The 109,392-nt window shown below is 43.3% G+C and overlaps 3 protein-coding genes across 3 annotated transcripts; 1 reads left to right on the plus strand and 2 right to left on the minus strand.

Moving 5' to 3' along the window:
- Positions 1 to 29,578: 29,578 nt before the first annotated feature.
- sptbn5 (spectrin, beta, non-erythrocytic 5) lies at positions 29,579 to 101,966 on the minus strand (the record flags this gene model as incomplete). The annotated part of the gene is made up of 79 exons (XM_084044535.1): positions 29,579 to 30,403; positions 30,727 to 30,923; positions 31,610 to 31,723; positions 32,176 to 32,267; positions 32,848 to 32,931; positions 33,215 to 33,283; positions 33,600 to 34,631; positions 34,784 to 34,891; positions 35,305 to 35,481; positions 36,121 to 36,310; positions 36,766 to 36,983; positions 37,320 to 37,475; positions 38,231 to 38,410; positions 39,619 to 39,823; positions 40,401 to 40,597; positions 41,127 to 41,270; positions 41,459 to 41,527; positions 42,006 to 42,192; positions 42,699 to 42,787; positions 42,873 to 43,040; positions 43,312 to 43,452; positions 43,833 to 43,979; positions 44,097 to 44,187; positions 44,491 to 44,663; positions 44,766 to 44,843; positions 45,023 to 45,211; positions 46,471 to 46,633; positions 47,241 to 47,362; positions 47,450 to 47,563; positions 48,116 to 48,230; positions 48,442 to 48,563; positions 49,232 to 49,327; positions 49,542 to 49,733; positions 50,385 to 50,540; positions 51,263 to 51,451; positions 51,945 to 52,049; positions 52,698 to 52,847; positions 52,938 to 53,141; positions 56,335 to 56,514; positions 56,648 to 56,758; positions 57,292 to 57,406; positions 57,547 to 57,692; positions 58,028 to 58,160; positions 59,034 to 59,191; positions 59,470 to 59,586; positions 59,967 to 60,057; positions 60,396 to 60,505; positions 61,016 to 61,202; positions 69,308 to 69,444; positions 69,769 to 69,858; positions 70,512 to 70,676; positions 71,319 to 71,489; positions 71,645 to 71,744; positions 71,924 to 72,063; positions 72,522 to 72,768; positions 72,941 to 73,152; positions 73,544 to 73,619; positions 74,342 to 74,599; positions 75,144 to 75,274; positions 76,143 to 76,295; positions 77,185 to 77,406; positions 78,298 to 78,440; positions 79,093 to 79,258; positions 80,131 to 80,337; positions 81,014 to 81,217; positions 81,612 to 81,765; positions 81,975 to 82,063; positions 82,190 to 82,324; positions 86,886 to 87,024; positions 88,111 to 88,331; positions 89,476 to 89,609; positions 89,835 to 89,919; positions 90,085 to 90,192; positions 90,664 to 90,750; positions 93,060 to 93,288; positions 93,522 to 93,676; positions 94,017 to 94,133; positions 94,727 to 94,894; positions 101,853 to 101,966. 79 exons carry the CDS (start codon positions 101,964 to 101,966, stop codon positions 30,225 to 30,227), a joined length of 12,507 nt encoding a protein of 4,168 aa, XP_083900661.1. The 3' UTR covers positions 29,579 to 30,224.
- Positions 66,166 to 67,086, minus strand: LOC311036871 (putative endonuclease 4; the record flags this gene model as incomplete). Its single annotated transcript, XM_084045882.1, has 1 exon — positions 66,166 to 67,086. One exon carries the CDS (start codon positions 67,084 to 67,086, stop codon positions 66,166 to 66,168), a length of 921 nt encoding a protein of 306 aa, XP_083902008.1.
- On the plus strand, positions 68,040 to 68,717 carry LOC311036872 (UPF0598 protein C8orf82 homolog; the record flags this gene model as incomplete). The annotated part of the gene is made up of 1 exon (XM_084045883.1): positions 68,040 to 68,717. One exon carries the CDS (start codon positions 68,040 to 68,042, stop codon positions 68,715 to 68,717), a length of 678 nt encoding a protein of 225 aa, XP_083902009.1.
- Positions 101,967 to 109,392: the final 7,426 nt, after the last annotated feature.

Below are 109,392 nucleotides of genomic sequence, written 5' to 3' on the forward strand. Positions count from 1 at the left end.
TGTCAGTATCATGGTCTGTAGAATGTCAGTTTCATGGTCAGTATCATGGTCAGTATCATGGTCAGTTTAATGTCAGAATCATGGTCAGTATCATGGTCGGTATCATGGCCAGTATCATGGCCAGTATCATGGTTAATTATGGTCAGTATCATATCAATATCATGGTCAGTATCATGGTGACCATGAAACTGACCATGATACTGACCATGGTACTGACCATGATACAGACCATGATATGTGGTTGCAAAAAGGGATGCAGTGGACAATGCAGATGTGTTAAGGCAGCACTTCAGTGTACTGCCCTTTGCTACTGTGGTGGACTGTGCAACTAACATTGTGTAGATTATCTGGCTTTATTGAAAAGACCCCTTAACAGACGACGTCACACTGCTAAGAACCAGTATGTGCGGAACCAGTATGTGCGCAATGAAATCCATTCTATCAGGTCTCGCTAGGACGCAACTCACTAGCCAACAGACAAGAGGGGGTTGGGGTGTGCTGAAACCAGCGCACCCCAAAACAACAGGTTGAGAATTGATTGCGTGAAACATTCACCTGTGTCTCAATGTTGTTGGTAAACAAATAATTGGTCTATATGCCATTAGGCTATGACTCATGAGTACTCTGTCTTTGTTGTGTCTTATAGTCCATTTTAAATTATTATGCAATACTACTACTAATAAAAGAAACAGTGAAGTACTGCATTCTTGACTCTCACGTGTCAGTTTGAAAACATGTAGGCTACTGTACTACATCATTACATATTTTGATGGGTTTACAATTATTTCATTAACTGAATGACAGATATATGTAGTTAGGTAGTAGCATGTTGTAAATAGTACCACTGTATTCCTCATCCTTGAAAATGTAGGATTAGTCACCAGAATCAAGATCCTAGGTGGTCTAGCACCTGAGTTATTGGTAAAACTAGAAGCTGGCCCCCGCTACGCGGGGGCTCGCGTCAAGCCCGCGGCCACGCCCACGTAGCGCCCGCGGCCACTTGGCAGCTCATGTAAGTGGCGTAGCGTCCTGAGGGCCAGTGGGGCCGTGGCTCGGTCAGTGAAGACCCTGTAGTGCGGATGATATGTGGCATAGAGGGGCAGATTGTAAATCCCCAGAGGAAACATCTGTGGGCTACCATTGGTTCAGCGATGTGTGCGGTCGCCCTGCGGCCCCTCCTCCTCCACCAATGTGCAGTATTGAGAGCCCTGACGTCACAACAATTGGAGCGATGGGCACTGCACTCTGGTTGGTTAGGGTACACCTAGGGCCCAGGTAGAACCCAGTTAAAGCCTGCATGGGCAAACCCAGTTAGGACCCGCCTTGGTCCCACATAAACATGGCTAGTTGGGGCCCACCTAAGGGCCAGGTAGAAGCTACTTATAGCCTGCATGGGCATCGCAGTTGGGACTGAAGTGGATGCCGCTGACATTGCTGACATGGGGTCCATATGGTTTAGCCCACCTTGAAACCATATGGGAACTACGCTGGCATGCAGGCTGGAATGCAAACGCTGCATCATACCTGTAGTGTGTAGTTTGATGTTGTGTGTGTAGCAGATATACCTGCAGTGTGTAGATCAATGTCCATATGAAAGTCAATGCCCAGCAGTGTTTTTTGTTTCTCCAGCAGAGTTTCTAGTGTCTCTGTCTCTCTCTGGAAGAGGTTGCACATGAACTCTGCAGCCGCACTGAGACGCTCCAACACAAACACTCTGACATTAGGCTGCTTCACACAACAAACATCAGCACCACGCTGCTGTTTGTCCAAAAGACACAATATCTCCTCTCCCACCGACGTCATGTGTTCATTTATCGACAGCCGTACAGACTCCTTTTGACACATTTTACCTCGTTTATCCAGCTCTCACTGACTCTCCACATCGGGCTGTTATAGCGCCACCATGAGGCTGATTAGAGAAATCTCAAGTGGAATTTCTTCCTCGGCATAGTGGGAATGTGGGTGCAAATTTGCACGGAAAGTGCATGCTGTGTTCATAATGTGAGGCATTTTGGTCCAAACGGAGCAGTCCTGCAGACTTTGGAAGCCATTTTAGCCAATCAGGATGGAATATGAAAAATCTGAAAGGGTTTTTTTTTTAATGACTGTGGAGATACTGTGTACCGATTTGCGTGATGTTTGGGCAAAATATGTAGGAGTACTGTGAGAAAAGGTGTTTAGCAAAAAGCGGCCTCCTGGTGGCACTGTAACAGGGCCATGTGAAAGAAATAGGGCAGAGGTTCTGAATTTGCATCCAGGGAGTATGTGTGCACAGTTTCGCTGCGATCAAGTCAACGATGTGAGAGATTAGCTATCACAGACGGACGGACAGGTCTTGCGCCATGCCTTTCGGCCTGGCGGAGACAATAAAAAAACGAAAGTAAAGGAAATTACCATTTCTGCAACCAAAGTAGTCAACAAACTATACTATAAAAACATTGGCCACATTGTCAAATAATGTAAGAAAGAGGCAATCATGTAGAAAATAGCCGATCTACAAGCTTACAAAGCCTCTCAACGTGAGGCGTTTCGAGCTTGTAGATCTGCTATTTTCACAATATTTACTTGTGGAATGGAGTCAAACAAAATGGGGGGGTGGCCAGATCAATGACGTTTATTTGGGGGGGGGGGGGGGGGGGGGGCGGCCTGAAAGGGTTGATAAGCACTGCTCTAATTGGAGCGAAATTATCTGAAATTACTACATGACCATAATGCAGCCTAACATGCGTTGCACGGGGCGGTCCTGCCATTACGTTAGTTACTGTAGTTGCTGTGGAGCTACATAGTTCTCCAGAAGACACACACAAACATAGACCATCTGCAATGGACTAACTGAGCAGCAATATGGACATTCACCACACGAACGTGCATTGTTGACAAAGTGATTGCACAGCCGCTGCAGGCATGACAACCACGTTAGCGTTAGCTACATGCCACTATCACAGCTCCCTGTCCGTCGTTGCTGCGACTGAATGTGATGATGGCTACAGCAAGCTCTCTGCGATGCCATTGTCTGGAGACTGCTCCTGGCATGACACGACCAATGAGAGTGAGCGCTGTCGTTGTTGCTAAGATACGGTGGCGTCACTGCCCCATAGCTTGTAGATCTCTCACACATGATTGGCGTAGGCTGCGTTGCCAGGTCTGACTGTTTGTATAAGCGATTTTGGGCTTATTTGGGTGCACTTTTGGGCTCGTTTCCATAGACCACGGCAGCGCTTATTTCTTTCCCGTGACCGATGTGGCAAAAGAATGAGCAAAACGAACCATCCGGAAGTAAAGTGCGAGATGAAATATATAGCACTTTTTGATTATTAGAGAAGGAGACAGATGTGAAGGTGGAAAATGGAATGTAGGAGATTATATAGTTTTTCATGAGCAATTTTTGTAGCAAGTTGTGAGTGAATTGGGCCACTCCTGTGGGCGGGGGGCTGATTAGAACCATTGGGGTTTGGGAAGGAGACGCTCTCTGTTTGAGTGGAAAGATGACAGCAGGTGGCGGCCATTTTGGAAAATGGCTGCCATGGTTACCACAGGACAAATCTGCGATGGCCCTATAGCCAAAAATGTTCCTTATGGCATGCCCTAACGGTGTGCCAAATGTCATGCTTTTATCGTAAAGTGTACGATTTTTGCGCGAAACGGCTGGACTAATATTGTGTTGAGTTTATGGTGGACGGTTAGCTTGGTTTGTTATCGGTTCATGAAATAGAGATTGAAAAGTATTACAAAAAAATTACAAACATCACTGACTTGTTAATTAGGTGTGTAAGCCTATTAGTGATCTGTTTAATGTTTTGTTTCAAATACACTTTCTTTTCTCTTTTTATCCCACGATTTTTGTAACCCATTTTTTTCACCCAGTGCCAATTGACTAAGCTGTAATCCTGGGCACTACTCTCCCTCTGCCAGCCTGGGGGAGAGCCCCGAACTGAGCTCAATGAGCGTGTAGAACTGCTATTAAAAAAAATATATATGTATTGAATATGTATATTCTTTTAAAGCGAACATTTGTAACTCAAATCTTTGCTTCTAGGCGGGGGTCCCTGGAACAACATGGTAAAAAATATATATTCAACGATTTGCACATATTTTCACGACAAAAATAGCATATCTACAAGCGCATAGCCAGCCAAGGATATGAAGACTGACAGATGAATTCCCCCAATCACATGACACCCCTCTACTACTTGCCCCGCCCGTTCTCTGTCTCTGCCACATTCTCTGCTGTGAATCCCTATTCCCACAGAACCAACCTGGCAACCTGCACTGCAGGAGAGAACACTGAGAGTGACAGAGTCACAGAGCCCAAACAAATTAATACTAATCTAAATACATATGGAAGCCACACAAGACAGCACACACACCTTGCCCATCATCTCAGTCTTGCCAGAGGGCTAAGAGTTCCTTTTTGATAACATTGGTGAGTTGCTACAAACTTTTGTTAGCTACTTTAGCAGCTAAGCAGGTGTTTTGTAGTGATACAAGGACAGGACTATTGCTAAAAATGCATTGCTTGATTTGTTTGCCTCTTGTTCAGCATAAGGTGTATTGAAGGACTTTGAATGAAAGAAATGTATTTCTGCAACAAAGGAATGTGGTGCTATGGATAATAAGAACAAACTAAACCAGAGTTGAGTTTGCTACTCTTTCTGTAAAGTGTGTTGAAAATGAAAGGTTTGAATTGTACATTGCAAAGGAAGGTATTTGATATGACTGTATTTCATAAATTATGGTTAAAAAACACGTCATTATTTCATGTCATTATAAGCACTTGAAAAAGGTTAAAAACAGTGTTTCATGAGTTAAAAAAGAAAAAAGAAAAAAGACAAGTTCATTAGAATAAGTGATGATGTCGAAGTCATCTGCCTTAATTCATTGTAAAGTAATTACAGTAATGCTGACTGATTGTCAAAGCCATGTTAAAAAGCACTTTCAGTACAGTTTGAATGTTCTATTATTTACATTTGGAGCTTAAGTGAGCTAGTGTTATGATAGCCACCTGTTGTTCTTGCACAAAGTATGGGAAACTAACAGAGTATTTTATTTGTTTTTGTACTGTCTTGCCAGTTCTTACGTTGATCTTTGGATCGTAATCAATTCATGATCATCAGTTCAAGTCTTATATCATTCGTTGGGGACCGCTACACACAACTTGATGAAATTGTCTGAAAATTCCAATGCACTGCATGATTCTTTGATGCCTCTTATTCCACATGATGAACAAGAAAGGCAAAATGATTGGTTCTCAAAGGTCAATAAATATAAAGATGGATTCATTAAAGATGTTGATGCCTGGTTCTCAGGAGCCAGAGGACCCCCAAGCCAACCTCAGCTAGAGGCTCATGACAGGCCTACTGAAAGGCCCCAGCAGCAGAAGTAAAAGTAAAGCAAGTAAAAGTCTGGAATTCAAAATGTACTCGAGTTAAAAGTACAGAAGTATTGGCATCAAAATGTACTTAAAGTACCAAAAGTAAAAGTACTCATTTTGCAGAAATGTCCCATTTCAAGTTTTCAAAATGTATAAAAAATCTTTTGAAAATAGCAGATCTACAAGCTCACAATGTGTCGCATCGCGATGCATTATGAGCTTGTAGATCGGCTATAACTATTTTCAAAAGATTTGTATGCATTTGAAAACTTGAAAAGGGACATTCTGGATGAGTACTTTTACTTTTGGTACTTTACGTACATATACTTTGGTACTTTATGCCATTACTTTTTTACTTTTACTCAAGTAAATTTAGAATTCTGGTTTTACTTACGTATTTCTATATTGCAGTATTGATTGCTTTACTTAAGTAAAACATTTGAGTACTTTTTCCACTACTGGTCTATCAGGGGCGTCAATTGGGTATAGCAAGGTATGGCATTATTTTCAATCATACATGCAAGCATTAAAAGGATATGCTGCTTGCTATTTTCCAAATGGAATAGTTACAAGACATGTGCTTCATAAAATAAAATCATGAATGTGATCTATGTCTACAGCATTGATTATTATGTTATTAAATTACTGTAAAATAACTACAAATTCAAATTAGAACAAAATGATGGCTTTCACAAGGTATTATATTCTCCACAACACTTGTTCCCTCTATCTTGACAAATGGTATATTCCCCGGTTCAGTAGGTCAGCACAGGTGCAATGCATTATTGTTAAGATTTTTTTCTAGTCAGTGGCAGACAGTTGTACCACTGTTTGACTAATCATGCCTGTTTCATTAAGTTCATCTTAAGGTAAGACAGCACTTGTCTTTCTTATTTGTTTTGCTTTCTTGTTGTGTGTGTGTCTGTGTGCCATGTACATGCTCATTTTTAAGGCATTATAGGCTTAGGTTACTGCTGGCTTATTCTCTTGAAACTGTTCTGGTCTGTTCATGTGATACTGTTGTGTTTTGTTGTTGCATAGTAGGCTAATGAATAGATTCAGTCAAATCTTTGGAAAAATATATATATATATATATATATATATATATATATATACATACATACATATTTTGACATGGGAGTCCGTGGCCACACACATCATTTTGGGGTCTTTGACATGAAAAAGTTTGAAAACCACTGATATTATAGCAACAGAAGTTTTTTTCTTAGGATTTTTGTTAGGATTTAGAAGACATGTGTAGAATCCCCCAGAAGCAAAGATTTGAGTTAAAAATGTTTGCTTTAAAAATGTATATATTCAAAGATTTACACAAATCTTTCACGATTAAAAAAAAAATAGCAGATCTACACGCTCAGAGCACGGCACTCTGTGCCGCACTATGAGCTTGTAGATCTACGTATATTCTCATGCTGTAGAATATACGTTTGAATATTAATTGATGTATTTATGTTTGTAGTAGAGGGATGAGATGCTGCATTTGAAAAGGCTTATGTTGTCTCAAGCCATTTGTGCACATTGACATGTTACAATGTAGCCTTTGTTTGACATACTATTAACCTATGAGTGTTTGGTGGCCTTTGATATTAATGCTGTCACGTGAGCCTGCCATACATACCTTAGCTCAGGGCTGTCAAACTCGCGGCCCGCGGGCGTTTTGCGGCCCGTGGAAAGGTCCCTGGCGGCCCAGGAAATACTTTTAAAAATAGTAAATTGATACTACATCTAACGCAACTGGTTTCTGCCCACATCAAGTCACCATTTGACCAATGTGGCCCGGACCCCAAAATGAGTTCGACACCCCTGCCTTAGCTTTTGCTGAATTAACACCACTGGTCTATATCAAGGGTTCCCAAACTTTTAAGGCCGTAGCCCCCCAAAATAATCCTATTTGAACTGCGGACCTTCACCCTGACAAGCACTTGGAAATTTAGGAATTGTGGCATTAAGTTTATTTTGACTCGGTTCCACAGATAAATATTGTGAAAATAGACGATCTATGAGCTTGTAGATCAGCTATTTTCAACATTTTTGCCTTGCCAATGTTTGACAGTTTTTTTTTATTATAGTATAGTTGGTTACTTTTTACGCAATAATGGTCTTATTAGTTCATTTTTATTTCCCATTTTAGAGGTATTAAAAAGGTCTTAAAAGTCCTTAAATTGTAACTTTAGAAAATGTGCAGATACCCTGCATAGTACACTTATACTGTATGTTGGGTTGTTTACTGTTGAGTGAGAAAATAATGTTGCAACAATCGTCTGGAGGACCCCCAATTGGGGTTCCTCCCTGGGGGAGACTAGGGTTGGATCTGGAACCGGAGGAACCCGACCCAACATTGAGGAACCAGAGTCGGTTCATCACATTAGGGAGCGTTTCACACTATCAGAGCTGGTTTGTCTGTTATACAATTACAGTACGTAACCCAGAGAGTATGCAATACTGCATGTATGATTGCATGTTCTGCCCATCAGTCAATTGTAATCCCTTGGTGTGTTATTGGTCACCCCTACACTATTGCTGTGTAATGGTACAGCCCTTTATATTGTTGTAGTGTTTGGCACCCCCTAGTGTCCCTGTGTAATGGTACGGTCCATGACACAACTTCTAGACAGGAAGCAGGAAGGGAAACATGTTTTTTATCCACAAACATTGCTACAGAGAGTTAGATCCCAGTCTATTCAGCCAAAACCAAAGCATTTAAAACCCTGGCTGCCATTTCTGTTGTTGTGCCAGGCAAGCATTGTCTGTAAGTGTGACTCTATTGATTATTAACTCCTTAGACCTGTATTACTTAACTTTGTTGTGTGAAGGTGATTTGGGATGTCTTCTTATGCTTAGATTTACACAACCATGTGGGTTACATAAGTTGTTGTTTGTGTTATTTTTCTTTCGATAAGGATAATTCCTTTCAACAGGTCGTTCATGAAAGTCCTTGTGGTCTTGTTTCCAATGAGAACCTGTGAGCAATTAGGGGTTAAGAGTCTTGCTCAGGGACAAATTTCATTTCATCGACACATATGCTGGTTTGGCCTGGAATCGAACCTGGGGCAACCAGGGCCTCTGGCTCCCTAGGCGGGCTCACTAACCACTCAGCTATGGCCGCCCCTACGGCGGCCATAGCTACCTATGGCCGCCCTCGAGAGATTATTGTTTAATGGGATTTGGTACAGTGCCGTGCTGTCTAATTGTGGTTATGACGGATATGTTGTAACTAATCAACTGCACCACAAATGATCTGTGTTTATTAGTATGGACTATAGTAATCTTCCAACTTTATTCTTCTTCTTCTTTCTTTCTAGATAAACTGTATTTGCCGCGCTACTCCTCCCACAGTTTGTGCTTATTTAGTCTGCCGATCACATAATCACCTCTGTGTCCTGTACAGACCACCATCGGAGGCCGGTCTCTTGATGTGGGACCTGAGACGAGGGCGTGGCTGCACGTCATTGAGCTGGACGTCTAACGATGACACACGAAAGAAGAGGACACCTGAGTATCACTTCTGTTTGTAATCTATGTAATATCTGTTTGTTTATGTTTGTAATATATGTTTCATTTTGTTGATTTGCAGTGACCTTTGGAGTTACATCATGGCGAGGTAACTACACAATCCAAACCGCACACACACACAGGCACACCGGAAAAAGTGGAGTGGATTCCTGGAGCTATCCCCCCCCCCCCCCCCCTCCTCTCTCACACAAACACGGTATACCGCTGGTTGCCTCATTCATTCGTTCGCCACCACGGTAAAGGTCGGTGGGCATTTTTATTTTGTCTTTATTTCATTTTGGTTAACTAAGGTTTCAATACATTTGTGAATAACCTGTTTTGAAGGAACAGTGGGTTGTGAATAGTGACTCTCTGTGAACTGACACTAAACTGCGTGGTATTGGACAAACTGTGGACTGGATTGGGGATTATTTTACAATACAAAGTCAAACTGAGGTTTTTTGTGTCTGTGTATTTCATTCATTCTGTTGTTTATTGAGTTGAAGGTATTCTTTTGTGGGTAATCAATCCCTGGTTTCAGGTTTTAAGGTTCATTTGGTTCTACTAATTGTGCATTTAAATCCTGTGTAAGGTTGGCTTTTAAAAAAGTGTTTTTTTTGTCCAAACTGGACTAAATTCGTATTAGGCTTTGGCCTAACTGGCACCCCAAACAGTAAAATCAAAGCTAAACCGTTACATAAAAAGTGGCACCCCAGATGTTTAAAAGGACCTCAATCTCAAGCAAAAACAACTGAGTTCACAGGTGCAAAACCGGATCATTTTCAACAAACAAAGGAACAAACAAGCAAAACTGTGCAAACAAGCTCAGTGGGAATTAACTATTTTATTTATTCAAACGCAATCAAAAAGGGAACATTTGCCATTTCAAAATGGCAAAGTTTGATGGAAACTTGTGGGACTTTGATGAAATAGAAACTCAGCACCTGTGTTGGTGTCAAACCCACCACCCTCAAACAAATCATCACCAGCACCACCACCCTCAAACAATGTCAACTCAAGCTAACCAGCCTCAAATACATGAACCGGATGGAAATTCACCTGCAGTAAGTGAAATAAATCAGATCAATGAACCGGATGGAAATTCACCTGCAATAAGTGAAATAAATCAGATCAATGAACCGGATGGACATTCAACTGCAATGAGTGAGCATGAACTGGAAATTGAAACGCCATACTGAAGTTCTGAGGGTTGTAAATACTGCTCTGCCCCTATTGTACACAATTTGGAACACACTCAATCATCAGTAGCAACATGCTTGAAAAATCTGGAGACCATGAATACAGAAATATGAACAATATTAGCACTACTTCAGTGGCTGGAACTGCTGTTCAAACCACACTACAAACCAGTTCTCCTGTCATACCACCTACTGCACCATCTGGTAAGGCGCATCAACATCTGCAGTCCACGCTACGCACTGGTGGAGGTACACGTCGGGAGAACGTACAAGGTGACCTGCGAGGAGGATTTATGGGCAAATCTCCCATTAAACTCCAATTAACCACCTTTGTACAGCGTGAGGACACCTCAGATCTATTGCGTTATTTGGAAAAGTGCCGTGACTTTCTCGCCATGCAGCCCCTGTTGGATGAGGAACTCATTGTGACACTCAGGAATGTGTTGCATGGCACTGCCAGAAACTAGTGGGATGTAGTAGGCCAGGAGACCAACACCTGGGCGTGTTGGTCTCTGAGGACTATGAGGACGAATTGGCTGAGAGTTCGAACCCGAGTACAGGGTGAAGATGAAAGCCTTAGACATTTTAGACATTATATGTACAGGTCTCTGTGCCAACGTTGGCAGCCTCAGATCAGTGAGGAGGACGTCATTAAACTCATTTTAGAGAATGTGAATCCTAAACTCACAAGCCAGCTGCGAAGCAGTGGAGTGAACACGGTGGATTGCGTTGGTTCGACTTGGACAACAGCTGGCAAAAGACAGGGAAAATCAGCGTGTTTATGACCAGAGAGTACAGACAACAACACCAAAAACAAGACAGGATAATGCTGTAAAAGTCACAGTCACTGTGAATACAACCACTTCTTCCAAAGCTCCAGCACCGTTCTGTTGGCGTTGCAAGGGCGCACATGCTCCTGCTACACGTCCCCTTGCGGATGATGGAAAGAAAAGTAAGGGATATCAGTCTTTTTCAGGACAAGGTCCCCAGGCTGGTGCCAACACGGTAACATCTGTGCAATTATTTTCCCCAAAGCTTTCCGCATCTCACCCACTTAAACAAACCTCAAAGCAGCCATCACTCCAATTGATGGTGCCCGTAGCGATAGGACATTGGAAAGGGAGAGCGATTGTGGACACTGGCTCCTCCTTCACACTGCTGAATCGGGGCCTATGGACAGCATTGAAGGAAAGGGGAAACGGTGACATGACTCCTTGGACTAAGGGTCCCATATACTTGGCCGATGGAGAGCAGAAAACACCAGTGGGTCAGAGTGAAGTGAAGTACAACTTACATGGCAACTTACAATGGACTCAAGCCACTGCTGTAGGTGTTAGCTTTCGCTAGCAGAAGCCTAAACAAAGCGGAGAGAAATTACTCAACCACCGAACTGGAGTGCCTAGCTGTTGTGTGGTCCGGAAATAATAAAATCTTCCGACTTTATTATTATTATTTTTTTCTAGATAAACTTTATTTTTACGCGCTACTCCTCCCACAGTTTGGGCCTGACAGACTGCAGTATGCTTATGCAGACTGACGATCACATAATCATCTCTGTGTCCTGTACAGACCACTATCGGAGGCCGGTCTCTTTGATGTGGGACCTAAGACGAGGGCGTGGCTGCACGTCATTGAGCTGGACGACTGATGATGACACACGAAAGAAGGAAGACGCCTGAGTATCACTTCAGTTTATAATATATTGTAATATATGTATTATCTGTTTGTTTATGTTTTTAATATATGTTTCATTTTGTCTCTCTGTTGATTTTCAGTGACCTTTCGAGTTACATCATGGCAAGGTAACTACACAATCCAAACCCCTACCAAAGTGTGTATGTGTGCGCGATTTAATGTTGACTATAGTAGACTATAGATCTTCCGGCTTTCTTCTTCTTTCTTTCAAGATAAAGTTTATTTTGCCGCGCTACTACTCCCACAGTTTGGGCCTGACAGACTGCACAGTATGCTTATGCAGACTACCTATCACATAATCACCTCTGTGTCCTGTACAGACCACCATCGGAGGCCGGTCTCTTTGATGTGGGACCTGAGACGAGGGCGTGGCTGCACGTCATTGAGCTGGACATCTGATGATGACACATGAAAGAAGGAAGACTCCTGAGTATCACATCTGTTTTTAATATATTGTAATATATGTATTATATGTTTGTTTATGTTTTCAGACTATAGTAATCTTCCGACTTTCTTCTTCTTTCTTTCAAGATAAAGTTTATTTTGCTGCGCTACTACTCCTACAGTTTGGGCCTGACAGACTGCATAGTATGCTTATGCAGACTGCCTATCACATAATCACCTCTGTGTCCTGTACAGACCACCATCGGAGGCCGGTCTCTTTGATGTGGGACCTGAGACGAGGGAGTGGCTGCACGTCATTGAGCTGGACATCTGATGATGACACACGGAAGAAGGAAGATGCCTGAGTATCACTTCTGTTTTTAATATATTGTAATATATGTATTATCTGTTTGTTTATGTTTGTAATATGTTTCATTTTGTCTCGCTGTTGATTTGCAGTGACCTTCAGATTAATTAAACTGTGTGATGAAGCAAGGGAAAGTCATTCATCATTGGTGGTTTTGCCATTACCTGAGGCCATTTGCCATTTAATTGCGAGGCAAAATGCATGGTTTCAACCAAAAATGTATATTCTGGAAGGTTTTGTACAGGATGTACACCTGTGGCTATCAGAGGTGAAACAGCAAATGCATGTCATTGTTCAGAAGGAACTACCAATACATGTCACTGTTGAAAAGGAGACACAAACACCGGTCACTGCTGAAAGTGAAATGTTGAGTGCTGTACATTCTGATGACATTGGACCCCATGACAGTATATCAAATGTATCAAAATCCACACACAAATCCACTCCATCAAAATTATCTTCAACTTCATCTGCTCATCATAGCTCAGGCTGAAAAGGCTGCTCTCATGGAACAGGTGGCTGCCTTACACAAAAAATATGAAATTGAAGCATAACAGGAACAACTCAGAATGCAAAAGGAGCGACTGGAAATGAAGACTCAGCTGGCAGCAGCAAATGCAAAGGCCCATGTACTGGAAACCATGGGCCAAGGAACTCATCAAGAGTGTCAAGGTAGACAAACTCAAAGAACGGAGCTGCTGCTCCGAAGGAAACAACCCCATTCAACCCAAATGCAAATACATACCTACCTGATCAAACTCCACAAAAAGGAAACAATGGAAACCACAAAGCCTCCCTCCCAGCCACAGGTTGTGAGACCAAAACAACCACTTCATGAAAAATCTGCCAAAGCTCATTACATGACTCCTCTAATGCAATACTCTCTCCCCAGGCAAAATGTTCAAACCGGAAATATAATAAATCAAAATGTGCAAACTGAAAATGTACAGCTTCATGGGAAAAAGAATGTTCAAGGTCATGTCACTCACACTACACCCCCTGCAGGTGATATTTGTAATGTGCTACGAAGACAGAATGAAAAAACTGCTTTACTGGTTAAGCAAAATCTGTATTCCACTTTACCACCAAGAGACATTCCAGTTTATGATGGTGACCCATTGCAATATGAAATGTTTATCAGGGCATTTGAGAGAGGAGTGGAGAAAAAGACTGACGATTACAGTGACTGCTTACATTACTTACAATATACAAAAGGCCATCCATACAAGCTCGGATAAACCTGGAGGAACAAGGCATGCAAGCTACAGGAGAGGCATGGACATTGTGCTAAGCTTTCTGACCTTGTACAATTCATAGAGAGACAGGTAAAAATACTGTCTGACCCACTGTTTGGAAACATCCAAGATGCTAAGCAAACTACAACTTTCAAAACCTCAACCATCATCAAACCAAGAGACACAAGAGACATTCCAAGAAGCAGTTTTGCCACAACAGTAACACCCATAGAAACAGCAGTGCAGTCAAATGGAGTGGAAAGAAGTGTATTCATCAGCTATCATAATTATTGTCTTTTCTGCAATAAAAGTGGTCACACATTGGAGCGGTGTCCACAGATGAAAGAGAGAAGACACAGAGAGAAGATGGACTACTTAAAGGAAAAGGGAGTCTGTTTTGGCTGTTTGAAAAGAGGACACTTAAGCAGAGACTGCACAAGTCATTTAACCTGTGATACGTGTGAACAAAACCATCCTGATATACTCCACATTGAAGAAACAGAAAAGAAATCAATTGGAAACAATGCTGTCGTCTCACCTCACACATGTGGTCATATTGGGGCCGGTGATGAAACCTCCATCTTCTCCATAGTACCCGTTCAAGTGAAGAGCCACAGGGAGACAGTGTTGCAAACATATGCATTTTTGGACCATGGAAGCACATCCACATTCTGCACTGAAAACTTAATGAGAAGGCTAAACATTACCGGACAAAAAACAAATATTCTTCTCCGCACAATGAACCAAGTGAAGCCTGAGACTAGTCACCATATCTCAGGTTTGGAAATAGCCAAGTTGGACAAAAATTATTTCATACAACTCCCTAATGTGTTCACTCATAAAACCATGCCTGTCTCACAACACAATATTCCAAAAACAACAGGGCTTGTCACCATGGCCTTATTTGAAACACATCAAACTGCAAGAAATAGACTCTGGTGTTGACCTACTGATCGGCAGAAATGCTTCAAAGTTATTGGAACCTTTGAAGGTGGTTAACAGCCAGGCAGATGGACCATATGCTGTGAGGACCCTATTGGGGTGGGTCATCTATGGTCCCTTGATAGGAGACAACAATGTCAGGGATGAGACTGGCTGCACTGCTGCGACTGTCAATCATATCATATATCCAGAAAAACAATCAGGACTTCAGTGAGAGAACAAGCAAGGAAATGGAAGCCAAGTCAGGGTAGGATGAAAGATGGACTACTGCGTGAAACGGATCTGTTCCGCAAGGTGGCTTGCCTCCCACAAGAAACGTTGGTGGTTATGTCCTCATACCCTTTCGCCATGGTCTGGAACAGCAATATTAAAGGTTACATTTTGTTTTCTTTCAGCTAGTTCCCATCACGGCTGCACCTTCCTCGATCATCACCTGCTTGTCTCTCTCAGCACACCCTAAATTTGCTATTTGTCTTGCGTTTCAGCATCCTTCTCCCTCCGCCGCAGATAAACCATCTCTACCTCACCTCTCGCTTTATCCACCTCTCTTGCTTTATCGTCTAACCTTCTAACCTGGGCTTATACTCAAATGTAGTCATTTCTGTTCTCATCCCTCCATGTTGCTTCTAATGAGAATCGTAGCATTTTCAATCCGGCCGCCTCTAGTTCTTTGCCCTCTACTAACATGACCACTTGCCCGGTGATTTATTGACTATGGTTCACATAATTTATTTTCTGATATTGCACTAACATGTTTGTGGTGTCTTTTTCAGGTCATGTATGCCAGGGATGTGTGGTTGGAGGATGGAAAGGAGACAGAGGGTACAATTCCTAATAATTGGATCGACAGGGGTAAGGGAACCATTAGATGGCCAAATGCCAAACAAACACAACTTACAAGATGAGAAAGGACCCCCAGGAGGACTGGCTGACGTCCCAGTTAGTCAAGATAAAGATGACTTCAGGAAGGTTTTGTTTTTGGATCATTTACTCAATATTTCAAGTAGAAATAGTTGAATCAATGTTTACAGTTGAATTGTATAACTTCTAGTTAAAGCTTGTGAATGTGACAACTACAACCTGACCAGCCAAGCAGAGGAGGAAGAGGAGGATGTGGATGTGGTGATAAGAGGGAAGAGGAAACCTGTTAAAAGACAAGATGATGACTGATGTAGAGTTCATATGTTTCTCAAGTAACTTCTAAATATGAAATGTGTTAACAGAAACTGGGCCTCACATTGTAGACCATTCATGTTTTATTTGACGTTTTGGAGCATTATGGGTAACTTTCTTCTATAATCAATTTATAAGTCCAATGTCAAAAATGACAATCAAATGCTTTATTTAATAAGGCTGTCTATTTTAGATATGGATATGTTTATTTTTACTTTATATTGCAGCCGTATAGGTGCCCTCCTTTCCTATCGCACCAAGGAAGTTGCAGTCCAGCCAGGACAACAATGTGTTACTCAATGCTTGTTGAGTATTGATGTCAATTTATGAAATATGATAATGATGTATTGGGTACACACAACATGAAATCAGTTACAAGCTGATTGTTATGTTTCAGACTCTGAAAATCAAGCCCTGGATGGCCTGGTGGATGTCGTGGTGGAGCATGCTGAGGGGTCTTGGCACAGGGAAATGTCTACACACAGTGAGTATGAATCACATTTAAGCAGTCACCTTTTGTTTACAAATCAATATTTGGTATCTAAGAACATTCTTTGTCTTTTCCAGGCTCCCGACATGCAAGTGTAGCACCTCGGAGCAGAGAAATGTCCACACCCCGTGAGTATTCACTTTCTCCATTGCACCAACACATTTTAAGTACAGTCAGTACAAGGTGTTACATGTTGTGCATACTAAAGAAATCATTACCATACCTAAATCACAAGCAATGAGTAAGTAGTTACAGGCTCAATGTGTTGAACTATGTGTATCAGAGGAGATGTATGATTGTCAACATCTAAGACCAACCAGTAGGGGTAGTCTTTTTCAGTGTGACATGGTATTGTAGTAGTATTATGTCCAAGTAGTAAGTCTTTAGTGATGGCTCCAGCCATCAGGCACAGTGTGTCAGATACCGGCACAGCATCAGGTCCAGGACCAGCCACGACTCCAGGTACAGCAACAGCTCGGAGGCACTCTGTCAGGTCCAGACATGATGACAGGTCCCACCGCAGTGATGGGTCGAGGAACACGGTCAGGTCCAGACATGACAGATCCAGGGACACGGTCAGGCATGATGAGTTGTCCAAAGGCCCCAAGTAATCAAAACCTTTACAATTCAGCAAGTAGTATCGTGCACCCCTATTTCAATGAAGACCCCCAAAAAACTGGGGGACACTTAATTTGCAACCCTTCTCTCTTCTGCCCATTCTCTCCTTTCTTCCTTTACTGTTCTCTCTGTCTCCTCTCCTGTCTCATCGGGACACGCAAACTGCTCTTCAATTATATCAGTCTTTTGTATCATTGTAGGGTGGTGTCTATAACATTTCTCTGTGTTAATGTACACTTACTTATTTTTCAGTATACCAGAAGAAAGTCCTGACCATATCAATATGCATTAAAGAACCTGCCTCTTCAGCGGCCAGTCATGTTGAGAGAATGGAGGACTTCCAGAGAGAGGAGCAACTCCTCAGTGATGTCCAAGCTTTTAATACCCTGGTAGGCATTTCAAGAGTCTGGAAGTAATGAACAGCATAAGATGCACTCGCACACTTTTTACGTTCCTCTGGGATATGTCAGTGAAAGTTTTCATGGACTTATTCCAACAGGTGCTGCAACTTTCCCGTTATAGAGGGAAGGACGTTAAGGACTGTGTCCACAAAGTTCTTGACAGGTATGTTTCAACATACACTATGAATTAACCCCTGTGTGATGTTTGGGTGCGCTGTGGTTTTCAATGTGTGAACACTTATTTGGTTAATTCTTCTAGATGAGCGCCTGACTGCATGTTTCCATTAATTTGCCTTTTTTTTTTTAGCTTAACACCTGAATCATCTGTTATGTCATGTCAATGACATAATGGTTGAACATTAAGTGAAAATTAGTAGTATAAAGGGTTTATACCATGTTTTACAATAAATCCTAATCCTACTACATTATTAAATGTAATTTGTTTTTCTTAAGGCTCTTCAGTAACAGTCTGATGGCACAGTTGAACATGAAGGGGGAAAAAGAGAAGACTGCAACTTTCAGCGCAATACAAGGTAAGCCCATATTTCATGTTGACCAAGGACAAATCTAAATGTAATTGGGTAAAACATGTCCTTCCCTGTTGACATAAAAAAAATACAATGCCAACTGTCTACCGTTACCGTTGCTATCATAACATTTTAAATAACTGGTGGTTAGGTGTAGAAGGGAGATGGCTTTGTATTAAACTAGTTGTGGATGTACAAGCATTTTTTCATGTCAATATGGAGACTCACAATCAGTTTTATTGTCACTTCCACAATACACACTAGGCAAACAGGGGAGAAAAATACTATTCCCCACAACTAAAAAGAGGCAAACATTAAAAAGTAAAGAGCAGACAACATTGGTAAAAAGTGCTGATGCATTCAAAGTGCAATCCATCTTTTAAGATGTTGGTTTTGGGGGCAATATATGGCGAGCATGGGTTCAGGGTTCTGATGGTTTGGGGCAGCTGTTGGATGACCTGCTGGTGCTTCCCCCTGAGCTCTTGAACCTCCTACCAGATGGCAGGAGTTCAATCGAGCTGTGTATTATGTCAGATAGGGACTAGGACAGCATGTTGCCGTTGCACATTCTTTATTGTCTTTTTCTACTATGCAGATGCAGTCATGAAATTCGACCCAGAAGCCACAGAGGACCTCATAAGGCAGCATGCCGCAGACCACCTCAAGCATGCTCCAGCGAGAAGGGGAGGCGGAGGACACACAGCAGACACACACTCAGGACTGATTTAACTTGAACTTTCACTGTCCATTGTGGGGGATCTTAGTGTCACAGTATTGTACAGTATTGTGTAATTTGAACTTGTGTTCTGTTCAACGAAGTAGCTCTGGTTGGACCTTACCCTGGTAGCTCACTGGCTATTCAGTACAGCACTTGTTTAATATTTTTCAGTTGTTGTGGAACCGGCCCAAGCAAAAAGGGTGTCCCTGCAAAGTAGGCTGTGCTATTATGTTTTATTATTATTTTATTTTCATTCGACTAGTGACGTGGACTTGGACTTAGCCCCCCTCGGACATACCTGTGGACTACACCAGGTACAAATGACTTTTTTGTTGCTCTCCCTCATGGAGCTACTTGCGGATTATACCAGGGTCAGTCCACCTTAGGTGGACACACACTGACCTTTTGCACCTTAATCCCATGTATAACGCACTGACTTTTTTGTCTTTTTTTTTATTGTGCTCTTTTTCTCTAAGCACCTTAACGTCCATAAGTATATCATGCACAGTATACATACATTGCTGCTATGCTCAGGCACCTTAGTTTTTTATTATCTCAGGTACTTTGTAAATATGTAGATAACTTGTTTGGCCTTCTGTTGTTCTCTTGTTTGCTCTCCTTCCCACTTGCCCCCCACCCCTCTTCTTCTTCCCCCCCTCTTCTTTCTATGGAAATTAACGTTGCGCTGGGAACGATGTACAAAAACGAATTTCACCCACTTTTGTACCTTGTAAACCTGTGATGTGACAATAAACCTGATTCTGATTTTGACGTGTAAAAAAAAAAAAAAAGAGAAGTTAACTGCTCTGTTCTGGATCAAGCTTAATCAGCCCTAGTGACTGCTTTTTGTGTGTGTGTGTGTGTGTGTGTGTGTGTGTGTGTGTGTGTGTGTGTGTGTGTGTGTGTGTGTGTGTGTGTGTGTGTGTGTGTGTGTGTGTGTGTGTGTGTGTGTCCTTCTGTATGACCTTCTGTATTCAGTCTTGAGCTAGACTGCATGGAACAACATTGTGGGAGTTAAGTGGCTGTCCCGCTTCTGTTTTGTCGAAAATAATTCAAAGCTGGCTTGATCTGCTGTTTGTTTGAATACTTAATTAGTCAGAAAGGTAAACGTCATGAGGTACGTTAAGGCTAAAAGGATAACACAAGTCCTGGGGACTTGTTTCCATTGTGGTCCTATGAACTAGATTCCATTTCAGGGGGTCTAGTTCCAGTCCACAAATATTCCACAATCATATGGAATATTTGTGGAATACTGTAATTGTGGAACATTTGTTTGCACAGCTGTGTATTCACAAGAAGAATAATGTGGTCCTATGAACTAGATTCCATTTCAGGGGGTCTAGTTCCAGTCCACAAATATTCCACAATCATATGGAATATTTGTGGAATACTGTAATTGTGGAACATTTGTTTGCACAGCTGTGTATTCACAAGAAGAATAAAGAGATAATAAGGAAATAAGTGTATTGAATTGTGATTTGTTTGTAAACCTCTGTGTACTGTATTCCCAGTTTTCAGAAGGTGGCATAACCATTTGATCTTGTTCATTTTCCTGTAGCTTTGTTTGATTAGCTTAGCAGCATGTTAACTACTAACTATGTTAAAGCTACAGGAAAATGAACAGGAAATGGGGATTACAGTTATGCACCGAGCCTAGAAGAAGTGTATTGATTGATTGATTGATCGATCAGTTTATTGAATATTAAAATTCAAAAGGATAAAAAAACACAAGAAAGCCCGTAGGCTTGTTTCAATTGTGGTCCTTTGGGAAAGGGGACATAGGGAGCAACAATACAATACAATATAATAACATAAAAAACATAAAACAAGGCCAAATAAAACTTACAAATTCAAAAAGGACAAACAGAAGACTAAACATCAACTAAACACAAACTAAGATTGGGGTAAAGATGTCTATAATTAGTCTAAATTTTACGTAGAAAAGATGACCACATTTGGACTAGAATAAGCCCTTATGTAGAGGTTTGGACGTTCAGAAGACATCCGACAAAGACGCAATTAAAACTTTCATTCTGCACCCTTCAGGGACCAAAATGGGACGTTCAAAAATGACCTCATTGCACATTGGGAATAAAATAATATACTGTATATGTGAAAACATCTGTTCCATTCCTGTTGTTCCCTGAAGATGAAATGGTCGAGCTCGTTTGCCTGACCCCCAATTGTTATAATTGATCGTTCCTTCCGACCGACCGAGAGGCATACCGGACCGAGGTGGAAGGGCAACACTGCCCTCTAGTGGATACATCCAGTTTGTACATGCACATGCTAACCCAGAGTACAGAAGTCCTGACGTCACTCGTCCATCCCCTGGGTTGTAAAGTCATTTCCCTATGGAGAATAACATTGGGTCATCATAGAATCGTCTCATAAGAATTGTGGTCCAAAAATAAACAAACTGCCTCGGCGATATTGTCAGGGAGGAGCCTCGGCATTGTTTATGATAGTCAGTCACTCATATTTGAAAAAGTCCGTTTCTGGCAAATTTAACTAATTCGGCAGAAGTAACATTAGCCTTTTCTCACCGTCAGTTGATGCTTCATATCCATAAGAGTAAAACCGCCGGGGTCATTTGTTTATGTTTGGAACACAGTTCTTATTTGACGCGATATTAAAGACGTCTATGGGAATTCAGAACAGGGGGGAAAAGGTTTTAAAGGTTTACGGTTCTAGAGGTTTTACATCTTCTAAAGCTCTAAGGTATTCTCTAAAATTCAAATGGTAGCCGATATGTCCTAAGTAGGCCGAACGTTGTAGAGTTGGAACGGAGTTTGTAGCTAAAAGTATGAAGGACTAGTTAGGGGTCAAAAAACGGGCCGAATACGTAGTGACAATAACGTCAGTGTGCTCGCTAAGTATATACTGTTAGGCACATACGTGAAATGTGTCCTCTGCACTTTAACAACCAACAGCCTCAAATCACTGTAAGATTGCCACATTGTTGACCTGACCTGGAATCGTACCCAGGACATCCAGGACCTCTGGTTCACCAGGCAGGCCCACTAACCACTCAGCTATGGCACTCTGATTAACATCATGTCAGAAAATGAATGGAAACAAAAGTCTGACTATACTGAGTCAGAGTCAAGCTTTACAAAATGTAAGTTGTGTAAAAAAAAAAGTCTGACTATACTAAGTTGTTATTTGTTTGTTTAAGTCAGGCTATACTCTACTCAGAGTCATAAGTTTACAAAATGTACAGTGAACGTCTGTGCGGTTTGTCTTCATCACTGAAAATAACGTACATGTAAACAGATATAAAACTGCTGTCATGTGCAGTTGGGGTGAAGAAGCACAACCATTTCACTCCTAGTAGTACCTATTTGATTTGACATCCTGACTTGCTGCTGTGGCTGAGGCTTGAACCTGTTACCTGCGGCTCACTAGTCAGTGACTCTATCCATTCACCTACAGCTGTTTCCTTGTAATCTGTGGTTCTAAAACGTTTTGTTGTCAACCCCCCAAATTGACATGTATTTGGGCAGTGGACCCCAATGTGAAAAGATGTAGTGTCAGGGCCCCCCATGAAAAAGATTTATATTTATGCTGTAACACATTTTAAAGTTATTTGTCTTGTTTGTTGTTCAAGTCAAAGCACCAGGAAGGCTGTACTTGAGAGCCATCTGTTAGCTCAATGGGTTGAGACACAGTATTCATGATCCAGAGGCCATGAGTTCAAATCCCATTGATGTCTTTCCTATGAGTCTTTCCTTTGCAGACTGGCTTCCAGAAGATCAAGTGAAAACCATCAGGAAGGCTGTATTTGTCATCCAACTCTTAGCTCAATGGGTTGAGACGCAGTATACATGATCCAGAGGCCATGAGTTCAAATCCCACTGGTGTCTTTACTGTGATGCTTTCCTTTGCAGACTAACTTCTAGAAAAACAAGTTAAAAGCACCAGGAGACCTGTAACTTTCAGCCAACAGCATAGCTCAACTGGTAGAGCGTCTGTCCAATAACATGACTTGACTTCACTTGAGTGGGTTCGATTCCCACTCGAGTGAAGTTTCCCCGGTATCTTGGGCCAACGGATAAATTGACTGATATCCTTAGTGATGCTTCCCTTTGCAGACTAACTTCCAGAAAACAAGTTAAAAGCACCAAGAAACCTGTAACTCTCAGTCGACAGCATAGCTCAACTGGTAGAGCGTCTGTCCAATAACATGACACTTCACTTGAGTGGGTTCAATTCCCAGTCGAGTCAAGTGTCCCCGGTAACTTGGGGCAACGGATAAATTGACTGATATCCGTAGAATAACTTGTAGGAGTGTGCTGGTTCAAATCCAGTTCAACCCAGGACCGAGCGGTCCTGGGTTCGATTCCCACTAACGTCAAGTCCCCGGTAAATTGGGGCAGCGGATAAATTGACTGATATCCGTAGAATAACTTGTAGGAGTGTCCTGGTTCAAATCCAGTCACCACCTTAGTAACTGAGACCGAATCTGGCCAATTCGGTCTCAGTTACTGAGATAGATAGAGGGTGTGTAGAGTGGGCGGAGTAGAGTAGGGGTAGAGTAAAGAGGGAATGTAGTGGGAGGAGTAGGACTAGAGGGAGGATTAGGAGTAGGACTAGGGGGAGGAGTAGAACTAGGGGGAGGAGTAGGACTAGGAGTAGAACTAGAGTAGGGGGCCAGAGTAGGAGTAGAGGCCAGAGTAGGAGAAGGGGTAGGGCCCAGAGTAGGGGGAGGAGTAGGGCCAGAGTAGGAGAAGGGGGAGGGCCCAGAATAGGGGGAGGAGTAGGGCCCAGAATAGGGGGAGGAGTAGGAGTAGGGCCAGAGTAGGGGGAGGGCCCAGAATAGGGGGAGGGCCCAGAATAGGGGGAGGAGTAGGGCTCAGAATAGGGGTCGGGGGAGGAGTAGGGCCAGAGTAGGAGTAGGAGTAGGGGGAGGAGTAGGGGGAGGGCCCAGAATAGGGGGAGGAGTTGGGGGAGGGCCCAGAATAGGGGGAGGAGTAGGGCCAGAGTAGGAGAAGGGGGAGGGCCCAGAATAGGGGGAGGAGTAGGTGGGTAGAGTAGGGAGCCAGGAGAGGGATATGGTTTTGGTTTCTGTATGGAGGTGAAATTTTATTAGAGATTTGCAATATCGCGTGTGTGGAGATTTGCAATAAGAGGACAACTAGAGGGAAATAGGAATGTTGGCATACAGAAACCAAAACCATGGCCCTCTACTGTCCCCCCCCCCTACACTCCTCCGGCCTCTACTCCTACTCCGGGCCCTACTCATCCCCCTACTCCTGGCCTCTATTCCTACTCTGGCCCCTACTACTCCTCCTCCTACTCGGGCCCTACTCCTCCCCCTACTCCTCCCCCTTCTCCTACTCCTCCCCCTATTCTTGGCCCTCCCCCTTCTCCTACTCGGGCCCTACTCCTCCCCCTATTCTGGGCCCTCCCCCTACTCCTCCCCCTTCTCCTACTCTGGCCCTACTCCTCCCCCTACTCTGGGCCCTACTCCTCCCCCTATTCTGGGCCCTCCCCCTACTCCTCCCCCTACTCTGGCCCTACTCCTCCCCCTACTCCTCCCCCTACTCTGGGCCCTACTCCTCCCCCTATTCTGGGCCCTCCCCCTTCTCCTACTCGGGCCCTACTCCTCCCCCTATTCTGGGCCCTCCCCCTACTCCTCCCCCTTCTCCTACTCTGGCCCTACTCCTCCCCCTACTCTGGGCCCTACTCCTCCCCCTATTCTGGGCCCTCCCCCTTCTCCTACTCGGGCCCTACTCCTCCCCCTATTCTGGGCCCTCCCCCTACTCCTCCCCCTACTCTGGCCTCTACTCCTACTCTAGTTCTACTCCTAGTCCTACTCCTCCCCCTAGTTCTACTCCTCCCCCTAGTCCTACTCTTAATCCTCCCCCTAGTCCTACTCCTCCCACTACATTCCCTCTTTACTCTACCCCTACTCTACTCCGCCCACTCTACACACCCTCTATCTATCTCAGTAACTGAGACCGAATTGGCCAGATTCGGTCTCAGTTACTAAGGTGGTGACTGGATTTGAACCAGGACACTCCTACAAGTTATTCTACGGATATCAGTCAATTTATCCGCTGCCCCAATTTACCGGGGACTTGACGTTAGTGGGAATCGAACCCAGGACCGCTCGGTCCTGGGTTGAACTGGATTTGAACCAGCACACTCCTACAAGTTATTCTACGGATATCAGTCAATTTATCCGTTGCCCCAAGTTACCGGGGACACTTGACTCGACTGGGAATTGAACCCACTCAAGTGAAGTGTCATGTTATTGGACAGACGCTCTACCAGTTGAGCTATGCTGTCGACTGAGAGTTACAGGTTTCTTGGTGCTTTTAACTTGTTTTCTGGAAGTTAGTCTGCAAAGGGAAGCATCACTAAGGATATCAGTCAATTTATCCGTTGGCCCAAGATACCGGGGAAACTTCACTCGAGTGGGAATCGAACCCACTCAAGTGAAGTCAAGTCATGTTATTGGACAGACGCTCTACCAGTTGAGCTATGCTGTTGGCTGAGAGTTACAGGTCTCCTGGTGCTTTTAACTTGTTTTTCTAGAAGTTAGTCTGCAAAGGAAAGCATCACAGTAAAGACACCAGTGGGATTTGAACTCATGGCCTCTGGATCATGTATACTGCGTCTCAACCCATTGAGCTAAGAGTTGGATGACAAATACAGCCTTCCTGATGGTTTTCACTTGATCTTCTGGAAGCCAGTCTGCAAAGGAAAGACTCATAGGAAAGACATCAATGGGATTTGAACTCATGGCCTCTGGATCATGAATACTGTGTCTCAACCCATTGAGCTAACAGATGGCTCTCAAGTACAGCCTTCCTGGTGCTTTGACTTGAACAACAAACTGCTAGTCGACTCAGCGCCGTCCGAGTTATGTACCGATAAGGACAGAATAGTAAATATTTTTGGGGGGGACTGCGTTTTACCCCAATTTGTTTCACTCAGAAATATGAGTTAGAAGGGATTCACTGTTGCATGTTGTTAACTTAAATAGTAGGGGGTCTAACAGGGCTTGGTCCTCTGTAGAGTGTACCAAAGTGCCATGTGCATGTTAGGTTGTGCGCTATAGTACATATACCCGATAAGCTAGAAGAATACTCTAGAATTTAGTGGTAATGATATGATATCCTATGATGTATTATTAGAAAGTGCGCTGTGCCTCATTCTAAGGGCAAATACAACTAATATAATAATAATAATAATAATACATCTTTGTCCCAGTATTGTTAAAATTGCAACAGACCAAGAGATTAGACACAATATAAAATAAGAAACCATTTATAAGCCCATAAAAACACAATGCATAGTGGTCAGAAAACGTATGGTAAAATCCATTGTTCAAGGTATTCAGAATCACAAAATTGTTGCTGTTGCTGACAAAGCTTGTAAAGTGCATGAGCCAAATGGCTTTAATTAATGTGGTGGAATGACCCATCACGTTCATGTAATGCCAATGTACGAAGGTCAGTGTGCTTGGTTAGCTCTGTTGGAAGAGCTCTTGACTTCAGACCGCAAGGTCATGGGATTGAATCCCAGTACAAGAACCTTGGCATCTGAGTAATCTGGCTCCTACGGGTCTACTATAATTTTTCGCCTTTATCATAAAGGTTGCTGGACAATATATAGAGGATGAAATGCATAATTTATTAAATAAAGGTAATATCAAATACATTGTAGAAAATGAGAGACATGACGCTTTATTAGCAAGACAGTCTTTTATTATATCATTCCTCATTTTGCTGGTTTCCCCTGAAACCCCTTTACTGTTACAGAGTACAACTGCCTTAGAATCACTGCTGATGATGTGGCCATAGCTGAATTGTTAGAGAGCCTGCCTGTCAAGCCGTAAATCCTAGGTTCGATCCCAGGCCTCAGCAATGTGTCAAAGTGTCCTTGAACAAGACAGATAGTTCACCCAAAAAAAGACTTATTTTCTATCAATTACACACTCCATGAAGCCTTGAATTCATGGAGATTTTTTTGTTTTTGACACATTCCTGAGCACAGACTCAGACATATTGGTTGGATGCATGGCGCATATAATAGGCTATCGCATTGTAGATTAGTAGGCGATAATTCCAATATTCACTATACATTCCTCATGTTTAAACTGAATTATATATTTATGAACTTGCATATAAATTGTATATATTTTTGGACGACTTATACGTCGGCAATACTTTGCCACGCTTTCTCCCTGGATCCATTTATTGCGGCCATGTTTCCTTTCTTGCTTATTATACATTTTACTTCCTTGTATGATTCCGGGGAGACATCAAATTTCTTTTTTGGGTCTTGAGTCGAACCAATTACTCCCGCGGAGAAATTTGATGTCTCCATGGGAGTAATTGGTTCGACTCAAGACTCTTTTGGGTCTTGAGTCTTGGGACTCAAGACTCAAATCCTGGAAATCAAATCCTGGAAATGGCAAATCAGCATGTGTCTGTCTCCCTGGGGTCTAGTGCTGTAATAGGGATAGACTCCTGTGTTCTTGGCTGTTGCTGACAATAAGCCCACTTGTAAAGTGCATGAGCCAAATGGCTTTAATTAATTTGGTGGAATGACCCATCACGTTCATGTAATGTCAATGTACAAAGGTCAGTGTGCTTGGTTAGCTCTGTTGGAAGAGCTCTTGACTTTAGCCCACAAGGTCATGGGATCGAATCCCAGCACAGGATCTTTGGCATCTGAGCAATCTGGCTCCTACGGGTCTACTATCTTTTTTCGCCTTTATCATAAAGGTTGCTGGACAATATATAGAGGATGAGATGCATAATGTATCAAATAATATAAAGGTAATATCAAATACATTGTAAAAAATGAGAGACATGACACTTTATTCATGGGGTACCAGGAGTGCCAGGGGTGGGGGTCTGGGCCATCACCTGTACTCACCTGGCATAAAAGGGTCTCTGAGAGCAGCTTGAGCCATTCATATTACAACATGAAGAGACCACCGCTGAAGAATTGATTGATTGATTATACTTGCATATTGTTTTTATTAACTTTTTTCAGTTTTGTAGTCAGTGTAGTGTTGTTGCTAACTTTTTTCCCGGGGGGGCGAGGCTTAATCTCGCCTGCCCTAAATGTAATTCCTGGGAACGCCACTTTTCCATGAGCTGCTGCAGTGCTGCTGTTCAGCCACAGAGAAGAACGCCGCTCTGGTTTTGGGCTCCATGATTGGTCAAGTTCAAGGATTCTGCTATCGACTTTCATGGTCTTTTATAGGAATACGTGAAGCCTGGCTTTACCATCCTGGCCCGACACAGCCTGGCTTGACAAGGTCTAACTCGACAAAGTCGCTCCTTTTCAGCCTGGCTTGGCGTTCATGGAACGGAATAAACCACGCTGTACAGACCAGACTTTGTCAAACCTGGATATGACTTAAATCCAGGCTTATTTAATTCTCCTTTTGTGTAATAGGCCCCTGGTGGCGCAGGATTAAAGGAGAGGACTCTTAACCTGAAGGTTCAGGGTTTGAATTTGTGTCCCCGTAAGTCTTTACTTTTGGTCTTTTTAAGGCGAAGAGCACGAAGACAGCCCAATACCCTCTTTTAGCTCCGGTAGGAGAGAGAGGAGCATTGGAGGCAGCCCACCTCCCTCTTCACGCCCTCTTTTAGCTCTGGTAGGAGAGGGAGGAGCATGGAGGAAGCCCAATTCCAGGGGGAGGAGCTTAATAAATTGACATAGTCATGAATCCAACATATTAATAGAAAAGATGTGTAAACAAACAAACAAAAACATTATTTACACAACACTGATAGTGCTGCCAAGTATGACATTTATGAAAAAGTTTAATCTGCAACACAATTTTATACAATATGCAGAGCTGCTTCATCTCTATCTCAGGAAAGGGGTCCTTGGCCTGAAAAACATTGAAGACCCCTGAGCTATAGTATGTGATGTCGAACCACATATATTAGAGACATAGCCATAGCCTGCCCTACAGTAACACAAAGATGAGTATCCTCAGCTGAGTTGTGTGTTAGTTGAATGTTGTGTTGTATTGAATTGAATTTAGGTGTTGTGTTGTGTTGTGTTGTGTTGCGGTACAACTGCACCGCGTGCGGTGCGGTGCAGTTGTACGTTAGTTGTATGGTCTGGTGTTGAGTTGTGTGTTAGTTGTATGGTGTGATGTTGGGCACTAGTTGTATGTTCTGATGTTGAGTTGTGTTAGTTGTGTGTTGTTGTGTTGGGTTGTATTTTTCAGCTAAACATGAATTTACGCATGAGCAAACAATACATTTATTTTTATTCTATTCTAGAAATATGAAATGGAAATAACAACTTTTACAACTTTTACAACTTAGTTTATTGAATGTTTAGTGTGATTAATTCAAATATAAATAAATGTTCAAACTGCGTTTCATTTGAGAGAAGATTTGTGATAAAAAAAAAAAATCCTATTTCTTGAAATTGTTTCCCACAGAGCTGCGAGGCAATCTGTTTAATCAGGTCCACTGAAATCTGTATGAAAGTGACATTTTAAATCAGTGTTACATGCTCAATAAATGCCTTAAATGTATCCATGTCAACAAAAATAAGATCATGATATACCAGGATATCAGCTCATTATATTCCACCAAGAAGGAACACAACAAGCTATGGAGGTCTTCATTAAACATTACTATAATAATAAATACAGCTATTTCCATGTTTTCAAATTAAGGCACAACCTGAATCTCATTAGAAGCAGCATGAGGAGATTAGTGATTAGAAACATGATTCAATCAATTTGCTTTTCAACACATGACAACATGACGCAGATGGAGCCAAAGCCTCACAGCCAGAGCCCATGGCTATGTGTGGGTCCTTGCTATGGAAAAGTTTCGGAACCCCTGGTATAACCGATGACAATGTTGTTTTCAGATAACACTCGGTCAGCAGAATTGGCTGTAAGAGGGTTTATAATATTTGCGGATTTGTGTAATTATGTGAGGAATAAATGAACTGTTTTTCTTTATTCGTGTCCTTACAGACCCTAGCCCTGGGGACTCACAGTAGTGCTGTGATTATATGAAAAATAAATCTTTTTTTAATGAGCAAAATGCCCCCACGGATTAAAGGGGGGGAAAAAATCTCACGCCTGAATTTGTTTAGGCCAAGTCCCAACAATTTGTGAAATGCTGTGAAAGGCTTGTGCTCTTTTAGCACAATAAGTAAAATTATGTTTTGGTATTATCATTCTACACACATGTTCCTGCTGTTCTGCATACAGCCAACTAGTTGAAGAAATTGCAGATTGAGGCTTTAATCTTAGTTTTTATGAAATACACGAGACCATTGGGGGTTTATGGAAGATGGTTCTTCAGAACATGTTTGCTAGTCTGACCATTTCAAATACTCCATAATCTTAAAATGAAATATCTATTATTACTATTAGGGCTTGATTTTACCAGCCAAATGGTGCAGAGCAGCTGTGTTACAAGCCAAGAGAAAGACATGCTGGCCTCTCTGGGATTCAAAAGATCAGTCTGAGAACTTCAATTCATGTGCCCCTTTAAAGTAAATGGATCTTAGAGGGTACATCTACTACAAAATGGCTGCAGACAGGATTCACAGCATCGTCAAGGGAATTGAGCACTTTCGGGGCGTTACTTCTTAGAGGAGAATAACTTCCTTAAGACGTTCCTCTTGGACCTGTCCTTGGTGGTGAGGTCGTCGGCTCCATGGGGGGGCATGCCCGGTTGGGAGACATCATGGTCGGTGGGGGGAGGCGGGGGAGGTGTTTGAGGGTGCAGGCTCCGTGGAAGACTTCTAGACCCCTGGACCCCTTCAGCAATGGTCCAAAATGCACACAATTAATCAAGAAATCAGAATGATCCAACACTTGGGAATATTATTTATAGAAAATATATATCTACAAGCTCACAGCATGTCACTTTGTGTGCTGCGCTGCAAGCGTGTACATCTGCTATTTTTGAAACATTTTGAAAGTGTAAGTGAAAAAATGTATGAACACAAATCTTCTCTTCTGGGGGTCCCTGGCACCCAAACGTTTTCAGATGAGGGGTCTGCTTTAGAAGGGATTTGTAGAATCTGCCTCAGGTCTTAATGGGTTAAAGGTTTAAAACCGAGCAAGCCTCAGTGACTTACCTGTGTGCCTTGCCCCTTCTACCCCCTCAGGGTAGCGGTGGAGGTTGTAGTAGGTATGGGGGGGTTTGGGAGGCGGTTCTCTCTCTGTAGATGTCTGTCTCTGCTGTCCGTCAGCCCTGTCCAAAGGTTTGGTCAAAACAGGATCTTCCACCACCTCAGATAGCTTCTCGGAGCTCAGGTTGACTGATGACGCTCTACTAAAGAACAGAGATGACCAGCTGAAAGGGTTTCTACAGACAGACATGTTGTATAGGGTGGCTGTTGGGTGGAAACCTTGTATGTCCAAAACCGTTCCTGTTTTATAATCATTTTAATGATAATAAAATCGTGAGCCGTTGTGAGCTTGTAGATTTGCTATTTTCACTACTTTTGTGTGACACTCACGTATGATGAAGTAGTAGGGCATTCATTTGCGAAAAAAACATTAAAAGTTGAACTACGGGGAGATACAAGGATTCTGCCCGACAGTGACGAAATGTTTGATGGGCAGCCATCATGTTCACTGCAGTAATGCCTGATTTAAAATGTCATCCCGGAAAGAGGTTTTGACTTTTGCCTTCGGTACTGTATACTTGTATACGTACCAAAAAATATATAATCGTGAAATGTACAATATTGTAAAATTGTAAATTTCAGAAATGTATTAATTTTCCTAGATCATGTACCTGTACTGTTTCTTAACTTTTGTAGGTGAACAATTTTCTGTTTGTTGTATCTGTTGTACGTTGCTGTGTATGATGTGTATTTGGGAGTGACGGACCCCAGGAAGAATAGCCATGGTTAGGCAAGTGCTAAAGGGGATCCATAATAAAGTAAAAGTAAAGTAAAGGCCATGTGGAAAATAGTATAACAAAGTGTTGTGTGTCCTCATCAGTTCAGTTACCCAGAGTCGTCAGAGTCTGTACTGTTCTGGGAACAGCTCTGCAGCTCTCCAACCCAGCTCAGCTGTAGGTCTCTGTTGGGAGCGGCAAACAGGTACTGGCTTCCATCCTCCAGACTGAAGGTTGACAGGAGAATAGTAGATTCATAATCATATATCAGTAAAACATGTTTCTCCTTGTTGTCCTAAGCAGTGGTTCCCAAACATTTTAGCTCAAGACCCAAAGGAGAAATCAGACGCTTACCCGGGACCCAAGCTAGTGAAAATAGCAGATGTGAGCTTGTAGAGCTGCTATTTTCAATACTTCTCAAAAGTTGTTTTTTAAATGTATTTATGGAAATATAACTTTTATTTATTAAATACTTTTGAAAAATGTTGGAATTGTTTTTAATTGATGAAAAGTTGTGATTATTTTTGAATAAACTTTAATCTTTTGACATGTGTTTTTTAAATGTAGGAAACGAAAAGAGGGGGATATTTACTCGCGACGCATAAAAATTGTTCCATGAGTTGCGACCCAGTCATAGGTCCCAACCCATTGTTTGGAAAGAGCGGTCCTTAAGACTTACATCAGCTTGAATGTGTGGTCCTTCCTGCGGTAGTATGGGTTCTCCCTACACACTGCTCCCAGCATGCTGATTGGAGGCCATCTAGAGGTCTTCTGTGGTATTACATTTCAACACACATTTTCATTCATTCAAGAGAATCCATTAGAAAATGGACCATAAAACAACTAAATGCAAGTCACTTGCTGAAGTCTATTCCGGAAGTTTTTATGTATCAAATCCATAAAAAAAACAATGAAAAAGGGAAATATATTAGTATTTAAAGGTAGGGTAAGTGATATTCTTATGTTAAAATAAGTGTTAAATAGCTCTATAGCTATTCATCATAGCACTCATTGCTATAGATTGACAGGGGTCTCCTTGTCTCTGCAGCTCTTTGGTAAACAGAAAACTAATTTTCAGGTCAGGATACCAACTTTATCCAATCAGGATAGAGAACTCACACAGGATACAGGATAAACAAGTGAAATTGGAAGTGATGACACAAAGAAATAAGCAGACAAAATTAGAACGGTAAAAAAAATATGCAACCCACCTGAAAATGTATTTTCTGTTTATTAAAGAGCTGGAGAGATGTTACTGAACAAACACTCGCAGAATATAGTGCTTTAACAAAAACCTTTTGTATTCACCAAAAAATGTCACTTACCCTACCTTTAACTCACGTGTCCATACCTCTTTTGCAGCCTGTCTGTCTCTGTACAGACTGAGTGTCTCTCTCTCCAGAACCGTATAAACCGTCTCCCAGTGCTCCGCCCCCTGACAAAACACACTGATTACCTGAGGGCTTACATTGCTGAAAAATATCACAAAAGAATGAATAGCTCTATTTCCATATTGGGGTGGAATGCAATTCATTTGGTTTCCTTTAATTTCCCTCATAACGAATAATAATAATAATTCATGATATCGAGTGACAACTCAATATTATTGAGGGAGAACAAAGTATTGTGTTGAACTTGTCTCTCCATGATGTGATGTCTGTGTTATGTGTCAGCACTGTTTCTGTTGTTCAGACAGACAGGCAGGCAGGGTCTCTCACCTTGTTTCCTCCCTGTTTGAGTTTGATCTCCAACATCCCATCCATCCTGACTGCCAGGCCTGCCCTCTCCTACACACACACACGCACGCACGCACGCACGCACGCACACACACACACACACACACACACACACACACACACACACACACACACACACACACACACACACACACACACACACACACACACACACACACACACACACACACACACACACACACACACACACACACACACACACACACAGGCTTTTGCATTGGCCATTTTTCTTCACTCAGATGTTAAAATGACGACATATAACAAAAGCAAAAAGTTTACATATTTTGTTCTGATTAGACATCTCACCTCAGAATCATAAACAAAGACTACTGTATATGTTTCTTACATCAGAGAGACTGGTGGTGTCCTCTGGAATCTCCTCCAACTTCCTCTGAAGCCCTGGAGGGGGTGGGGAAGGCTCAGGGGACAGCTCCTCATCCAGCATTGTGATTGGTGGTGATGAAGAATCAGGAAGATCAGGCCCGTTCCTGATTGGTGGGTTGGTAAGACGTCCCCTCATTGGAGGTGTCGGTGATTCGGGGGGAGTTGAAAGGCTTTCTGTGATTGGTAGCGGTGGAGGCGCAGTGGGAGCGACAAGCTTTCTGATTGGTGGAGGTGAATCCGGGGAGCCATAGAGCTTCTCTGACTGGCTAAGTGGTTGAGAGGGGGCGGGATCTGAGGGAAGCGTCAACTTCTGATCTTTGAAGGAGACTTTGGGCTTCGGAGCAACTCGGGGTTTGGCTTTAGGGCTTACGTCTTCATCGGGAGAGGAAGAGGAGGGTACAGGAGAAGGTTTGGAGGAGTACGGGGAGGGTGGAGGGGAGGAGGTAGGTTTAGTAGTGAGGCGGGACGTTGAAGTGTGACTCCTCCAGACTGCCACATCAGGATCTTGTGACTCCTCCTCCCACCTCAGCCTCCTCTCTCTGACAGAGCCCACGTTAGCAGAGAGAGACGGGCTAGGAGGTGGACTAGGGGAGGTGACGAGATGGGTAGCAACTACCTGTCTCTCTGCTCTCCCGGGGGCCTGTCTTTCTCTCTCTCCCTTTACTTGTCTGTCTGTTCTGAGTGAGTCCACCTGTCTGTCTCCCCGTTTGTCTAGCTGTCTGTCTCCTTGGGCATTTATGTCCATCTGTCTGTCTGTTCTGGCCTGCTGTTCTACTTGTCTCTCTTTGGGTCTGTCTACCCATCTGTCTGCTCTAAGCTGTCTGTCTGTCCTGTCTGTCTGCCTGCCGCTGCTGACTCGCCGGACTATGGCGCTGGGGGAGGTGGAAGTGACACGGGAAGTCTTGGGGTCTGATGGCTTCCTCTTCAGGGAGGAGACACGGACCACCGCAGCTTCGCGCTCCTTGTTTCCACGGAGACCAAGTCTCTTTTCCCGCTGGGATAAAAACAGAATAACAAATAATATCAAAAACATTCATGCAAGGAACTTATTTGGTATCTGGTGAGAAACGGTTAACAACTGTCGAATGACTTCTGAAGTACACTACTGGACTGTGTTGTTTTACTTTTGTGGTGGAAGTATCCTACCTGTGTGATCTTCTGTTGTAATGCTGCAAAGCGGTCATTCTGGGCTTGGATCATAGCCTCTAGGTCCTCCTGCTTCTTCATCAACTCCATAACATCAGACACAGAATCCTGTAGAAACCGCAACAGAACAACATTAGAAGAGAATCCCAGTGAACCAATTTGACGTCAGCAGTTAAAGACCTGCCCCGTGTTGTTTTAGATCCAAGGACCCCAAAATCAATTATGTACTTAGCCGCATCTGAAAACCTTTTGTGCCAGGGACCCCCATACTAGTTCTGATCTGATGATACAAATAGCAGATCTACAAGCTCTCAATGCATCGCAATGCGATGGCTTGACAACCCCCAAAAATAATCATTTTTGAACTGGGGACGAGTTGAGGCATTACATTTTGTTTGACTCGGTTCCACAGATAAATATTGTGAAAATAGCCGAACTACAAGCTCACAACGCCTTGCACTGCGAGGCGTTGTGAACTTGTGAGCCTAGTCTTGTAGTCCTCTACAAGACTAGAGACCCACCCCATAGTCCTCAGCTTTCAGTGTGTTCTCATAGGAGCTGAGCCAGCGCTCTGCCTGCTCCAGCTCTCTCCTCAGCATCATGATCTCCATCTCCTCCTCATACACCACCCTGGTCTCCCCCCACACCTCCTCCACACGCTCCTGCAACTCCTCCAACTCACACACACGCTCCTCCACCTACAGCGGAAGAGAAGGAGGAAGAGGGAGAGAGGTCACAGTAAATTTCAACTGTAATTTACAAAATTGTGTCACTATATCAGTTTTCTAAATGTCCAGGTACTTATATTCTTTTAAATATTTGAAAAAATGTTTGGCAGGAATGTATATACCATGCATGTCAATGGCAGAACACTTTCTTTAGGTACCTGATAAACCAACTAGACAAAGTAGCATTAGTCTAGTTGAGAATTTAGAGTGCTGGTTCCAGAGTTCTGGTTGCGGTACACCTTTTAAAGGGGATATTTCACTTTCAAACATGTTTGGGGTAATCTTAACGTCGACTTAAACCCCCTCCCCCCCACAAATCTTAAAAAACACAGTTTCCTCATGCATTAGAAGGACAATATCAGTCACCAGAACCAAGGACGAGTGTTTTCAATGAATCTAACATGGTTAAATGGATTTTGAAGTTACAATGGGTTTGTAAAGGAAGGGGACTTGTCTGTTAAAATGAATATCAAATATCTAAATACTGAATCAAGCAACTTCAAAACTGTCTGGGGTGCTCACAAAAGGCAGAGTAGAATTAGAATGTCCCAAAACATGTTTGAAAGTGAAATATCCCTTTAAGTAGTGCATGTTTGTGAGACATCGCACCTCTTGGCTCATGAAGTTGCCCTCCAGCACCAGCCGACGCCCTTCATCTTTCACAGCCTGTGATTTGTGTAGCTGTCTCTCAATCTGCAGGTGGTACTCGTCGTGCTTTTTGATTAGCTGCTCCAGGTCTGTCCCCTCCCCTCCTAGCCCCTCCCCTCTCACCAGAGACAGCATCTCTCTCAGCCAGGACCTGAGACACAGAGACAACAGATGTCAGTCGATAGATGTCACCCAAGAGAGTGCAGAGTCGAGTTAAGTAGACCGAATGAGCGCTTCTCCAGAACCAGCCCGCTCTGAACTGGTACAGGTATTTCACAAACATAATATAATTAATCCATACATTCACATAAATCTGTGTGATAATAATATAATGTAATGTAATGTAATGTAATGTAATGTAATATAATAAAATCACACCCTGTGTGAAGGTAGCGGCGCCTTTGATACATTTTGTCATCGATATGTGTTTATAATGTGTTTATAGCCATGTGTCACGTGAAGCTTGACCAATCACTTTGTTGACGGGTCTGACCAATCAGAACGTTGACGGTGAACACGGACAAAGTCAGGTATAGAGCAGGATCCGCTCTATACCTAAAGGTATAGAGCGGCTAGCGCCGCTAAATATATGTAAAGAGAACCTACATGAGTTCAGTCCAGCGGGTCAAATATCTGTGTACAGCCTCAGCCTGGCCCAGTCTCTCCCGGCGCTGGGAAGCCTTGTCCTGGAGGTTTTCCCACAAAGCATCCACCTCCTCCAGCCTCCCAGTCACAGCAGCTCTGGCCTGGGGCTGCCGTCTGCCCAGTGCCCTGCCCTCCTCTCTGCTCCTGGACACCTCCTCTGACAGCACAGCAAGATCCCTCTGGACACACACACACACACACACACACACACACACACACACACACACACACACACACACACACACACACACACACACACACACACACACACACACACACACACACACACACACACACACACACACACACACACACACACACACACGTGTTTACCTTGTAAGTCTGGATTAAGAGCATCTTAAATGCCTAAATTGTAATTGTAGTTTGTTATATTCTATTTCCATAATTCCTTATAGGGCCTGGTTTAGTAGGCCTATATTATAGACCTAATAATCCAAGATCTTTCCTATTTCCATATGGCCCATAGAGGGCTACTTAACCTGGGTGTTTCCTACCTCCAGGGCTTCATGTTGTCTAAGCAGGGTCTGCACAGAGAGCAGATCATGGTCCAGGTCTTCAGAGTCCAGGCCAGCCTCCTTCTCAGTCATTCTGCTCTTCAGCTCATCCATGTCATGGTTGAACTGGTGAACCTCCCTGGCTGAGCTGAGGTTCTGACACGCAGGAAACATTTTATTTTAATTTGACATTTAACAGAACTGAATGATGATGAATGCATGGTTTATTTTGGGTCTTTGTTTAGAACAAACCAAAACACACTTGTGTGGATTTACAACAAGAAAATCATCATTATAAATGTACATATCCAACCAACTTTTTAAAGTTAAAGGGGCTACACCATGAATTTCATTTTTTTTTTAGGTTTTTAGTATTTTTTGGGCTCCCCAGTGTCTCTTGTACCCCAAAAAATATATTTTTTTAACATTCAGTCATTCATGGATTTCCTGAATGGGCGTGTCTGAACAGGCCATTTCAGAATGGCTGTGCAAGTGATGTCACTTGCACTGATTTTGCATTGACGATGGCCAGACAGAATTGCTCAGTAGCTCCCCCCTGCCCAATAGGACGTTTTGGTATTGCAGCTGAAAAAGCTTGGAATGACAGACAGTCAGATTGTGAGAAAAAATATCTGGATGTTTTTTAGGCTTACAACCTGTTTAAAACGTATTAGGGGGCAATATTTATATATAATATATTTTTTTTTAATTCATGGTGTAGCCCCTTTAAGCTTTTTTAAATCTCCCCTGAGATCTACACATTTCAACTCATAACTAAGGCTATTTTCCATAGTTTAACTCCCAGGCCAAAACTGAAACACATCTAGGTGTACAGTAGGTCTTGTGTAGTGTAATAGTGTACTGTATGTAGCTAGTTCATCTTATTGGGGGATTCACTGGGTTCTCCTAACCTGTTGTCGGCTCTTGATGGTCTGGTTTATCTCATCCCACAGTGAGCTGAGATCCAGCAGCTTCCTCTGGACCTCCGGTCTCTGCTGAACAGACCGTCCCATCTGCTGCGCTGACGCTAGGCGGCTCTGACCTAAACCACGCACCTCGCACACCACCACCTCCTGCTTCTTCTGAAGAACCTGGAGACAAAGGAATTACACTGCGTTAGCACTGTTAACGGTCCAGGACACGTCAGCGTGATGAAATCTTCTCGGAAAACTTGGTTGTTTCAGTAGCCGTTGTGGACACATGAAGGACAGTAAGAACTCACTTACACAGTATAAAAGTAATAAAATACATAATAGAAGAGAAAAGCAACAAATCTCAAACTTTCGATAATTGTTGAGTTCATACTGAAAATATACATCTATACAATTGGGGCGCTCGGGTGGCGCAGTGGTAAAGTCACTGCCCACCACCACGGAGGTTGTGGGTTAAAATCCACCGTGGTGCATCCGGCTTTTGTCGAGCGTCTACAGGAACACAATTGTCCCGTGTTCGGGGGAGGGTGATATCGTCATTGCACGTACTCCTACGGGCTGGGGCGGCACCTGTCAGTAGGGAGTGTTGGGCGGGAGGAGTAGGACGAAGGCTCTACATCATCCTGGTGGGGGCTCCTCACTGGCAGGTGAGTCAGTAGGATACGACAGCAGTGACAACACAGAAATGTGTGTGAGTTATTAATTGGCATAACGACTACATTGGGGAGAAAAAGGGGTAAAAAATGATTGGCTACTCTAAATTTAGAGAGAAAAAAAAAGAAGAAAAATATACATCTATTATGTGTCTATGTGAACTTGTTTTAAAGTCTTGTCTGTCCTTGTTAATATGTCAGTCTGTAATGCAGGATGTTCAAGTTCAAGTTTATAAACTTGGGCAATTAGGTGGTGCAGGGCTATAGTTCCCGCCTACCACTGCGGAGACTATAGAGGTTTGAATCCTGTGTTTGGCAGGAATATATATTCTGCATCTGTATTAAAATCCAATTCATGATATTTATAAACTCTGAAAGTCGTTACACACCAGGAACAATGCAAATAAACGATACGAAAATGTGATCATTTCACATCAAAGTTTTACTTTGGTATGCCTCTTTCATACAGGCTGATGATTTAATTTGTGCTGAAAAACCGACCTTTTTTAGAATAAAACGCTTAATCGTCTCGTTATAATCGCACTCTCTCATAACATAAACAGCAGTTTAAATTAATGTGAATTAAACACACTAAATAAACGCTCCCGGCGTGTACGGGTTTTAAGAATAAATCATAAATTATGACTGTTGGAGTGACATTACTGTACGTCATGTGACTAAAACATTGTGGTTCTCATCCCAGTTCTAGTTTACCTCCACATCCTCCAAATCCTGCCCATAATCCTCCGACTCTGCCAGGCTCTTCCTGGACGTCAGCCATGCTTGTAGTTCTTTAGCTTCTCTCTGGAAGGTGTATAGGCTGATCTGTTCCGCCAGGGCAGCGCGTCGAGAGGAAGACAGCTGCAGGAGAGTCTCATAGTGCTCCAGTACCTCAGGCAGAGACTGGCTCACCAGGTGGCTGAGAGACAGACAGGTAGGAAGACAGGAAAAGAAACAGAAATAGAGACTCTAGGATCAACTGACATCCACAGTTATGCTTCTCATTTGCTTCAATGAGTACAGGCATCACATTTCTGTGGAGGATTCTGGGAAGACAAGTGTAAAAAAAAAAAGGCACTGGTGTCCAAAGTAGAGCTCTTAAACTTCTGCACCTTTCAGATGTCTGGATCAAATGTTGACAAATGAAATAGCCGGCAAACAAATAACAATGAACTCCCCATTTTAAATGATTTGTCATGGACAGATTGAAATTGGGAGCTGCATGAATTTGATATTGGATCATTATTCATTTGTCATTTTTTCAATAGAATGGCTGGTTGTCTCAAGACACATTTCCAATGTTTTATGCTTAATAAAATATCTTGTGATCATCTGTATTTGTTATGTCTTCATTTTAAAAGCTGATGCACAGGCCTTAAATTAAAAGGCTTGTAATTTTTCATCAATTATGTTGTTGCGCTACCGAAATTCCTTGAGTAATTGTTTGTGTAGGCCTCTAAACATGTAATTCAAATAAGTAAATGCTAAGACTCTACCTGTTGGGGTGGTCTAGATGCTGTAGTTTGGCTCCGGTCTCCTGGAGTCTCTCCACCCTCTCTCTCTGGCTCTCCACCTCCACCTCCAGAGTGTCTAACCTCCTCAACAAGCCTTCTGTCGCCTCCTCACTACGCCCACAGTCCTTCGCCTCCACCGACACCCTCTGCTCCTCCAGCCACAACTCCAGCTCCGACACCTGGGTAGACAGACAGACAAGTTCAATGATTCGCCTATACAGAGAGAAAGGTTAACCGCTTCAATCCTAAACATTTTGTTGACTGGGATCCCCATGGGGTCTATACTTGGCCCCCTCCTTTTGTCCCCTCTATACCAAAACGTTTCACCAAAAATAGCCGTTATACAAGCTCAGAACACATTGCAATGCGACACCTTGTAAGATTGTAGATCTGCTATTTTGGCCGAATGCTCACCTATTATGACATGCCAAGAATAAGGGTGATAGGGTTCATGTCGTTAAGAGAGCTGGGTGTAGATAGTAAGTAAGTAGGTCATCAGTTGAGCAATGAGGGTGTTTACTCCCCTTACAAGGTAGATTTAGACAACACATCTGGGGAAAGACACAGGCTAGATACACACTCACACACACACACACACACACACACACACACACACACACACACACACACACACACACACACACACACACACACACACACACACACACACACACACACACACACACACACACACAGAGAGAGTGGTACCTCGGCTAGGAAGGTGTGTATATTGAGGGCCTCCAGTAGGAGTCTTCCTCTAGTCTCGGTTCCTCTCTTGAGCTCTTCATAAAGCTCTCTGAGCTCTGATAGGCTGTCACTAATCTCATGGGAAGCAAAGTGGCGGCCTCTCACCTGGGATTCAAACCACAGCACAAAAAAGAACGGATCACAGGGAAAGTCTCACATTAGATAGTGTACTATCTCTAGCAATTCATCACCCTGTCGCAATTCTAAACCTGGTTAGTGGTTAGTGTTATCCTATCAGCCAAAATATGACCATTCAAAATGGTTCTGTAAACATGAGAGAGCAGGTTCCCTACCAAGTTCTGTCCCGCCTCCTGGACTGTCTGGACCAATGGGGCATGGCTAGAGATCTCCTGCATTACAGCCTGAAAAACACAGAATGAAATTTGTATTATTTGATCTGCACTCATCTCTCTCTCCCCCTCCCCCTCCCTCTCTCTCTCTCTCCACACCAGTGGCCTCATGTGGCCCCCAGGGGCCACAGCCCACCTGGACAGCAGCTGCAGTGACAGTTACTTCAGGACCATGGACAGCAGCATCAATTACTTCAGAACCATGGACAGTAGCTACAGTTACTTCAGGACCATGGACAGCAGCATGAATTACTTCAGAACCATGGACAGTAGCTACAGTTACTTCAGGGTCATGGACAACAGCTGCAGTGACAGTTACTTTAGACCAAGACAAAAAAAAATTAACTGCAGTTAATTGAGAACACTGCTGCTCGAGTCCTTGCTAACACCAAGAAAGTGGATCATATCACTCCAGTTCTTAGATCTTACTTCACTTGCTGTCTACAATTATTTATTTATTTCTAAAATACTACTGTTGGTAAAACAATACCTGGTGTTTTTTGACCATCTGTTGAGTAGTGGTCAGACTGTTTCCCAGTTCTTTACTGGTGGTATTCTGCAGCCTGTCATTCATCCAGTTTAGCTCCTCCCCTAGGTCTCTGTAGAACTGGAACAGCAGCTGCCAGGCCTCCAGGGTTTCCCTGCGACTCTGCAGGGGCTCAGACAGACGATTGTACCTGGGGAAATAGTTATTGTATAATATTGTAGAGTTCCCTAGAAGGAAGTTCTCTTTTGGCTTTTTTAATCTTTACTAAAGACGATTTGATTGGGTAATCCCTGGCCCTTATTCTATTTTATAACTCTGTAATTCTGTTTTTAGCCCTATTCTTACTCCTGTTGTGTAATGGCTTATTTGTTTTTGCCTCTTTAATTCTTCTTGTTTTAAGTCTCTTTTTTTTTATTTTGTCTGTTTTTAAATCTGACCTTGAATAGGATTTTCGTTGACCTTTGGTTATGTGCTTTATAAATAAAATTTGAGTTGAGTTGATAGGTCAGCCGCAGATCTCATCATCATCTATCATCTTGGAGCTTGTTAAGGACAGACATGGGACTTAAATCCAGGCTGCCCAGAAATTCTAACGGTAATAATAATAAACCAATATAATAATTAAACCAAAAATAGAATTTCTAAAGAATTTGTCTGTAGTCTGTAGTCTGTAATATTGTTGTTGGTTTTGTTTACTTGCTGATGGTGTGCGTTACTCGTCTCTGGATCTCTTCAGCCAGGAAGTTTCCCTCAGACAGGAAGTTCTTAGAAGTCTCCATTAGACCCTAGGATGAAAACCATCGAAAACCAAATGAATATAATCACCTACCTACAGTAGCTGGAAGAATAGAAAACATTTTTGTGCTCTACCTGTATTCTGTCTCGGTGTCCATCAACTTCTTCCTCTAATCCCTGCAGAGCTTTCAGCAGCCGACTAACAGACGGTATGTCGCTTCCACAGTCTTCACTGGCCAGTTCCTTCTCCACAGACCCCACCCACTGTTCCATGTCATCCAGTGAACGCTGGAACTGCAGCCCCTGGAAAAAGAAATGGTCTGAAGAGTGATGACTGAATAACTTGGGTATTTCAGAGTTTATATCACAGAGACGGAGTAGAATCTAGGGGCAACTTCCATTGTAACGCAGCGCCATATTGGATGTATGTAATGAGTAATCATCCGGTCACATGTAATTAAAATGTTTTTTTTTTTTGTTAGAAACTTAAACAAAACCGTGCGTGCGTGCGTGCGTGCGTGTGTGCGTGCGTGCGCGTGTGTGTGTGTGTGTGTGTGCATGCGCGTTTGTGTACCTGATAGGCCTGCTGTAGTCGTGTTTTCTTGTCCTTACAATTGTTGAACAGTGTCTCCCAACAGTCGGTCAGCTCTCTCAGACTACACTTTACCTTCTCCTCAGCAGAAACATGACCGCCGGACAACAGCCCCTGTCCCTCCTACGTGACAGACAACATGCAACATGTATGTGTAATATGCAATACCAGCACGTACAATATGTAACACAATGTAATACCAACACGTACAATATGTAACACAATGTAATACCAGCACGTACAATATGTAACACAATGTAATACCAGCATGTACAATATGTAACACAATGTAATACCAGCATGTACAATATGTAACACAATGTAATACCAGCATGTACAATATGTAACACAATGTAATACCAGCATATAGAACACACAACTCAAGGTGTCTTGGCCAGTCCTTTGTGCCAGTAGCCATCAATCGCCACAAGCAACATTTGTTGTTCTGATTTGGATTATTGACTCCTGCTTTCATTTTACTGCTATACTTGTGAAGACCATACCTTAATCAGTGAGTCCACTCTGTCCTTGTTGGCCAGTATCTCTGTCTCAAAGCTCTGATGTTTCAGCAGTTTGGCCTGGAGGTTGGTCGGTTCTCTCCAGCTCTCATCCACGGCCACAGCGCTATGCTCCATCAACCACACACACACCTGCAGGAATCAGACAGGAAAGTTGAAGAGAAACTGTTCATAAGTTGTCATGCTGTCTAACTATCTTTCTAGCTATCAGTAGAACAGAACAGAGTACAGTAGAGCAGAGTAGAGTACCTCGTAGCTGCTTGACAGAAACCGTTGTAGCTGCAGAGCCTCGTCCAGAGCTCTCCGACGAGATTTACACTGCACCATTAGTCTGTCCCTCCTACACGCACACACACACAAAGGCACGTGCAAACACACACACACACACACACACACACACACACACACACACACACACACACACACAGTATGGCATTAGTTTAGAAACAGACTCAGAATCATTAGTTTTATTAGCCCAGTAAGGCTACAGTACATAGCATACAAGGAAGGTATGTCTGTCTGTCTGTCTGTCTGTCTGTCTGTCTGTAATTAGTTGCCAGGTTGTGTCTCTGTGTCAGTAACTAGTTGCGAGGTTGTGTCAGTGTGTCAGTAGCAGTCAAGTTGTGTTTGTGTGTGTCGCTACCTGGTACAGAGTGCACTGGTCTTGCTGGTGATGTTCTCTTTGTCGTAGTGCTTCTGTTGGACCATGTTCTGGGCCAGGACCTCCAGCTGGTCCAACTGCCGGATCTGGTTCTCCAGAAGCTCCTCGAACTGAACCTGCTGCCTCTGGAACTGCTCCACTTCAGATACAGAAGTCTGGAGAGGAGAGGAGAGGAGAGGACATGAAAGGAGAGGAGGTCAATAAAGTAGTGTGGATATGGAATACGAAGGTAGATGAGAGCAGTTGAAGCTTCTTACCCCCAGCTCCTGATTGGCCAGCAGGGCTTCTCTGTTAATGAACCAGCTCTCAATCTGCTCAACAGCACACAGGAATGACTATAGAGAAGAGAAGAGAAGAGAAGAGAAGAGAAGAGAAGAGAAGAGAAGAGAAGAGAAGAGAAGAGATATATGTTAATATTGCATACATGATACTAACTTCACGTACATGTTAACATATCACATAATGTACCAAGATATACTGTTCTATTGCAGAATTATAAGCCATTTGACCCAACCTGCAGGTCTCGTGCCTGCTCCAGAGTGGTCTTGCGTTTTGTCCAGGCTCGGGTCAGTCCAGTTCTGCCCTCGTCCAGTTGGGTTAGAGCCTTCTGGATGTCTGACTTAAAACTGTGACCCGAGCGAACCAGGGACTCCCCAAAGTCCCTCACGGAGTCCATACGTTCCCCCCGAGCATCTATCTCTGTCTGCACACCAAGACATACAAACACAGAAAATAATTCACATAAAAACTAGGGCTGGGACTCGATTAAAAAAAATAATCTAATTAATTAGAGGCTTTGTAATTAATTAATCTAAATTAATCGCATGTTTAATATATCAGGTCAATATTTGACCTGAGAAGCAATTTCTTTTCAGTTAAAACAGATTTTGGTATATGAGTGAATCAATGAGTGAATACATAAGTTTAAGTAACAAAAAATAGTTCTGCACACAACCGTGTTTTTATCCATGCTTCCATCAGAGAGTTTTTTAAAATCTAAATGTCCCATCCACGGGGCCAATCAAAGCAGTCTGATCAGCTTCTTGTCCCATTGCGTGCACAGGGGTGTGTTGGCTGTTGGTTGGTGCACTGGTATGATCGGTACACCCGAAACTCGTCCAGTAAGAAAGGTTCTGTGGTGCATAAACTAAGTGCGATTAAAATGCGATTAATTTTTTTAATCGCGTTAATTTTCTGTAATTAATTAATCTAAATTAATCAGTTAAAGTCCCAGCCCTAATAAAAACAAGTTTAAATGATAACCATTTACTAATAATCTCTCTATGTGAGTTTTTAAGGCACATCTGTAAATGTTGATAAAGCGTGGTGCTGTTTTAAACAGTTGTTTTGATCAGTGGGTGAAAGCGCGAACAGAGCCATGGATCGATGCTGAAAATGTAAAGGCTATACATATTAGGAATGACACCTTCACTAAGTTTAGGAAATCCAGAGACCAGCAGGTATTTAGTGATTTAAAAAAACTCAGAAACAAGGTTAGTAGTTTAATAAAGGTCAAAATATCATAAAATAAGTCTAATCTGCAAAAACTATGGAAATGTCTGAAACAGACAGGTTATAGAAAAACTGAACGATGAAAGCTGAACACAGAATCGCGAAACCTAAACCTACATATAGGAGACTCACATGATCATCTTAATGTAGCTAGTCCGACCATTTGTAAACACAAACGTATCAGTGTGCGAGAAAAATAGCATGTCTCGCGAAATGCAGGGCAAAAATAGTCAACTTAAGATACAGCTGTTTTCAGGAAAACGCTAAATGGAAGGGGGCGGAAATCTTCGGATGACGTGATCTCCGGATCCATGTGAGTAGAAGAAGAGAATGAAAATGGTCACTCGGGTGATAGAGAGCAAGAACACAAAAATAAAGCTCAAAAGGTTTGAACGTTATGAAAAGTTAAGGCGCACATGAGATTAGAGCTAATATATGTTTTGTTATTACCTTCCAGTCTTGGTGTTCCACTAGCAGTTTGTCAGCCTCAGTCCTTGACTTAGGAAGACCTTTCTCCTTCATCTCACGTCCCTGTTTCACACTCCACTCCAGGAGGAGGCGCTGGTTAGCTTTAAACAGCTGCAGCTGATGGGCTCCCTGTAGTCTCTCCTTCCTAAAAACAACATTTCCCATAAGCCCATCTAATGCTTTAAAAATTGACCGTAGAACGTGTAATATGGAATCAAACAATTAAAGAAAGCAACATGGATGTTTACAACTTTGCATAGTTGGCCTATAGCAAACACCCTCTGGTGAATAAATAGTGACAGAGTAAGATACATGTGAATTGTAATTATAAATTGTACATAGACAAATATCCTCACTATAATAGATTAGTTGCACACTTTCAACAGCTCAAATAAAACCCGAATGTACTATCTACTACTGCTATTATTACTAAGATTGCATCTACTGCCAGTACAAATGCTATCGCTACAACTATTACAACTACTACTTCAATCTCTATCATTACTACAGTTACAATTATCACTACTGGTTGGTTGTAACTGTAATTGTATTCTTGCTCTGTAAAGTACTTTGAGCTGCATTTCATGTCATGAAAGGTGCTATACAAATAAAGTGTATTATTATTATTATTACTGTGTTGTTACTACCACTGCTACTAATCTACCACTATTTTAGTTGCAACCAAAATCAATTATAGTACTGCTTCCACAAATAATTATAATCATCATCATCATCATTGTCTTGGCACAGACCTGAGTTTGACCTCCTGGTCCAGTGTCTTCAGTGCTGTTTTGACTTCTTTCTGTTTGTCTCTCAGTCTTGAAGACAGGACCGTCCCAGCCTTCAGTGTGTCACTGGCCTGTTGGTCCAGAACCTGTTCCATTCACAACATATCCTGGTCACAGGCAGTCTAACCTACATAGAGAGGGAGGTTTACAAATCGAGTGGAGCTCGGCCTCACCTTTGATCTTTGATGGATGACTCCGGCCTCTCTCTCTGTCTCCTCGTGTCGTCTGATCAGGTTCTCTACACTGTCCACGTCACAACCACAGTCCTCTACCTGACACAACAGGAGCTGGATAGGGAGAGAGAGGGGGACAGACAGAGAGAGAGAGAGAGAGAGAGAGAGAGAGAGAGAGAGAGAGAGAGAGAGAGAGAGAGAGAGAGAGAGAGAGAGAGAGAGATCATCAACACCAATTTTTCAGTGGTCAGAAAAATCCCCTCTGAAAAATTATCGATAGTGTAGTAGGAGAGACAGACAGTAGGAAAGCTGTGAAGGAAACAGAATAGGTGAGACAGACAGTAGGAAAGCTGAGAAGGGGACAATGTAGGAGAGACAGACAGTAGGAAAGCTGAGGGGAGGACAGTGTATTAGAGACAGGCAGTAGGAAAACTGAGGGGAAGACAATGTAGGAGAGACAGACAGTAGGAAAGTTGAGAAGGAGAAAGTTTAGGAGAGAGACAAAGTAGGAAATCTGAAAGGATGACAGTAAAGGAGAGAGAGACAGTAGGAAAACTGAGAGGGAGACAGCTAGTGTAGGAGAGACATAATAGGACAGCTGAGAGGGATATGGTATAGGAGCGAGAGATGGATAGACAGCTTAGAAATGACAGTTTCAGGGCAGACCTTCTCATTCGCTCTGTCTCTGACTTCTTCCAGGTCTCTGATCAGGGAGTGCACTTCCAGCGCCCCCTGCAGTTTCTTCTTATAACTGCTCAAATCTCCATGGAACTTACTCCACCTAGAGGAGGAGCACAAAATATTTGCTCAAAACTTTAAGATCATGTCTTTCTCTCTGTGTGTGTGTGTGTGTGTGTGTGTGTGTGTGTGTGTGTGTGTGTGTGTGTGTGTGTGTGTGTGTGTGTGTGTGTGTGTGTGTGTGTGTGTGTGTGTGTGTGTGTGTGTGTGTGTGTGTGTGTGTGTGTGTGTGTGTGTGTGTGTGTGTGTGTGACCTGTCATTAAGCTGTTGTCTTCTCTTTCGGACAGTGTTCAGTTCATTGGTGTTGTGTGTGTTCTCCAGTCTGCCGGCCAGTCTGTTGATGGCTGTGATGTGAGCATCATCCACTGTCACCTCCTATTATAATAATAATAATAATAATAATAAACTTTATTTATATATAATAGAGACATCATCATCATCATCATCACCATAGTGTTGTGGTTGTTTGTTTTTAGTGTTTGTCTTTTCTTTTCTTTTCTTTTTCTCTCGGTTTTGTCTTCATGCCAATTCCTTCATGTACTCTGTGTCACTGCTGCCCCCTGCTGGGTGGTCTTGAGGAAGGTGCAGACCACCGATTTGCAAACTTTGAGCCGGGGCCCACTGGTCGGCCGTGAAGATATTACAAGTGGGCCCCCAAATAATTGGCAAGACACTTGATAATTTAAAATTAATATAAAAAAAACATCATGGCTTGTTTTCTTTAAAACCTTGAACATTTTGTTTTCATTGTGATAATCAGGAACTTAAAGTATATTGATCCAACACAACATTGATTGGTTGATCATTAAAATAAACGCATGTGGCCAGATGGGTGGGCCGCAATTGAACAAATTTTCAAGTGAGCCCTGATCCAGAAAAGGATGAGAACCATTGGTGTAGACAACCACAAGTCTCTTCCAATACACACGGCAGTGAGGTGTTTCACAGGGAGGACATAACGCATGTGGAGGAACATACAGGCGCCTCAGCCAACCTGTATTCGTTAGTCGCGTGTTGTGTTGTGTTGTTGTTTCTGGTCTCACCCCTGATGCGGTTCCTCTGAACTCACTGAGTTTCTTCAACAGCTGGACTCCATGTTCATAATCAGTCCCCACATCTCCGACATTCACCATTACCTCCTGAAACACACACACACACACACACACACACACACACACACACACACACACACACACACACACACACACACACACACACACACACACACACACACACACACACACACACAACGCTTAAGTTGATGTCTGTCTGTCTGTCTGTCTGTCTGTCTGTCTGTCTGTCTGTCTGTCTGTCTGTCTGTCTGTCTATCCCTGCATCTGTCGATGGCTTTACCTTCTGTCTGATCCATGTCTCCACCTCTTCAACCTTTTGCAGAAACTCCAGGAAGTTTCTGTTGTGTTCTAGAAGCTTGCCGCGGTCGCCCACGGCAACCTTCAACTCCTCCCACCGTCTCTCCAGGGCCGCCGCGCTCCCTTGCACCTCCTCACAGCGTGGGTGATGGAGGGAGACCAGCTCCTCACCCGCCTGGAGGAGACAGAGAGAGAGAGAGAGAGAGAGAGAGAGAGAGAGAGAGAGAGAGAGAGAGAGAGAGAGAGAGAGAGAGAGAGAGAGAGAGAAGAGAGAGAGAGAGAGAGAGAGAGAGAAGGAGAGAGAGAAGGAGAGAGAGAAGGAGCGAGAGAGAGAGAGAGAGAGAAGGAGGGAGAGATTTGCATATAATTGGAATATTTTAGGAGCATTGGGCAGCTATTATACAGCACTGAGGAGCAATTAGCGGTTCAACGTCTTGGACACTTGGACACTAAGGACACTTCGACATGAGGCCAGGAGTCAGGATCAAAGTAGACTGTAGACTGCTCCAGAATGTACAGTGGCAGTGTATTCTTCACTTCTCTAGTCCTGTTTCCTTTCCTGTCCTCTCCACTCTTCTCCTCTCCTGTATGTCAGTGGTTCTCCTCCGCCCCCTCCCCCACCCCAAGGACCCCGGGGGGGGGGACCCCACTTTGAGAACCAAAGCTGTATGTCACCTCCTCTACCCTAACCTCCTCTTGTATCATCTCATCTCTTCACCTCCACACTCCACAGCTCCCTTCCCTCTTCATCTCCTCTTCTCTGCACTCGTCCCATCCATTGCATCCCTTTCAGTCCTCTCCTCTCCCTTCCTCCCCCCAGTCTTACCAGCAGAACAGAGGCGATGGTGTCGCGGTGAGCCAGTATCTCAGCCTCAAACACCTGGTGTTTCTGTAGTAGCTTCATCTTGGTGCGCAGATCACTGAGGTCAACTTTACTGTCCTCTGACAGCTTCTGTTTCCTGTCTGACACCCACGCTTCAGCCTGAAAACAGACAGATCAAGAGAGAGACAGGCAGGGATTGAGTCAGATGGTCAGACAGACAGATGGACGGACAGGCAGAGACAAAGGCAGTCAGGCAGAGAGAGACAAACAGACCAATAGGTTAATCTATTAGTTACTAAGTTGGCTAGTTGGCTTGTTGGCTAGCAGCCAGCCAGTAATTTTAGTCAGTCATCAATTGTATTATCTAGCCATTGACTTATTCAGTCAATCGATTAGTCAGTTAATTATTGGTTAGTAAGGGTTAGAGTTTGTTTGACAGTCAGTGAGCAGTATAAAACAAGAGGTCTTCTTTGGCTGGTTGGTTAGTTCAGTGGTTCTCAACATGTGGGCCGGGACCCCCAGGAGGGTCCGCACACGATTTTGGGGGGGTCCCCAGATGACAGTAAAGTGACAATTTCAGGACTATTAAGACCTTTTTAATACCTAAAAAAGAAAATAAATGAAATGAAAAAATACCATTACTGCATCGTCAACCAAATCGTCAAATAATATAAGAAAGAGGCAAAAAATTGCTGATCTACAAGCTCACAACTCACTTTGCGAGGCTATTTTCACAATATTTATCTGTGGAACTAAATGTAATTCCTCAACTACTACAATTCCAAGTGCTTGTCAGGGTGGGGGGTCCCCAGTTCAAATATGATTATTTTGGGGGGTCGCAGCCTGAAAAGGTTGAGACCACTGTGCTAGTTCATAGTTACCTCGTCGACATCACGGTTGAACATACACAGCAGTTTGGAGAGTTGCAGTTCTTCCCTGCGTTTGACGGACAGCTCCCTGATCCTATCACGCCTCTGGAGGAGGGTCCGCAGCTTGTCCTGGATCTGACCCGTCTTGTCTCTGCTGAGTTTCCTCTTCAGTCTGTCCGCCAGCTCTCTGAGAGAGGACAGCTGGACAGAGGCACACACAGGCCTGTCACGATTAGTACATAATCGCCCGATCACAATCATTTGAGATAATCACAATTAGCCTAATTTTTGCATAATTGTCAGAATCGTTTCCATTCATTGTGTATAAATTCATCAAAATGTTGAAATAGCAATTCTGTTTTCTCATCCGCTTTGTGAATAAATAAAACTATGGGTGTGTGATAACCAAATTATCGCCGGACATTCGTCGCTGAAAAACCTTGGGTATATTGACCTATACATGGGTGATACTCTATACACTATATATATATATGTATATATATATATATATATATATATATATATATATATATATATATATATATATATATATATATATATATATATATATATATATACATATATATATACTGTATATATATATAAATAGTATATATATATGTATGTATGTGTATTACAGTATGGCACATCACAGCAGGTCTATGGAACAGTTGGGCAGTTGAGGCGGTCAGACCTTGTCATCCTGGGAGCTGATCAGTTTCTCAAAGGCTTCATGTCGTTTGATCAATCCCTCCGTTTCATCTACTGTACTGCCCAAAGCACTGCTCTGTAACTGAATCTACACACACACACACACACACACACACACACACACACACACACACACACACACACACACACACACACACACACACACACACACACACACACACACACACACACACACACACACACACACACACACACATTTATTGTCACATGCGTACATGTACTGCGCCGTAGTAACATTGTAGGTAGGCTACAGTACTTATTGTACTCCACAGTGTGAAAATGCATATTCTAGCCGTTGCTGTCGGTGTCGGTTTATAACTACCTGATGGATAAGCTCATGCATATTTGGTCAAGTGAGAAAAAACACTTTCTAAAGCTGCTATAGCTGCCATCTGTGGTGTGTAGTAAACAGTGCTATGGTTACAGGCATTATCCAAGGCTATCATGAGATCGGCTGAGAATTGACGCTGTTAAGATGTTCATACACAGGTACAGTGCATTATTCACTGGACTTTGCTTGTTTTAACCATAATGTATACACGCACACGCACACGCACGCACACGAACGCGCGCATACACACGCACACACACAGACACAGACACACGCACACACACACACACACACACACACACACACACACACACACACACACACACACACACACACACACACACACACACACACACACACACACACACAAGGGGCGGTGTGTACCTGCTGTGCGTTGCTGATCTTCTCCATGCTGTTAATGTCTCTGTAGAACACCTGTTCCAGGTGTGTGGTTTCTAACCAGCTGTGTTTTTTGTCCCATTCCTCCTCGAACTTTTCTCTCTCCGCGTGGAGAGATCTCAGCTTCTCTGTTACCTGATAGAATTAAAAGAACCCACATTCAGTACCTCCTCTCCTCTCCTCTCCTCTCCTCTCCTCTCCTCTCCTCTTGTCGCCTCCTCTCACCTCGCTCTTGTGTTCCCTGTCAAGTTGCCGTAGTTCGTCTCCCATGCCGACGGCCTGCTCATAGGCTGTCTGCCTGGCGTCCATCTCCGCTCGCAGCTGGAGGTGCTGCGCCAACTGGAGGTCAGCGGTGGTAACGTCTCTAATGCTCTCCTCAGCGGCCATGCCTCCCAAAACCTGACCACACCACAGGGAGTAGTCCTGGACCTGAGGGGAGAGGGAGAGGTTTGCATCACTAGCGTCCAATCACATGCGATGGAGCTGACAGAAAGACACACGCATGTACACACACATGCACGAACGCACATTATTATCTTCTGCCACTGATTCTCATATCATTTGACCTCATAACGGAATATTAGCAAAAACTGCTTGTAGTATGCAGTTTAGGTAAGGTACAGTAAAAGAGAGCATGCTTATGGTTAATCTATCGAGTTAATTTACTACTTACTGATGACCTAACATCATGTTCATACATTCATACATGTACCTACCTCTATACCTCCATCTTATATCAAGTTTTAGACAAGGGGTGGGCAATCTTTTCCACTACGCTATGTACATAGATCTACTGTTAGACCCTCCAGAAAAACGCGGGCAAAAATCCTTGATTCTGCGACGAAATATGCGGGTTTTTTTGCAATTTTATGCGGTGAAATTGCGGGAAGTTGCGAAATATGCGGAAAGTTGTGAAATATGCGGCAATATGCGAAATATGCGATATGCGAAAAGTTGCGAAAAATGCGAAATATGTTAAAAGTTGCGAAATATGCGGAAATATGCGATGCGAATCGCATATTATGCGATGCGCATATTATGCGATGCGATGCGGCCTTTTTGAAAAAACGTTACCCCCGCATAATTATGCGCCATTTTGCTGATTATGCGGTAAATTCTGCGATCGCATAAACGCATTTTTCTGGAGGGTCTATACTGTACAATTACCAGCCAAGTCGACACTGAAAGTAACGTCTGCTTTTAAGTCTTATATTATAGGCTGCTAATGCAAAGAATAACTCATTTAATAGTAATAAAAAAGTCTGACTATCTGCGGAGAATTACAGAAATGAATGGATGTCTTTGTCTGGGTTTTTCAGACAAAAAAAATCAAGGGTTTTTCCCTTGATCTACTTAGAGGCCCATCCTGATCTACTGCTAGATCAAAAAGACATGGTTGACCACCTCTGTTTTAGACAGACAGGACAGCTAAGAAGGAAACCATGTAGGAGAGACAGGCCGCAGGAAAGCTGAGATGGAGACCGTGTAGGAGAGACAGACAGTAGGGAAGCTGAGAAGAAGACAGTGTACGAGAGACAGACAGTAGGGAAGCAGAGAGGGAGACAGTGTAAGAGAGACACATCCCTTGTGGAATGTGATCCTACTAGACCAGCGGGGTTTTTGATTGAATTGATTGAATATTTTATTAGGCAAAAAATGTAAAACAACACATTTACATTTAAAATACTTTGTCTAACAGGTCCGTTCATAAAAGTCCTTGCGGACTTGTTTCCAATGAGGGCCTTGGTATTCAATTCATAGACATATATAGTGGCATCACAGTTCGAATATCATTACACAAAGAAAATAAAAAAAACAGTAAGAATATATATATATCTATATATCTATATATATATCTATACACATATATATATATATACATACATATATACATACATATAATACTATGTACAACAAAAGAAATAAAAAAAGGGGGGGGGGGATATGTACAAGAACAGGGGGGGGTCGGCTATCTAATGGGAAAATGGTACTACTAATGGTGAGCCCAGCGAACTGCATTTTTTGAGGGATGGGGTTAGCCCATTCCAATCCTGGGTGGCAGTGCTGTAGAAGGAGAATTTGCCCATGTTTGTTTTATGGGTGGGTGGTACCAAATTGTTGTTAACGCTCCCTCTGGTATTGTGACTGTGGGTGTCACTAACCTTTTGGAGGTATTTACTCAGATATGCGGGAATAGGGGGCATATCAGGCAAATTTTCGTTTACAATTTTGAAGGCCAGTCCCATTTTTAGTTGTTTAACCCTGTCTTCCACCCTGAGCCAGCCTAGGCTGGCAAAATGGGTGGGAGAAAGGTGGGTCATGGGCCCCAATCCGAGGAGTAGCCGAATCAGTTTGTTTTGGGAGGTTTGAAGCTTAGTCTTCAGTGACACTGAGGTGTTGGAGTACCAGGAGGTGCTAGCATAGTCAAAATGTGGTTGGATCAGGGCCCCTGAGAGGGTCCTGAGGGCCTGTGGGTTGACAAAAGAGGAAACTCTGCCCATAAATTTGGTTCTCTGGTTTACTATTTTGACCACCTTTGTCCCCATGCTTTCACCCGACAGGTATTTGTCGAGAATACAACCCAAATAGGTAATCTCTTCTTTGCTAGCGATAATTGTGTCATCGACTTTGACCTTGAAATCATTTACCTCCATCTGTCTGAGGGAATGTTTGGTCCCAAAGAGAATGGATTCAGTTTTCCCAAGGTGTAGTGACAGTTTGTTATCGGTAAGCCAAGTACGGATTTTTGAGAGTTCAGAGCTGAGCGCCTCCTCAACTTGCAACTTGTCCTCTCCCGAGATCAGGAGTGCCGAGTCATCAGCGAACAGGAAAAATTTGCAGTTACAGGCAGCATTCATGTCGTTAATGTATAAAAGGAACAGTAACGGCCCAAGAATGCTGCCCTGAGGAACCCCACAGCTCACCGGGAGGGAAGAGGACATGGTTCCGTTGATGTCAACCACTTGCTCTCTACCCTCCAAGTAGGATCTCATCCAGTTTAATGATGTGCAGTCAAAACCAATCGCCCTCAGCTTATCAAGTAAAATTGAATGGTTTACAGTGTCGAACGCTTTTTGGAGGTCCAACATGACCATGCCGCAGTATTTGCCCGCGTCTACCTCACGTTTGATGTAGTCGGTCAAATACATCAGGCATGTGTCAGTGGAATGGGAGGTTCTGAAGCCCGATTGGAATTCAAACAACAGTTTATGCTCGCTGAGGTAGCTGTTGATTTGTTCTTGAATTAATCGCTCTACAACCTTTGAGATGGAACAAAGGATGGAAACAGGCCTATAGTTGCCAGGTTCTAATTTGCTTCCTTTTTTATGTAGAGGGATTACTCTTGCCAATTTGAAATCCTGTGGGACGTGACACTGGCTGATGGATAGGTTTGTGATTTGGGCTACTATGGGGGCAATAGCAGTAGCTGCGTCTCTGAGGAATCTGGTGGGGATATTGTCAAGGCCGGTGGCCTTGTTCGGCTGGAGGGCTAAAAGTTTTCTCTGCACATCATCAGCATTTACTGGTTTGAATGAGAAGGAGTCTTTTTTAGCCTCTAGTTTGTCATAGTAAGCATGGATGTGGTCAGAGCCGTACATATGGTTAGACCATGGACACCCACCATGTTGAGGAAGAGGTATCTCTGTTCTGCTAGCTTTAGCTCCGCCTCCCTCTGCTCAACGACAAGACGAAGCTCCTCCCATCTCTCCACCACTTCCTGTTGTACTTCTTGTAGGCGGAGTTTCATGTTTGGAGAGCAGAGTTCCAAGATGGAGTCAGCAGAATCGAGCAGTTCCTGGAGCTAATACACACACAGACAAAGCTGATGAAGTATGTGTGTGTGTGTGTGTGTGTGTGTGTGTGTGTGTGTGTGTGTGTGTGTGTGTGTTTGGGGGGGGGGGGGGGGGGGGGGGGGTTTGTTCGTGTCTGTCCACCTGTTGCTCAGTAGCGGCCAGTTGGTGAAGCAGAGCCTCATGTTTCCTCGTCTGTGATGTCACTCCTCTTAAGTCCCTTGCTATGACTTCTGGGATACTCTGTTGTTGCTCCTACAGAGAGACAGATGCAGAGCAGAGAGAGAGAGCAGGGGGTGTGGGAGAGGAGAGAGAGAGCAAAAGGCAAAATAATAAATACTTCATTGTTTCTCTGTGACCCACCAACTAATAACAATAATTATCTTCATTCATATTTTTTTTTAAAACAATATATTTATTGCCATTTTCAAGTATAAAACATAACAATATGGCATTTGTATTTAAATGTCTATAAATAATCACAAAACAAAAACAGAGCAAAAAGACATCACATAGCAATACATATACATAATAACAACATGACAACCAAAAAAATAAATAAAAAATAAATAAAAATAAAAAACGTTACAGAAACATCAGGAAAAAATAATAATATATATAATAAGATTATGGTCATGAATTTTCCTCCCAATCTTCATTCATATTAATATTTCTCTCCTGACTTGACAATCACCTGAGCAATGCACTGACTTATTCTACGGCAACACCCTATCAGAATATACAGTACAACATCTGCCAGCAGGAGGGTACTGGAGGTTGCTACCTACCTGTATGTGAGTCAGAGCATCAGTCAGATCGCTATGGAAACGATGACACTCTTCTGCTCTCTGTAGCTGGTCCTGTCGCTCACTACACAACATCTGGAGGTCCTCCCATGAGGACCTGATGCAAAGACAGACATACAGACAGACAGACAGACAGACAGACAGACAGACAGACAGACAGACAGACAGATTAATTAACCTACCCAACAGTCCATATCTATCTAACTAACTAACAGATTGACTCACTTATGAACTCACCTGAGTTGTTGCTGTGTGTCTCTGATGGAGTTAGTTTGGGGGTGTTTGTTTTTAATCAGGGTGTGTGCCAGTTCCTCACAGCCCCTCAGTCTCTCCTGTTCCACATCCTGCTTTTTCACGAACGCTTCAAACTTCCCCCGCAGAAACTACACACACACACACACACACACACACACACACACACACACACACACACACACACACACACACACACACACACACACACACACACACACACACACACACACACACACACACACACACACACACACAGTACATTTTTTATTATGATATAATCAAACATAAATATCAAACATCACAGACAGTCTACATTTCCCAAAAGAAATTATTATTATAAAAGGAAGTGCATGTATTTCAGTGTGACCCCCACAGCAAATCAAACCCTGACCCTACCGATAAAGACATGGAGGTACGGTAGGTCAATTTCATTGTGTTAAAATAGAATGAAATGCTGTCTAACCACGACATGTTGGTAGTCGGTTCCGAGGTCCTGTGATGATGCTGTCTGTCTCTGCTTACTGATCCAGTCCTCCAGCTCCGAACATTCAGCAGTAAACTCATGAAGCAACAAAACTTCCCTCAGCCTCTGACCCCTACATGCGAGCATGTGTGCGAGCATGTGTGCGCGCACGTACACGCACGCACGCACGCACGCACGCACACACACACACACACACACACACACACACACACACACACACACACACACACACACACACACACACACACACACACACACACACACACACACACACACACACACACACACACACACACACACACACACACACACACACACACTACTAGTAGTTATACTTAGTTAGTTAGTGGCCACGACCCAAGGGGTCATCCAATGAGTTTAGCTCTGAGCCAAGACCAATGACACTCAACAAAGCATCATTTGGCGAAATTAGAAAAACAAAAGTGGGCATGACCCAGGGGTCAATGAGCAAGTCCATGGTCAGTCGAGTTCGATGACACCCCACATGATGACACAGGCCCGCTTTGGAGACATTCCAAAGTGACCCAGGAAGGTCGGCTGCCAATCAGTATGAAAAGATAATCAGTTCTACTTTGAGAAACGTATCCTTAAAGTGTTGTAGTGTTACATGTATCCATCCTTTTTGTCATAGGCCAAACCCACCAGCACACACCCCTTCGGCCAGTTAGCGTGAAAAGTTAATCAATTCTTCATTGCCCCATGAAAATTATTTTCTCTCTCATGGTGTGGAAGTGTTTGGAAGATAAATGCCTTGTTGAGACCCTTTCGATGCCCCCATTTTCGGATGCCTTGGCCATGACAAACCTTTCTACAAAGTTTCATGCAAATCAGTTCATACATTTTGGAGACATCCTGCTAACACACAGACAAACGGACAAACGAAATGTGGGGAAGACATAACCCCCGTCCAACTTTGTTGCTGGAGGTAATAATACAGTTGTAGAATTATTACTAAAATTACTACCTTATGGCAGTCAGGTGTTGTAACTGTTTGTTGAGGCTGCTCAGGCGGCTGTAAGGTCTGTTTAGCTCCTCTAGGCTCCATCTGTGTACGGCATCCTCCACCTGCTCCCTTAAGTCCTCCACCTCCCCCTCTATCACCTCCAACTGACCCTCCAAAACCTGGCAGAGGAGAGGAGCAGGAGAGGAGATGGGGGGGATGTAGCAGAAAAACGAATTGCCAGCACATGGCTAAATATACCATGTTGTGTTATTTGTGTGTTTATAATACAGTACTTGTGTATTGTGTGCACTAGTATAAAAAGGATGATCTACTGACATTATGCTCAGTGTCTTGTGATGGAGCCTGAGTGTGTGTGTGTGCGTGTGTGTGTGTGTGTGTGTGCGTGTGTGCGCGTGTGTGTTAGGGGTATGCCGATATATCGTCCCGTGTGTGTTACCTGGTGTTGCGTTATGAGGTTCTGTGTTGCTTGGTGATTCTTGCCGTACTCCTCACTATTGACCAGACTCAGAGACTCGGTTAGTCTGGACTCCAACTCGACACAGTCTAACAACAACTGCCCACGCGCACGCCCACGCACACACACACACACACACACACACACACACACACACACACTTTTTAAGAACTGATTCATGTCCACATAGAAGAAAACAGTACAAAGACACGAACATTGATGGTGCAGCAGAGTAATTGACCAAGTCCTGGACTAGTCCTTCACAATACAAAACATATAGATAGTACAGCATGTCTCATGGGTAGAAGTAGCGTCTCCACCTTATGACTACCAATGACAGCAGAGACAGAACAGTATTTTGCAAGCTGTTTAGACACACAAAACACCAGGCTGTGTTATTTCTTTCTTGACACACGCACGCACGCACGCACGCACGCACGCACGCACGCACGCACGCACGCACGCACGCACGCACGCACCTGTTCTCTGGTGACAGCCTTATTCAGGTGAGCTGATTTCTTGTCACAGGCCTCCTCTAGGTCCTCCCACTCTGCTGTCAAGTGGCTACACCTGCAGGTACAACATACACACACATTTACATATTAGTCCAGAGCTGTAGGTTTAGTCTTCAGCACAGTTGGCCTTTAGAGAATTCTAAGATAGTCGTCAAGGTCACGGTCAGTAAGGGTACGGTCACACATCTCCGTACCCTTCCATTCTTTTCTCCCATAGAATGGAAGTGCCCTACGTCGGTAGTTATGGTACAAGTTGTCAAGTTTGTTGTTATGCTGCGTGATATGATATGCTATCTCTCCTCTGAGATCAATAAAACTAGATCTCATGCTATGGACATGTACATTTTCTGTCATGTTCAAACTGAAGGTAAAATGCTCTGGATTTAGAAGTACCTCTGCTCCACCTCCCCTCGGCCTGATAGGCTGGATTTGGCCAAGCTCCGCCCCTTCTCCAAAACACGGTTCAGGTGTTTACGGTGGCCGTTCACCTCCGCCTGCAGCTCCTGAGAACACATGCGCACGCACGCACGCACACACACACACACACACACACACACACACACACACACACACACACACACACACACACACACACACACACACACACACACACACACACACACACACACACACACACACACACACACACACACACACACACACACACACACACTTATAAATATACTTGTAATATAACTATTACCATGTACCATGTCATATTCTTGGTATACTGGGGGTTTTAGGGAGCAGGGGGAGAGTTTGAGGGGATGATTTAAAAAGAAAGTTACGACAACGCGTCGCGTCGCATCGCAACGCGTTGTGAGCTTGTAGATCTGCTATTTTAGTACTTTTACTTTTGGTACTTTAAGTACATTTTTATACCAATACTTCTGTACTTTTACTCATGTAAATTTTTAATTCCGGAGTTTTACTTGTAACAGAGTACTACATTGCAGTATTGATACTTTTACTTAAGTAAAACATTTGAGTACTTTTTCCACCACTGCCGGTACCTTGTGTTTCTGCTGCAGGCTGATGGCTCCAGCCAGTGAGTTGTCGTATCCCGCGGGTCCAGAGGAGGGGTAGTGCTCTGAGATCCAGCTCAGTTCCAGGTCCACATCATGGTAAAAGCCAAACAGAACCACTGCAGCCTCCAGCTGGGCTCGCCGCCCATCCAACGGCTTCTGGAGGGACTTGAAGCTATGAAGGAGACAGACAAATATATAGAGGGGACGTGGGTTGAGATCCCACTACATTAGCCATTTCAACCACAGCATCCAGATTCTGGGGGGGGGGGGGACATTAGCCAAAAATAGCCGACCTAGAAGATCGATCGTGTACATCGGCTATTTTTTGGCGAGGAGATTTGGTGTTGGCGGAAAAAAAGCAGTTAAACTACAGTTGCAACAAGACTAGAGCATGTGGCTCTCAAACTTTTTCAAGTCAAGGACCCGATTTATACTTTAGTATAACATTTCCTTGAGCTAATTCTACACTAGAAGTCAAAGGACAAGCAGCTTGGGCTGAAGATGCCTGTCGTCACAGTACTGACATCATACTATTGACATCATAAACTGGTCTCAAAGTACCTGTAATGGGCCACACTGGCTAAACCCACTATTTGAGGATTTAGGAGTGCGCAAGGGGCGTTCCCGTGCAAAAGTTGCTATTTTGGGACCCCTGCCTTATCCGCAAAACACCTGCACTAACCGTTACATTACGCATAGGTGTGGTTGGGGCGTTACAATAATAAAACCAATCACCGTGCCAGATGCCATTGCCTTTAAGAGAAAACTGCGCAAGCCATTATCCCCAATGCAATCTTACGCTCTCCTCTCTCCCTCTCTGCCAGTGTTGCCAGGTCTGCTTATTATAAGCCACGTTGGGCTCTGTAAAGTTGCTTGTAAATAATGGTTGCGGTTGTGAGCTTGTCGATAGGCTATTTTCAAATAGCCAACATATATAAATATGCACATTGTTTAATGGCCGACATAATATAGGTTTGAAGTGCTCATGTAGCCTATAGTCGCTTCTTTTGGGCTTGTTTTTTTTTTAAAACCACATTTGATAGTGATAAGTATCACCTACAGTACATGTTACTGATTAGAGAGAATTTCATATTTTTGTAATCCATTATTTCCTGCGTAATCGATGAATAACACTGAAGTGTGTAATTTGGAGAGCACTGCATTGTGCAAATTGTCTTCTTTGAATAGACTATCATCTTATATAAACACAATTGACACAAGGAATTGACACTCTCACTTCTACAGATTATAGGAAAAGAATCAGAGAGAATCGTTGAGAATTAGGAGAGAGGGAACCTTTGAATGTTGTGCCGTTGTGCACCCGGGCCAACTACCAACATGTCCATTGCAGGTGCGCGCTCTACCAAACGAATTTGGCATTACGGGTGGTTTTAGATTCCGCTGTGCGCTTTCCCAAACGTGTGTGGCCAAAATAGCAATTTTGGGGATAATGCAACAACACGCCCACGGGCACACCTCCAAGCGCAAATAATGGAGTCGGCATAATGAATAGCAGGTAAAGCGGCCGCAAAATACCGTTTAGGGACAGTGCCAACTCCCTTATCCGTAAGTTACGGGTAGCGGGCAGTAATTCACAGCTAGTGGGCAGCGGGTGTGGGTAAAGCAGTGGCAATTATAGGGCCCACGCAATAACCCAGGCAACGCTGGGTTCCCCAGCTTCGTAACGTGTTATCAGTTTGTAGATGTTCATCAATACCAATTGTTAGTCCTTGGAGCCGGTTTATGGCGTCAGATTTATGACGTCAGTTATATCCATACTGTATGTGTATATAAGTCTGGGACTTTGTTAGAGACGCAACACAAGAGGACAACTTCAACTTGTTAACTACTAGTAATTTAACTTGCTCACTGCTAACTCATTCGAAATGGCCGGACGTGTGTTCTTAAACATCAGGCATCAGAAAACCACACTCTTTGTAGATGCCACGGAGTCCACCGCTGTTTATGAGGTGAAGCGCATTGTTGAGGGAATTATCAAGAGAGCACCTGAGGAACAGAGGCTCTTCAAAGACGATAACCAGGAGTTACAGGACGGCAAAACTCTTAAAGACTATGGCTTCACTCAAGAGAATGCAGGACCTCATGACCCGCGTGTAGTCGGGTTGGCTTATCGCAATGAAGCCAACAAGATCCCCGTTATCGACAAATACACCAGCCCAGCGCATGATGCCTGAAGCCTCAAGGTATTCTGCCGAAAGAAACCACCAATGAAGCAAATGAAGAGGTTAGCAGTCATATGCAGTGATAGCACAGAGATGAGAGGAAGGAGCACTGGAGGAAGGGTTGGACAGGATGTTGTGGAATTAACAGCAATGAAGAAATAATGGGAAAAGGGCACCCCGGTGGCTTGCCCAATAGAGCGCATGCCATTAGGTGCATACTGTAGGTATGCCCAGCCGACCCGAGGCCCTTTGCTGCATGTTCTTTCCCATTAATCCTGTCTCCACTGTCGGTATCAAACAGATGATTGAAAAATTCCCCCTCAAAAAGAAAGAAAGAACAAATGAAAATAAATAATGGGCAGGAGGAATTTGCTGTGGAAGTGGGAGTTTGAACACATCACTAAGGTATCCCAAGGCCAACGGAAAGGCAGAAACTGCCGTCGAAATGGCAAGGCACCTACTGTATGCAAAAGCAAGTTTCAGCAAGGGATGCCTGGATGACGACCTTGCAAAATGCTGGAACACCTCAATGTTCTTTTCCCCAGTGCTTAGCGTACAATGTGGAACTCCATATTTAGAGTGGCCAAGACTCTGTGGAAGTGGGGGTTTGAACATGCGTATCACTACCTCAAGTCACCAAGAGGCTAACGGAAAGGCGGAAACTGCTGTCAGAATAACTAAGCACTACTTCAGCAAGGATGCCTGGAAAACAACCTTAAAATGGTGAAACACTCCACCAGAGTATTCTTTTTTTCCCCCGAACACAGGGCATGGATAGCAGTATGACCATGTCACTAAAGTAGAAGTACAGCATTTCTGCTTTATTCAGACTTAGTGCTTTACCCCAGTGGTTTCTCAAAGTGGGGTCCGGCGACCCCCATGGGGGTTCCAGGGGGTCCTCAGTAAAATGTGTTAATACGATTAAAATCACTTTAACCGACTTCTGCTTTTTGAAAGTAGCAGATCTACAAGCTCACAACGTGTGTGAGCTTGTAGATCTGCTTGCAGATCTGCTATTTTCCACAATTTTTTTTTTGTAAAACGTTGAATATTTTTTTATCATTCAAATAACACAAATATTGTGTAAAGGTTTAACTTCAATTTTCAGAATCACAATCTAACATTTTGATTAAACTATGCTCACAGGCACACACACATATTGTGTAAACCTGGGGGTTAAAAGGTTTGAGAACCACAGCTTTACCCATTATCAGTTACTTGAAAGGCCTTGTCTGGATCAGTGTGGAACTCCACAGGGCAAGAGCAAAAAAATAGATAAGATACACAACAGAAAGAAGAAGAGTTTTCTGGTATTTAAGAATGTATTATTACTGCCCTGGTTATTGGGTGAAATAGGTAGAAAGTACTTGGAGTGACTTTTTAAAGAAAAAAAACGTATCTATAATACCCCCTTTAGTGAATACAAATTTGAGTTTAGACTTTCATTTGTTTTATTGTTCATTGATTACTGAATGTAATTACTAGAGGCCATGCCTGTTGACCAAAGTGCTTTACAGTGAAAAGTAAAGACATAAAACAAAAACACCGTAAAACCAGAGAAAATCACAAAAATAAAACACATCTCATTAAAACTAAGAAAAACTCTTACACTGAATTAAAAGCTAGAGAGTAAAAACAGAGAGTGAGGTGGTCAGCTTAAGCCAGAAGCTTTCTGGTCCCCGTTAGAAGGTAGCGTTCTGTACCAGCTGTAGGTGATTAACCCATTTAGACCGGGAACCCCTATACGTAACTATACCTTTCAATCCGGGAACCCCTTCAAATATTTATTCAAAAATAAAAAAATAAAAATGTATGTTGCTATATACTGTAATTTTTGAATAAATATTTTTTTCTGAAAACTTAGGTCAGGATTTAGAGGGCGTTTTTAGAATTGGCCTCAGGCAGCTTTCCACCGCACCGATTTAGGGCCGACTCGGCGTCGGAAAGTGTTGGAAAGCGTTGTTCCGTTGGTTAGTGGTCCGTGAGGGGGTCCGACGGGGCCTTATCGGCCGATTCGGGCGAACCGAACATGTTCAGTTCTTTGGCCGGCTGTTTGAACCGTCGGGAAGAGGTTTGGTCAGGGCTGTCTTCGATGTTGCCAGATTGTGTGAGTGAAACCAGCAACCAGGTCTATGAAAACCTACATTCAGAGACAGAGTGAGCTCTGACCTGCGCTAGAGTGACAGCCTATAATATGACCTACGTCTGCGCTGCGCACTGAAATGATGTAATTAATGATTTGGGAGCAGGTGTATAAGATTCCAATAGTATAAACATTTTAAATGGCTTTCATATACTTTTACTATAGTTTTGCCTTATAGATCGAAATGTGCTCAGTTTTGGCTATTGTCTGGGTGTTAATTTCAATTAATTAAGTAATAATCAATACTTTTCGATTATTCGAATAACCGTTTTCAAAAATGTTGTGTACATGTCAGTGAAAAAAGAATCGCTGGGAACATCCCTATTTACAAGCGACTTTACAGCTAAATAAGCCCGAAGTTGTTTATAATAAACAGACCTGTCAACACTGGAAGCCCAGCCTGCCAGCTATAAGGCATTAGCACAACAATGGGCACATCGGCCGACAGTTTGTGCTGAACTAAATGCAAACCTTTGCCAACAGATTACCAGTTTGTTGCGGGGAGTCCAGGTCAACATGGGAAATGTTGGCAGCAGCACTAGGTCGAAACATTGTGCAAATAGCAGTGATGAAAGAGGTCAAAAGGAGGGGGTGAGGTATGTGTTCTAATGGACGCAATCTTACACAAAAGCTTTTTTTTTTGTTTCCTTTCCTTTAAACTATTATGAGAAATGAAGAGGTTAATCATGCAGCATTACAGAAAAAAAAGAAAAAAAAACACTTTTGAAAAAGGAAGCATATTCTGAAGAAAACTGTCTATGGTCCTTGGCCTTGGCCATCACATAATTATTGTGCTCATTGTATATTCATTAGTATTCGGAGTCACAGAGCGAATACAGAAGCTTAATCTGTTGTGGATATTCAAATCTTGGGCGTCCAGGGGTTTCCAGAATCATAGGGATGTTGTCCAGTCTTGGCTCGTTAACGATGTCTCGGAATGCTGCAAGCCCGATTTTCCCCTTACCGATGTCCTCGTGGCGGTCAAGGTGGCAGCCCAGCGGACCTTTGGAGTCATTGAGGTGAACGGCTTCGAGGTACTGAAGTCCCACTATCCGATCAAACTCGTCCAACACAGTCTTCACGCCGTCCACAGCAGCCAGATCATATCCTGCAGCGAAGGCATGGCAGGTATCCAGACAGACTCCTACCCTGCTCTGGTCTCTCACCCGGTCTATGATGCCCCTCAGCTCAGAGAACTTACCTCCTACAGTATGGCCTTGGCAACACATGTTCTCTAGCACTGTTACCACAGTAGGCACTTGGCGGTGGGCGTGGTTGATGGCCCCTGCGATCTTCTCCAGACATTTCTCGGTGGTGATGGTGCCTAGAGAAGAGCCGGGGTGAAAGTTGTACAGGCGGAGGGCCAGGGCATGGCACCGACCCAGCTCATCTATGAGCATGGCCTGACTTTTCTCAAACACGTCTCTTTTGGGTGATCCACAGTTCATCAGGTAGGATCCATGTGGCACAATGTGAGCTGGGTCAAACCCATGAAGTTTACATTGCTCTTGAAACTTGGCTGCTGCAGTGGTGCTCAAGGCGGGCCTCGTCCATGCCCGCTGGGAGCCCAGGAAGAGAGCAAAACTACGGCCACCAATGTCTGTGCAGGCTTGCACTGCCTTCCATATCCCATCTGAAATGCCAACATGAGCTCCAATGTATTTGTTACTCCCTCTGTCACCTCGCTCCGCCGCTTTCCTTTTGCTTGCTACTTTCTTTCTTGCAGACATGAATTAATTCTGCTAATGCTGCTGTTCTTGTAGCCTCAATGATAAATGCCTCAAAAAGCTCAAAGAAATATCACACTATCTATCCACAATCTTGTTACAGGGACTGTAATTCCACCCGGTAAATGTTGAAAACAGGAAGCCTTCATCTGCTCTATAACAACAGTCCTATGACTTCAGTACCCGTTGTCAGAGTATTTGGAGGCCACTCTATGTTGTCAGTACTATGACGACAGTACTGCAAGTCTGGGGAACAAAGAATGTTGAGAATTCATGACCTACCCGGTTATGCAATACCCGTTGTACCCATTGTCAGACTAACCGTTCTGTCTGTCTGTGTCCTTCTTATGCCCATATATGGAGATCCCTGATGTCTTCAGTATGTGCCCATATATGCCCATATGGTCAGATTTGTGGTTCTAGACAACTGGATCTCCATATACTGTATGCCTATATACATACATATACGCTCACTCACTCTCTCACTCACTCACTAGAAGGATAAAGCTGATGAAGTTGTTTGTGTGCCTAGATTATGACAATATGGACAAGACTGACGTCACAGTACTGACACAATGCAAAGCTAGAGTGCTATGACGTCACTCATATCCGTATTTGGTTAGTGCTTCTGTCATAGTACTGCCCAAATATGGAGATTACTGACATCATAGTGCTGACGTCATAGACTGGCCTCCAAATAGTCACAGGTACTGCACTAGTCAAATAAATCATAATAGGCTGGTGATGTTTTGTTTTGAATGGGAAAGTCCTTCCAGTTTGTGCGTGACACGATAACACAGGGCTCGCTCGGGTACATGTTTCTGTACTGAACAAGTGCAGCGTAAAATTAAGTGATCTGTTTACCGTGTGTGTTGCTTATCGCATCTGTAACACGATTCTTGGTTGGTTTTAGTTGTAACAGGCTCTGATCTCAGTGTGGTCCCACTCATTCAGTCATGTTGTGGCCGTCGGCTTTGGCTGTCAGCAGTGGACTCAAGGCTGTACGATGCCTGTCTAACATCAACATGACCGCTCCCAACTCCTTTCGGACCAACGTCACCTACATCCAGGGCCAGAGCCCTGAACCTCGCATCCGTGAATACTTCTATTACGTCGACCACCAAGGACAGCTGTTCCTTGACGATACCAAAGTGAAGAATTTTGTCACTTGCTTCAAAGATAAACGCTTCCTGGCCTTCCTCTTCAACCGCCTGCGTTTTAATCAGAGTGGGAGGTACCAGGAGGACTTCCCCTTCCTGTCGCTGTGTGGGCGGGAAAGGAACTTCCTGCGCTGCGATGACCGGCCCCTGGTGTTTACCCACCTGTTAGATCAGGGCTCAGGGGGGTCCGTGGGAACACTGTCCTACTGTGGGGGAGGAGAGAAGCTGTCAGTGCCATTCCGTCCAGAGAGCCTCTACATGCATCCAGCCAGTGGACGGGTGTACCACCCCTGCTCAGAGCGGGTGGGGGGCGTGGGCCTGGTGACGTCAGCCTTAGCCATGGAGCTCAGCCCCTTCTTCATTTACCCTCCGGGTCAGAGCCAATCGGGACAACCGACACACTTCCTATGGGCAGGGCAACAGCACACACTAACCAATGAGCTTGCAAGTTCCTTCCCCGGTGAAGAAGAGTAGGACTGCGGGGGGAGAGGGATGTGTGGGCTAATGTTGAAAGTGGATGGTAGCGGACGGTACTTTTATTTGAAATGAAACTTTAAATGTATGGAACAATGTTAACACACTGCTAGAGCCTTATTTTTCCTGGGGGGTGTGTGTGAGAAATATCGGATCCTCGCAGAGTTTGAAGTCGGTCTGTCCCATATATAGGCTTGTCCATATATGGGCATAGCTGTCGGATCGGCTGTAATGGACAACCGGATCTCCATATATGCCTATTTATGTGCATATCGGTCAGGTCGGTGGTTCTAGACAACCGCCTATCTGACTCACTCGGCACTCCCCCGGGTCGCCTGCGATGCGCGCGGCGAGTTTGAAGTCGATTGGTTGGAAGGTTCTCGAGATACGGTAACTACAAACATACAGACAGATGGACACACGGACATAGTACATTATAATAGGAAATGTTATTCATCTCCATATTTGGGTATAAAGAGAGAGACAGACAACACAGAGATTCCAGGAATTCTAGACAAGCTTGCCTGGCATTGCCGGGGTTGGTGCGCTGACATTGCGTCACTTCATGTTACTACTATTGGTGTACTCACAGTTTGAGGTATGTGTCTGTGTCCTGCAGTATGCGTTGTGAGTTGAAGTGGTTGGTAGCGAGGTGTTTAGCTCTGCTAACGATAGAGTTCATCTTCTCCGCTAGCTCCTTGGCCTCTTGCTCCAACTGTTCATGTTCCTGGAGAGACAAAGATTCCATGTTTAACAGCAGTCTCCATTATAATCCATAAGTCACTTTAGTATAGTTAAGAACCACTTAACTATAAAAGTCCTTTCTTTTTTGTTTTAAAGCAAAACAGGCATCCTACATAATGTTTTCATTATTGATACAGTATGAAGTTAGACTGTAGGAAGGCTGAGAGGGAGCCAATGCAGGAGAGACAGCCAGTAGTAGGAAAGCTGAGAGACAGTATTAGGAAAGCTGAGAAGGAGATAACGTAAGAGAGAAAGACAGTAGTAAAGCTGAGAGGGAGACAGCGCTGAATGCTGAGGGTCACCTCACCTTGAGCAACTGTCTGCTGGAGCGAAGATCATGACCTTTGGCGGCATTATGAAGCATTCTCTGGGTGGCTTCTGTCTTCAGTTTAGCATCCTGAGAACAGGGGAAAATTCAATTAAAAACACACCTGGGGGTTCTAACCCTTCCTTCCAGTGGTGGAAAAAGTACTCACATCCTTTACTTAAGTAAAAGTATCAATACTGCAATATAGAAATACTGTTACAGGTCAAAGTCCAGAATTGAAAATGTAGTTGAGTAAAAGTACAAAAGTATTGGCATCAAAATGTACTCAAAGTACCAAAAGTAAAAGTACTCATTATGCAGAATGTCCCATTACTTTCAAATGTATACAAATCTTTTGAAAATAGAAGATCTACAAGCTCACAATGCGTCGCATTGCGTCGCATTGTGAGCTTGTAGATCGGCCATTTTCAAATGGCCGAAATGTATATAAGGCTGAAGTGGTTAATGTATGTTTCGTAATAATAATCAAAATCTGCAAAGTAACTATAGTAACTAAGTTTTCAAATAATTGTAGTGGAGTAAAAGTACAATATTTGCCTCTGAGATGTAGTGGAGTAGAAGTAAAAGTATTGGAAGTTGGAAACACTCAAGTAAAGTACAAATACCTCACAATTGTACTTTACTTTGTACAGTACTTGTGTAAATATACTTGGTTACTTTACACCACTGCTTCCTTCCCACTTGATCTTTGGCCAGTCAGGTTAGATGTCTTGGTTAGATACCTGCAGTAGTTCCATGAGTTGCTCCTGCTGTCCAGCTTGTCTCAGCTTGTCTCCTCTTTCGGCCATCTTGTTCTGTAGTCTGTTCCATCTGCTGCTGACCTGAGAAGACTTCCTACGGATACTCTGACTGTTGTGGTGTCCTTCTGACAGCATCTCCTCTCCTAGCTGAAAGAGTAGGGCGACAGGGAAAGGGGGAGAAAAGAGAAGAAAGTGAGGGAAATGGGAGAGGAAGAGGAGTCTGATGTGGGTGTTTCATAATGTTGTAGCTTTTTAAACTGCAACTTTTAGAGCACTGGTTCTCATTGTGGGTCCGAGGACCACCAGGGGCCCAAATGGACCTTTTACGGATCAAAATAACACTGTGAATTTTAAAGTGTAGATTGGGGTCCCAGAGATAAAATCGTATCAAATGACATACTGCACTGTTTGACACATTTTTGTAAATTGAACGTAAATATTTCTTTTTTTTCCGGATTTTTTCCCCAGAGAATTTCATGCATTTTCAAAAAGAACTAACAAGGAAATTCCATAACTTAAAACAAAAACGTTTAAGAAGTAGTGAAGATAGCCAATCTACGAGCTCAAAATGCGTCACATTGCGACGCATTTTGAGCTTGTACTGTAGATCTGCTATTTTCACTAGTTTGGGTCCTGGGGAGACATCAAATTTCTCTTTTGGGTCTCGAGCTAAAAATGTTGGGAACCACTGACCTACTGCATGTCTAACTGGGGGGTCCTTGAAATTGAAAAGGTTGAGAATCAGAAGTATGTGGGGAACCTATAGGCCTACACCTTGTCTTCTCTCACCTGGTTGAGTCTGTCCAGCCACACCTGGTTGGCCAGCATCTCTCTCTCTGCTGCCTCGTGTTTCTTTAGCTTCCGCAGGATGTTGGTGGGGTCACGGTACGACTCGTCCTCCGCCACCTTCATCTTCTCTTCCATCCACAGCAACAACTCGTCAGCGTCTCGCTGGAACTCCTACCACACACACAACACACAACATAGTATACTGTCCTGTCCAACAGCTGACAACAGTTTATTAAGTCAGTTAGTTGGTTTTGTAGCAGGTGACATAACATAAAAAGTGTATGATGTTTCAACGATATGTATGGTGCTGTTGGTTAGTTTTGTACCTGGTATTTCTTGGAGGACAGCAGAAGGTTCCTCCGCTGTCTGCTGCTCTCTGACAGCTTCCTGTTTCTGTCCTGGATACTTTCACAATGTTCCTGAATACTGAAAAACAAATAAAAAGACTGACACAAACTGACACATACAGTACATACATCCACACAGCAAACACAAGGCAGAACTATGTAGTCTTAAGGTTTAAAGTTAAATAAGTAGTAAGGCAACTATAAAAAATAATACAATATTTTCTACAATATTTACAAGTCTTTGTCTGTCTGTCTTACTGTTTGGCAGCGTAGTGTTTCTTGGTGATGAGTTCCTGGCTGTGTTCAGAGAACAGGTTGATTCGCTGTTCCAGAGCCTTCAGCAGATCTTCCAGCTCCTCCTGTCTGCCCAGCAGACTGTGGACACTGTCAACTGAGTCCTAGAACACAGGAATAAACACAGATATAGTATGTAGTAAATCAATTAAGTTTCTTGTAAATTCGACTTTTCAAAGTTCACCATTTTGACCTTTAATTATATGGCCCCCATCAAGCCATTTGGGGTAATGTTGTATAAGTAAAGCACACAACTTTCAATCATTGGTGAAAATTACTTTTTACTTTGTACAATTTCTTGGGAATTTGCAAAACCGCTGCAGAAGGAGAAAAAACTGTACAAATACAGTAGGGGTTTTCAAGGGTTTGAACACCTACTGTAATGTCTATAATAAAAAGGCTCATGTACACACATTTAGTGGGCTCATATCTATTGACCACATACTGTATCTTAAACACCATGGCTGTGCAGGATTCCTACATGATGTGTCTTAGTCCTATGATCATGTTGTTTTGACAATAAGTAGACACTACCAGGCAGGCAGGCCTCAATCTTTCTTACCCCAACATCTTTGACTCTGAGCCTGGCTTCGTGTCCAGACAGCGCTGCCTCTATTCTGTCCCCTTCCTGGTTCAGCCTCTGGAACTCCACCCCCTGCTCCAACCGCCTGTTCCTACTGGCCCACATCTTCTCCAGCTTGATCCAATCGGCATTGAGCTTGTCCAAGATCTGCTGTATGTCAACGCCCCCTCTCTTCCCGGCGGAGGTCTGCTGCAGGGATTTACCCAGTCTGACCATGTCCTTCAGTCTGAGACAAGACGCATGACAGAAACATCAGGGATGGGACATCGGTAGAGATCATGGACATTAGAACAACATATGAAAAGAATGGAGATACAACCACGAGAAACGGGAGGGTGGCCTGCTAATGCGCTAATTGATTGATTGATTGATTGATTGATTTCCTCTCCTTTCCTCACCTGCTCCTCTTCTCCTCCATCTCCTGTCGTAGATCCTGGTGTTGCTCCAGCAGGTTGAGGGCGGAGCTTACATCTGTGGCTGACTCCTCCTGTAGGAGGCGGTCCTGTACTGACCCCGCCCAGAGTTGCAGGTCTTTGGTTTGCAGCTGGAAGCTGTGAAGGCGTCTGGCCTCATCCAGGTGACGCTGTTTATCACCAGCCTGCTGCTTCACCTAAACAGGAGAACAGGGGTTTTAAGCTTTTACACAGTATGTGAAAATGAACTATTTTAAATACAAATAAGAAGACACACGTGGACCTCTGCTGGTCTAGGATAAGATCCCATTAGAGCCTTCTCTCCAGTGTCTCTCCTACACTGTCTCCCTCTCAGCTTTCCTACTGTCTGTATCTCCTACACTGTCTTCCGCTCAGCTGTCCTACAGTCTGTCTCTCCCACACTGTCTCCTTCTCAGCTTTCCAACGGTCTGTCTCTCCTACACTGTCCCTCTCAGCTTTCCTACTGTCTGTCTCTCCTACACTGTCTTCTGCTCAGCTGTCCTACTGTCTGTCGACTGACGGCTCATCAAAATTGTAACCAGGTGACATGATAGAAGGCATTCTCACCTGTTTGAGCAGAGCCTCCAAACCTCTGACCTCATCCATGATGGCAGCACTCTCAGCAGGACTGCAGTCTTGCTTCCTGTCACACAGGAACACAATGACATTGATTGAGTTTATACATTTTAGAGTGGGTAGCCTTAGTGGGAATGGAACCCCATTCATCCATTGTCAGCCTTCTGATTGGTCCCTGACCGACCAACCAGCGGGCTTCTTTGGTGGGGCGAGACAGCTAGCAGCACCTACCATAAAATATAACACTACTAAGTTAGCTAAACATACGAAAAATACCCAGTTGTTGGAGGGAAAAACCCCATGTTACAGTCAAGTCGTTCGGATAGGTGGTTGTCCAGAACCGCCGATCTGACCGATATGCCCATATATAGGCATATACTGATGACATCAGAGATCTCCATATATGGGCATAAAAGGGACACAGGAAGACAGACATATACAGAACTCCATATATGGGCACAAAGGGACACAGACAGACGGGTACGAGAGTTATTGCATAACGGGGTGGGGCATGCATTCCCAATTCGTATCGTTCCCGACTTGCATCATTCCCAAGTAGATCTGTGCCCAATCGGCAGTCTAGTTAAACATCAATACGGGGCAACTGAAAAACACGTCTTTTCATTGGTAGCGGATGGAGAGGGGACATTTGTCCAAACTAGCAATAGCTCTCAATGGGCGTGGAAGAGGGCCGGGACCACAGTTGGGACTTGACAATGGGTGAATTGAGCAACACAGGGAATAATGCCACTTAATTAAACAGTTGAAACCGCCATTATTGAGCCGTACATCTTGGCAACATTCTTCAGGTAGGCTATCTTCCCCTCCAGAGTCTGGATGTCCCTGTGGGCCTGAGCCAGGCTCTTCTCCTCCATCAGGAGGCTGGAGGTGGTGGGAGTGAAGCCCATGTCGGTGGTGTCTAGCTGGTCTATCTGTCCCTGGAGTTGGCCTCTGGCCTCCTCACAGCTCTGGAGGAAGGAGTGAACATCAGCTGTACTCAACAGCTCATGACCCTTCTCGTCCTTCAACCTCTGGACACGATCCCACCTGAAAAATAATCAATTCACCTTTATTAATGTTATATATTTATTCATGCTATTCATCACATCCTCCTTTTTTTCTTCATAAAAAAACGTCTGTATTCATTACATTCCTGTTTATTATGCTGAAGTTATTTAACATTTACATTTTCAGGTGATTGTTAAAAATAAAATGCAAATACCTTACATTTTTTATGTTGTTTGTATGTTATGTTTTTATTTGTATTATTACACAATAAATATGATTTCAATAATTCATCACATGTTTTATTTGTTTTTATTTTTTCTATGTTAAAATGTAACTGAATCGTCCGTCCGTCCGTCCGTCCGTCCGTCCGTCCGTCCGTCCGTCCGTCCGTCCGTCCGTCTGTCTGTCTTATGCATGAGACCTGAACCTGCATCTCTTTCACCTTCTGTTACTGCCCGTGACCTGATTGTCTCCTGTCTCTCGGTCTGTCGGTTCTGTCTTAACTGAGTGAGATCTGCATCTCTAACCAACAGCATGTCTCACTATCCCACCTGAGAACCACCTGAAACTGTCTCCATCGTACCTGAGTGAGACCTGTCTCTCTCTCGCTTGTATCTCTTTCTGTTTGCTGTGGCGGCTCTTCACCAACTCCTCTGCCAATTTGATGATGTCATCCAGCTGGGCCCGTCCACTTGCCAACTCAGTCAGGAAGTTCTGGAGCGCAGAGGCAAAATCAGTGTAAGAATGTTTGTGAACAGTCACAAAGTTTATCTTTGTGACAGTTTCAGGAACATATAGTGTCTGCTTCTCACACATGTATGTAGTTCTGGCATCAGAACATCCCAATACTAAGCTGTCCTGTTGTTATGCATCATACTATAATTCTAGTAACCTCTGTCCGTTTGTAGTGGGAGTAGGTGAAGCTACCCGGTTCTCCTCAGTGGCTGGACCAATTGCTCTGATTTTGCACACAGCCATCGACCATTACCATCTGAACTTAACTGTGAAGCCCGTTTTTCAATTTCATCAAATCTCAGCTTCTTATTAGCGCTTTTGTGTCAAAGAATGTCGCCATGGTTACGGGGCTGCCCAGCTATGGGACGAACTGCCTCCCGGGTTGCCAGATCATGTGCGCATATCCCCCCACGGATGCGTCGACCGGGTATGGTCTAGTAATTATAAACACATTTATAACGACTGATATGAAGCATCATAAGTGCATTATAATGCATTATGATGCATTGTAATGAACTATAAATGTGATTATAATGCATTATAGGCACAACCTTTAAGTAAAGTGGTACCTGGTAGTTATAATGTGCTGTTCCACTGAAATTATAATGCATTATCTTATAAATTATATAAGTATTAGTCATAATACTTCATAAACCTTGTTATAAGTTGTTATACATAATAATAAACATTCATAACAAGTGTTAAAATGCCTTATAAGTAGTACATTATAATGCCTTATAAATGTGGTTATAATGCATTATAGACCCAACCTTAATATAAAGTCTTACCCAGTAGGTTTTCTCTTTCATTTGTTGGAATGTTTTAGAAAATAAGTGGATTTTTGTACCTCGTACTTGGCCTGTACCACTCCTATGTTGTCAGGGGTAGTTTTGAAGGTGTGCAAGATGTTCTCCTTGTCTTCAATCCAGGATTCAAACTCGTGACAGCTGTTATAGAAGCGATGCAAACGCACCATCTCCTCCAGAGTTCTCCTCTTAGTCTGAAGACACAATACACCATTATTAATCTGTTAATATATTTTCCTAATTCTTTGAATTAGCTTAAGTTTAGTTTAAGTAAATTTCTTTGTTCCAATAAAAATGTAGTTAAAAAAAAACAAAAAGTTTAGTTTAAGTATGCGTAATGAGCCTTAATGAGCTGTAATGACAATTTACAATTTAGGCATTTAGCAGACGCTCTTTATCCAGAGCGACTTACAGTAAGCAAGGTAAACACATACATCAAATGCAGAGAGACAGTGTAGTGCCTCAGTAAACTAGGAACGTTGGTAAATCAAGAACCTAGCATTAGTCTCTAAGCAATATAATATAAAAAATAATAATCTGCACATTGAAACTATAGAAACTATATGATGCCAGGTAAACAAATTAACCTTGCCTTCAAAGGCTCATTAAGATTCGGATACTGATCAGTATAGAGTACCCTAAGTCCTAACGTCACTCCCACTACCCCTGGGTCACGGCGTTATTTGTTGTATTGGAATTCCCATAGGCACATCTTATATCGCGTCATATAAGAACTGTGCTCCAAAAATAAACAAACCACCCCGCCGATTTTGTCAGGTATGACTCTGTGTCTTTTATGATATTGAGTTACATTTGATAACGTCTGTGTTTGGAGAAAAAAAAGTCTTACTCTTTGGATACATTTTTACTTTTTCATTAGTAAAATCGCTGGGGTGGTTTGTTTATTTTTAGCTCTTATATGACACGATCTAAGATTAAGACAAAAATAACGCTGTTACCCAGGGGAATAGTGCTCTCTAGCGGCACTGATGTCAGACTTCGGTGCTCTGTAATTTAATATAAAGAATAAATTGATATAAAATGAATTCTAATATGACTAAACAACATTTACACTCTTCTCACCTTAACTAGATTGTATAGGGAGTTGTAGTCCTGATCCAGAGCGGCCTGTGTAGTTTCTATGGTGTCTCTCTGGTAGTGGAGGTCTGGCAGCCACGTGGTCTGGATCTCTGCTGTTCCACGACGCATCGACCGTCTACGCCTCGGGCGACTCAGCTTCCTGGTTGGGCTCTCTGCCACACCGGTGTTGGAGACAGGGGAGGCAGGGGAGGCAGGGGAGGGAGCCTATTCAGAGTGAATGGTTTTAGTTTGGGCATTGCGATATGTTTATAAATGTCAGCTGCAGCAGCTATTGAAAACTATTGAAAAATAACTTTTTATTTTCTTTTCCCTGCAGTTTATCCATTGCTAATTGCCCCATGCACACTGCGGAGTTGACAGCTGCTTCTTTTCACCTGACAGTGAGGAGTTTCACTAGCCTGGTAACCCATCCGGGTCGCGTGAATTCACATTTTCATGTGACTTCTGCAGACCGGTCTGGCCCCAAGCTGGGTGGGCGTTTTGCATAAACCAAAAACATGGAAGAGCCAATTAGCGTCTGTCAATCACAGGGCCCTGAGTGCAGACGCTGACTGGCTCTTCCACTTTTTGGTTCATGCAAAACTCCCACCCAGCGCTTAGGGCCAGACCGGTCTGCAGAAGACACATGATGTGAAAAGTGGATATAACTTGATAAATTGCTTTTGTGTTGTCCCTGTCAAATAAACATATAAATAAAATATATGTTTGTCAATTCATTTTCTCCATCAAGGCTTGAAAGACCCAAAACAAATAAGATAAGGGTGTTTACATGACCATTTCAATGATCAGAGTATTGCCTTAATTGGGTAAGATCAGCATATCGGCTCTGTCGGGTGGAAACCTCACATTGGTTACTTGGTTGGTTACTACACAACTGTTACTTTTCAGGATTCAAATAAAAAAAAAGCAAAAGTAGCAGATCGACAGCTCAAAACACATAGCTTCGCGCCATATTTCGAGCTTGTAGATCTGCTACTTTTCATGCTTTTGTGTGTCGCTGTAGTATGAGAGGTTTCTGCTCGACAGCAACAATATTAGCGTGCATGCAAAACATAGTAAAGTTTCTATTGAGTGGAAGTTTGTCTACATAACGACCTGTACTGCAGCAGGTAGCATGTTGAGGTAAGTGCTGGGGATGGCTTGCTGGTGTCCTCTTCCATCTCTGGCCAGGACTTTGTCTCCATCCTGCTCTGTAGAGATGATGCTCACTATCTCGTTACGCTCCCAGGGAACCTCACCTGGAGGAAGGAACCAAGGGGCTGTTCATCAGTGGTGGAAGAAGTACTCACATTGTGTACTTAAGTACACACAATGTAGAAATACTCTGCTACAAATAAAAGTCCGGTATCCAAAATGTACTTACTAAAAGTACAAAGGTATTCGCATCAAAATATACATACGATTTGAAAGTAAAAGTACTCATTTTGCAGAAAGTCCCATTTCACAAGTTTCCAAATGCTTTGAAAATAGCATATCTACAAATCTACAAGCTCACAACGCGTCGTATCTCGACGTGTTGTGAGCTTGTAGATCGCCTATTTTATCTAAATATTCGTACTGTATACCTTCATAAGCTATTTTATAAAAATATTCTATTTTTGAATTCATATTGAATTGTAGTGTTACAGTGTACATGGATGTTCTTTGTATTTTCTTCATTGCAAACAATGTGGATCTCAGGATCCACTTGGGAACCGCATGGTTCCAAATGTGAATCTCTTTCATGTGGCCAGCCTGTGACGTTAGTCATCTATGACATATCTATGACGTACTGTATGACTCCAAATTTGGGCAAGGTTTCAGCCAGATCAGAGAAACATATATTATTATTATTATTATTATGAATAATTAAAGAGATATAGTGTGGAGAAAAGGGAGGTAAAGCTGTACCTTTGTTGTATCTGAAGCGGACTTTAGCTTTGACCTCCTGGCTCTGAATGGAGGAAGTCACACCTTTTGCCCTGCTCTTGGCTCTGGGTGATGTCACTGCTCCTGGTCCCTCCTCCTCACCAGAGGAGTCACTGTATTGGGCCATCTTACTCTGCTGAGCCTCAGCCTACACCAGAAGAGGGAAACAGAAAAGGCACTTCACTTATACAAGGATTATGACAAAATACTTATGTTTACATCTGGTTGGTTATCTGTTAGATTTCCCATCCATCTAGCTGTCTGGATCTGTATGTCTCGTCTGTATGTCTGTGGAGGCCTGGCTCTTAACCACTTGAACCCCTAGCACCCCTATTCTGGGGGGGAACAGAAGCAAAGAGGCAACAAAGAAAGGAGAGATCCACCATCAAAAACTACCATTCCTACTAAATGCTACCACTGCAACAGAACCTGTAGGATTGAACTCTAGCCACCTGACGATCCACCAACAGGACAATCATACTGTGCTTGATTTTTGAGTGATCACCATTGATGATGATGATCATGCCTGTCTGTGTGTCTAATTGTCTAACAGTCTGAATGTCTGACTGTGTTTCCGTCCCCGTATAAAGCTGATTCTGAATTCTGATTCTGTCCATTTATTTCACTCTCTGTGTGTGTGTGTGTGTGTGTGTGTGTGTGTGTGTGTGTGTGTGTGTGTGTGTGTGTGTGTGTGTGTGTGTGTGTGTGTGTGTGTGTGTGTGTGTGTGTGTGTGTGTGTGTGTGTGTGTGTGTGTGTGTGTGTGTGTGTGCGCGTGTGTGTGCGCGTCTGTCTGTCTGTCTGTCTGTCTGTCTGTCTGTCTGTCTGCCTAATAGTACAGGTACAGTATGTGTATTGTATTGTATTGTATTGTATTGTATTGTATTGTATTGTATTGTATTGTATTGTATTGTATAAGACCAGGTACACCAGGTGAATGTCAGTAACTACTTTACAGTAGCTGGTATAATAGAAAACGAGCCTGGGTTCCCAGAACCACTGATCTAGAGGCCAGTACTCACAGTAAGAGGAGCTAGTTGTGCAGCGCTCCTGGCCTGCTCTGCCAGCCGTTTTATCTCACTGGCGTAGGCTGCCATCTCCTTCTCCAACCGCAGGTGGCGCTGAAGCAGGGCTGCTGTGCTCGATTCATCTTTCCCATGATCTTCGCTGGTCAGCAGGGGCTTCCTGTCCCCCAGCCAGGAGTTAGCTTCTGTCACATCAGCGAAATACTGGGCAGGAAAGATGATATTTAAGAATGAAGTTTCATAACATGTTTGATGGTAGTATACTGTAGTTTACGATTTACAATTTAGGCATTTAGCAGACGGTTTGTATCCAGAGCGACTTACAGTAAGCAAGGTAAACACATAGATCAAATGTATAGAGACAGTGTAGTGCCTCAGTAATCTAGGATCACAGGTAAACCAAAACCTAGCATCAGTTGATATTATGATAGCATAATATCAAAAAAGAAATAATCTAATGTGTTTGATGGTATTACTGTAGCGTAATACTAACATGTTTGATGGTATTAGACTGTAAATTCATATTAACATGTTTGATGGTATTAGACTGTAAATTCATATTAACATGTTTGATGGTATTAGTCTCTAGTTTAACCACTTAAACCCTCTAGTCATAGTGAAACAGACTTGAGTTACTGTACTACAGTACTCGGACCACATCTTTCCATCTACACCAAATCTCTTCGCCAAAGTAGCTGTATTTGAGCTTGTAGATCTGCTATTAATGTTCCCCCCCAGAATAGGCATGCTGGGGCTCAAGTGGTTAATACTAACATGTTTGATGGTATTAGACTGTAGTTATACTAACCTGTTGGTATTAGATTGCAGTTTAATAATAACTTGTTTGACAGTATTAATTAGACTGAAGTTTAACACTCACCTGTTTGATAGTGTTAGCAGCATGTAGTTTGTTGCGACGGGCCACAACCTCATCTCTCAGGTGGTTCCACTGTTTCTTCAGGGTTTTGACCCACTTCTGTACCGCCCGCTGACCCACCTGATCCTGCTTAGAACCCAGATCCTGACCTCGACCCACAACGCCCTGAAACACAGCTTCCTGGGACTGGATCTCTGCCTCCAGAACCTGGGAAGAGAACCAGGCCATTTAAAATATACTATCTTTTTCTTAGTTTTTCAAACATTACAACACAACTTTCAGACATTCTTTCTGTCGCTAGACTTTTCTTATCAGGTCTTTGTGCAACAAACCCATGTTTGCTTGGAAACTCTTGTTTTTACATTGCCTCTATATGCAACTTTTGTTCTGATGCATTGTGGGGGTCGGTTGGTGGGTGCTTGAAGCTCACTTTGGACCAAACTGTATTTATTATACAAATAAAGCTTTATTGTCATCATCTATCCCAAGTGAACAATTTTAATGAGCATTTATGGGTCTAACATTGTGTTAATTAATGAAGGGAGAGAATGACCCAGAAAGAATGTGTACATTTGTGCACTTGTGCTTGTGTGAGTCTGACCTTGTGTTTATGTAAGGCCAGTGTAATTTGGCTGAGGTCTCTCCCCAGGCCTGCCGTCTGCAACCTCAGCCACCTCTCATACACCCAGGCCTCCAGCTCCTCACACTCCTGGAGAAACTCAAACAGCCTCAACTGGCCCTCCAACTGTCTCCTCCTGCACAGCAGAGGAGAAGAGGAGGATGGAGGGAGAAGAGAGAGAAAAAGAGGGGGCGACATATGAAAGGGAAGATATGGAGGAAGAGAAGATGAGACAGAGATGAAAAGAAGAGCATGAGGGATGAGATGAGATCAAGATGAGATGAGATGATCAGGTAGTGAGTGATAATGGATTGATGGTGAATAATATTGTGGCTGGTAGAGAACCTGTTGATGCTGAGGGAGACCAGAGCTTGGTATTGAGCATTCAGGGCTTTCACTCTGGTTTGAACCTGCTGGCCCTCCCTGGCCTTCCCCTGGAACAAACACTTATAGTTTAGTTTGGCTAAATCAGATATACTAGCTTATTATGATAAAATGCAGACTTTTGAAAAACGAATGAAGGTGCTTGGATCCCTGTGATGTGTGTAAGTGTCCAGTACCTTGCTGGTGGTGTTGCTGAGGGCTGTGATGGTCTCTCCATGTGCAGAGATCTGAGCTTCCAGCAGGTCTTGTCTCTGGAGCAGAGACTCTACCTCCGCTAGCTGTTTGCCCTGCTCTGTAGAGCTAGCCTGGACCTGGAAACAGATAATAGGAGTGGAAAATGCATTACCTTTGGCTTCACTGTTGTAGAAATAAAATCAATCAAGGCCAACATAACAAACGGCACACAGCCATGCACACACACATGGTTGAAACACTGTTCAGTGGGCGCAGCACCAGGGGTCAGGGTTGTAAATCCCAGCCAGAGTTCTAGACCATGTAGGGAGACCAAATGTTGTGGTCTTATTCTGTATGCCAGACATGTCATAAAGTTGGAATGTCCTATTTCCTTCAAGGAATAATGCAATGGAAAGGCCATTTAAGATGGAAAGTCAGGCAAGATTGCTCAACCATGACATCTCCTGAGATTTAGTTGTTGACATACAGTGACGTTTGCAAAGTAGATATTGTTCGGTAATAGAGAGCCATAGTTCAACATTCTGACTTGTCTTGGATGCACCGTTGACTCGCTCACAGTTATGTGTGTCTCCTGCCCTACTAGTCCTTGGGCCAGACGAGATATCGCTACCACAAAGTTGGCAAAACCTTACCTATACTAAATTGTTTTTTGGGCCAATATAAGTAAATAAAAATATGATAGACTTTCCATAGGAGCAGCTTTTTATATGTTTTGACATGTTGTTATTTTTCTCTATAGGCGGATTTTCATTCATAGCCAACAACATATTAAAAGTTATATAACACACTTTTTGGACATCACACTGCTCCTTTTTTTTATAAATTAAACAAACCTGTGTCCAATTAAAGTAGTTGATGAAGTGGGTGTGGCCTATTTGGTGGTGGAGCAGTTTTTTCAGGAATCAAAGCTGAAGTAGTAGAGGCCCTAGGAGGGGTCCACGCGCGACTGCTTATTTTTTTTTCTAGTTTTGATTTTTGGCATCCATAGGACCTCTAATATTGGGATTTTGATGATCCCAAGAAAAGAAGTGGTCCCAAGTGTGTTTTTTTCAATGTTTTATTAACCCTATGAGACCTGCGGGATGGCTGGCTGGAACGCCGGCGAGACTGTCTTTCGGAGACTGTGGAACACTCAAATTTAGACGTAGCCCAAAGATAGAGATAACATTTGATTCCAGACAACCTCAGGTTTCCAATGGGACCAACCTTGTCATGCTACCTTGTCGGGAAGGGGGCTAAATACCTAATGATTCAAAGTTAAGACAACATTTTGGCGAGGGAAAAACGACCATCACCATTTTCCAAATGGTCCCTTGAGCTGTCACCTCAATATATGTGAATGAAAATGGGTTACATGGATACCTACAAGCCTCTCCTGTACAGACATGCCAAATGTATGCCTATCTCATGCAGTTCTGGGCAAGAACCATGCAGTGTTTTGCATGCAGTACAAATATGTAATTTCTGCCTATTGTAAAAAGGAGACCACTTCTAGGAGAGGAGACTGCATCTATAGCTGTATGAGACCACTGTACTGTATCTAGAAACCACTGTACTGTATCTAGACCACCCCACTGTATCTATTGCTATATGAGACCACTTTAATGTATCTAGAGACCACTGTATTGTGTATATATACCACCGCACTGTATCTATTGCTATATGAGACCACTTAACTGCATATATGAGACCACTGTATTGCATCTAGACCACTGTGCTGCATCTATATCCCACTGTACTGAATCTATAAACCACTGTGCTGCATCCAATCCCACTGCACTGAATCTATAAACTACTGTACTGCATGTATAGACCATTGTACTGCATTTATAGACCACATACATTGACCACTGTACTGTATCTATAGACCACTATACTGCATCTCAACTCAACACAGCTTTAAACATGTATATATAAAGCACATTTAACATGACTATGTCGCCACAAAGGCTCGGTAGATGCAGTACAGTGATCTACAGATGCAGTAGAGTGGTCTACAGATGCAGTACAGTGATCTACAGATGCACTAGAGTGATCTACAGATGCAGTAGAGTGATCTACAGATGCAGTAGAGTGGTCTACAGATGCACTACAGTGGTCTACAGATGCAGTAGAGTGGTCTACAGATGCAGTAGAGGGGTCTACAGATGCACTAGAGTGGTCTACAGATGCAGTAGAGGGGTCTACAGATGCACTACAGTGGTCTACAGATGCAGTAGAGTGGTCTACAGATGCAGTAGAGGGGTCTACAGATGCAGTAGAGTGGTCTACAGATGCACTACAGTGGTCTACAGATGCAGTAGAGTGGTCTACAGATGCAGTAGAGGGGTCTACAGATGCAGTAGAGTGGTCTACAGATGCAGTAGAGTGGTCTACAGATGCAGTATAGGGGTCTACAGATGCAGTAGAGGGGTCTACAGATGCAGTAGAGTGGTCTACAGATGCAGTAGAGGGGTCTACAGATGCAGTAGAGTGGTCTACAGATGCACTACAGTGGTCTACAGATGCAGTATAGGGGTCTACAGATGCAGTATAGGGGTCTACAGATGCAGTAGAGGGGTCTACAGATGCAGTATAGGGGTCTACAGATGCAGTAGAGGGGTCTACAGATGCAGTATAGTGGTCTACAGATGCAGTAGAGTGGTCTACAGATGCACTAGAGTGGTCTACAGATGCACTAGAGTGGTCTACAGATGCACTAGAGTGGTCTACAGATGCAGTAGAGTGGTCTACAGATGCACTAGAGTGGTCTACAGATGCAGTAGAGGGGTCTACAGATGCAGTATCAGTGTCCAGAGATGTCTACAGATCAAGACAGTAGTCTACAGACATACTAGAGGGGTCTACAGACACACTAGAGGGGTCTACAGATCACGACAGGGGTCTACAGATGCACTACATGGTCTACACAGATGCACTACAGTGGTCTATCGATACAGTACAGCAGTCTATAGATACAGTAGCTAGTCTATAGATGCAGTACAGTGGTCTTTAGATGCAGTACAATGGTCTATATATGCAGTACAGTGGTTTATAGATTCAGTACAGTGGGATATAGATGCAGCACAGTGGTCTAGATGCAATACAGTGGTCTCATATAGCTATAGATGCAGTACAGTGGTATATATACACAATACAGTGGTCTCTAGATACAGTAAAGTGGTCTCAGATAGCAATAGATACAGTGTGGTGGTCTGCACTAGAGTGATCTACAGATGCAGTAGAGGGGTCTACAGATGCACTACAGTGGTCTACAGATGCAGTAGAGTGGTCTACAGATGCAGTAGAGGGGTCTACAGATGCACTACAGTGGTCTACAGATGCAGTAGAGTGGTCTACAGATGCAGTAGAGGGGTCTACAGATGCAGTAGAGTGGTCTACAGATGCACTAGAGTGGTCTACAGATGCAGTAGAGTGGTCTACAGATGCACTACAGTGGTCTACAGATGCACTAGAGTGGTCTACAGATGCAGTAGAGTGGTCTACAGATGCAGTAGAGTGGTCTACAGATGCAGTAGAGTGGTCTACAGATGCACTAGAGTGGTCTACAGATGCAGTAGAGTGGTCTACAGATGCACTACAGTGGTCTACAGATGCACTAGAGTGGTCTACAGATGCAGTAGAGTGGTCTACAGATGCAGTAGAGTGGTCTACAGACCACTTCCAATATATTCAGTACAGTACAGTGGTTTCTAGATACAGTACAGTGGTCTCATACAGCTATAGATGCAGTCTCCTCTCCTAGAAGTGGTCTCCTTTTTACAATAGGCAGAAATTACATATTTGTACTGAATGCAAAACACTGCATGGTTCTTGCCCAGAACTGCATGACCATCTTGGATGGCATCTTGAAAATTATGCCTTTCTGCTAAGTATATTTTCCTGGATATTTGGGATGTTCTCAAGCATGCCTAAAGGTACCAGAATCAATTGAAAACCCTTTTGTATCAATGTTTAGGGAGGTTTAGTGGTACTCTTTCTTATATGCCTATTGACCGGTCTATTTCTCATAAAAAGTGCTTGTTTAAGATAAGGCTGAAAATTACCACCCCAGAATGAAATACTATGGGTAAATTATACATTTCCTGAATCCTTAGGGTCATGTCAGTAGTATTCCAGTTGTTGTGTTTTGTGTCTCTGATGTTTCTTGATGCCACAGAACTAAAAGAAAATATATGGTTTAGGCGGAAATTGTGAGAAAAAAAAGGTTATTAAAGGTTTGAAGAGCTCCAGTGACCACCGTACTTATCATACATAGTCACCAAAGGGCTCGAATGAAAGCTCAAAGTGTCCCCTTAAAAATTATACCAAACATAAAATATAAAACATTGTAATATGCCCTGAACGTGAGCCAATACCAAGATATGCACATGTGTCTAAAATGCCATTTTTCAATGGCATCAACTTTAGCAGCTGATAACCCCAATTTAGCTGGGCCTCAGGAAGGTCTATCATACAAAAATAATATCTAGGGATGTATAGGAATAAAAAAATCCCAACTAGAATTTGCCATCCCAGGTGGTAGCGATATGTGAGATTTTGGGGTTTGGCCCAAGGACTATACTTATAACATATGTTATGGATTACAACAAGCCTCAGACGTCTAGGCCAGGAGGAGCGCTTCATTCAAGTCTGAGGGTGTGCCTACACCAATTACTTTGTAAAACACACTGATACCTGCAGTTCTTTGAGCTCCTGTGAGACCAGCTCTATGTCTCTGAGGACACTGAACGTTTGGACTGCATTTGCCAGCATCCGCTTATGCTCGTCCAACTGCTTCAGCAGGTCCTTCCATCGATGTCTGATATTGAGCTCTCTGGAACACACACACAAACTGGTATCACTATATTTGTGAGGAACATCCTTTGATTTAGTCCCTAATGTATAACCTTAACCATCAACACCACATGCCTATCCTTAACCTTTACCTTAACCTTAACCTTAACCAAACTATAACCCTAAGCGGTAAATTATGCTTCCCACAGACAGAGTGCCATAAAGTAGTGGGCAGTTCTGTTCCCAAAGGTGCTATATTTATCTACAGAGAATGATTCATCAGACTCCTTAAGTTTAGTAGAGTATCTTTATTTTTATCCTGTCACAAAGACATGCATGCATATTTACAAAGCTGAGAGAAGCCCTGTTAAGTCTTTATATGAATAAATAGTTAGCAAGAACATGTTCATAGAAGAGGTAGGCTACAGTAAATTTGAAATGATTTTGTTACAGGAAAATTTACAAATCAGTTTCTGTGTTGATCAGATCAAATGTTGCTAAATAGCTACTGTAGATTTAACGAAAGTCTGGGAAACCAAACATATGCTGCTCATCCAAGAGGAAATACCCGATTGGCAGGGGAGATATTGGGCTTATGCGCTTTAGGCAGGGCTACTTAACCACTCAACCCAGGTACTAATACCCAGTGCCAGGGTTGAAATTACATTTCTCACCTCCAACCACTGCAGATGTTCTAGTTATATTGTATTATTAACATAATAACATATAACATTTTATTCATTAAAACAAGTTCCGGATTGCAGCTTTAAGTTGTTGCATGTGTGAGCACTGAGCACACCACCAGTTTTAATGTTGAGGGCAGAAGGTTATTTTTTTTTGTGCTTGCATGTTCGGGGGCGGCAGTGGCTCAGGGGTAGAGTGGCCGGATGGCAACCGTGAGTCCCAGTTTGATCCCGGGCTCCCCCGTAGTTGGTGTCGAAGCGTCCTTGAGAAAGACGCTGAACCCCTAATTGCTCCCGATCAGCAGGTTGGTGCCTTGCATGGTTTCCTCCGCCATCGGTGTATGAATGAATGGGTGAATGTAATGCACAATCTCTGTAAAGCGCTTTGGATAAAAGTGCTATATAAATGCACCATTTATGTTCTGGTATGTGTCTTGTCTCACCTCCTGATGACTTCCTCTTTGCTGTGGTAGTTTCCTGTCTCTATGGTGTGGGCCATCTCTGTGAGGGCAGTGAAGCGTTGCTCTCTGACCAGGGCGTCTGTCCCGAGGCCCTCTACGCGCCGAGAGGCAGCCTGGGCGTCCTCCAGACTGCTCAGTCCTCTCACCTCCTGTCTCCTGATCAGCTTCTCTGTGTCCTCCAGATAACTCTCCCTCAAAGCTGCCTGGAGAGGACAGGGGACAGACAGTCATTTGACATAGCAGTGACCTAATGGTTAAGACCAGTGATGGAAGAAGTATACTCCCATTTTTCAGTCAAGTAAAAGTATCAATACCCTGTTGTAGAAATAGTCTGTTACAAGTACAAGTTCGGTATTCAAAATGTACTTGAGTAAAAGAACAAAAGTATTGGCATCAAAATATTAAATATACTTAATACTTAAAGTACCAAAAAGTACCTTAATACTTAAAGTACCATTTTACAAGTTTTCAAATGTATAAAATGTATTAAAAATCATTTGAAAATAGCTGATCTAAAAGCTCACAAGTTGTGAGTTTGCAGATAGGCTATTTTCAGATTGCCAAAGTATATACTGTCTATAGGTCTGACGTGGCACGTGGTATTGTAATAATAATCAAAATCTACAAAGTAACTAGTAACTAATGTTTTCAAATCATTACAGTGGAGTAAAAAGTACAATATTTGCCTTTGAGATGTATTGGAGTAGAAGTATAATTATTGAAAAATGGAAGTACTCCAGTAAAGTAAAAATGAGTAAATGTACTTAGTTCACCTCTCTGGACCCAGATGTACTCCTGTTGGTCTGGGATTAGATCCCACCTGGACCTTCTCTGCTGTCTCGCCTACACTCTGTCTCCCTCTCAGCATTCCTACCGTCTGTCCTTCCTACATTGTCTCCCTCTCAGCTTTCCTATTGTCTGTCCTTCCTACATTGTCTCCCTCTCAGCTTTCCTATTGTCTGTCCTTCCTACATTGTCTCCCTCTCAGCTTTCCTATTGTCTGTCCTTCCTACATTGTCTCCCTCTCAGCTTTCCTATTGTCTGTCCTTCCTACATTATCTCCCTCTCAGCTTTCTGTATTTAATCTCTTTCTCAATAAAAGGCTAACTGAATGATCACTCGTTTCAACATTATATGCTGCATCTACAGCGTTTGATCTCCATGCTCTGTGCAAGGTCTTATGTTCCAAACATGTAATTTATTTCCATTATTATCATCATATACTGGCTACCAAAAGGACCACATTTCTTACATTTGACCTTATCAGCAAGGTGCCTATAACAAGAATATAATACAGTTTCCATATGAGAGAGAGAAAGACCACATCCAGGTGGTCTCTTGACTGACCTTCCTAGCGAACTTCTGCGCCAGTTGCTCCAGATGTTCCAGCCTTAGTAGCGCCTCCTGCAGGGCACGCTCTCTCTCATGTTCAGCTCTCTCCAACAACACCCAGCTCTTCTCTATGTCACTGAGGGTCTTACCTAGACACACACACACACACACACACACACACACACACACACACACACACACACGCACACACACACACACACACACACACACACACACACGCGCGCGCGCACGCACACACACACAAACACAAGTCAACACACTTCGACAGTACACGTTTGTGTGTCTTGTGGTGCGAATTTTGGCATTTGGTCCGTACTGTGTGCACGTGCATGCGTGCGTGCTTGCATACGTACCTTCTGGAGGCATATAGGCTCTCTGGTTGTTAGCTGCTAGCTGTGTCCTCAGACTGAATACATGGGCCTCAATCGCACCACGCTCCTAGAGAGAGAGAAAGAAAAGATGAGTGTGTGTGTGTGTGTGTGTGTGTGTGTGTGTGTGTGTGTGTGTGTGTGTGTGTGTGTGTGTGTGTGTGTGTGTGTGTGTGTGTGTGTGTGTGTGTGTGTGTGTGTGTGTGTGTGTGTGTGTGTGTGTGTGTGTGTAGACCTGGTATTTAGGCGGTTTCTCAACAGTCCTGTAGGTCTTAAAAGCAGAAACCAGAGTCCGCATGTCTTTCAGAGAGTTAGGGAATTTTCTGTCATTCAGCTCCAATATCTACAATGAATACATTAATAAATGAATTAATCAATCAATCAATCAATCAATCTATCAATGAATCAATGCATTTTTTTAAAAGTAATCAGACAACCAATAGGCCAGTCAGACAAGTATTTTTTTCATTCATTCTGTTAGTCAGTTAGTCGAATCAACATGTTTAAAAGAGAACATCTTTAACTTTTAAGCTCTTTATAGTTATTCTGATAAATATTGAACCTTTATTAACATAATATTTATCAGGTGGGTCAGCTAAATAGGTGGGTGAGTCAGCTAAACTACACTATTAAACTATTTACAAAAGCAGTACTTGAAGAAACCGTGTGGGCTTCCCAAACTGCCAAGGACCCCCAAATAGCCCTAGCCTCTGGCTGCAGTCCCCCTGTGAAATTACTTCTTTTTTTTTACGTAGTGAAAAATGGTCTAGATCTACAAGCTCAATCTTATTAGTAGTAATAATATTTTCCTTACCTTGGCTCTGATCCACTGGAGTAGATCTGAAACCATTCTGCCATACTGGACTTTCATATCATCCAGCTGCCTCATCGTATCCACAATCTGACAGAGAGAGAGAGAGAGAGAGAGAGAGAGAGAGAGAGAGAGAGAGAGAGAGAGAGAGAGAGAGAGAGAGAGATATCAACACAGCATTTGGATTAAAAAAAACAGTAGGCTACTGTACCTTATTCATTTGTAAAGACATTTTTTAAAACACTTTTAAAAGTAGATTACACACATTTAGTTTACACACGATTAATTAACACACACACACACACACACACACACACACACACACACACACACACACACACACACACACACACACACACACACACACACACACACACACACACACACACACACACACACACACACACACACACACAGAACCAGAGTGAGGTCAAACCTGATTTAAAGCACTGGAGCCTCTTCCTCCTAATGGCATCACCTCCCTGGACACGCCCACCACATGTACCCAGGGAAACGCCCTGTACCTGCCCATGCCTCCAAACACAGGCCTCCCCCACATAGTGCTGGGAAATGTAGTCTGTGCCTGGTATGCTATTACTAGTCCACTCTGCTGGCCTGTAGGAAATTAATGTTGGGTCTCACAAGCCACTGCAGCAAGTGTTCACCTGTGCTGTGTAGGTACAGACACCCGGTCTTACGTATGTTCTCCATTCTATTCCTGGAGTTTTATCCAGGTTGTCAGTTTAGAAATGAAGCCAAATGTCTTTCAATTCAACCACACATCAGTAATGCGAGAAACCACCTTCCTTCCTCCATCCCACCCGCTGCTCACCCAATCTTCCTTACTGTAAAATCCTGAGGGTACATTTTACTCTAATTACAAATTAGAGTCACTCATTTCACTTTAATTTAACCGAGAGTGAACAAATGTACACTCACTGAGTCGCAAATGCATAATGGAAGTATTGCTATGTACTGTATCCTCTAGTAGTCTATATTCACCTGCTACTGTAGGTACAGTGCTTGTCCTAAACAGCACAAGGCACAGTTACAGTACCGTGTATTAATAAATACTCCCCTTCCCCTGACCTACATATAGGAACTACAAGACCACTCCTTACTGTCTTCTTCTGTCATCAAGTAACAGCTTCCTGACTGAACAGCGTCTATGTTTAAATAGAGACCAGGCTGATGGAAAACTGAATGGGAGTGTACTGTATATGCTTGCTTCCTGCAACAAGTCTGTAGGATTGTAATGTGATTAGCTTAGCTTAGCTTCTCTAGTTCCACCCCCTGCACAGACCTAGAGAGGATGGACAGGAGGATAACTGTTTGTTAATCTCCTGTGGATGAGGCTGTCCATTCTGTGTGTTCTATCTCTATGACCAGCATTAAGCTGCTGTAATACTATAGTAATGTGATGAAGTAACTTACAGGATTGAACCACTGATGTATTAATAGTTGATGTGAATTATATTTCACTATTTTGCACACAAAATTGCAAACATGTTAAATATTATTTTAATTTATATGGAAATGTTGACTATTATTAACTGACTGACTGACTGACTGTTGACTGTGAGGTTCAATTCATAAAGGTCTCACAGGTAGTTTGTGGTTACCCGTGTAGGCCCTATAAAGAGAAGAATGCATTCGCCATCTGTTTTGAATAAGGGGTGTCATGTTTTGCAATTAATTAAGTTTACCTAGACTATTTCTGCTATTAAAGCTTTGTGCTTTCTATCAGACTGTGCAGGGCAGAGGCATCTCTCTCTCTCTCTCTCTCTCTCTCTCTCTCTCTCTCTCTCTCTCTCTCTCTCTCTCTCTCTCTCTCTCTCTCTCTCTCTCTCTCTCTCTCTCTCTCTCTCTCTCTCTCTCTCTCTCTCTCTCTCTCTCTCTCTCTCTCTCTCTCTCTCTCTCTCTCTCTCTCTCACACACACACACGCAGAGAATTATGCAGATGAGGCAACTGCAGTTTCCAAACTGCCCAGCAGAGGGTGAAAGAATCCTATATTATATTGTCAATGACAAACTCTTTACTCTTCCTGTTTGAATTGGACATCAGTGGCAGCACAGACATATGTTGTCATGTAGAACAGGGTTTCCCAAACGTTTTAAGCTTGAGACCCAAAAGATATTTTTCGGTGTCTCTCTGGGACCCATACAAGAATGTATTCTGAATGAATAACTTAAGCCCTATTTCTTTTTACAAACATTGTAAAGAGTGTTTTTGATTCCTTATATTTTTGAAAATGTATGGAATTCTTAAATGTTAGATTATTTGGCAATTTCTGAAATTTCTGGGGACATTTAGCAACTCGTCTAGGAACCACTGATGTACAACAACAACACTACCACTACTACTACCAGTACGTAGTCCCACTACCGCCACCACCAACCTTAGCTATCCTCTTCTGTCTGGTCTGTTCGTGTTTCATCTTGTTGAAGTAGTGGTAGTACAGCGACACGTAGGTCATGATGGACTTCTCATCCGGGTGACGGACCAACATGTCCTCCACGTCCAACAGCTGCATGATGCCAAACTCTCTCTCTGCCACCGAGAAGGCGTGGCCCAGGTTATGCTTGGGGTCATCGTCATGGAGACGCCCATAGTCAAAAAGGTCAGGCCTGAAATGCAGAGCATTAGTTGGGAGACGTTTTGGAACAGGACAGATCATTTAGTGTGTGTGTGTGTGTGTGTGTGTGTGTGTGTGTGTGTGTGTGTGTGTGTGTGTGTGTGTGTGTGTGTGTGTGTGTGTGTGTGTGTGTGTGTGTGTGTGTGTGTGTGTTTGCGTGTGCGTGCGCGTGCGTGTGCGTGTGTTTGTGTGTGTGTGTGTGTGTGTGTGTGCGTGTTCCTCTACCTGTGTGTGTGTATGAGTGCATTGAAGGCCAGTCCATCTCTCCAGCTCCCAGAGAAGTCCTTGATATCTACGTTACTGTAATCAGCAGTCTTCCTCTGACACCAAATCAGCAGGGCCTCCTTGGCTGATCGACGAGCTATGCTCCCACCTCCTGACTGGAAGGGCAGAGGAGAAGAAGAGGAGGAAGAGGAGAGGAGAGGTTGTTGGTTTGAGTTCTCACCTACTCAAGATATTATGGTTGTCCCTGCCTTGTGTAAGGCCATTGGTTTTACATTCCGGCCTCATCAATGTTGATAGTGTGTGAGTCTCTCTCTACCTTGTCTAAGCGCCAGGTTGTTAGTTTGAGTCTCTGCCTCATCAAATGGTGTTTGTTTGTCTTTACCTCATCCAGTGGTGCTAGTTAAGTTTCTACCTCGTCCAATGGTGATAGTTAAGGTGATCAAGTTGTTGTTTTTAGTCTCTACCTTGTTTAAGGTCATTGGTTTAAATTCCTACCTCGTCAAGGTTGATGGCTCCAATCTGAAACCTGAGGATGATGATCCAGAGCAGACCCAGGATCAGAGTTCTGTCCCCATCCACCACGTTCTCCGGACCAATCAGATCCACCCGAATCTGACAGCAAAAACATGATTGGTCAGTTGCCTGTGTGCATCGCTGCATTAAGAGTGTTTTTTAGGCCACAGAAACAGACTGTGAACAAATACCCTTAGATAGATACAGCAACAGTAGCCTACTGTACATAGCATGTCAAAATAAAACCCTGCAATAATAATAAAGAGAGCAAGTAAGTCAAAGATCAAATAAAAGCAGTGGATCCCAAACCTTTTATCACGAGAAATTTGATGTCTCCTCGGGACCCAAACTAGTTAAAATAGCAGATCTACAAACTCAGACCTGAGCTCTTCTATTTTCACTACTTCTTAAAGTTCTAAAAGAGCTTGTAGAGCTTCTATTTTCACCACTTCTTAACGTTTTCTTTCTTTATTTATGGTATTTCTTTGATTTGTCTTTTATTTTTGAAAATCTTTTGAAATAATATATCACTTTCAGGTAGGAAAGGAAAAAAAGGATATCTACTCTTGACCCATAAAAATCTGTCTACAACCCACAAATGGTCCCGACCCACTGTTTGGGAACCCCCTGGCCTAGAGACAGGAAGTTGGCATGTAGAGATAGGAAGCTGGTGTTTAAGTACAGGACGTTACCTTGGTTCTAAGGAAGTTAATGGCGATGCTGTTGTTGGCCAGACAGTGAGCGCGGAGGGTTCTTCTGCTGGGAGCAGGAAGTGCCGACCCGGATATCAGCTCCAGAAGACGCACCAGAACAACGCCCGTCTTCAGTTCAGTGTAAACATCTGTCAGGTTTAATGTCTCCTACATACACACACACACACACACACATGAGGACAAAAGTGTTTTGGTGAGTGCTGGGTTAGGGACAAGCACAGAGACAGGGACACACGCGCGCGCGCGCACACACACACACACACACACACACACACACACACACACACACACACACACACACACACACACACACACACACACACACACACACACACACACACACACACACACACACACACACACACACACAGCACACGCATACAAAACACATGCATACAAAGCACATGATATGATACACTCCCACAGTCAATAAGTACACAAGGGAGTCATGAGGAAATGTATTTGATAGAGAACAGATTATGTTTCAGATATATACACTTCAAATTGCAAATCAAATGTTGACGTTTTGGTCCGTTTGGGACCACACACACCACAACACAAAGGGCTGAGACATCTTCCCTCTGATGAAATTCTTCTGTGATCATGCAACCCTTATATCTGTCATCACAGGGAGAGAGAGACGGGCAGGGGGAGGGGGGTGGAGGTGTTCATTATTTATCAGTACTCTGCCTGTTAAAACACAGTTAGCTCATGACATCACACAATGTATGTCTGGACCGCTTTAGGACCTCAGGTAAGGGCTCTACTCTGCCTCTGCCATACGTAGACAATGTCAGTATGACAAACCTGTTCCTTTTTTAGTGTGCTTGTTTATGGTGCTAGTGTACAGTCAGTGGAAGGTGCTCTATCTCTCTGGGAATGAATAATGACAGAACAGCAAGAAAACGTCAGCCCTGCCCCGCCCTGCAAGGTTCAAGGTACTAGCTAAATATAATCTGACCAATAATAAACCAACAGGCCAGCTGACTGTCATGTGACTGTCTCTCTCTCACTCACACACGTACGCGCGCACACACACACACACACACACACACACACACACACACACGCAGTCACGCACGCGCGCGCGCACACACACACACACACACACACACACACACACACGCGCGTTTTAGACCCTGCGATGTGTCTTTGAAATATATTTTATATATATATTGACATTACCAAAATATTTCAAAAAGTATATATGCTTTTTACAATGACATATTTCTTTTCACTATGGGGAGATGTAGTTCAATGACTAGAATGAATTAAGAGTGACTCAAACACACACACACACACACGCACGCACGCACGCACGCACGCACGCACGCGCACACGCACACACACGCACACGCACACACACGCACACATTTTTCACTTCTTCCTTCTCTCCTCACTTCTCCTTTCCTAGCTCCTATCCTCTCCTTCCCTCTCTTATTTTTCCTCTCCTCTGCTCCTATGGGAGTATTATTATGTGAAGCTAAGCAGGCCTCCTCCTTAACAATCACATAATGTATGGCTGGGAGTGGACACACACACACAACACACACACACACACACACACACACACACACACACACACACACACACACACACACACACACACACACACACACACACACACACACACACACACACACACACACACACACACACACACACACACACACACACACACACACACACACACATCATACAGAACACACCAACATAAGTGCACATAAGTGCATGTGTACATTCCATGTGAGGGCGTGGTGAGGTCCATATGGTGTTAATGTCATCGACACAAAGTGACGTTAACCACTTGGACCCTATATACTTCGTTGACCGGGCTCCCCCAGGGCTCTGTACTTGGCCCCCTCCTTTTTCCCCTCCACACACCAAATCTCTTCACTGAAAATAGCCAATCAGGAAGCTCACAATGCGACTACAGTAGCTATTAGATCGGCTATTTTTGCAGAATATTCGCCCATGTTTTCGTAGAATGTTCGCCTGTTATGACATGCACAGACTAGGGATGCCATGGTTAAAGCGGTGACAAACACAATACAGGTTCTCAATCAGTGTTCCGGGACTCAAAGTGGGTCTCTAGATGTTTAGAAACGGCCATAGTTTGAGTGTGATATACAGATTCCTACACACACACACACACACACACACACACACACACACACACACAAAAGATGTGTGCATGTGTGTATGCAGACCGCTGGATTATTCATTCATGTATCGGCAACTACTCTCCAAACATTCTGTCGTTCTGGCTATGTGGGCAGAAATAGTAATATCGTCGGAAACCATGTCCAAAACTGTTACTTATCAGGATTAAAATTCAAAAATAGCAAAAATAGCAGATCGACAAGCTCGAAACGCGAAGCGACGCGTTTTGAGCTTGTAGATCTGCTACTTTTGTGCAAAGCTATGGTATGATCAAGTAGGGCATTAATTTACAAAAAAAACAAAAAAAAATAGAATATGGAGATAAGAGGTTTCTGCCCGACAGCAACGATATGTCAGTATATAAGTTAAAAGGAATCCAAATCTATGTAATCTGACTGAGTGGGTGTGATGGAAGCAGTAAATCCCAGAGCTAATACAGCATGTGAAAACAACCTTCTGTTAAAGTCCTCAACGTCGGGCTGGCTCCAGTCTGTTACATAACACAGAGAAATGTACATTAATAGACAGAGGTCCCTGGTCCTGCTGAGGATATCCTGATGATACAGAGGGCTGGGGGTCAGGACACATTGTTCCTCACAGAGCTATGAGGGATAGAAATGCCATCTAGTAAGGTGGTCCACTCCCTTTCTGGGGAGTCACGTCTACCCCAGTTGGACATGGATCAGTTCCCCAAGAGACATACTGTATGTATATCCTCTCCTACACGGTCTCCTCTCAGCCTCCCTACTGCCTGTCTCTCCTACTCGGTCTCCTCTCAGCCTCCCTACTGCCTGTCTCTCCTACACGGTCTCCTCTCAGCCTCCCTACTGCCTGTCTCTCCTACTCGGTCTCCTCTCAGCCTCCCTACTGCCTGTCTCTCCTACACGGTCTCCTCTCAGCCTCCCTACTGCCTGTCTCTCATACAACAGTGGTTCTCAAACTTTTTCAAGTCAAGTACCCCCCAAATGGAAAGTGTTTTGTGCCAGGGACCCCCAGAAGAGAAGAAAAATAGCAGATATACAAGCTTGTAGATCTGCATTTTTTGAATAGCCAAAGGATAAATGGATAAAGTGGTTAATTAAGATTATGATGCTATGTTAACTATGTTTGCAGGGGACCCCCTTGAACCCCCCCCCCCCCCAAAGGCCCCAAGGACCCACTGACAACCAATGTCCGACTCCTACACACTGTCTCCCGCTCAGCTTTCCTACTGTCTGTCTCTTCTACACTGTCTCCCTCTCAGCTTTCCTGTTATTCTCAGTAAAGCAAGGAATGCAAAAGGATGTTTGAAGAATGTTCTATGTGCTGTAGTTCTACAGTAGTATACTGTATATTGTTCCCACTCTAACTGACTGACACCTTCCACTGAGGAATGGGAGGAAGCTGTTAAAATCCCATATGGTGCCCCTCCTGTGGACATCAGTCTCCTATGGACCCAGAGTCTACAAGGAGAGGTAGAAGACAGGACAGAGATGGGATAGGGTTTGGTGAGGTACGTATAGGAGAGAGACAGAGACAGACAGACAGGACAGGACATGGCTGGACAGGATTTGATGGGGTAGGACAGAGACAGGACAGGACATGATGGGGAGGGTTAGGAGGACAGAGACAGGACAGGACATATGGTATATTGCCCATTATTTGAATTGGCAACAACTTTCAACCTGCATCATTTTCAAAGGTTCTGAACGTTTTTTTTAACTGTTTGACAATATATCAGTGAAAACATCTGTAATCTGTGATCTAGATGAACTCTCCAAAATCGGGATTGGCATCTAGCAATCAGGCGCTAGACAGGGCAGTACAGAGACAGGACAAAATAGGACAGGATGGGTTGGGACTTGGGGTAGGGCAGGACAGGACAGGAGGGACAGGACAGGTGTGGCTGGGATAGAACAAGAAACAGAGAGAACAGGACAGGAGAGGGCCACTTAGGGCCCATTTTTACACTCAGAATTAAATTTACCCCAAGAATATTTATATATTTCGGTTATAATTCACCACTGTTAGTCATATTCTCTTCTATTGTTGCTAGTGTGCTGGATGTGATGAGCTCTGACTAATAATGTTAGCTCCCATGGCAACAGGAAATGAAACCAAGGTAATTCTATAAACGTTCTGTCTGCTTCCTGTGGTACTGATGAGAGCACTAGCACACACACACACATGCACCCACGAGCGCACACGCACGCACTCACTCACACTCACACTCCTGATGTAATGGCAGCAGGTGGTCCTGGAGGCGAGGGTGTCTTCACTTCCACATCATGCACTGCACTCCTTTGCTCACCCCCCTCTCTCTCTCTCTCTCTCTCTCTCTCTCTCTCTCTTCTTATGCATAAACAACATCATATGTATTGCACACACACACACACACACACACACACACACACACACACACACACACACACACACACACACACACACACACACACACACACACACACACACACACACACACACACACACATTCCTTTCGCAGCTGAGAATCTGCTGCATCATACGGAATGCTCCGAGGGAATGGAAAACACAGCTGATTTGAACCAGCAGGCCTCAGCGCTCAGCCAAAAACTGACACACAACAATCTGTATTCTGTACACTTTGTTGCAAATCACAAAAACATTTCAAAATTGCTTCGGAGCCCCTGAAGTGTCATGGGAAGTAAACAAATACAGGTTTACATCCCTTCACAGGGGGATACCTGACCTCGCAAAGGTTTTGTGATCCCTCACAGTACTTTTGGGTTTTCTCATAATACTTTTTGCGAGATAGTTCAGTCAGAAACACTCTCAGACAGTGGAGCCTGGGGTGGTGGAGGCAATAAGCTTTGCCAGCAGTAGCGTGTGGCAGCAATTGAAAAGCAGAGATCCAGTGTAGGAGGGAGCCATATTTAAACGGACTGCCTTGTTGAGGGAATGAGCTGTGATTGGTGTGTAGAAAAGTGTGGATGATTGAAAAACAAATCAGCAGACAGACAGCTGATTACAGCTGAGCGATGTATGACTCCCGTGCCCTGCATGAAACACAATGCTTCATTTTTAGCGGCTATTAGCCCTCTATACCTGGCTTTTGCGTCAACGTTCTGATTGGTCAGGCTCGCCAAAGTTCTGATTGGTCAGGCTCGCCAAGGTTCTGATTGGTCAGGTCCGTCAACGTTCTGATTGGTCAGGCTCGCCAAGGTTCTGATTGGTCAGGTCCGTCAACGTTCTGATTGGTCAGGCTCGCCAAGGTTCTGATTGGTCAGGTCCGTCAACGTTCTGATTGGTCAGGTCCGTCAACGTTCTGATTGGTCACTATTCATGACATCATAGTGATGTCATGAATAGTAACATAGTGATGTCATAAATAGTGACCAATCAGAACGTTGACGGACCTGACCAATCAGAACGTTGACGGACCTGACCAATCAGAACCTTGGCGAGCCTGACCAATCAGAACGTTGACGCAAAAGCCAGGTATAGAGGGCTAATATCCGCTCTATACCTAAAGGTATATCTGCTACAAAAAGCTACGAAGATAGAAGCTGATAGAGTGGGTACCTAAAGTTTATTTTTTAGGTACCCACTCTATCAGCTATGACAGATCAGTTTTTGCCACTTACCTTGGAATGCATTTGGTGATTCGCTTCCAATGGCACTATTTAGTGCCACTGGAAGCCTTTTAATATTGTTTCTCTAGTAGAAACACATATCTATGACAAAATATATCAAAGGCGCCGCTACCTTCACACAGGTGTGATTTTTAGCATTCTGTTCCATAGACAAACTAGTAAGGAGTGCTTAGTGGAGCAAAGATCTCCACCAGGAGGCACGAACCACAAATAATACTTACACTGTTTAATGCAGTGGTTCCCACATTTTTTATACAGATTATCAACTACGAGGCAATAGTTGCACGGATTCAGCCTAAGGGATGAGTGAGCTGTCATTGTGCAGTATATCCCATATTGCGGATGGGGAGCTTACACCCGATTGGCTTGTCCCACTTCATTGCAGACATTGCAGACGCACATAAAACTCAGCCTGTGGCTGTATTTTGATTGAACAGTAAACAGACACCTGCTGATAGCCTCCATGGAACATCTTTACCTGTACACACAGTTAGTACAGACAGCAATACAGAGCACCTGTTTCCATAACATCTATGATGACAGGACCAGGACAGTCCAAGGGACTGTCTGTACTATGGGCAGTGGTGGAAAGTAACTAAGTACATTTACCTAATTAAAATGTTGAGGTATTTGTACTTTACTTGTACTATTTCTAATTTGGCAAATTAAAAAAAATAGGCAAATAATGTACTTTTACTCCACAACAATTATTTGAAAACTTCAGTTACTTTTCAGATATACATTATGATATTATAAAACATACATTAACCACTTTAGCCCTATTTTATATCTATAGGCTATTTGAAAATAGACGATCTACAAGCTCACAACGCGTCGCATCGCGACGCGTTGTGAGCTTGTAGATCGGCTATATTTTCAAATATATTTTTGTACTTTTACTTTTAGTACTTTAAGTATATTTTGATGCCAATACTTTTGTACTTTTACTCAAGTCAATTTTGAATTCTGGACTTTTACTTGTAACAGAGTATTTCTATATTGCAGTACTTTTTCCACCCCTGACTACAACTACTACTAGCACCAACTCAGGTGATAAGTCACACGCACACTTCAACTGATTGGGGCGGGCTATTTAAACCTATCTGCTCATTCTGTTTGCTGCTGCTCTGCTATCGTGCTCCTCTGCTGTGCTGCTGCTTTGCTCTATGAAGTTTTTTTGCATTCCCCAGCATCCACCTGTGGGGTTCTATTTGATTCCTTAAGGGGGGGGGGGGGGTCTGGCTATTTAATTCCCTGTAATATATTTTCATTTTCATACTAATATATTTCTCATCTCATTTTCTTCCCCCTTTCTTCTATCTGCTCCTCACCCCATTCTTGGAGAAGACACTGTTCATCCATTTGGTGAAAGTTTTCTTCTGTATTGCCATTCGCTGCTCCTGCAGCTCCCGCACTCGCCCTGCCCCATCCTCATCTCCCTCCATCCCGATTGGCTGGCTGGGCTGCTCAGCTGGAAAAAGAGAAGGATACAGAGAGAAAGAGAGAGAGAGAGAGAGAGAGAGAGAGAGAGAGAGAGAGAGAGAGAGAGAGAGAGAGAGAGATGGAGAGACAGTGAGGGGGAGACAAAGGAAGGTTATCAGAGGGGGAGTTAGTAGATGCTACGGAGCTTAAAGGACATTACCTGTCAATTACACACCCCATGAAGCCTTGAATTCATGGAGATTTTTGGGCGGTGCAACCGCCCCTATGTGTGAGGTTTGGACCCCCACCCATTGCACCCCCCCAACCCTGCGCTGTGATTGGCCACCATTGTACCCCCCTAACCCTGCACCGTGATTGGCCACCATTGTACACTGGTTGACTCTATTCAGGACTGTGATTGGCTAGTGAAACACATAACACATGTGAGGTCCTATAAATAGGACTGTGCACTTAAACAAAACACATTTATGTTTTTTTTAAAGTGAATCACCCACTGTGATGACCACTGTGACCACACCGCCCACTTCACACTGGGTGTGATTTTTTTAGTTTTTGTCACATTCCTGAGCCAATAATTTGATGACCGGTTATCAGTCAGCAGGAGACTCAGTCTTTGAGTGTCCTGTCGGAGACTCCGCCGGTAATAAAATGATTGGCTTTGCCGCTTCGGAATGCGTCAAAAATGTAAAAGTCTCCATGAATTCAAGGCTTCATGGAGTGTGTAATTGATAGAAAATAAGTCATTTTTTGGGTGGACTACTCCTTTGAAATAATCTCCATAGTATTAAATACCACCTGATTCGGATGCTATCAATGCATAGAATGGGAGATTATCACGTTCTATCAGACCATTGAATGGGCGAAGTAGGCGACCTACCGTCTACCCCGCGATTTATCAGACCATTCAGTGGGCGTAATCAGGAGCTACTGACCTACCGACGGAGATGACTTAAATACTTTAGTTTCGGTTTTGGTTTTGGTTGTTTCGGTTTCGGACCATGACGGAGGCGCGCAGTCTCAGGCGAGGTGGAGCCCCGCGACGGGCCACCGAAGGAGCTAAGGCGACTGAGTTGCCGTCCGGAGCGGTGCGACCCTCGCCTGTGCCTACTCAGCGCCGTTCGAGTTATGTACCGATATGGACAGAATCGTAAATATTGTTGTGGGGACTGCTCCGCCTCCGTCGGTAGGTCAGTAGCTCCTGATTACGCCCAATGAATGGTCTGACAAATCGCGGGGTAGACGGTAGCTCGCCTACTTCGCCCATTCAATGGTCTGATAAAACGTGATAATCTCCCATTCAATGCATTGATAGCATTCGAAGCCGGTGCAAATACTGACAACGGATCAAAGTGACACTGATATAGCCTACTTGATATCCAATGTACTGCATATGGACAGATTGTACCATTGTTTATCAAGCACTGGTTTGGGACCCAACAGTGGCTCACGAGATGTTGTCACAGGTTCTGACAGGATGTTCTGTCAGCTGTGATTCGGTGTTCTCAAGGGGAACACCGATAGTAGCCACCGATGTTTCCTCTTTCACATGTAATAATTCCCCCGTTTGATTTCACAAGAATTGGCCTGGCTAAGTTTGGTTTCACCAGAAATGTTGAGTCAGCTCCATATTCACAAAAGACAAAATACATTATACTGGGTGAAACTACAGCAAGCCACTTGCTAGTTCAACTCTACAGTCTATAAATCCGGACAATAAACTACTCCACCAACGTCCCTATATTGCTGCTATAGAAAACCCTAATGGGGCTTTATCTTTATTACTTGTATCTTTATCTGATTATTACTTTATTATTGTCTCCGCCAGGCCGAAAGGCATGGCGAGAGAGTATGTTTTACCCCCTGTCCGTCCGTCCGTGTGTCCGTGTGTCCGTCCGTCATTCGATCTGTCTGTGTACAGCTAATCTCCGGCACCGTTGGCTTGCTCGCAGCCAAACTGTGCACACACAGTCCCTGGATACCAGAGCAGAACCTCTGCCCCAAATTTTTCACAGGGGCCTGTTATAGCGCCACCAGGAGGCCGATTTGTGCAAAACACATTTTTTGACAGTACTCCTACAGATGTTGTCCAAAAATCCTACAAATCGGTACACAGAATCTCTATAGTCATTAAACGAAACGTGTCTTTCAGATTTCTCATATTCCATCCTGATTGGCTAAAAATGTCTTCCAAAGTTTGCAGGAGTGCACCGTTTTGAACAAAATGCCTCAAATCATGAACACAGCATGCAATTTCCGTCAAATTATCCACGCACATTCCCATTAGGCAGAGGAAGAACTACCATTTGAAAATTTTCAAATCAGCCTCATGGTGGCGCTATAACAGGCCGATTCGTGATTTTACCTATAATTGCACCGATCTGTGTAAAACTTTGTATGCACACTCCCTATAGGTCAAGGAAAAACCTTTGCCCTGCATTTTTCACATCTGCCTTTTATAGCGCCACCAGGAGGCCGACTTGTGTAAAACACATTTTTTTATACTACTCCTTCCAATTTTATCCAAATTTCACGCAAATCGGTACACATTATCTCTATAGTCATGTGATCACAACGGATGTGTTTGATTTTTCATATTCCATACTGATTGGCTAAGATTGACATCTAAAGTTTGCATTATTGGCTTGTTTTGAACAAAATTCTGCAAACGCACCGTCCAATTGCGCTCAAACTTTGCACGCACATTCACACTATGTTGAGGAACAAATATATAACATTGGCCTGTTATAGCGCCACCAACAGGTCTAATTTAGCGAAACACATGTTTTTAACAAAATGCTTCAAATCATGAATGCAGTTAGTGTCCGATTGTCAAGCAAGGCCTAAGAAGAAATGGCACCCTTTTCACATTGGCCTATTATAGCGCCACCAGGAGGCCACAATAGCCTACCTGACCTGGCGGAGACCTGTGCTCCGAGGAGCACTTTTTCTAGTTGTTATTGTTATGTTGCTGTTAACACAGTACTGCAGACCTTCCCACACCTGCATTTCGCTGCTTGTACCTGCATGAATAGTAACACATAAACGATTGTTGTTACTGGACTCAAAGGAATGACTTTAAAATCAAGATCTGAAAATCAGAAGGCTTCAGTGCCTTCAAACTATTTAGTGTGTGTGTGTTTAGTGGGGGTAGATTGTCAGGTTTCCTTTTAAGTCTTTTTGCCGATTGGGCAGTTTTCCTTCACAAGTTACTGCACAGCTGTAAAAATTCTGTGTACTTTATATTACCCATTGTCACTGCCAGAATCACTGGGTGTGTGTGTGTGTGTGTGTGTGTGTGTGTGTGTGTGTGTGTGTGTGTGTGTGTGTGTGTGTGTGTGTGTGTGTGTGAGAAAGAAAGAGAGAGTGAGAGAGAGATTAGGAGAGGGAAAGTGTGAGATATACAGTAGGAGAATGTTTGATAGATGGATAGAGAGATAAGAAGTTAGAAACATAAATTGTGTGTGTGATTGTGTGTGTGTGTGTGTGTGTGTGTGTGTGTGTGTGTGTGTGTGTGTGTGTGTGTGTGTGTGTGTGTGTGTGTGTGTGTGTGTGTGTGTGTGTGTGTGTGTGTGTGCGTGCGTGCGTGCGTGCGTGCGTGCGTGCGTGCGTGCGTGCGTGCGTGCGTGCGTGCGTGCGTGCGCGCGCGCGTCTGCTTGTGAGTGTGTTTATGACTCTATCAGCAGAAGTTGCTGATCTTCGTGTCCTTGAAGCGAAGCCAACACATATGGACCCTCAGATCTCATCTCATGTGTTAGCATACAATCAACAGATAACTACAACTCCTCTATCTGACACGACACATACAACATGAGCCTTCATTGCTGAGATATGTGGGTTGGAAACCAAAATGATCATTTGGCCTGTTTTTGCTGGATCCCTACATGTCCTGTTCAGCACACTGAGTTTCCCTACTTGCCGTGAACTCTTATGAAAACAGCAGTTTCTCATCTGAAGTCAAGGTGTAATGTTTTCATGACCCAACCGTGGGTCATGACTCGTGACTCATGACCCACTGACAGAGTAAAAGCCAGCACTGGACAGTCTTACAGGCTTTCCATCAGTAGACTACATGAGAAACAAGCTAGCTATTTGACACACAACACTGTTTTATCAAGGTGACAGTTTCAGTTGGTGATACTTACTGTATGTTCTATAAGACATACTTCTTTTTCTTCTACCTCCATGTATCGGCCTTCACTAATACTCACTATAAGATGATACCATTTGTGTCTACTCGTTCTGTGTCTTAGAGGTCCTCTGATTGTAATCTACTGGTTGTTCCTAAGTCTAGGTATGTGACCGGGGCCTTCGCCATCAGGGCCCCTAGACTCTGACATTGGAGCTCAGGCTTGCTAGCTCGATAAACATTTTTCAAATCCAATCTTTACAAAAAAGCAGTTGTAACCGCCTAATGGCAGCAGTTTGGTGCATCTAGCCTTCCTGATGCTTGCTTAATTGTTTTGTTGCAGTCTTGTTAATCTGTTAATCATTTTACTACGGCCTTTATCTTACTGTTACGTCAGCACATAATCTTAATAAAAATAGCCACGGATGTACAGTAGCGATAGAAATTAATAAATAATGATGTTTGGAATCCTCGCCAATGATGGCTGGCAAATCTTCAAGCTATCCACAACCGTCTGAGATATAGTGAGAATAGACAGAAATGGTATTTAGTGAGGCCTGTATTTATGCAAGGTTGAGAAAAGGTGAAGCTTTAAGGTTTGTCGTGCGAAGACAAACATTATACTTTGGTCTGAACTCTGAATATACTTTCATGCAATCATTCTAAAATAATTTTGACAGGACATACTGCAGATATAGCCTACTGCTGCTAGTGCAGGCCAACAGGAGGGACAAAGACAATCCCAGGAGACAAGAAATAAATTACAGATGAGGAAAAGATTTATAAACAGAAGTAGTGCTTCTAAGAACAGGAATATACACCTAGGGTTGTATATAGATCCAAATCTATTACTGTCTATTACTCACACACACAGACAGACACACACACACACACACACACACACACACACACACACACACACACACACACACACACACACACACATGCTCGTGTGTGCGCGCACACGCACACGCACACACACACAGGAACAAACAGAAACAAAATAAGCACTCAAGGAAACACTCACACAAAGACGACAGTCTCCTATACAAACACATGTAGAAGAGAGGGTCTTTAGGGAAGGAGTGTTCTGTGTGTGTGCGTATACGTACGCGTGCGTGCACACCCACTCACACATACAGAGGAAACAGGGTTATTCAACGTACCTTCCTGTTAAAGCCCAGGGTCCCGTTCTTCTATTCTGATCCACAAACTCAGACAGACTGACAGCACTGACGAGGTTCTCACACTCACACCCACACCCACACTCATACACCACCTCCGTCCCCTGTAAAACAATTTGTGTGTGATTTAGAGTTCTGTCGAGTCCAAATGTCATAACTGTGTGTGTGTGTGTGTGTGTGTGTGTGTGTGTGTGTGTGTGTGTGTGTGTGTGTGTGTGTGTGTGTGTGTGTGTGTGCACGCAGGCACGCGCGCGTCTATGCGTGTAATATGTATTTGTGCAGTGTTTGCTTGTGCATCTGTATGAGTGTATGCACGTTCACGTGTGTGTGTGTGTGTGTGTGTGTGTGTGTGTGTGTGTGTGTGTGTGTGTGTGTGTGTGTGTGTGCGTGTGTGTGAACTTTGAAGCCATTGGCTTAACTGCATGAGCAGGCCTTACCACCTGACTGACACAGGGTTTAAAGGTCAACATATCTGCAGTTATTACCGCTATTATAATGCTGGTTGACACTGTATGCCAGCGATTCTCAACCTGTGGACCGGGGCACACTGGTGGGCCATGAGGATATTGCAACTACAGTAGGTCCCCAAATAATTGGCAAAACACTAAGATTTGAATGATAATATAACATTAGTATAAAAATATATATATAATGTAATTCAATTTGTATTTACTTTAAAACCTTGAAACATGTGTTTTTGTTGTGATAAATATAAAGTAAGATTGCAACACAATCGATTGATTGAAAACGCTTGTGGCCCATTGTGGGCCGCATTGTGAGATTGATTTATTTTATTTATTAGACGTTATGATTAAAAGAAAAACATGCTGCTCATGGATAAAAACACAGTCAACGACTTATTTGTGAGCTTGTAGAACGGCTATATTTGCCAAGCGACACCGTTGTACGATGAATTATAAACCAAGCTTGCATGGTTGAGCAATTACAGTGCAAAGACAGCAATTATTCTACAACGTAGCCAGGATATAAAGTCAGCAATCTAGCATGCAGGGAGTGGAGACGGAGAGATATTACTGTAAGTAAAAGGCAAAGGACTTTAGTAACTGACAGGGTGATGGGACAGTAGGAAGAGGGATGGTAGAATAAGTGGTGGAAAAAGTACTCAAATGTTTTACTTAAGTAAAAGTATCAATACTGCAATGTAGAAGTATTCTGTTACAAGTAAAAGTCCGGAATTCAAAATTTACAAAATAGCTGATCTACAGTACAAGCTCACAACGCGACGCGTTGTGAGCTTGTAGATCGGCTATTTTCAAATAGCCTAGGTATAAAATAGTGCTGAAGTGGTTAAGGTATGTTTTATAATGTAATAATTTATATCTGCAAAGTAACTAGTAACTAAAGTTTTCAAATAATTGTAGTGGAATAAAAGTGCAATATTTGCCTCTGAGATGTAGTGGAGTAAAAGTGAAAGTACTGAAAATTGGAAATACTCCAGTAAAGTAAAAATACCTCAAAATTGTACTTAAGTACAGTACTTGAGTAAATGTACTTAGTTACTTTACACCACTGGTCAGGGGTGGAGGTCAGGAGGTAGGCTGGAGTTGAGGTGGAGCATGAAGAGGTGGGTTTTGGGACTGCGGTGGAAGATGGGGAGCAACTCTGCAGTCCTAACTGCTGGAGGAAGGTCAGAGAGAGAGCCATGAGAGAGAAGACTCTAGAGAAGACTGCGACATGTTCTACTGTTCTCTAAGGGTTAATTGCCCATGCCTCAGTTTTACCACACCTTTTCAACAAGAGTGACAGTAGCATTTAGTAAAGTCTGTATAGTAATGTAGGCTGAGATCTACTACAGTATACACTGTATACGCTACCTATTTAGGCATTTCAAATTTGTTAAAGATAGGAACAATTCGGTAATGGCGAGAAGTAAGACGTATACCATTATGGTACATGTTAAAAGGCATATAGTTAAAGGGAAACTAGAATGAATACTGTGGTGGATCTCGGGTCACCTAAGGGAACAATATACTGGCTCTGGATGGTCTTAATCAGTCAACTGTCGGCAGGCAGGCAATAAAGTGTTGACATTAATTTAAACATTCCTTATTCCTCTGTGACAAATGCTTCCTTGCTTACATTTCCTCAGAAGTGACT

This window comes from Gymnoscopelus microlampas (assembly GCF_963454915.1).
Source record: "Gymnoscopelus microlampas genome assembly, chromosome: 20".
NCBI lineage: Eukaryota > Metazoa > Chordata > Actinopteri > Myctophiformes > Myctophidae > Gymnoscopelus > Gymnoscopelus microlampas.